The following is a 144,179-nucleotide window of genomic DNA, read 5'->3' as shown; positions in this document are numbered from 1 at the left end:
TGTTGCCTGTAATTGCTTATGCTTAACATTAATGCATAACAATTTAAGGATAATACCTTAAATATTTCTGTACCCAATATTCATAATCTCCAAGTCACATGGGATGAAAAGCTTTTCAACATATGCAGTGAAAACAAATAAAACCATGTGAGTACACACTCTCTGATATCTAATCTGCTACTGGAGTTATCTAAAAGTTGATTTCAGTGAATTTTCAAAAAAAATGAAATGATATCCCTTAACTCTTAGTCAATTATTTAAAAAACCTAATCCTTTTATATCAGCATAATAGTCAACAGAATATTCAAATACAAAAATAATAGATAGATGTTGATCTATCTGAACTCCCATCAAAAGAAATGAGAAAAGAATAATGATGATAATAATAACTGGCTATTATTATTGAACACAATAAATAATGACTATAATACTGTGGAACAGTAGAAAGAGCACTGAACTTAGAAGTAGGTTGAAATATTGGCTCACATGGGAAATTAAAATTCAACAGGATAGTCAAGTACATAATAAGAAAGGATAAAAGAACTGGGAAAGGAGGAGGGGGAAAATGAGGGTCAAGAGAAGAGGGATAAAATCTGAAGATAAACAGATAAGCCTACTCATTAAAAATTGGCTGGGGAGGAAAAACCAACATTATACCCTTTTACTTTCCCAATTCTACTATCCAAAGTCAGGTCAGAACAACTCACACAGCCACTTTTCTAAAGATAACCAGGCTTACTGAACAGATAGTTTTTAGAAGAAGAAATCAAAGCTATCCATAATCATATGTAAAAGTGCTCTGAATCACTATTGATTAGAGAAATGCAAATCTAAAAACTTCTGTGGTTATCATAATGACTAATAGGACAGAAAAAGAAAACAAATTTTGGAGAGGATGTAGAAAAATTGAGAAATTAATGCATTGTTAGTGGAGTTGTCAACTTATCCAACTATTTTTAGAATAGTTTGGAACAATGACCAAAGGGAAATGAGTCTATACTTGCCTGTTGACCCAGCAATACCACTGATAGATCTGTATCCCAAAGAGATTAGAGAAGAAGAAAAAAGCCCTATATGTCTTTTTGTTGCAGCAAAGAATTGGAAATTGAAGGGAAGCCCATTAATTAGGGAATGACTGAACAAGTTATGGTAAATGATGGAATACTACTGTGCTATAAGAAATAACATTTTTTTTCAAAAAAATGGGAAGATTTAAATGAAACAATGCAAAGTGAAATGAATAGAGCCAAGAGATCACTGTACATAGTAAAGCAATATTGTATCGTGCCAACTGTGAATGACTTGGCTATTGTAATACAATGATCCAAGATAGTTCCAAAGGGCGGATGATGAAAAATTCTGTCTAGCTCTAGAGAAAGAATTGATGGAGTCTGAATGCAGATGAGAGCATTTTTTTACTTTATTTTTCTGGGTTTTTCTTTGTCTTTCTTTTTTAGATCTGTGTTCTTTTTTGCAATATGGCTAATATGGAAATAGATTTTACATAACTGCACATACATAATCCATATCAAATTGCTTGCCTTTTCAAAGAAAGGGGGAGAGGAAGAGAGAGGGAGAAAGGGAACTTGAAATTCAAAAATTATTTTTAAAAAATATTAAAAATGGTTTTACATAAAATTGAGCAAAATAAATCAAAAACATTCTTTAAAAAGACACTTTTCAGGGGCGACTAGGTGGTGCAGTGGATAGAGCACTGGCCCTGGAGTCAGGAGTACCTGAGTTCAAATCTGGCCTCAGACACTTAATAATTACCTAGCCGTGTGGCCTTGGGCAAGCCACTTAACCCCATTGCCTTGAAAAATCTAAAAAACCCCACACTTTTCCTATCTTAAAAAATGAATAAAATATTTTAAGAAACTCTTTGATCTTGAGAAAGACATCTAACCTCTGACTTCAGTTTCCTAATATAGTCATAATACGTGCCCTACTCTGCTCTCTTCTACCTTACATTCATGTATGAAAATACTTTTAAACTATAAATGTATAAAGTTTTAATGAACCTTAAAATCATTCAAGCATTTCATTTCTATATGGAAAAGGTCAGAAAGGTGAAACAACTTAGCCAAAGTCTGAAGAATGGTGAAGAGTTAAGTTGAATTTGGTTCTAAATCCAACATTCTTCCCATGTACAGTGATACTCCTTAACAGGTTAAGAGATTGGGATAAAGAGTAGGTACAGAATGCCTGACAGATACCATTTAGAAATATGGCTACTGTGAAAATATCTAGTTTCAATCTGAAAAAGAAAGTAAACCCAGGTTTCACTTTAGTATCATATGGTTCTTTATATGTTCCTGTTAGTATATAAGCTACTCAAGGGCAGGGGCTGTGTCTTATATATCCTTGGAATCTCCCTCTGTACCTCATACTCTGCCCAGAGAAGGAATTTAATAAATACTTTGTTGAATAGAATTAAGCCATAGGTCAAGCCACACGTTTCACTCTCAAGAACCCCAAACCACAAGACAATTGGTCTCCGATATTAATGGCCAATTAGGACCCTCAAACAGTCAATCTGAAGCCTGAGCTCGCTGCCCTGTAATGACATAATGATGTCTTCAATGGCACAGTTTTAAAGGCCTTTCATTAATCAGATCCTTTTAACACTTAAATGAGACAGAGGGTAGATTAGTTAGAAACAGGTGTGTGTTTGAGAAAGCAGGACAAAAGAGGGCCAAGTATGACTGCCAGTCAGTTCAGTTCTTTGACAATGGAAGGAAAGAGAATCCAAGAACTGGATAAATGTAACTGCTTCTTTGGGCAGAAAAGGAGCCAGCATTCTGTGAAGACAGTTTTAAAGCATGTTTGGGGAAATGGCAGATAGAAAGTCTTCTGACTATTTAAAAATTAATTAGCCTGTTGCTACACACCTTCCCCAAGCCTCCCAATGGGAATGTTAATACAGACTTTGGACATTTCTTCAACTAAAAATTCTGAACTTGAGGATGGAAGTGGAGAAGAAGATGGGCATAAGAAAATTTAACCTTGGCAGTGACTTGAACAAATTCACTTTACAGAGGATACTCAGAGATGTTAAGGGATGTGGGTGAGGCCACAAAGGTTCATGAGTGAGAAATTGAACCTAGGTTTCTGAAACCTATTGAGTCACCTGGCTCTTCATTTTTTAGGTAAAAAAAACTGAGGGCCAGAGAAGTTAAGCATAACTGTAGTATGGAATTTATTCTTCTGGAACAAAATTAAAAACAAAAACAAAAATTAGAGATGTGGGTGGTGGAGGGAAGGTTAGGATTAGGGATGAAGAGGTAGGGACAATGCAATTGTTTAAAATATGTAAATTTTTAGGAAACGAAAACTTCAAATATTAGTCACTAATGCTGAGAGGGAGACCAGGAACAGTGTTTCAACTGAAAGAGGTGTAGGTAGTCTGATTCCTGAAGGATTTGATATGAAGGTGATTGGAAGTAGAGAGAAATAAACCCCTGGAAAAGGGACTCATGAGATTTCCTCCAAGGATGGGAGGGTAGAAGCAAATAGCCCTATGAGCCCCCCAAAGCCTGCAGAGAACAATGTAGTAAAGTACTGAAAGAAATCGTTGCCTTTGGCAAAGGTTTTAAATTAATTAATTAATCAAATTTATTATTAAAATTTAATTAAACCAACATTTATTTAGTGCCTACTGTTTGCCAAAAGCATGACACTATATGCTGGGGATTTAAAGGTGAAACTGAACCCACCCCCCATTCCCTGCCCCATCTGTGCCTCAGTCCCATTTTACAAGTGAAGAAATTGAAGCTGAGAGAGATTAAATGATTTGCTCAATGTCACTGCTGAATGGAAGGACTAGGATTTAAATCAATTCTTTGGACTCCAGATCCAATACTCTTTCCACTATCCTATACATCTATCATTGCTCTGGATGTCTTTGCAGAATATCCTACTCTTGAAATATTCTCCATGCCCTCATCTGCCTCTAATCCCTTGCACCCTTCAAGACTTAGATGAAATACTGCTTCTCATATGAGGCTTCTCTAGATCCCCTAGTTGAGGGGACTCTTCACCCATAGGACAAATTGTTTTGGGTTATTTTGTAATTAATTGTGTGAATGTTGCTTCTCAATTCTCCCTTCTAGAATGTAAATTCCTTGAAGGTAGGAATCATTTCACTGTTGTTTTGGTCTCTGCCATGACTGGTACATGCTGGTGCCTAATAAATCATGTTAACTCACAATTCACCAAAACCTTCATTTACCACATCATTCTATTAGCATAGGAATATCCAAATCCTATAGAGGGAGAAGGTGACAAACATTTATTAAATGCCTACCATGTGACAAGTGCTTTTAAAATATTATCTCATTTGATCCCCAAAATAACCCCAGGATGTAGGTGTTATTGTTTCTCTCATTCTACAGTTGAAGAAGTTGAGGCAAACAGAGGTTAAGTGACTGGCTAGGATCACACAGCTAGGAAAAAGTCTGAGGCTAGATTTGAACTAGTCTTCCTAACTTCAGGATCAGTGTTCTGTCTACTGCACCATCTAGCCACCAATATGTATATCAGAACATAAGTTCTGGAAAAGATATTTAAGGCGATTTATTCCAACATTTCATTTTAAAGATGAGAGAACAGAGTACCCGAGAGTTGAAGTGACTTTGAGCTTCATGAGGGCACACAATTAGGGTCATATTCAGAACTAGAATTTAAGTCTTCTATCAGCCAATAAATTAATTTCCCTTTGTGCTATTTTTTTGTTTTGTTTTGCAAGGCAATGGGGTTAAGTGGCTTGCCCAAGGTCTCACAACTATTATTGTCTGAGGCCATATTTGAACTCAGGCACTCCTGACTCCAGGGCCAGTGCTCTGTCTACTGTGCCACCTAGCCCCCCCTTCTACTTTTGATTAGTTTAGTTGCTTTCACATTAATACTTAAGCTTTCACTTAGAAAAAGCTGAATTTTCCTAGAAAAGTTATAAGATTTAATAAGCTAAGAATTAAGGAGTTCTAATTGGGTTTATAGCTTTTAATTGCAGAATGAGAGGAGAGAGAGAGAGAGAGAGAGAGAGAGAGAGAGAGAGAGAGAGAGAGAGAGAGAGAGAACAAGTTCTTTGCTCAAGCTATGTGTAGACTGGAACCTGTACTGCATTTATTATGAATAACCTCAGTATGCAGAGCTAAAAATAGTCTCCAAGGCATTGCGTCTATCTGACTGATATTAAAAATGACTGATTTAAAAGAAAGTGCTTCACCTCTCTTGCAAACCAAGAAGGTAGGTCTCCAGTATTCTCAGACTTAAATGCTGCCAGTATTTCATCTTTGGATAGTCATAAAGTTAAAGGTTAATAGGCTGTACAAATGACAGAGTTTAAAGGGGAAAAAGAAGGAGGGGGTGGATAGACCTTTAGCAGTTGAAGAAGATTTGAAACATACAGTTCACCTGCAAAGAAGAAGAATGGGGGTGAGGCAGTATTTTTTTAGTACATTCCCTCAGATTCTTGTTCATATATGATAATCACTATTTATATAGGTGTAGCCTCTTCCCTCTCTTGGAAATTTGTCTTGGCATGTCTAAGCCACTGGCATCTAGCTGCTGAGACTTAGGCACAGCAGATGCCAGGATACAAGGGTCAGGAAGGGGGAATGTAAAGATCAAGTCCATAAGGAAAAACATAAGGCTAAAGCCAAGTAAAATGCAGCATGTTAACAAATTGTAGGAAAAAATATTTGAGCATCCCATCTTAGGAGGGAACTGAAGGAGTTTTTTTATCCTAATGATTCTTCCATTTTCATCCTCTTTCCCATTTATGTAAGAATCATTAGACTAAGTCAACAGGTCACTAATAACAATCAAAATAATTGGAAATGGAATAGACATTGTAGGATGAATTACCTTTTGTGTCGGGAATGAATTGGTTGTCTGAAACAGTTATGAAAGATACTCTTAGAGGAGGAGCTCCCTTTATTCTGGACTATAAAAGAAAGTCTTCATCTTTGATTTGGCCTTTTTCTTCTTTTCTTTTTTCTTTTTCTTTCTTTGTTTCTTATTTTTTGCTTAAGAGTTTTGAGAGAACAACAGAGCTAGCAGTAGATCTTCATTCCAGGGAAAAGGGACATACTGGAAAGATGCTGCCTCTTGACTAACCCCAAGTTGATTTTCCTTCCAAAGAAATATACTTCTTTATTGTAGTTTATCTGGCATGAAAGGCAAAACTAACCAGAATGTTAAGGGACTGCCTCTTTAGAAACCTAAGTTTGTTCCTTTTCCAAAGGAGAATTCATCCAACAAGGGATCTTAATAGAAAAGAAACAAGAATTGTGTCAACTACTTATCCTTTTCTGAGTCCTTTATGAGTTTTGTGCATTTTCTGTAGGATGGTATATAAAAACCATCCTGTATTTTACCTTAAAGGCTTGTATGGTATCTTTTCCCCAGATCTGTAGAAACCAAGCTCTAGCTGCGTTATTTTCTTATATTTCCCAGAGGCAATTCTAGGTGCTGACAGAATGATTCAAAGAGATATGATTTGCAAGATACTCCTAAAATTAAAACCAGTCTTCTCAAGCCCTGCATGTGAAATGCACTAAAGCAAAGACACACTGATGGATGATTGGCAGTTTCCAGATTTTCAATTATCAATCTAACAAAATTGTCCTCTCCTTTGAAAAAAGGAAAATTCTGCCAAATATATGAATCTTTTTTTAATGTTTTTTTGGTAAGGCAATGGGGTTAAGTGGCTTGCCCAAGGCCACACAGCTAGGTAATTATTAGATGTCTGAGGTCAGATTTGAACTCGGGTTCTCCTGACTCCAGGGTTGGTGCCCTATCCACTGTGCCACCTAGCCACCCCCAAATATATGAATCTTGCATCTTTCACCAAGTTTATATCATATTCTGCTCCAGGGAAATCCATTATCCCATTAGAGCTATAGTCTGTGGAAGTACTAGAGTATTCTTACATCCATTCTGGATCTCAATTCAATAATCCCATAACCTTTAGATCAGGGAGTGAATTCACTTCAATTGAAGAAGGAACTTTGGTTTAGACCTTCTTCCACCAATCCATCATTCAGAGTTGCCCAACTACTCCTAGATTCCAAAAGTATAGGTCTGACTACTCCTCAGTTCAAGAAACTCTTTGTTGATCAATTATGTCCATCTTAGTAAAGATACCAGAATGGTTTGCCATTTCCTTCTCCAACTCATTTTACAAATGGGGAAACTGAGACAAACCGGGTTAAGTAATTTGCCCAGAGTCACATAGCTAGTAAGTGTCTGAAGCTGAACTTGAAACCCAGAGCTCTATCCACTGTTCCCTAGCTGTCCCATACTTCAGTTGCTCCCTATTATCTCTAGGAAAAGATACACCTTCTTCTCTTTAGCATTTAAAATTTTCATGGCTTTTCTCCCGATACTAGGAAAACCAATCCTTCCACCTCTTAGAATCTCTAGCTTCCTTCAAAGCTCAACTCAATTGCTATCTCTCATATAAGGCTTCCCCTGAGTTGCAAGGGTTTTCCCCATGACCACAAATTGCTTTATTGTGCTTTGGATAGATTTTTGCATTTATTTAGCAATGTACATATTGTCTATCTTCAGGAGTAAGGTCCTTGAAAGCAGATACCATTTCATTTTTGGTTTTGTAGACTCACAGTTGAATTAGTGATGTTTCTTGAATTAATGAATGATGTCTCTATGGGGAAGATATTCAAGAACACATCATTTTCCTGCATCTAAGCACTACTGTAACTGAAAACAAATTCCTTACTTTTGCCTCCCACTTCTGCTAATGATATCAATAATATGATAATGGAAAGCATATTTTTCAAGCTTAGCAATATTTTTTATTATTGTACAGTTTTTAGACAAAGGGAGAAAAACTGAGACATTTGCCAGGTTGTCTTATGATCATAAAATGATTAGGAAATATGCAATGGGGGGGCTTTCCCCCTCCCCCCGTTAAACCCTAAAATCAGTTATTCAATTGCATTGAAAGATTTTTTTACAAGCCAGTTTGTGAGTGAAGTTGCTACCTTTGATTAAATGTACTACATGCAAATCCAGGTGGATGCTGTTCGGCAAGAACACCAACTTCTTGACTGCTTTTATTCTCTGAACACTCTACAGCAGTGGCATGAACACTGCATTACAATTTTAGTGATGGTAAATTATTAAAAATCTAGCTAAACCTCTGGGGGCAGTAAGACTTTACATTCTCTGCTATTGTATTTCCCTCGGAATTGAATTCTCTATTCTTACCCTTAACTAATGCTCTGTGTGGAGGTGACCCTGAGTTCTCAAAGTTTAAGCCAGAAGAATGTAAATTCTAACAAGCCCTTCTAAGACCAGCTAACAAACTACATGTTTATTGTTTTGGGGGGAATGCTCACTGAAGTTTTTAAAAAAAAGACAACCCCAAAAGATAAGCTGTTCACTAGGAGATGTTTTTAACCCAGTAATTCATTAAATAGTCCCAGCATCATGGATCCAGAGGTTATTTAATCTAACTCTATCATTTTACAAATGGAAAATATGAGGATACAGAGAGATTACTAAACTTCAACCATCAAAAAGTTACTAGTTGGCAGTGCCAGAATCTGGATTCTGGTCCTTCAATTCCAGATGCATTGTACTTCCACTATAACACACACTATCTTTTCCTCACAGTTTGCAAACTGCATCAGTGGAGAGAATATTCACATTAATGAAATCACAGATCTCTTGAAATTCTTAAATGTCCTTGACCTCACTTTATTTGTTTAGTAATGCCCAACGCTCCACCCCTCTATGGACTTTACTGTTCATGAGATTTTTTTGGCAAAGATACTGAAGTGTCTTGCCATTTCATTTTTCAGTGGATTAAAGAAAGTGACTTGTCCAGGGCTGTATCACAAGTAAAGTATCTGACGTCAGAATTGAATTCGGGTCTTCCGGATTTCAAGTTCAGTGCTTTAATTCACTGACCCACCTAGTTGCTGCCTCCTTGGTCTTATATTTAAAATTATTCTCCTCTTTTCTTCAGCTCCTTTTTGATTTGAGCCTTTGGGTTTGGGACAGTAGTTATTATCTCTCAGTATTTTTTTTTGTTTGTAGTCAGTCTTCTTTTCTTTCCAAGATATGCCTGTGGTTAATCATTGTGTTCTAGAAAATCAAGCTGCTTAATTTGGAGGGAATTGGACACTAAGATCAGCTATCTTGAGGAAAAGTGTATTGCTATATTAATTCTGGATGACATTAAAGTCATCTTAATTTTCTGACAATCAAGTGCTGCCTCCCACTCTCCCCAGTAGCTGCCATTGTATCAAGAGGTCTAGAAGACGCCCTTTTCATATGATGTCTTCTTTCCTTCTAAAACTTGACTGGGAAGCAGCAGCATCTTCTCAACTACAGCTCAGTTATCCTTACAGAAGATTCCCCCGATCAATCTTGCCTCTGTTACCATGAATTTTAAATAATAACTGCTCTACTTTTTCTCTATTATTCCCTGTATGTTTCAGACTGCAGCTTTTACAAGATCATATTTCTTCACATTTTAATACAATTATTTTAAATGGACAAGATAATGTTGAGAATCTTATTTAAAATGTATGCAGGTATAAAATGAACAATAGTGTTTTTTATATTTAACACCAGATGGAGCAATAGAAAGGAAATTTAACAACAGAATTGGAGTGGAAGTGTCTTATGTGCTTATAATGGACTATAGTTTTAAGCACCTGGTTCCCTTTGAATAAATAATCACATCTAAAACAGATTGGCTGTTATTACTCTAAGTTTAGATTACTGAGATTTTGCAGAATCTAAAGTGCAAGGACTAAAGCCTATTGTACTAGGAGTGAAAAGAATCTAAATTTTAGCCTCCTTCTTTCATTAAATCACTTGTGACCCTGGATCATTCACTTAACCTCTCCGGACTTCTGTTTCTCTATATGTCAAATGAGTATATGGAATTAAGTGATCTCTAAGGCACTCATCAATTCTAATGTTTTACTAACATAACATTTTGTACATATTTTTAAAGTACATGTTTCATTTAGTAGAATGTGGACACTTCAAGAGCAGGAACTGCTGTATTTTTGCTTTTGTATTTTGTAAGCATCTAGCAAAGTTCTTGGAATATGATAGATATCCAAGAAATGATTATTGATTAATTTGATTACCTGTCTGAAAATTTCACCAAAAGGTTCCTGAATATTGAAATAGAGACTGAAAAATAAGGTGATTTAAAGCAAGTATTCTTAATGTCTTTGTTAAGAGATCTTGGGTCCCCTTTGGCAATATGGTTAAGCCTATGTATGCCTTCGTAGGATAATGTTTTGAATATAGTAGTTATAGTTCAGTTTTGCCCCCATTAAAGGTTTTATTGCCAAAGATATTAGATTGCCATTTGCTTCTTCATCTCAGTTTACAGATGAGAAACTGGGACAAATGAGTTAAGTGATCTGTTCAGGGTCACACAGCTAGATAGAAGGTCAGGAAAATGAGTCATCTCGATTGCAGCCCAACTAGGGTGCCATTTAGCTTCCCAAGAGATTTATTAAACATTTACTATGTACAAGATATTGTGCCAAGCACTGGAAATGCACATGTAAACAAACAAAAAACATAGCCGCTGCCCACAAGGAGCTTGAATTCTAAAGATGACAGACAACAACCTTTAAATGAGATCTGAAAAGCAGGGGAACAGGAGACCTTCTGGGTCCTCTACAGAATATCTTCTAGTTTAACAGTCTACAAAGACAAATTTCATTTTGACTCCAACTGTAAAGTAACCAGAAAGCAAGGCAGAGGTCTAAAATAAATTAACCTAATCCCAAAAGAAATCATATCATAGCTAAAGAAATTCTTGTGAGTCTTCCTATTACCTTTGTGTTTTATTTTCTTAACAATCTCTGTCTTTGGGGAAACTTTAAGACAGAATCAAATTTGCCCTTCGGTCAGTTCCCTGAAATACTTTTAAAGTTGAATGACCCAGTCAAACGATCTTTTGTAACTTGTCTGTAAGCCTATTGACATAGCCTATTGAAAAACTTAACTCATGCATTCTCTTTGCCTTCTGTTATGGGGACAAATTGAAAGGTCAAGTAGCAGTAAGACAGGGGAAATGATGTAGGTGGCTATTATTCAATAAAAAGGTGCAATTAGTTGCACTTTGCATTAATATTCATAAATAGAAACTATTGACAAGCATAGAACAAGAATATTTTTTAGTTTCCCTCTAAAAAGTCATCTACATTTAAAAAAATATTCCTGCCCAAGGGAGCAGAACAAATGTGAAAAGTATTCCACTCATGAGTGTTAACCAAACTGGTAAAGGTGACATGGAATTTTCTGATTTTTTTTAGGTTTTTGTAAGACAAATGGGGTTAAGTGGCTTTCCCAAGGCCACTCAGCTAGGTAATTATTAAGTGTCTGAGACCAGATTTGAACCCAGGTACTCCTGACTCCAGGGCTGGTGCTTTATCCACTGCACTACCTAGCTGCCCCTGATGGTTTTACCATATGGATGAGCAATTTCAATTCAATTCACTTTATTGAGTACCTACTATTCAATTCCATTCAATTCAAAGCTAGGTACTTATTAATTGTCTACAGTTAGACAAGTACAGTGTTAGGTATTTTACCAGTGTCTGTAATAATCCAAGAATATAAGTAAGCAAAAGTTATTTCTCCCTAGGACTGAGGAGCAGGGGATCAAATTAGGTAAGCATTAATCAAAAAAATACAGAACAGGTTCATATTATAGTATTGACCAGTTACCAAGATTCAAGGGACTGAGTAGGGTTTTAGTTTCCTAGAAGTTTTTATCAAAGAATAACTTTTTATCCCAGAAGCTAGAATCTTTAATTTATTAAACAGTAGACTACTACAGGTCTCTTACTGAAGTTTCTTTTGCATCAGGGATAGCATTTTTCAAGTTTCCTTTAGAATTGTCTTGCATCATTCTGTTGATCAGACTAACTTCATAGTTGATCATCATTACAATATTGGTACTATTATATCACCACCTTTTAAAAATTAGTGAAATAACTGTTTAAGTTTAGTTGCATACCCTATGCTAGAATTGTTGACACATGCCCATAGAAAATGTTTAATAAATCCCTAGGGAAGCTAAGTGGCACTGTGGTTAGTTAGGAATTTAAGGAAGAGTTAGGGAGTTGACCATTTGTCTTAAGCCTGATTCTTCAAAATCTTCTTATTCCTGCTATTTACAGTCTCCTAAACACCTGATATCGACATAGTACCATGGTTGTGAGTGGAATCCATCAAACCTCCTACTCAATTAGTCACCAGAGCTTTAATGAGGAAATTTTGCTCCTACGGCAAGTAATATAAATGAAACCCCAAGCCAGTAGCATAAAAGGCTCTTCATTAGGTAATTGTGGTGATGGCAGTAGTGATGGGATCCAGTTTAAGAGGCAGGGCTAGGAACAGATAACAGGGACCCTCATATTAGGCCACTGGTGGTATATGGGAGAAATAGAGTAGTGAAGGAACACTTTTCTAGATGAAACATCATGGTACAATTGAAAGTAAAGTGATAGGAATAAGAGGACCTGAGATTTTATTCTTCTATCTCTGTGAACTTTGTTCAAATCATTTAAACTCACTGGACTTCAGCTTTCTTATTTGTAAAAAGAAAAGATTACAAGGCCCATGCCAGTTCTATATATTTAATCCGATAAAGTACTTTCCCCATGTCAAGCCTATGCAATTATTACTCCTATTTTATAGAAGAAAAATTAAGTGATTTGCTCAAGGTTATAGTTATTAAGTATCTGAAAGCAAACCAGGTCTTCTGACCCTAGAGCCATTTCCTCTTTCTGCCACATCATATTACCTCCTACATACAATATTGTTATCTCTATAATATCTATATCTACACATGCAATATTAGTGGTTTAAAATTATTCTGATTAAATTACTATAGAATTATAATGATTTGGATTGTTTTTGTGAGGGAGAATCACGTATGTGATTTGATGAGTAGTTAGCTGCCTTTTATTGTCCTACTTGTCTATAAAATATCTAGTTTATATGCCAAGAAAAAAAAAATATATATATATATATATGAAACCAATGGCACAGTATTAGTTTTTCAGTAATGTGGATTAAGCCAGGAAATATATATATATATATATATATATATATATGTATATACACACACATATGTATGTATACATATGTGTCTATACATATGTATATAGGAATCCCATCTTGACAGTATTGATGGAATAATTAATGTTTATCAACAAGATTCTCCATAAGAAACGTGTGTCAACAATTCTAGTTTGGGGTATGAAACTAAACTCAATTGAAAAGAGTTATTTCACTAATTTTTAAAATGTGGTGATACAGTAGCAGCAATATTGTAATGATGATCAACTATGAAGTTAACTACTCTGATCAATACAAGGATCCACAATAATACTGAAGGGAACTTGATGAAAAATGCTATCCAAGGTGAAAAAGAAACAGCAATTAAAGCCTATAGTAAACCTACTATTTGATAAATTAAAGATTCTAGCTTCTGGGATAAAAACCTACTCTTTGATAAAAACTGCTGGGAAAATTGGATCATAATTTGGCAGAAACTAAGCATGGACCAACATCTCCCATCCCATACTAAGATAAGGTCCAAATGACTGCAGGACTTACACATAAAAGATAATATTATAAGCCAATTAGGAGAACAAGGAATAGTTTACAGAGATAGAGAACATTATAAAAAAACAAGCTGGACAATTTTGATTACATTAAATTAAAAAGGTTTTGCATAAAAAACCTCTGCAACTAAGATTAAAAGGAATGCAGTAAGTTGGAAAACAATTTTTACAACTAGTGTTCTGACAAAGGACTCATTTCTAAAATATATAGAGAACTGAGTCAAATTTATAAAAAAAAAATATCGTTCCCCAATTGATAAATGGTCATAGGAAATGGAAAGGCAGTTCTCCGATCAAAAAAATCAAAGATCTAAAGTCATATGAAAAACTGCTCTCAATAATTATTGATTAGAGGAATGCAAATTAAAACATCTCTGAGGTACCACCTCACATCTATCAGATTGACCAATATGACTAAAAAAGAAAATGATCAATGTTGGAGGGGATATAGGAAAACTAGGACACTAATGCATTTTTGATGGAGTTGTGAACTGATCCAACTTATCTGGAGAGCAATTTGGAATTATGCCCAAAGAACAATAAAAACATGCATACCCTCCCTTTCATCCAGTAATACCACTACTGGATCTGATCCTAAAGAGGTCATGCAAAAGGATAAAAATCCCAAATATACAAAAATATTCATACAAGCTCTTTTTGTAGTAGCAAAGAATTGAAAATTGAGGGGATGCCTAACAATGGGGAATGACTGAACAAATTGTTGTATTTTTATGTGATGGAGTACTACAGTTCTGTAAGAGAACATGAAGGACAAGATTTCAGAAAAACCTGGAAAGACTTGCATGAATTGAAACTGAGTGAAATGAGCAGAACCAGAAGAACATTATACACACTCACAACAACATGGGGTGATGATCAACTATGAAGGACTTATTCATTTCAACAGTACAATAATCACAAGATAATTTTTAAAGACTTATGGAAAATACCATCCATATACAGGGAAGGAACTGTAGAATTTAAATTTTTTTTGGTTTAATTCTTCTCTCACAACATGATCAAAATGGATCTATTGTTTCTCATGGTTATAAATGTAGAACCTATATCAAATTGCTTTCTGTCAGGGGTGGGGAAAGGAGGGAGGGAGAAAAATGTAAAACTCAAAATCTTCCCCCAAAAATGATGGTTAAAAACTACTGTGACATGTAATTGGAAAAACAAATAAAGAAATTTTTTTTGTTTTTATAGTTTTTTTTTCAAGGCAATGGGGTTAAGTGGCTTGCCCAAGGCCACACAACTAGGTAATTATTAAGTGTCTTCTGAGGCTGGATTTGAACTCAGGTACTCCTGACTCCAGGGCCCATGCTCTATCCACTGCACCACCTAGCTGCCCCGAGAAAATATTTTTTTAAAAAGAAAAGTGCTATCCACTTCAAAAGAAAAATAAGATGAGTTTTGAGTAAAGACTGAAACATGCTTTTTAAAAATTTTTCTTATTGGTTCTTGTTTTTATGTCTTTTTTAACCAAAATATATTTTGCATGACTTTCTATGTAAATTGATATTATATTGTTACTTTCTCAATGATTGGAAGAGGAAAGGAGGGGGAAATTGGGAACTCAAAATTTAAAAAAATAAATGTTAAATCTAAATAATCAAATCAATAAACAATCAGAAAAATAAATGTGATGATAGCTATAACTCTTTGTCTGAAGAACGATCAGTGGACAAAATCCATGATCTTTGACCATAGTTCTTCAATTGGTTGAAATAAAAAAAGATTCAAAGAATCATAAGAGACTAGAAGTGTAAAGAATCTATCATGGAGACCAACTTATCATTTCAGGTAAGGAAACTCCTTGCTCAAACCAGATCTCCTCCCCCCCCACTCTTCTCTTATCATCTCATCATACATTCACCAACCATATACTATTCAGTCAGCTCATGAACCTAGAAGCATACCTTAGGACCCCAGGTGGCTTGTTTTTTCCTTACCATTTTGATAGCTGAATCTCAAGCTAATTTATTTTTTCTGTAATTCTCTGAATTTTATTTTATGCATTTAAAAACTGCTTTTCCTTTCACTTCATTTTTCCTTTAATCTTTGCAGCCCTGTTCATTCATTGTTCACCTACTGAACAAGGTTCTTCTGATCTGCCAAAGGAGTCCATTACACACACACACACACACACACACACACACACACACACACACACACACAAGTTTAAGAATATCTGTCCAAGGAATCTTGAACTGTTGAAATTTGGGTTGTTGTGGCTATTCTTTTTTTCTTTCTCTTTTTAATTTTTTTAGGGTTTTTTTTTTGCAAGGCAAATGGTGTTAAGTGGCTTGCTCAAGGCCACACAGCTAGGTAATTATTAAGTGTCTGAGGTCAGATTTGAACTCAGGTACTCCTAACTCCAGGGCAGGTGCTCTATCCACTGTGCCACCTAGTTGCCCCTCTTTTTCTTTTTTAACAAATAAGGGAAAATTCAGTGCTGACATTGTTCACCTTTTAAAAGTGAATCAACTCAGCTTTGGAGCAGAACTGTCCTGACTGGTAACTGAAGAAGTGCTGGCTACCCCTAGACAACTTTAGATGATGCTTTATTTCCATCTAGCCCCAACACTTTATCATCTTCCCTGATGCCATGAGGATAAGTCCCCCTACCTTCCAATATACACCTTCCTCAGGGTTCAGATCTCTAAGAGATCTCTGGAAACATTCATAAAATCAATATCATCTTTTTTTCTGAGAGGTATTTAACATTGACTACACCCTCTTCCCACTCACTATTTATTTTTTGTTTGTTTGGTTTTTGCAAAGCAATGGGTTTAAGTGAGTTATCCAAGGTCACACAGCTAGCAAATTATTAAGTGTCTGAGGCCATATTTGAAATCAAGTCCACTTGACTCCAGGACCAGTAATCTGTCCACTGTATCACCGAACTGCCCCCCACACACTATTTCTATGATTCCCTACAAGGGATTCTTAACCTAAGGTCCATGAACTTATTTTTAAAAATATTTTAATAACAACATTTCAATATAATTGGTTTCTTTATAATCTATATGTTTTATTGTAAATATTTTAAAATATTTTTCTGATAAGTCCATAGGTTTCATGATACTTGTACAAGGATCCATGACACAAGAAAGCAAGAATTCTTGGATCTAGACCAAAACTCCTTTGCCTGACAACCAGCCCCTTTAAATGTTATCACCCCCATTAGGATGTAAACTTCTGGAGGGCTGAAACAATTTCACTTGTATATCTGAATCCAGAGTGCCTAGCACAGGCCTGGCAGAAAGTAAGTTCTTAATAAATGTTTTTTTCATTCAATCAGTCATTTTTTTTTTTTACTTTTCAAAAATGTTCACTATAAAACTCCACATAAAACTCTTAGGTGTTTAAATGAAGTTTGTCTAATTGGATTGAAGCAAAAAGATCTTTTTCTGCCTTTAAAATATGATATTTAATTTACTACAATTGTTCAGGAGCACATCTGTTGTTAGTCTTATAATACTATTGTAAGAGGTGTTCATTATTGGATAGTTTAAGAACTACAGTGTGACTGAACATGGTGTTGGTAGGATAGAGATGAGGAAAAAGAAGAAAAGAAAAAAGGGCATTAATAAAACTTTTTTTTAAAACCACACAGAAGAAAACAGAAGGCAATTCAAAAGAGGACACAACCAAGGAAGGAAGCTTTAATACTAACATTAAATTTAATATGTATTTTTAAATAAGTAAATTAAGCATAAAAGAATTTTTAGTTCTGTATATAATAATTTTCTTGTTCTTTGTATATTGAGGTGTCCATGTTTAAGTTTGCATAAAAAATATTTTTAAAAGGGAAATATATAGTACTGATTCAGAGTTGCAGTCCAAAAGTTCTGGTTAATGGTTGTATTTCAAGGCAAAAAAAAATTTCAGAAATTGCTTAAGAGAAACAGAAACTTTGAAATTTCAATTGTCCAGAAAGTTTAAACATTGAATGAAGCAAGGAATGAAATATACACAAAGGCACAAAACTAAACTAATTATACTTAAATGGAACCTTACCTAAGGCTAGTCTTGACTATAGGCTATACCCATAATGATAGGGCATTCAACAATTCACTTTAGGATACTCACAGCTCTAGACAGAAAAGTGTTTTCCATCATCCCAATCTTCCCACTCAAGTTTTGATGTGCCCCTAACTATTTCTGGGACCCCATTAGTATGAAGCTCCTATTTGTACCCAGGGTATCAATTTAATGAAACAATTGGTTTTTGATATATCAGCTTGATGTAGAACTGACCAAATTATCCAGATATTTGGAAGGTCACAGATCATCAATTTTCTAAGGGTTTTAGACATCTGGTCCAGCTTCTCCATTCGAAAGATGAAAAACTGAAACAGAAATGCTTTCCCCAGAGTCATATTGCAAATTGATGGAAGAGCCAGTACGCAGTTCTTCTCACTAACAGTTAGCAACAATCTCATCAGAACCCAGGAGTCAGTGGGGGTTCATTTATAGGAATCTGATGTTTATGGACTCAAGCACTCTTGGATCAGCTTCTGACTCAAGGGCAGACCCTACAATCCACCAAAGCAGCTTCTCCATTCCCACCTTTTCTAGACCTTTTGGCTTAGAAGGAGTCCTAGCCCACCAGAGGTTTCTATTTCAGGAAAGATAAAACCATCCCTTTCCATTGTGGCCTTTGAAACTCCTATTCTATTTTCAATAAACTTCTCTTCATTTTACACCTCTCCTCACAATCATTCCATTTTCATGCATTCACAGATCTGTTATACTATACAGATATACTTCCAGAAGATACTATATCTGTATTCAGCCTCAAGAACAGTAGTTTTTAATTTAGGAACTGTGTATACAGTTCCAATGGGGGAGTGGTGGGGTGGGGGAGTGTGAATTTGGGTGGGAAAAACATTAAATTTTTACTTTAATTATTGATTAGCAATAATATTCTGAAAAGCAATCCAGAGACATCATGAGACAGTCAAAGAAGTCCATAACATGAAAAAAAAATCATGACCTAGGGGAATAACAATAATAGTTCTTTTAATTTTATTTCATTTGATCTTCGCAACAACCCATAAGAGGAAGTTGCTATTATTCCCATTTTTTCATATAGTAATTCTCCTAAAACCCTTAACCCACTGAACCAGGAGGTAGGATAGTCACATTCCTTTGCTCCTTATTACCACTTCCAGACCTTCACTCTGAGGAAATTACTCAGTAACCTCTTCTCACCTTATCCATGTCCTAATGGAAGATATTCTTCCCAAATTATTTGCTAACTTTCTCAAGTAGTTCAGAATGAAACCCACAATCTTCCCCTCCACCCAAGTAAGTCAAGACTTCAATGTACATTTTCTTATCACTTCAAATATCCTGGTTTCCCAAGGGATCAATGTCCTCAACTCCCATGACCCAAACTTTCATTTTCCTTTTGTTACATCAGTTATAGTTATATCTTTGATCTCATCAACACTCACAGTGTCTCATGTCTGTGTTCCAGAGCTCTGAAATTATTCTATCTGATCATAACTTATCTTGCCATCTCTCTTTTTGCCTCATCCGCACTAAACCCATTCTCTATCTTCCTTAGGACTTCCAGTCATTCCAACTCTTCCTTATCTCTCAGATCATTATGTCTGTTATGGGTCCACTTTTCACACTTCCCAGTATTACTCGTAGAGTTAACAAATTACAAATACAGTATCTTTTTAAAGCTTCTTATTCTCAGCTTGTCCAAAACTACTTACAAATGGATGAATGAATGGAAAAGATTTATTAAGTACAGAATATGTACCAAGCACTGTGCTACCAGAAGACAGCTTTTGCTCCTCCCCCCAGTAGTTGCCATCATAATGGGGAGGCAAAATAATTGAGTGGTGACCAGAAAAATAGTTTTTTTCCCTCAAAGTTACAAGAATGGTAAATGCAGTAGTGGAGAAGATAGTTTTCACATACCTTTTAGAAACAATGATTTAGGGGGTGGCTAGGTGACACAGTGGATAGAGCACTGGCCTTGGAGTCAGGAGTACCTGAGTTCAAATCCAGCCTCAGACACTTAATAATTACCTAGCCATGTGGCCTTGGGCAAGTCACTTAACCCCATTGCCTTGCAAAAACTAAAAAAAAAACATTAAAAAAAGAAACAATGATTTGATTATGTTCTAAGAATGAGAGGTAGAAAATGGAGGAATTGTAATGGCAAGACCAATTAAACAGATTATGGCAAGATGGGATGGAAAGTATAGTTTGGGGCAGGACTAGCTACCATAGTTCAAATGAGCCATGTCAAATCTCAATACTCTGTTATTGTCACTATTTTCTTTCTCAGCTCCTACTTGGTGTTGCTGAAAAGCACGATTGTGAAGGAAGTCATACAGCCATGCTGACTAGATCTGCCTCAAATTAAAATTCTCTAAGTTCAATTCAACAAGTCTATGTTGGCTTAATAATAATGATAACCAACATTTATAAAGCACCTATTATGTAACAGGCACTGTGCTAGGTGTTATACAAATATTCTCTTATTTCATCATCATAATAACCCTAGGAAGTAGGTACTATTACTATTCCCATTGTGTAGAGGAAGGAACTGAACCAGAATTTAAGGGACTTACCAGGGTAAGAGTCTGCTGAATTTGAACTTAGATCCTCGCTCCATATATTGTGCCACCAATAATGTATATTTATCAATTTTCTAGGACATTCAAAAATGAAAGCAGCTCCTATCTTCAAAATCTTATATTCTACTTAGAGGGGGAAAGTGAATAGAAGGGACATGTAAAGAGGTAAATATATGTTAAACATATACAAAGTAATTTGGAGACAGGGATCTGTTACAGAGGGGAGAACGGCAGGACCCCTAGGGTATATCCTTTTTCTGATAAGGAGGTGACACTCAGGCTAAGTCTTAACTGAAACTAGGAATGATAAGAAGCCAGAGTGGGGAGAAGGGCATTCCAGTGATAGGGGCACAACCCAGACAAAAGCCTGAGTACATTAGGTAGAATGTCCTCCAAGAAAAAAAGCAAACCTTTCCTGTTCCCCCTTCATTGGAAGGATTCTCTGAGCTTATAGACAGTTGGAAAGATTATGAAAGAACAAAGGGTGTAATTGTTTGCTATTAAATGATATGAGTTAGTTGAAATTATCTTTTTTATTATTATGGTGAATGAGGATTTATCTGAAAGAAAGGAATGTTTTTATTTACTTGTTGATTCCTTTAAGAAAACGAGGGGGTAGGGGCATCTAGGTGGTTGCAGTGCATAGAGTACCAGCCCTGGAGTCAGGAGTACCTGAGTTCAAATCCAGCCTCAGACACTTAATAATTACCTAGCTGTGTGGCCTTGGGCAAGCCACTTAACCCCATTCCTTGAAAAAAAAAAGGAAAAAAGAAAAAGAAAACAAAAGAAAACAAGGGGGAGTCTTCAGTCAATCCCCACAGGAAAAGGGAGCAGTCCTTCACAAGCCTCTAAGGAAGTCAAAATATAGTATTATTTCCCTAAGGGACCCCAGGTAAGGGGAATCTTTAATCTGTAGGCCAGTAATAAAGTGATGGTACAGGGTGAGTTCCTGTGTCCATTCAGGACCCAGGACAAGTTGCATAAAAGAATCCTATGACTGAGTCTCAGCTGGCTTAATACAGTTGATCCAAGTCTTTGATGGGGACCAATAAGATATTACCATCTATCCTGTGGATCTGGTCATTATGTTTATTTTTTACATCAGGAGACCAACCTTTACCTGCTTGTAATATTAACCATATTGTATGAATTGTACATTTAAGATGTGAGGTTTTACATTTTATGATTTGCATAAAGATCTTCCTATGATGGCCTCTAAGGTCAGAGTTGTTTTAAATATTATCTCATTTGACCTTTACGACAACCCTGCAAGGAAGGTGCTATTATTATTCTCATTTTACAATATCCACTTGAAGATCTCCAGTGAAACAAAATACATAACTTTCAAAGCAGCCCTTTCCACCACTGGCCAATTCTGTTAAGAAATCTTTTTTTTTTCTTTATCAAGCCTAAATCTCCCCTCTCCACAATTTCCATCCATTACTCTTAATTCTACTTTCTGGGTTAAAGCTGAACAAGATTAACCCCTTATCCATATTAAAACACTTCAAATACTTGAATTAATTATCATGTTCCTCTAAGTCTTCTCCACTCTTCTGAAGCAAACAAGGATTAAATAACCTGCCCAGGGTTACACAAATAAAAATCTGAGGCTAAATTTGAACTGAAGTCATCCTGACTCCAGAATTGGTGCTCTATCCATTGTACAACTTAGCTGTCCCAATAATAAAGTCATTTTATTAATTTTATGTTTCTATATTTTATTTATATTCTAACCCCCAACCTGACTCACTAGACTTATCTAAGTTAGACCTGGCCCTGATCAACTGTCTAGGTAAGAAAGTGATGAGAGTCTAAACCAGGGTGATAGCCACAGAGAAGATGGAATTCAATGATGAATATGAGAGATGCTGTGGATAATGAAATCATAATATTTGGTGAGTGTTTGTATATCTTGGTTGAGAAATAGGAAGGATACAAGATAACACCTACTCTGCAAATCTGAGTGATTTGAAGAATACCCTCCACAAAAATAGTGAGATTCAGAAGAGAAATGGATTGGGGTTGAGAAAATAATGTAAGGAGATCTGTGATGCATGTTGCAATCCTATCTATGTCTACTAATCCTGGATGACTTTCTGTCCTACTCTGAAAAGAAACATTATTGGATGATCACTTGCCCCAGAGCACAGAGCCCATTCTCTGAGGATTGTGTACCACAATCATGAGGTGGGCTAAAGGACAAGATTAGATATATCATGATGAGAGAGTAGGAAATTTTCCTAGCAGCAACTGGACATTTGTTAACAATTAGTTTCCAGGTTGCAGCTGGGTTATAGCTACTCTGAGGAACTAAAGTCCACCATAGAAAGGCTAAAGATGAGAGACTGCACAATGCTAAGAGTGAGATAGAGTAAGGGTTGTTAGGATAATGGGAACCTGGGAAGTGTGACTGCATTGGAGCAAATCCTATACTTCCAGCCTAGTCTTTTTAAAAATGGAAGATTGGTTTCAGGTTTTTCTTGAAGATCTCCAGTGAAACAAACCTCACAATTTTCAAAGCAACCCTTTCCACTATGGGCTGATTCTATTAAGAAACGTATTTTGGTTGGTTTTAACATATGTCCAAACTCAACAAGACAGATCATATCAGGGATTTTTTGATCATATCATGCCAGAGTGCTCATGATAAGTAGAAGTTAATCCTAAAAATGAATTGTGGGTGGCTGAGGCATTTCATCAAATAAAAGCTCTAGGAAGGAACTCACCAATGGGAGGAGCTCAATAGGAGTAGAGAAATCTCTAGGGTGAAGAGGCACTGGGGCAGATGTCATACAAATCACAAATACTATCCATAGAATCCATATCATCAATAACTATTTACTCATATTTTTGTTTCATATCTTCATTAAAATCCTTATAAAAATGTTTATATCAGATATTCTAGGGACTCCTGGACTTTCCCAAAATACTTAAAGATCATAAACAAAACCTTCTGGACAGTAGTCTTCAATAATTTTTAAGGGTATAAAGGAGTTATGAAACCAAAGCAGCCCTTTCCACATCAAACCTAAATCTCCCTCTTTACAATTTACATCCATTGCTCTTAATTCTAACTTCTCAGTTAAAGCAGAACAATCCATATTAAAACTCTTCAAATAATTGAGTATAATTATCATGTTCCTCCTAATTAAGTTTTCTCTACTCTTCTGACATTCAATTTCAGGCTCAGCTCAGTTGTTACACATGATTATGATATGATAATTAAATAGTATGCCTTATTTTGAAATAATAGATTAGATAAAAGGATCTAGAAAACAATTGTATATCAAGTAGACATTCATATTAGTAAACTCATGAACCAAAAGTCCAACAAACATATATATGTGTGTGTGTGTGTGTGTGTGTGTGTGTGTATGTGTTCCCTTTTCCCTTCTAAATTACCTTTTCCTCACCTCCCTTTTCTTGTTTCTTTCAAAATCATAACATAACAAATCCACTAGACCATTTTACTCTGTCCATGACCCCTGAAGAGATTAGTTTTAAGAAACAACCATCATGTCACCTCCCCCCAAATTCCTTTGAATTGCTCATTTACGTTCATCCTTTTATATTTCTCTTGACTCCTCTTTATTGTAAAGTTTCTACTCTGCTCCAGTCTTTTCACTAGGAATGCTTAGAATTCCTCCATTTCATTAAGAAAGTCCATTTTCCTCTGTGAGATGATACTTAGTTTTGCTGGTAACTTATTCTTTGTAATAGACCTGAATCTTTTCCTTTTGGTATATCTTTTTCCATGCTCTTCACTCTTTTAGAGCAGTAGCTGCTAAATCTTATGTGATCCTGACTTCAGGTCCTTAGTACATGAATTCTTTCTTTCTGGCTGCTCAAAGTATTTTTCTTTGATCTAGAAAATATGGATGTTGTAATGTTGGGGGAGTTTTTATTTTCAGATTTTATTTTTTAAGTAGAGGTGGCTTCACTTTCCCTTCTTGTTATAATATGTCTGAACAGTTTTCTTTCATAGTTTCTTGAATTATAATTTGCAGGGGGGGGTTTTGGTCAAGGCTTTCACTAGACTGTCAAATGATTCTTAAATTATCTCTTTTTGATTTATTGTCCCAAGTCAGTTGTAATAGGTCATATTTTCTTCTACCTTTTTCAGCTTTATGACTTTATTTTAATATTTCTTGTCTTGTGGAATCATTAACTTCTGGAGCCTATTACTTGGATAACATTATTCTTCTGGTGCAAATTTTTAGTTTCCTTTCCAATTCCCTCTTCCACAGATCATTTTTTTCCAATTTTTTCCTCTAGTGTTCTCAGTTCACTTATAATATCATAGCAAATGGCTATTTTATTGCTTTAGAAATTCTAAGTGATCTTATGACCAAATTGCATTTTTCCTTAAAGTTTAGCTTGAAGGTATTGTGGAATTAATCTCCTAGATTTGTGTCATGGTATGACTGGAATAATAATAGCACTTTATCTTTTTTTTGTTTAATCATTTTTCATTGGATTGGGACTTTGTGTCAGGACCCTATTCTGCACACTCTTGACAGAACTGTCATGGCTGTGAATGGTACTGATCTCTCTTATCTATTGACCTGCTCCTAGGAGTTAAGCAGGGTCTAACTAACTCTTTTCCTTAGACAACACTGCAGCTCTTTTATGCACTTGGAAATCTGACCTCCTCTGGATAGAGCCACAGCACAAGCAGTGGGGTCCCTTCACTGAGAGCTGAGTCCAGGGATCTGAGTGCACTGAGGTTTTGTTTCCACCCTGTAGCTGAATCTGAAATTCCCCTTCTTGAAGTAGAGTTCTAAAGCTATCAAGTATGGACTGTCTGGCAGTTCAACATCCTAATGCCACTGTTCTACTCCTGTAGACTGGATCCCTGATGGTGATCTATTCCCATTCTGTAACTTCTTCCTTGTTCACTTGTTTGTGAGTTGAATTTGTGATCTCATTATGGAAAGAGTAGCCACTATGGTTTCTTCGATTTCTGATCACTATCTGATCTGCCGCTAAAGCAGATTTTGTTTGGATACCGTCTTAGAGGGAGTCAGACTGCACTACTTCCTTTTTCTTTACCATTTTTCTCTAGTTCTATCATGATATTCATGATAGTATTATAAGAATAGGCATCCCTATGGGAATTTAATGAGATCTGCTCAGTACTTCTTTAGCTATCCACAATGAGGAAACAAGGGATCTATTATTAAAGAAAGTACCACATCATCAGACTTTCAAAGACCTGGCCATAGGGACTATATGATGTGGTTTGGATTTGGGAAGGAAATTAGAGATAAGAAATTGGAAAGAGAAGCAAGTGAGGTTGGCATTCAGAGTGCCTGGAATGTTCTTAAGTTGCCATTTGATTGAGAAGCTGATCTGTAATCAGAGCAGAAAGGAAAAAGGGACAAATGCAGGGAGTGGCATCAAAATCCATTCCTGAACTGAAGTAAGGAGTCTCAAGGGAAACCTGATAACAATAAATAAAAGTCATCATTAGATTTCAGTCCATCTCAAGAGGTTATTAGATCTTCATATTGGCCCCTTAGAAGAGATCATGGGGAGAAAGAAAACTGACAGTTTCCCTGATTTTTATTATATTAAATTGGTGAAATTTAAATATTCTTGTTGACTTGAACTAATAAAATCAATTCAACTGAAATTGTTGCAAAGGGAAAGCAATAGTTTATTGATGAGAAAAAAGCTGTATCAAGTAGCTTTGATAAAGGTCTAATTTCTAACATATGTAAGGAATTAATACAAATATATAAGACCAAGAGTCAAGAATATTTGTGTTCAAATTTTAAGCACAAACAGTTCTCAGAGAAATTATAAACTATTATCAAATATGTACAGGTATATGAAAGAGCAACATGTATATGTAAATATAATTAATGCTCTGGATATAATTGCTCTGAATAACTTGCTTCTTGCTCTGAATAACTAATCAGTAAAGGGAATGAAAATCAAAACACCTTTAAGTTTTTACCTCACTCCTAGAAAACTGGCAAAAATAATAGTTAGGAAGAGTGAATATTGTAGGAGCTACATGAAGACTCATCCTAATATACTGATGGAAGATAGTCTAACCATTCTAGAAAAAAGTTTGAAATTATCTTTAATGTAAACTGAATTATCTATGCCCTTTGACCTAGACTTATCATTACCAAATATATACTTCCAAAGAAGTCAAAGATAGGATTTTTACTGAATCTTTAGTAACTTAAAACACCTTTGGGATATTATGTACACTAAAATATTCACAGCAGTATTTTTTGTAGGAACAGATGATTAGAAGCAAAGTAGATAACCACCTATTGAGGAATGGTTAAACAAATAATGATAAATGAATATAATGAAACATTACTGCATTGTAAGAATTAATAAACCTTCAGGATTCAAAAAAAGCATAAGAAAATAAAGTGAATGGATGCAAAGTAAAATAATTGAGACTGCAAAAACAATATACACAAAAATTACCAAAATGTATAGGAAAAGAACTAAAAGTTAAAGTTATAATAGCCAAGTTGGACTTTGAGGAAGAAACAGCACAATGTACCTTCATTCAGTGCAAAAGTCAGGGTCCCCAATGCAACACTGAATGTACTTTCAGGCTCAACTAATATTTTGCTTAGTTTTACTCTATTGCTTTTCCTTTCCTCTTTGTTATAAGGGATGTCTGAATAGGTACAACAATAGGGAGAATATATTTAGAAATGAAGGTGATAAAAGGCAACTGAGATCAACATTTTTTAAAAAAAAGAATAGCATCAGGAACACTAAATGTCAGTCAAAGCAAGAATTTGTTGTTTTGGGTTTTTACGTTGATGTTATGTTGGAAGTAAGAAGGAAATTCAAGACGCAATTGGGTGAATTGAAATAATAACAAAAGAGAAAAGAAATAACTTCCAACTTATTTTATTTTCATTACCAAGCAGAATGATCAATAAACTGGAAAACTGGAACAAAAGTGGTTAAGTAGACATTGCAATTACATACAAGGAGCAGCTGGGTAATATAGGGAAAAGAGCATTAGATTTAAGAGTCTAGAAAATCTCAGTTCAAATCCAGGTTCAGGCACTTCCTAGTTGTGTGACCCTAGACAAGTCACTTAACCTCCATTTGCCTTGGTTTCCTCATTTATAAAATGGAGATAATAAGAGTGCTTACATCAGGGTTGTTGTGAGGATTAAATGAAATAATAATTATAAAGTGCCTAATACAGTGCTTAGCACGTAAGTGTTATATGAATATAAGCTATAATTATTATCATTATTAACTCAAGAGAATATCTAATTGTTTTCAATGAATTCATGTCATTGGACAAATTACAATGCAGGATACTGAAATAACATAAAGATATGGCTGCTGAGACACTGTAAGTGATCTTTGAAAATTGTGGAAGAAAAAAATGCAGCGGGAATGGAGATGGGGAAAAATTGTCCCAAAGTTCAAAAATGAGATTTGGATGAATAATTCAAAGTATAGACATTTCAGGTCTATAGTCATATGTGATAGTCATAGCAATAATACTTTTTGCCCATCTATTGAGAAGTTGCTGAACAAATTATGATAAATTAATGTAATGGAATATTGTTGTGCAGCAAAAAATAATGAATAGAGAAATTCAGAGAAACAAGGACAGATTCATATGAACTGACACAAAGTGAAATAAGTAGAAACAGCAAACGATATACAATGACTACAATAATGTATGATAATGAAAAGAACACTAAAGTGAAGGCAAAAACACAAAGTGATGGTCCAAAAGTATGGATAATGAAACATTCTTTCTTCTCTGCAGAAAATCAGTGAACTGATAGGATGTACATACATTCACCCAATTGCTTCTTGAATTTCCTTCTTACTTCCAACATAACAACACTATATAGGCCCACATCCCCAGGCAGCTACAACACTCCCAGATGATCCAAAACAGATCAAAATATATTTAACAAAATAAATTAAAATGCATTAAAACATAAAATTACATTTTAAAACAAAATCAGTATATGACCCACAAGGATATTTATGTATGCCTTAGGAGTTCTTGGTTTCTATTTGAATTTGACACCATTGATAAAAGTTACTTTAGTTTAACTGAGGAAATATTCAGTTATTTCAGAAATGACCATGCAATAAAAACAAAAGACATTAATAAAACATTTTAAAATTGAAGAAACTTTTGATAATTTAGTCTGATTTGATTCCCTGACAAAAATCTAGATAATGTTGTAAGGACTTAGAAAAAGAAACAGTGATCACAAAGAGCAAGCATGTATTCATCAAGAACATGTCATGCCAGACTAAACTCATTTGTTTTTTGACTGAATTATTTAATTATTAGATTAGGGAAATTCCATAAATATAGTATACCTGGATTTCAAGTAGGAATTTTTGAAAGTCTCTCATGCTAGCCTTAGGATGAGGCTAGACCAGGTTGGAAGATAATACAGTCAGTGAACTCAGAACTTGTTGAATGACCATACTCAAAAAAGTTGTGATTAATAGATCAATGTCAACCTAGAAATAAATCCCGAACAGAGGAAGCCATCAATCTGTCCTTGGCCATGTCCTGTGCAATAGTTTATCAATGTCTTTTCTGAAGGTATATGTATAATGTTTATCACAAAGAAGCTGAGGAATAGCTACTATGTTTTATAACAACATTAAGAAGATCCATAAAGGTATTGCTCAGATAGAATGATGCAGGAAATCTAACAAATTTAATAAAGATTAATGTAAAGTTTCCTATTTGAGTATAAAAAAATAATTATACAAATATGGAACAGAAATAGTATGGTTCACATGAAAAAGGCTTGGGATTTTTAATATCCTGAAAACACAAGATAATATTGCTATATATACCATTATCGTAGTCTACATTCATTAATTGCCTCCAAAAGGGGAGGTGACAGTTCTCCTATGCTCTATTTTGGTTAGACCTCATCAAAAGGATTACACTTAGTTCAGAGTATCACATTTTAGAACAAACATTGACAAGCTGGAGTCCATACAGAGCCATCCAGAATAGGAAGGGAAATTGAAATTGTTACAGAAAGAATTGGGCATGTTTAGGATATAGAAGACCGAGTTTGGTGGGGACACTGTCTTTAAAGATCTGAAAGACATTTATATGGAAAGGGGTTAAACTTGTTTTTCTTGATCCCAGAGGGCAAAAATAGGTGCAATAAGATTGCAGAGATAAAGATTTCAGCTTGCTATAAGGAAAGATTTCCAAATGATTAGAGTTATCTAATGATAGAATGAGTTGCCTCAGGAAGTTGTGAGATCCCCAGCAATAGATATTTCCAAGCATTGGACATTGTTAAAGAATGTTCCTTTTCAGGTATGGGTTAGGCTGGATGATTTCTAAGGACCCTTGCAACTTTGATAATGGATTTTTATAAAAAAGGACTCTTATAAAATTATATAAATCTAAAAAATATAAATATAAATTTATAAATAAAGATACCATGAAGTTGGACCAACCATGTTTATCTGACATCATTTATTTATACCCTACTTCAATCATATAATCATATAATTATTGACATTTTAGTTTGACTTTTATTATTGTGATAGCCTTCTCATTGGTCTCCCTGCCTCAAGTCTCTCCCCACTAATTTTCCTAAGTATAGTCTGACCCTAACACCCTTTTTCCACATTCAATAAACTGTAGTGGGTCATTATTATCTCCAAGATCTAATGTAAAATTCTCAGGTTGGTATTTAAAGTTCTTTCCAGGTACTTCCTTTTAGCAATTCAGCTACACTGATCATCTTGCTAGCTATTTCTCACACACAGTCCCAAGTCTGTGACTTCGCTTTGGTTGTCCCCGATCCCCGACTTCCTCCAATACTCAATTCAAACCTCACCTACTTTAGGTCATTCCTGTCCTTTCCCTCCTCCCCAGGGCCTCCTCTCAAGAGACAATCTTTCATATGGATGTAATTTTTTGCATGTGAAATCATATTTTTTTCTTTGTATAACCAGTGATTAGCACAGTATTAGAAGGGGTACAAAGTATTTACCTATTAAATATTTATTTGCTGATTGTGATACTCAGAAGCTTTCAGCCTATAAGAATGGAAAGAAGTTTTTTTTTAGAAGAGGAAAAAACAATAGCTAATAATAATAGCTCACACTTATATTGAGTTTTTAATTTATAATGTCCTTTGATCCCCATAATCCTGTGATGTAAATTCTATTATTATCTTCATTTTACAGAAGTAGAAGCTGAGGTTCAGAGAACTCAAGTGATTTTCCCTGGGACACACAACTAGTATGTGTCAGAAATAGAATATGAACCAAGGTCATCCTCACTCAAGTCTAGTTTTTCTTCACTATACCATGATGCCTCTCATCTAATGGTTATCTGAAATCATTTCTCTGAAGACTAGGAATCAGGAGATACTGCCTAGGTAAGGAAATAATAATAATATGGTAACAGAGGGTATCCCATGATACTTCATCAAATTTGAAAGGCCATGGCAGAGGGGAAAGATATAAAAGTATAAAAGGGAAAATCTTCAGATGCAAAAATAAATACGCATTTTAGGTAGGATTTTGAGGCTTGAATACTTTGATTTCATATGGAGAGGCATTGAACTTGTCCCCAGGGCACAGGCCTCTGTCTCTAGCCATTCATCTGCATAAGAACCTAAAAAGAGTCTAGGAAGGTTAACTGATTGAATAGGGACTGATCACCATTAGTCAAGGTGAAGTATTTGCCTTAGAGAACTTGGCATTGAATCAAGAAGGATTTTTTTTAATAGAAAAGACCAGACCTCTCTCATTTCTTGCCTCGAGGAGACAAACTTCAAAGTATTCTGCTAATCCTACACTGAGGGTTGTGGCTTGAGCTGAATGAACACAATAGCACTCCAGCTGAAAATATCACTCTAACACTCCAGATAAAGAGAACACAGTACTGCCCTATAGCTGTCTACAAAAATATGAACCCAGGGAGTCCATCAGATGGACCCATTCAACAGAGGCTCCTTTCTCTGAGAGGAGCCAAGCAGCCATTTGAACTGCTTGGTGGGTCCCAGCTACCAAGTAACTTGCTAGGTTCACCCTAACAGCAGTTGGACCCATCTACCTTATCCTATAAGCATAAAATATCTTTTTAATCATTAATACCATTTCTTGCAGCAAACTAATTTTGAGAAAGGACATCAAGGCCCTGTTCTGGAATTTTGAATAGCCTAAGCCATGTCTGTTTCCACATTTGGGTCTCATAAAAGTTACATTTGCGTCCAATTTTTTGCCTTCATGAAATCTATGTATATTTATGGGATTTAATGAGGAAGGAAAGGACTTGAAAAAACTGTTTTTGCTATACCATTTGGGCAAATTTAAACTTTCATTTTTTTTAATTTAATTTTTTGTTGTTACATTCTAAGTTCTGAATTGTCTTTCTCCTTCCTTCCTCACTTTGAGCTAGAGAAGACCAGAATTTGAGGCAGAATTATAAATAAATATAAAAACTTGCTATGTGTATTTTTATTTATCAGTTATTTCTCTAAAGGTGGATAGAATTTTCTTTCATACATCCTTTATAGTTGATTTGGAATATTTTTTGTACTCAGAATAACTTGGTTGTTCATCTTTATTCTGCATAAAATATTGTTGTTACTGTATTCAACATTCTCTAGATTCTACTCATTTCAGTTTTCATTATTTAATATCTTTCCATTTTTTTCCTAAAATCAACTAACTCATCACTTCTTACTGCATAGTTGTTAGTATTCCATCACAATCATACCACAACTATTTTTAGCCATTCCCCAAACTGATGGGCATCCCCTCAATTTTTCATTCTTTGCCACCAAAAGAGAGTTGCTGTAAATATTTTAGAATATACAGATTCTTTTCCTTTTTCCCGATCACCTTGGGAGACAGACTAATAGTGATATTGCTGGGTCAAAGGATATATAATTCCAGGTTGATCTGCAACTGATTGATAAGTTCACAGTTTCATCAATGATGTTTTAATGTCCCAAGTTTTCCCCCATCCTCTTCAACATTTGTCATTTTCCTAGTCTATCATTTTAGACAATCTGATATGTATGAGGTGATCTCAAAATTATTTTAATTGGTATCTCTAATCAATATTGATTTAGAGAAATTTTTAATATGATTATATAAAGTTTTTATTTCTTCATTAAAAACTTCCTATTCATGTCCTTTGATCATTTATAAAATTAGGGAATGACTCATACTCTTATAAATCTGACAAAGAACTCTATATTTTTTTATTTATGAGACCTTTATCTGATAAACAGTCTATAAAACCATTTCCCTAATTTTCTGCTCTCCTAATCTTGGTTACATTAGTTTTATTTACACAAAATCTTTTTTAAGTTAATGTAATCAAAATGATCCATTTCACAATCTCTCACAATGCTCTCTATTTCTTTGTATGGTCAAAATCCTTCTAAATCTGAGGATAGGCAGTGATGTTCTAGTTTTCTTATGATACCTCCCTTTATATCTAAGTCATTAGGGTTTAACACACTGATCTATACCCAATTTCTGCCAGACTGCTTTCCAGTTTTCCCAATAGTTTGATGTTTTCTTATCCTAAAAGCTTAACTTTGTACATTTGTTAAGCACAAGATTACTGTCTCTGATCTACTCTTTTATTTCTTAGTCAGTACCATAAAGTTTAGATAATTATTGCCTTATAATTTAAGATCTCATAATGCTATCATCTTCCTTTATATTTTTCCCCTTAATTCATTTGATATTCTTGACCTTTGTGCTTCCAAATGAATTTCATTATTTTTTTCTATCTCCACAAAATAAATTTTTGGTAGTTAGAGTAACATTGAATAAGAAGATTAGGTAGAATTGTCATTTTTATTATACTGACTCTGCCTACCCATAAAGAATTAATATTTCTCCAATATTTAAAATTGACTTCATTTGTATGAAAATTGTTTTATAATTATTTGGGTTTGTCTTGGCAGGTAAACTCCCAGGTAATTTATTGGTCAACAGTTATTTTAAATGGGAAATCTCTAGTATTTTTTTACAGTTTTGATGGTTATATAAAAATGCTGATTATTTATGTGGGCTTATTTAATGAAAATTTAGCCTTTGGTAAAGAGTTTACCAAGTCTCACCATTTGGAGTTCTTGAGATAGTGTTAGGAAGATAACAATCCACAAGTTTGATCTGAGAAACCTGAATGTAGTAGTAACCACTCTCTGGGGACCTAATATGTCAATACCAGTGTAAGTCAGAATAGTGGACCCAGAGGGGACATTATACACAGAATATGAAGGTAGTCATATGAAAAAAAAATTTTAAATGATTAATAATTTGAAAAATGCAAATAAAAATAAATGTGATTCTATGATATACCCATTAGATTGGTGATGGTTGACCAAAAAAAGAAAGAAATGAAAATGACAAATGTTGAAGGGATATTGGGAAAACAGACACAATAAAAGGGAGCTAAGAAGTGGCACAAACATTCTGGAAATGTGTCCTTTCATCCAACCATGTCACAACTAGACCTAAGCCCCAAGGAGATCAAAGGAAGAGGAAAAGAATTCATATATGCAAAAATGTTTATAGCAGGATCTTTTAGATAGTAACAAGAACTGGATACTAAGGGGGCTATCCATCAATTAAAAAATAACTCAATAAATTAATGGTTTGTGGATGTAATGGAATACCACTGTTTTATAGAAAAGGATTAAAGGGATAGTTTCAGAGAAACTTCAGAAGACTTGTATGAACTGATACAGAAATAAGAAGAAACAAAAGAAATATTTATATAATAATAGCAATGTTGCAGGGACAAACAATTTAACTCTGATCAATGCAATGAATCCACCTCAAAATAGAGAGATGATAGATTCAGGGTGGCAGGATTTTTGGACATAACCAAAGCAAGAATTTTTTTTTTGCTCATCTATGCATTTTTGTTACAGGGATCTTGTTTCCTTCCTTTTTAGTGGAGGATGGAGCAAATGGAAAGGAGAGAAAATAGATTCTTTTTCGTTCATTTAATACATTTTAATTTTATTTTTAAAAAGAATATAAAGGAAAGAATATACTAAATAAAAAGTGAAAATTATTTACTATATAATCAGAGGCTGAGGATCTTGATAGTAATAAAAATAAAAACATATAATAAGTTCTTTGTCAGATTTATAAGAGTATGAGTCATTCCCTAATTTTATAAATAATATATAAAGGCCCTGCTGACTTCTTAGGTGGAAGAAATGATGCCATTTTTTCTTTCTGGTATAAAAAAGACATCAAAAACCAAGTGGGATGATCTAGTTGGTGAATTTCACAAGAATCTTACATGTCTGGGGACTTGAATTCCTTGCCTATTTTAATATTTCCTCCTTTTTTAAAGGAATGTATTTTATTAATTAAAGATTTAGTCTAAGGGAACAAAGGTAAATGAGGGGAAATGGTATCTGTGACTGAAGTATCATTTAATGAGATATTCAACTTCCCATCCCTGTTTCTGAGGAGTCATTTTCTGCAGAGACATGAGAAATAATAGGAGAAACTTTGTTCATTTTGGCAAATTGCTCCAAATTTCCCACAATCTCAGACTTCTTTTTCAAATGCTGCCCCAATCCCCTCTCTTTGGGTACACTTCAATACACTGGAACCTACTTAATAGGAAGTTGTTTGTTTGTATTACTCACCAAGGCCAGCCTTGTTTACAAGATAGAAAGGAAAAAGCAATCTTCAAAACTTAATCACAACCAAGACTTACTATATATACAATTTCTAGCAATATTCTTTTTATGCTATATACCCAATTATGCAGAAATAGGATGACCTTCACAAATTTAGAAAAACAAGAAAGGAGGTAAAAAGTATGCCATCTTTCATACTCAGTGTCAAGTTGGTCTCCTACATTCAGTTGAAAATTTTAAGTTCATTAATAGGTTGGTAGCCATAACAAGAAAATTTTATAATATACATTCATTAAATTCAGCAAATATTTATTAAATTATTCTGAAGTATAAGGCATAGAAATTGGGTATACAAAGATAAATATGTCCCTGACCTAAAGATGTTTATATTATGCTGAAAGATTACAACATGTACACAGACAAATACAAAAAGGTATTGAATAGTCAAAGCAAAGGAGAAAAACAAATCAAGTACTTTAAAATATTTGATAAAAGTAGAGAACTTTCAGCTGGGGACATCAGGGAATGTTTTATGGAGAAGGTAGTACCTGATTAGATCCTCAAAGGAAGATAAGGATTCTGAAATAGAGATCAAGTCCAAGAAAAGAAGATGCAAGTCAAATTCAAATCTTCAAAGGACCTTGAAGATCATTTAGTCCAACAGCAGCATTTTATAATAAAAGAAGTCATTACTCAAAGAAGGAAAATTGATTTGTCCAAGGTTAGTATCAGAGTCAAGGCTAGATCTCCCAGTCTAGAGATCTTCTATCCAAGCTGGTCCATCTTTCTAAATGTCTGCCTTGATGATTTAGGTCACATAAATTGCTATTGCTTCTTTACTCAGGAATGGAGGAGTTGCTAAGCTGAGGAATACTTATCCCCTTGCAATTTAAACACTTGTAGATGGACTGCACCTGTATTCACAGCTATACCTAGACTGTGCTTATATATAATCCCCTAACTACATAAATATTCTTATCTTATGGTAGTGTATGATTATGTTACTATATAGAAAATAGAAAATTGACCCAAAACACACAATATCACCTTATTATCTATACCCTTTCTGGGCTGCAGGTAAAGCTAATTAATGGAATGAAATGACATAAAGTTTTAAGTTATAAATGAAAACTACAAAATTTTTATGTCATATCCAGGCTTCGTTCTGAAAAATAATAAAAAAAAAACCTTATTAGTGTTTTAACAATCATCTATGAAAGTAGCATTGAGTGTTTGGCTTAATTCATATTTCAATTAATGGACCATAATAAATCATAAAATTTCTAAACCTTCCATTCTTTCAGAGAACTTCAGAAAGTGCAAAGCACCAAATTTTCTTTTCTTGCTTCCTATTCAGTGGTAAAATTTGGAATAGTTCATACCCTGATATGGGGGGAGGGGATCAATTGAATTAATCAATTAACTTACCCTACTTTTATCAAGTGAAATTATGAATTCACTCCACTTTCATCAGGTGAAAATATCTCTATTGCATCAATCTATCAAACGCATTAAACTAGGTACAAACAATCATCAAGTTGGGGAAAAGCAGGATATTTCAAGTCACTGGATAAAAGGAAATGATGCTACACAGGAAGTGAATTGGGATTGGTTGAGGATACTCAGTCAAGTCTTATGGGATTGGTATTTTTAACAAGCCATTTCAAAATTCAATATTCTATTGCCTGGTCAGCTTGGTAGTAAAAATGGCTCCAGTTAAGCCCCTGAGAGAGAATTGATTTGGGGAGAGGGAGAAAGAGGAGATCTTTAATCTTCTCTTTACCTACCCTGGACTAGAGATGGCCTTGAGAACTTTGAAGGGTCAGAGAATTTAGACTTCTCATCAAAGGATTACATAAGCTGAGTCCAGCTCCAACAATTAAAATGCTTGTCATATTGGACATGCCACTAAACTTCTTTGGATGTCATACTCTTCATATGTAAAATGAGGGACCTGAACCAGAAGCTGTATTAGATGCCTCCAAGAATTCTATGATTGTTGCTCTCAGCAACTGGGAAATAACTGATTCTCATTACATAATCAATTATTCTCTTGAACATGAGGACAGAAAATTGGACTTACTGATCTATTTACTTCAGTGCTTGCACACTTCAATGAATCCATGATTAATTTCCTCAGGGTGGACACTCCACTCTCCTCCTCCCCTTATACAGACCCCAATCCATCTGCACTTTCTCATTTCATTCATTTCTCTACTCATATTATTAAAACCTAGTTGAGGCCCTAATCACTTGTGTCCTAGACCATTCAAATACTTAGGTGTGGTGGTGACTAGAGGACTAGTGACTAGGTCATAAAGATCTGAGTCCAAATTCTTCCTCAGATTCTTTCTAGCTATATATTCCTTGGCAAGTCACATTATCTCTCTCAGCCTCAGTTTCCTCAAATGCAGAAGAGAATAATAATAGCATCTGCCTCACAGGATTGTTGTGTCAAATGAGTATGATAGATAGATGAATAAATAGGTAGATAGAGAGCTAGACAGAGAGAGTTAGATAGATATGCATAAAGATATACATATCCATAGAAACACTTAGAAACAGAAAGATAGATATACATATAGATACATATTTATAACACATCTATGTGTTTATGTTTACATTCACATGTGTATTTCACTTTGAAAAATAAACAGCACCTTATAAATATTAGTTCTTTGTAAGTTTAAACTGGCCTGCTTGAATCCAGTCTCTCCTCTCTTCTATTTATCCACCACACAACTGACAAATTGATATCTCTAAAGCATAAATGTGACCAATTCAGTCCCCTGCTTAAGATAGTTTAGTTGTTCTTTATTGCCCTTAGGATAAAAATTCAATTCTTCTGTTTGGTAACAAAAACTCTTCACTTTCTTGCTCCAGATTCTTTCAAGGCTGATCATACAAAACAGCTAACTTGCCATTCCCCATATATAACATTTTATTTTCTACCATACTCTTGCACAAGCTAAAGTTCACCCCTGGAATATTTTTCCTCTTTTTCTTGGAACCCCTAAATTTCTTGAAACTCCTTCCAGAGATCTTTCTTCTTTTCCCTAATTGTTAATGCCTCACCCCTAACCACTGTGTATTTGTTTGGTGTATATTAATTATATTATATCATATCATATCATATCATATTGTATCATATCATATTATATATATATATATATATATTTCTGAATATTTTGTATCCCTATGATGGAATGTAAGTTTGCTGAGGTCAGGAACTATCTCACTTTTCTATTTGTATGTCAATATTGAGACAGTGTTTGTCACAGAGTGGTCAATAAAAGCTTTTTGGTTATTTTGTATGGTACTCCACCACATCTTTCTAAAGATCTCTTATTGAGGACCCATTCCTGTGCTGTTCTGTTCTATTCTTCCCAGTTTTATTCTCCTTTGAGACATCTTTCATTGTGATTCTGAGGTTGTGGTATTACATAATTGAGAGATAGACACTAATGAAAAAAAATTGAATTGAATGTTACCAATTAAGTATTGCCAGTGAAATAAGCAGTAAAATTAACCTTGGATTAAGTTTATGGCCAATAAGAATTTGGTACAAGAGGCAGCTAGGTAGTGCAGGAGGACATGAGTTCAAATCCAACATCAGACACTTAATACTTATTTAACTGTGTGACCTTAGACAAGTCATTTAACCCAATTGCCTTACAAAAAAAATCCCCAAAAGAATCAGTTTTGCTTAATAATTTTAATTTATTATAAAAGAAATTTTTATTGTGGAGGGTATATTACTGGGAAGTAACTCTTTTGTAAAAACAAAAAAATTAATATTTTAAATACAGGGAAATTTTTGATACAAGAAAAAAGTCAAATATAGAGAAATAATCCCATAATAATCCCAAATAATTCGTATCTCGTACCCAATTCTTTGGTCACTTAAAATTTTAAAGATTTTTCAAAATCAAACCAATGCAGCTAAAATTAGAATAGAAAATTAATTGTGGAAAAAATTTATAGTAAGTTTCTCTGGAAAAGTCTCATTTCAAAGAAAAATAGGGAATTGTTTCAAATTTATAAGAATGGGAACCATTCCTCAGTTGATCAGTGGTTACAGTATTTGAAAAGTTTGCTTTCAAAGAAAAAATTCTGAGTTATCAGCAGTCATTTAAGTAAAACTTCAAATTATTATATTATTAAAGAAATACAAACTAAAGGCATTCTGCGGTTCTTTCTCACACCCACAATACTGGCAATGTTAAAAAAAGAAGAAGAAGAAGAAGAAGAAGAAGAAGAAGAAGAAGAAGAAGAAGAAGAAGAAGAAGAAGAAGAAGAAGAAGAAGAAGAAGAAGAAGAAGAAGAAGAAAGAAAAAGATATTGTATAGCCTGAAGACAGGTAAATTGGTCCTATCATTCTGGAAAGCAATTAGTAACTTTCCTGATCCCCCCCACCCTCACCCCAAAGTTCACTACACTATGTATAACCCTTAACCCAGCTACAACACAGCTGACCCTAAATCTTAAATTGACTAAAGAAAGAAGAAAGTGACCAATATGTGCAAACATTTAATAATAACTTCATTGTAGTACAAATAAGTAGAAAATAAGGGAATGCCTATCACATTATCACAAACAATAGTATATGAATGTAATAGAAATACTACTGAGTCAGAAGAACGTATGAAAGGCTTAAGTACTCTAAGCAATGACCAGTCAGGAGTCCAGAGAACTCGTCTATTGACTTATCTACTACCTACAAATATATCTAGCTCTCTCTATGTTTATTTTAGTAATGTATAAAAAACATTATTTGTACAAAATAAGAATAAATAAATAAAAATGTAAAAAAAATTCCTTTTACTTAACCCTGTCATTTCATTCATCTATCATCCTAGATTTTTTAATCCCTTTCATAGAAAAATCTACTTTAAAAGGGTCAATACTTGCTTACAAAGCTTTGTAAATTGTCCACTGACTCCAGTATTCATTTGAAATACTCTTTTGAAGATTTCCAGTGATTTCTTACCTTCTAAATCCAATAGTCTTTTCTCAGTACTCATTCTGCTTTACAGCCTTTAATATTGTTGACCACTCCCTCTTCCTGGGTATGCTCTCTAAGCTTGATTTCTAGAACACTGCTCTCTCTTGGTTCTCCTCCAAACCAATTCTCCTCAGTATTTTTTGCCAGCCTCTCATCCTTCTCCCTACCACTAAATGTGAGTATCCCTCAGAGGTAGATGAGCAAGCACTAGCCATTCAATTAGTGCTTACTATATTTCAGACAGACATTAAGCTAGGAGTGCAAATACAAGCAAAAACAAAGATGGTCCCTACCTTCAAGTAGTTTACATTGTGATAGAGACAACCAATAAAAGGGAACTGAACTGGAAATGAGAAGAAGGTACCTGGGTTGAAGGAAGTAGTATGGAAAGTCAGAAGCACAATCAGGAGGAAAATGAAGCATGAGTGGTCTGAATCTGTTCCCAAAATGGAAGTCTTTTTTTTTTAAGGTTTTTGAAAGTCAATGGGGATAAGTGGCTTGCCCAAAGCCACACAGCTAGGTAATTATTAACTGCCTGAGGTCGGATATGAACTCAGGAACTCCTGACTCCAAGGCGGGTGCTCTATCCACTGGGCCACCTAGCCACCCTGCCAAAATGGAAATCTTTAAAGAAATTCACTGGGCAGAGTACCAACCCTGAAGTCAGGAGGACTTGAGTTCAAAACCAGCCTCAGACACTTAATAATTCCCTAGCTGTATGACCTTGGGGAATTTAGTGAAACCCCATTGCCATAAATAAAAAAAAAATTTTTTTTAAAGAAACTCAGCAATGGGAGAAGAAGATAAGCATGGAGGAGGGATGTTTCAAGATGAGAAAAGTTTAGAGGTCTGCTATGGACACTCTTCTTTTTTTTCAACCTTTTCTCCTTTAGTGAAATTATCAAGTACTCTAGATTAAATTATCTCTATACAGATGCTTCTCAACATTAAATCCAGCCCTAAACTCCTTCCTGAAATGAGGTCCTGCATTACTAACTTGCCTGCTGGATACCTCCACTGTGAAACCTGTGAGTTTTTCAAAAGAGAACTCAGTATTTCCTCTAGGTGCCACTTCTATTCCAAATTTACTGATTTCTTCTGTGAGCACTAAAGTTCTTCCAGGTAAACAAGTTCACAATCTTGGAATCACCTTTAAATCATCTCCCTCCTTCATTCCTCACTGTTGCCAGATCTTCTAATTCATATCTCTATGGTATCTCTTGAATCCAACTCCTTCTCTCCACTCATGTAGTCCATACCCAAATTCACACCCTTATCACCTCCCATTTGGTCTCTATGCTTCCAGTTTCTCCCCCCTCACCCATCCACTTACCTCAGAAATATTAATATAATATCCATAAAATATATCATATCCCTCTTTTCTCAAAAACATCTTTGGTAGCTTCCTTGTATCTTTGAGTATTACTTATGAAATTGCCAACCCTGCATCTACAACCCTTTTCAGTCTGTCTCCTACTTCTATCTTCATTCTGATATATTATTTCTCTTCATACCCTCTCTGCTCTAAATTGATCTGCTATTCATTACCTATAGATATTACATCTCCTGCCTTCTTGCATCTGAACAAATGCCTCCCCCATATCTGAAATGTTCCCATCTCCTTACCTCTGGATATCTCTAGCTTTCTTCAAAATACAGCTCAGGGGCAACTTTCTACAAAGGTGTTTCTTCCCAGGTGAGTTTTCCCTCTTGAAATTACTTATAAGATTAGAATCACAAACTTTGACCACTTAGTCCAATCCATATATCAAAGAATACCCACTAAAAATTTCTCATGGGTCATCTAGACTCTACTGGAAAAATTCCAAGGAGGAGCAATTACCTATGATATCTCAAAGCCACAAATTTCACTTTTGGATGCTCTAATTGTTAAGATGTTTGTCTAAACATTGAGTCTAAATTTTCATACATGAATCTACCCAATACCCCTGCTTTGGCAATCTGAGGTCAAAGAGATCAAGTCTAATATTTGTTTCATAAGACAGTCCTTTGATTATTTCAATACAAATGTTGTATCCCCCTGAGTTGTCTGTACTATAAAAACACACAAAGTTCCTTCATTCAGTCCTCATACGGCATGAACTTATGATTCTTTGACATCCTGGTTGCTCTCTGTTAGATACTTTTCAGTTTGTTTCAATTATGGTATCCAAAACACATGAAATCTAATGAGTTCAGAGTACAATGAGACTACCATCCCTTTAATTCTGCAAGCTATGACTTTCTTAATGTCATCTGAAACCACCTTAGCTTTTTCGGCTGCCATATCAAAGTTCTTACTCAAACTGAGATTCCAATTCACTAAGACCCCCTAGATGTTTTTCAAAACAATTACTATTTTGATCTGTCTTCCTCAATTTGTACTTGTGAATTGATTCTTTGTACCAAAGCATAGGACTTTACATTTAAAATCAGCACAATGCTCCTGTCTGGAAAGATACTTTTGAGTCTTGACTGTCATTCAGTTTGTTAGCTATTCCTCCCCCAGTTTCATGTTACCTGCAAATTTGACCAACTTCCTATCTTTGCCTTTATCCAGGTCAATGATAAAATATTAAATAGCATGGGATACTGGGGGTATTTTACTGGACACCTCTTGTGAGAAGGACATGGAACCATTTACAACAACTCTTTGATTCCAGTCATTCTAGTCATCTGAATCAATCTAATTGTATTATCATCTTGTCAGTATCTAGTCTTCCTTTTTAACTTCTATATATGTTATATTTGCTTATCTGCTTAATCCTCTATAAAATATAAATTCCCTGAAGACAAGAGTTGTTTCTTTTATTTTCTTTTCTCTTTTATTTTGTCCATCTCCAGAGCTTATCCAGTATCTTACACAATTCTCAATAAATGTTTGTGGAATTGAATTGAATCAGAAACAAGACATTTTTTAATAATAAAACATTTCCATGGCCTAGCACAGTGTTTTGTACATAACAGCATTCAATAAATGTTTTTGAAATTGAATTGAATCAGAAATAGGACTTAGATTTACTAATAAAACATTTTGCAAGTGGGTCTTTAATTACCAAGAGGATTTCAGGAGTCTTTTTTTTCCTTTCAATCTTTTTATGTAAACATGATAGTGGGCAGAACCATGTTAGCATTCTCCTTTCCTTGCCCCACCAATTTTAACAACCTCCCCTCCTCCTCCTCTATCATTTTACACTAGCTACCTATCTGACTCCTTCAAGATTCTTGTATAAAATGCAAAAAAAAAGACAATTCTAAATTTTAGAGTCTTACTGTGTAAAATGACAATTGCAAAATGTTTAGGACAAAATATGAAAAAATAAATAACTAGTTTATCAAAAACTATCTGTGAGACTTTGAACAGGGTTTCTCTCTGGGGTCTATCTCCTCATCTGTAAAAGGAGACGGTTAGAATAGATAATTTTTCAGGCTCGTCCCAGCTTGAAGAATCCGTGATTCTATTATTTTTATCAACATAATACCAATGAAAAGACTCCTATCAAGAAAAACTAAATTCAGAAGTCTTTCAAACTGCATTTGCACCATCAAAGAAAAAATCCAAAGTAAAATTTAGTCGTTCCCTAGCTGGAGGTTACAAGGATCGAAGTATAACTCGGAGCCTCTAACTAAGACTTCTGCTTTAACAGGCGTATTATTCTGAGCATTCTTTGGGGGAAAGAATTGTCACCTAAAGTTCAAGGTATCCCACAGAGGGCGCTGTTTGCTTTGCTTTGAATGAAGAAGAAGCAATAGTGTGGGTGTCCAGTTAATTAGGGAATGGGGTGGGGATGAGGATTGGGATAGAGGGAGGGAAGGAAGCTGACGTAAAAGCATGCGCTATGGGTGGGGTGAGGTTCAAGGAGCTGGTGGAGAAGAATAAGTCAGGACTCTCTGGAGGAGGGGCAAAAGCTAGCCATCCTCCGCAATCCTTTCCAAGTTCAGGAATCCTGAAGCACCTGAGCATCAACTCTTGCTACATTCAGAGGCTACTTCGCCTGCTGGAGGTGACAGGTAGACTAGGAGAAATAGCATCGTCCGAGAGGAAAGAAAAGAAGACAGGAGTTTGAGTACCAAAAAGAAAAAAAAAGGAAATTTTCTCTGTCTCTGTATCTCTGTCCAGACCTCATCCTTCTCCCCTACCCCCATCAAGTGAATTTGAACACTCAAGATTCCACCTGGCAAGAATCCCCCCCCCCCCTTAGATCCCCAGGGGAATATAGTGTGCAAAAGTTTTATACGACAAAATCATTTGCTTTCCGGACCAAAAAAAGGGGGGGGGGATTTTCGTCGAATCCGATCTAAAAGGGATTTTCTATATAGGAAACAAGTTTGTACTATTGCTGAGCGAGACAGTCTTCCTACAACCCTCTTCTGAAAGACAATTTCTATTTTACATGAACAGATTTAGCTTAGATTGAGTATTTGCTCCAAGCCTATTCAGAGTCAGTTCACTCTTCTCACAGGGTCTTGCAGCTGTCGGAATCGCATCTGTATGTTATGCATATAGGTCAATGTGTAAAAGCTGCACTTTTCTCTTACTCCTCTCCTTACCCCCAAGCACATAACACCAGCCAACAGTAAACTGAGCTTTCCCAGGGCAAGAGATAGATACAGGTCGGCCTACTGGCTAGGGGGCTAGTTTTGAGGTCGGGAAAACAGCGCAGCATACATACAATGGATTTGGCTAATCTTTAAAATGAGGGCAACATGGTACTGTGGAAAAAGCATAAGATTTGGAGTCATAAGACTTGAGTTCAAATCCAGCTCTGTCTGTGTGACCTTGAGCAAATCTCTTCTTTGGGCCGCAGTTTCTTCATTCATCTGTAAAATAAGAGAGTTGTACTCCTAATTTTTCAGCTTTAGATCTAATCCATTGAGTTATTCTAAATAGTGGAAGGAAGTGAGGAATTCACACTCCCGAACTCTCCCTAGCAGTGAGGAATATTTTCTCCTGAAGTTCCAGAAGGGGTCTAAGTTTATCCATCCTAGGGAAGGGTTTTTGGACTTTCAGAATTAAGATAAACTGTCCTGGAGTCCTACTGTACCTCTTTCTTTAGTCCATTTAATCGTTTGACCAGCAAGATTTCCAGTACATTCGATGGGGGAATAGTTAACATTTGTCGAAGTTCAATCCACCTTAAGGGGGTGGAGCGTAAAAAGAGGAGAATAAAATCACCGAGAACACTAGGAGTCTTCCTTTGGGAAGGGATCTGGAAAGGGGAGGGCAGTGATCTTGTCTCTTCTTACCTCTTTTGCTTGGGCATTTTCATTTAAGAAGGAGCCGTCTTTTGATCCACGGTTACGTGTCCTATTACCCGCATCCAGTTGTCACACACTGAAAAATGTTTCTAAGGGAAAGAAAAGAGGCAGCGATTTTGGTTTAATTTAATGTTTAAATCAGGAGTTCTTAAAAACAAAAACCCTATCCCGCAAAGTTCTCGTGCAGAACAAATGGCTAATTTTTAAAAGTCCGTGGCGCCGGAGGAACTTTTCCTTTTTGGTAATCTGATCAATGTTAATTCCACCCCCCCCCCCCATGTTAGCCCCCTCTTAAATATCCTCTACCCGTTTTTGACGCGCTATGGACCACGTGATGCGTGGCTTCAATTTGTCTCTTCTGCCAAAATTGTTGAAAACCCGCTGCCGCTCAGACCTGCTGCAAGAAAATATTGCTGCACACTTGCGAAGTTCTTGTCCATTAGCTTCTTTTCTCCTATTTAACAATGAAAATGATAATCATCCCCAAATACAGAGCTTCAGGACTCGCTTTTTAGAAAGTTGTGTATTTCAGTGAATAGATTTGTTGCGTGACTTTCCCCCAAAGAAATTAAATAAAATTTAACTGTACTTAAAAAAAAAGAACTCAATATGCGCAGGCCTTCCGAGAAAAGGCTTAACATCTCTCTGTGGTCAATCTTTTACCGGCTCCGTACTCACGGTTACAGAGATAAACACAAGCGCTCATTGGGGGGCGGGGGGGAGTCGTACCTATAAGAATGCGCTGGAAAAGCTGTTAATGGAAAGGCCCCCGGATGATTTTGTAGAGCTAGGTAAATTAAGGAAGAGACTCGCAGATCCGCAGCAGGTGAAACCAAAGTGACTTCCCGGACTTGTGAGCGTCCGTAACCCAAACCACAGCCGGAGGCTGCCCCTGCACAACACCAAGTGCCTTTTCCCCCCACTCTGGATGACAAGACCATTTGGAAAATGGAAGCGAGTCATTATCTCTCCAAACCCCCCCCCCCCGCCCCGTTTTCTTCTCTTGGGAGCTTTCTGAAAAGTGGGTACTTCTTTCCATTCAAGAGGAAAGGGGGGAACCTAACCCGACTGCACAGGGGCAGGAAATGGGGGGGAGGTACGTCGAAGACACCGTGGAGTTGGGGGTAATGGCTAAGCAATCTTCTTCCTCCTCATATGGGGGGGGTTGGGGGGGGGAGATGAGCTAGGACCCGGGGACCGGGAGAGGGAGGATAACCCGGGTCTGACCCAGGCCTTTCCGCACCTCTTCTCCCTTCCCCTAAAGCAGACGGTATCGAGCTGTCCCGCCCCCCAGGAGCAGTAGGGGGGAAACTTCTTGGGGCAGAGGGGCAGCCGCTGCAGCCGGTGGGCGCTCACCCCGGACGCCACAGGCTCCGAGCGCTCCGTTTCTCGCTCTTGGAGTGGTGCTTTAGCGAGAGCCAATATCCTTTTGTGCTAATAGCCCTGTCCTCATTTGCTGCCTAATTGGACTATATAAAGCCAATAACAGGGGAGCTCTTATAGCCCGAAGCCAAAGCGCCAAAATCCAAGGCAAGGAGAGAGGGGGCGGCGGCAGGGGCTGCTGCGGGGCCAGGGTTTGGCTGCGCCTTCTCTTGCCTAATCCCATTTGCCATTGTACGTGCCCAATCGCCGTATACTCTCCGCATTTAACTTGGATGACATTTTGATTTCATCATTAGCATCCGGCGCCGGATTGACGCAGCCCCAAGCCGGGGACTGGTCCAGCCGCCTCCTCCCCGGGAGCAGCCGCCGCCGCCGAGCCTCCTCCTCGGCCCCTGGGTCCCGTCTGCTGTCCCGCGGCCAGGGCCGTCCCCCACCCCCTCCCGCCCGGCGTCCCTCCCCACCTTCCCTCGCTCTCCCGCTCCCCCATCCCTTCCTCCTCCCCCACACCCCATGCAAGCCCGCCCCAACAGCTCTCCAGCTGGGTGCCCACATCCCCACCCCGCCCTCCAGACGCTGGAATTGCGCCCGGGGCTGCTTCGACTTTGCGCCGCCTCCTAGCTGAGTTGTGTTTATGGTCTGAGTTGCCGCTCGACCGCCCGCCCGCCCGCCCGGTGTAGCGGGGCCCCGGAGGAACGGGAGGATGCCGGAGCCGGGACAAGAGCCCTCCGCCACCCCCAGCACCCAGCCTCCCCAACCTCCGCCGCCGCCTCCCCCGCCGCCGCCGCCTCCCCCGCCACCTCCACCGCCACCGCCCAAGGACTCCCCGTTCTCCATCAAGAACCTGCTCAACGGAGACCACCACCGGGCGCCCCCCAAGCAGCAGCAGCCCCCAAGGACGCTCTTCGCCCCGGCTTCGGCCGCCGCGGCCGCCGCGGCCGCGGCTGCGGCCAAAGGGGCCTTGGAAGGCGCCGCCGGCTTTGCGCTCTCGCAGGTGGGCGATTTGGCTTTCCCCCGCTTTGAGATCCCAGCGCAGAGGTTTGCGCTCCCCGCGCACTATCTGGAGCGGTCTCCAGCCTGGTGGTACCCCTACACCCTGACCCCCGCGGGGGGACATCTGCCCAGACCAGAAGGTACCTATGATGAGTTTCCTTGTTCCTTTTCCCAAACTCTCCACCTCCGCCTCTCTTCTCTTTACTCTTCCACGGTGTCTTTTCTCTTAACCCACTTTTGTCCCTACTTGTAACTTGGCCCATGCCGTGGCCCTCTCTTCCAGTGCCTTCGTGGCTCTGTTTCGGCATCCCGACTCCCCTCCTCCTCCCCTCCTCGCTCCCCTCTCTCTCGGTCCCAGCTCCCTCTCGCTCGGCTCCTATTGCTACATTTCTTGGTACCAATCCCACTTGGGGAGAAAAGAAATAAGAGTGAGCTCGCGGTCCGATAAAAAGTGGCCCTGGCAGGAGGGTAGGAGGAATGGGCCGTCTTAGGGAGTCGTGGGGGACTGGGGAGGAGGCGAAGCTGGGACTGCGAAGAGAAAGCGGCTTATTTACTAGTTCTGTCCCACAGATTCAGGGCAAGTCTTTCCCTTGGCCCCTAGCGGACACGGGAAAGGAAGGGAAGGAGAGAGCCTAAGGCGATGGCGGCTTTGTCACCATCCGCTTCCTCTCTTCTGGAGACTTCGAGAGGGCCCCGGGACGCCGAGAGCTAGCATCCTCCTCTTTCCTTGGGGAGGGGGAAAAAGAGGCTGGGCACCAGGGAAAGCAAGCCCGCCTTGAAGAAAGTCCTTGGCCCTGAAGCAGTGGTGGAGTGAGCTGAAGGGACACAGGGGGCAGCGGGGCCGGCGGCGGGTCCTGTGCGGCCTAACTAAAGGGGCGGTGTGTGTGTGTGTGTGTGTGTGTGTGTGTGTGTGTGTGTGTGTGTGTTTGTGGGTGCGTGTGTGTCCGTGTGTGCGCGGTTTGGGTGTCTTTTCTCTCCCCTCCAGCGGCCGAGAAGTCCCTCCTGCGAGACTCGTCCCCAGCTTCGGGCACAGACAGAGACTCCCCCGAGCCGCTGCTCAAGCCGGACCCGGACAAGGAGCTGGACTCCAAGAGCCCGGACGAGATCATCCTCGAGGAGAGCGACTCGGAGGAAGGCAAGAAGGAGGAGGCGCCGGCCGGAGCCGGCGCCGGGCCCGCGGGCCCGGGCGGCGAGGACTGGAAGAAGCGGGCCGACAGCCCGGAGAAAAAGCCCTGCCGGAAGAAGAAGACGCGCACGGTCTTCTCCCGGAGCCAGGTCTTCCAGCTGGAGTCCACCTTCGACATGAAGCGCTACCTGAGCAGCTCGGAGCGCGCGGGCCTGGCCGCCTCCCTGCACCTCACAGAGACCCAGGTGAAGATCTGGTTCCAGAACCGCCGGAACAAGTGGAAGCGGCAGCTGGCGGCCGAGCTGGAGGCCGCCAACTTGAGCCACGCGGCCGCGCAGCGCATCGTGCGGGTGCCCATCCTCTACCACGAGAACTCAGCTGCCGAGGGCTCCGGGGCGACCGGGGCCCCGGTGCCAGTCAGCCAGCCGCTCCTCACCTTCCCCCACCCGGTGTACTACTCTCACCCGGTCGTCACGTCGGTGCCGTTGCTGCGGCCGGTCTGAAGGTGGGGCAGGGGAGGGGGGGGCGCTGGGGACCCACCCTTCCCCCTCCCCCATCCCGGGACTGGACGCGCGTGTGAGTGGGCAGGGGTGTGTGCCGACTGGTAGGGAGTGGAAGTGGGACTGACCCTCCCGGCTCCCCAGCTCGGAGGGCTCAGGATCGGCTTCAAGAACCGGAGATCAAGGGTCGGTGTCCCCTTCCCCCTCCCTCCCCTCGCCCCCAAAAGGTAACATTTTTGTCCGTATCCTCAATGCATCTCCCGTGCGTTTCACCCTCACTAGATTGGAGGCTGTCTTGACTCTTGTCGGCTTTTCTTTTGGTTCTAAGAAAGGTAGAAAAGCAAATCCTGACTCAAAATTTCATATTCCATTTACAATTCCCTGCCCTAAATGGGCTGAACTCTAGCTTCTGATTTTATTTTTTAAATAAAAGAAATAACAAAGCAAGGGTTCAAGGGGGAGAGAGAGAGAGAGAGAGAAGAATCTCTCCAGCTCCCTCCTTTTTTTCGATCTTTATTTCCCCCCCAAATTCTGATGAAGAGAATTTGCATTGCACTGCTTTTAATTCTTGGCTTTTATTTCTTCCCCAACCATTTATTTTTCCTCCTCCTTTTAGTTATCCGTTCACCCTTTCCTTTCAGAAAAACCAGTGATAAGTTGTTTCTCTTCATCCCACCTCTCTAGCAATTTGCCTGTTGGGGAACTAGAAAATCCACTAATAAAGTGCAAAAGGAGAAATAAAAACCAAAAGGAAAGCCCCCAAACCGAAAATGAAAACAATTCCGTACTCTAACCTGGTTGAGTAGTATTATTTATTGGTAACCTATTGTTGAGGGAGTATCTCTCCTTTATAAATTATTCTTACTATTATTATTTTTACAACCTTCTTCTTCTTCTTTTGTAATTTAATTATTGTACTTTTGACCTGTGCAATATTGTACGAAATTTTCTGAGAGCACTGCGGCTTCCTCCAGGGAAGGAAAGGAACATTTTCATTGTAAAACTATGATCATTCGAGTAGCAAAATAAAGTAGTGGGGGGAAGAAGGGGAAGGAAGGAAGGAGGCTAGGGAAATTGAGCATTAGCTCTGCTCAAAGAGGCAGCTGGTTATTGGAGCGCTTTAAGTGAAGGACAATCAATTTAGGATAATTTTAACTTATTTGATAAATGTACAGTTTTCTTGTAAAATTTACCCTAAACCTCATATCCCTGAGGTTCTGCCATCCAATTCAACCTGTTTCCTTCTGTCTTCTAAACCTGTTGTCGGGCAATAGGTTTCCCCTCATCTCCTCCCCTTCTACCCCCGAGGATTTCCTTTTACATCTGTCCGGGTTCAGTCTCTTTTTAAGAAAAAAGGAAAAAAAAGTAAAATATTGTTACGCTGAATGTCGTTGTGAGATTGAAATAAAAAAAATAGAGCAAAGGCACTTATGTTCCAAGGCTGTGTAACTTTGGGGAATTATCTCCAACAGGTGTTTCTGAAACCCCTGCTTTCTGTCCTTTCTTTTCCAACCTTTCTATCCATTGTGAGAAGTGGCTGCACTATATCCATAATCCAGTCTCTAGGGCAGACAAGGGTGACTTTGTTCGGGGCAAGCAGGATTCCCCAGTAGTATCATATATGGATTGATCTTCTCAAGAGCTAAGTGGAACAAGGGGCATTAGGAAAGTTTCTTAATATGGTTTACAAAATTCCAGTAGACAAGAGAGCGGGTTGACTGGCCAGCCTGGATCCCTCGGAACTCTGCTCCAACTGCTCTTTGTCTTATGGATATGTGTGTGAAAGATAAGAGACCAGATAGTTCAGGGATAAGGTAGAACTCCCAGGAAAGCCTCTACAAGCGCCTTTTAAAAATCTATTTTGGATGTGTCCCCTCTGGGCCGTCCTTGGATAAAGAGAGAAGGAAGAAAGAGGAAGGCTCGCTTGCGGGTTCACTATCTGCTAGTCCCTTTGCCTCGTCCTTGGAAAAAAAAGAGGGAAGGAAGGAAGAGGAATGGTAACTTGGGGGTTAAACATCGCAAGAGGTAAAGCAAGGCAGGTGTAGAGACTTCAAATGTCGGAGAAGCTTAAAAACCATAAAAAGGAATAGAAAGATGACCAGCTAAACCCCGGACCTCAGTCGTCTTTCTCAGCCTCGGGATAACTTTGCTCCCCTCAGGCAGGGGTTGCAGAGCTGTAGAAGGACCTGGAAGTCTTGGTCTAAAAAATAAGGGGGGGGGGGGAGACAGCAACTTTGTTCTCTAGATTGACCGATTGGGCCTTAGTTGCAGTTTTCCCCAAGCCAGTTTTTCCGTCCAGCCCAGAGGGAAAGGGGAGGGGGAAACCCACAGGAATTCGGTGGCTTGATTTACCTTCGGAAGGGGGGGGCACAGACGCGGGCAGGCACGCAGGCGCACCCACAAACACATAATACACACACACACACACACACACACACACACACACACACAAACACACACACAGACACAATCAGGAATCAGTTCCAGTACTGCTGCCCAAGGTTTTTCATTTCCAATGATTCCACTTTAGAGGAACTTCCTCCGAACAGTACTTTTTTTCTCCTTTTAAACAAGATTCACTGTATTCCTTTTCCTTTCCGTTTTTCCTTTTTCTCTTTTTGGTTCCCTCCCTTAGACTGAAAAAGAGAAGTTCAATACTTGAGTCAGTGCTTGAAGCTCTGGGCTGGGGCAGAGCCCCAACCCAAGTATGCTCAGCGTCTCCCTCCCCTCATTTTTCCGGCTGGAAGCAGCTGGGACAGCATTCTGAGGCTTTGCTGCAAAAGAGCCGGGCTGGAACCTCGAGATTCCCGCCCTATCTTGCTTTGGAAACGTCCTGATCGCCTCTGCAAACGGTCCTGTAAAAGTCTGTGTTTGAGTCTCAAATAGGAAAGGAGGAAGCATTCTCCACAACCTGCGTTTGTGGCAAGATTATATAGACTGAGGACAAACTGGCCAATAGGTGGGAAATATTTGGAGCTGTTTTGTTGCCCAGAGTTTCATTTGGATGAACTGGATATAGAGAAAGTTCTAGGTACAGCATGGTTGAAGATCTTTCCTGGGATCTAATTTATTTGGAGAGAGAGAGAGAGAGAGAGAGAGAAACTTTTTAATCTTTTATTTCTTTCTTTGATATGCTCCAGGACCTAAGCTTAAAAGAATTTATTCTTTTCTGAGATGTTAAAGATTATTTTTGGTTGATGGGAAACAGCTCCCAAAGATCTTTGTGTAAATGGCAAAATTTTGAATTGGGATCCGAAGACAGATCTCCCTTTATTTCTCCTGTGGTTTAGAATAAAAAAAAACCCGAGATATTGTTGTAAATGAAAAACAAACAGAAAATCGGGGTCAAAATATGTTATCCTTTGTGTCACCTGCAAACAGAGTGATGCCTTTGACTGTTGGCAATACTAACTGTGAGAGGGGTCAATAACAGCTCATTAAAAATGATGTTGCAACAGCAAACATGTCCTTAGACTTTACAGCAAACGCGATGTTATCAAACACCAAGAAAATTCTTCTTTATTTGTGTTTAGATTCTAGAAAACGGTTCTTGACTGACCCAGTCTTTACAAAATCGAGAAATAACTAGTTCGTTACAAGCACAACTTGTCCTCTGCATAGCCTCCCTTGGGCTTTTATTTTTCTCCCTCAAGCCCATTCCCACCCTAGCATTTGGCTGAAAGAAAGTCCTTAGCACAGGTAGGTGTGGGTCCCATAAGCCTATGCTTCTGGTCCCCTTAAATCTGTCTGTCTATTACTAGCCTGCCTGCCGGCTTTAGGTCCAAATAAAGTAGAGGCCAGAGTGCTACCACTTGTTTTGGTGACGTTGATGAGAAACTGCTATTGCATGTCTTGCAACTTGCAACCCAGTGAGTTATCAAAACTAGACTTCATTGCAGTGTTGCAAGTGCATGGTACTCGTCAAGCCCAGATTAACTGGAAGATTCAATTACTGTCCCCAGGAGTTGCCCACACAAGGGTCCCTGGGACCCAACTCTCCGATCCACAATTCTGCAACAAACATCAGCATCCTGTTTGCCTTTTATAGACTTCTGTCTTCTACCTGGACTTGGTTGAGCCTGTGAGGATCCTAATGGGAGTAGACTGCTTTTCTGGAGCTAGGGAAACTACATTGGTTCTGAGTTTAGCAGCATGCTGGGAAGCTATAAAATGGGGGGGGGGGGATTGTGGAGTATGTAACTTTTCCTTAAATTCAGCTGCCATTCCATTAAATTCTCTGCCTTCTCAAGCGGATGCCTTAAAAGACAGCCCTCAGACCCAAGACCTAGATTCCAATTGCATTCATTCAGACCTTACTCTTTCAGAAAACCGATTCCCTGAACTTGGATTGAACACTCTGCTTTCTAAAAGCCTAAAATAAAAATAAAGACATTCAGGCCTCTTTTCCTAACTTCTCAATTCAATCTAAATGGCATTGGTTTCTAGGGTAAAGCCTTCAAGCAATACTACATCTTCTCTTTCCTGCTCTACCTTCCCCCACCAAACACACAATATTTGCAGAGGAGTCTCAGGGTGGTGAGTTTTACTTTTGCTATCCACCCCCTTGTTCCCTCCCCCCCCCCCAGTTAAGACAGGAACAATCAGTCCTTAGGCGGAAAGGAGAGGTGCCCTTTTTGCACCTTATCATGGGTCCTGATGCTGGAAACTGGGGGTAGAAAGAGGGATGGGGAAGACATGGAGGAGATTGAAAATGAATTTTTCAGACTTGGTTGGCATCTCAGTGCCTGCACGGTGAGGTAACTATTCCCGATTGGAGTGACAGGGTTTCTGCCACTCAGACACTAAGTTGATTCGTTCAGATCCTAAAACTGCTGGCTACTGACTAACCAGTTGTTTTTATCGAGGCCACTGTGGTTTCCAAATCTGTGCAATTGTTTGCACAGAAAGAGATACATCCTTTTCCCAGGCCCACTGTTTGGAGCTTGGCTGAACCGAACTGGCTGAGGTGTTTCTATTAGCAACACAGATGTATTTCTTTTATTTGGTAGTAAATAGAGGGGGCTTGTGTATAGCAAACATCAGCGAGAAAGATATAAACTCCCCCACCCCCACCCCCTCCTGCCACCAGGGTTTCATTAAGGAGCCTTGGACAGCCTCCTCCTGAGAGTTCAGTTGCGATTAAACTGCAGAGCCGACCTCCAGGCAGACCTCAGAGCACACCTATCTGTTTGGGTCCTCCAGACAACTTTAGGCTTTTATTGGAGAAATTGAGGTTGGTAATTCTTTTTTTTTTTCTTTCTTGTCTCTTTCATGCAATAAAGTGAACGGGAGTTTATAGGACCGAGGGGCCTGGCAAGTGCCCTTCTCGAGTTGAAATTGGGCAGTCACTGAAGATAGAAGTCGTAAACAGCTGGGGAACCGCTGGTAGAGCAGATGTGGGGATGCTGGGATGGAGTTGGGGAGGGGGAAGCACCTCCTGTTCAAGAGTGGCGGAGTGAGCTTTCCCATTGCTTAACTCAGCTTTAACTACAGAGAGAGAGGACTAGGTCTGCCAGCCTCCAAAGCAGCGACCGGTGTCTGTAATCATCGCTTTAGTCTATCGACTTCCTCTGCAGAGCAAACTGAATGAGAAGCCCATTAAGAGCATTAACAGATTGGTACAGCATTATGCTCCAGTTCATATTGATCGTCTAGCGTCTGTAAAATATTGTTTCAAATGAATCTATTGTTCCCGGGCTCTGTCGTCGGTGCTGATGACCTTGGTGTGTTCTCCAACAGTCCGACCAGCCCTTCCCGCCTCCCATCTGATTAACTACTTTGTATAATTTCTCGGAGGCTCAAGGAGCATGGGAGAAAGGAGAGAGACAGTTCGCTGACCAAGCGTCCCTACTTAGCTTCCTGGTCTCAGTTTACTTATCAGTAAAATTATCGTTCTGCACTACTTGTTCTCGAAGGTGTATTCCAGATTCGATATTCTAGGTGTCCAGGCTTCTCTCTCTCTTCCACCCAACCCACTAGAAAACCCCAGGGGTGGCCACAGAAGTACCCCAACTAGTACTCTGTGTAAATATACACATATCACACCATATTCTGATTTATTCTCTAGTTTTTACAGCCCAGGATAATTCCATATATAAGGCAGACGATTAGACAATCTGGACAATACAGACTTGCTTGATGCTCTGTCTCCCTCCAATACACTACCAAAGGCTATTGAGTGAGTTTTGGAAATCCGTAGAGTATTATTATTTCTCCCTGTCTCCTTCACATATAGAAACTCCTCCTTCCATGCTTCTTTCGCTGAAATCTCACACAGTATCACGAACCTCGTATAGATCTAACCTATGAATTTGGGGAGAGGAGACATGGAAAATCGTAACTGATAACCATTCGGGCTGATGAAGGAAATAGCGGTCTTGTTGGTTGGTGGGGTTAGCGGTTCTGTAGTCCTGTGCCCTTGGGCAGCTTCTCTGATGGTCACAAAGTGAGGGTTGGGAGAAAGGTCCCTTCAAGTCCGGGCTAACTTCCCTAGTTTGTCTCGGCATTCAGAGGCAATGGAAATGTGGATCTGCGGTCTCCCCTCCACTCCTTAAGGCCAATGCTGATGTGTCTGTGTGTGTGTGTGTGTGTGTGTGTGTGTGTGTGTGTGTGTATACGTGGGTTAGGTTATGCTTGGGTATATTAGGATATCCGTGCATGAGTGTGCAAGCTAAAAATGAAGAAATTGGAATTGAATAATTTTATTGTTTTACTTAGCCAGCTCAGCATGGGAGTAGAGAGGTCTGTCAGGAGGTTAGTCAGTCATTCAATGAGGGAAGAACCTGCAAGCTCTTCCCAGGAATAATCCAGAAAAGAAACACACAGGAAAAAAAAAAGATTGATCTGTCCAAATTCTGTACTAGAATCACTGGGAAGACTGGAGTTTGGGGGCTGATTTCTGATCCAGATAAGATGGGATTTGATGTGAAAAAAGGAGGGGGGGGATTTCTCCTCTCCCACAAACAAAAAGGGAGACAGAGAAGAGGAAAAACCCATTGTCTCATAGAGTCAGAAGAAAATCCTCTAAGAACCTATCCCAATTTTTTTTGTTTTCTTTCCAGTGCATCCTAAATCTAGTTAATCAAGAGAAAGGTACAGTTGACTGGGGTAGGGATTAAGAATAAGTGTTCTGATAATTCAGAGAAGACTCAGAACATTTTCAAGAATTTAGCCTAAACTTTTCATAGTTTCAGGTCCTTGTGGAGAGGAAAGGTACCAGGGAGACATTCGTCACAGGACTCAGAGGGATAGTTAGTTCTTCTGCCTTATTAAAGCCTGTCTAGTTGCTGGACCTGGGAACTGTGCTTCTCAGCTTCCCTTACCTCAGGTCCTTACTGCTGTCTCACCTACTGTTTTCTCTAGACAACTATTTTTATGACCATTTCACTCAATGTAAAATCTTTCCTTCTTTCTCTCCTCAACATCCTTCTCCATTTTGAGCTTCACTTCTTACTTTCCCCTTCCTCCTTTCTCATCTTCCTGATAACCTTTCCTTTCTCCTTCCTTTCTACCCTTCTTCCCTTCTTTCTTGTTTCTAAAATTTTTTCCTACACTGCTTTGTACTTTCTCCTCATTCTCTCTCAAACCTTTTCCTTTCTTCTTTCTTTAATCTACCTTGCCTCTTCTAATTTCCTTCTTCCCTTCCTTTCTTTTCATTTCCTTCCTTCCTTCCTTCCTTTCTTCTTTCTTTCTTTCTTTCTTTCTTTCTTTCTTTCTTTCTTTCTTTCTTTCTTTCCTTTTTCCTCTTCCCCTCTCCCTCCCTTCTTTCTTCCCTCTCTGACTTCATTGCTTTCTTATGTTGTACCCTCCTATACACAAATAACATATATAAATATATGTATTCATAGATACAATGACTTAATTTGTTGCAGTGTAGTCTTTGAGACTGTTTAATAATAATTTAAATAACGTAGTATTTGTCTGAGGTGAGCTATCCTTCAATATGGTCACATCTGCATTTTTAGAAAAATATCTACAATGAGGAGCAGCTTGGTGGTGTAGTGGATAGAGCACTAGCCCTGAAGTCAGGAGGACCTGAGTTCAAATCGGACCTCAGACACTTAATAATTACCTAGCTGTGTGACCTTGGGCAAGTCGTTTAACCCAGTTGCCTTGCAAAAAAAAAAATCTACTGTAAAGTTAAGCCCCAGGTTGTCTGATTTGGTGAAGAAAGAGTGCTTCAGTTATTGAAATTCAATGGGGTTGATGTACTCTAAGAAGGAAGATATTAAGAAAGGAGTTGAGAGGGGCGGCTAGGTGGCGCAGTGGATAAAGCACTGGCCCTGGAGTCAGGGGTACCTGGGTTCAAAGCCGGTCTCAGACACTTAATAATTACCTAGCTGTGTGGCCTTGGGCAAGCCACTTAACCCCATTGCCTAGCAAAAAACTAAAAAAACAAAACAAAACAAAAACAAAAGAAAGGAGTTGAGAGAGGAGAGGCAAGTAAGGAAAGAGGAATGTAAAAGACAATAAAAAAGATGAGAGAATACAAACCGAGTAAGAAGAAAAAAGACATGGAAGAAAGAGAAGGGAATAAAGGGAGAGCAGATAAGAGAAGATAAAAAAGGAAAAGAGAAGAGAAAAGAGATGAGAACAGGAAGAGAGGAAAGAGAGGGAAAGAAAGGGGGAGTGGGGAGGGGATGTAGAGCAGAAGAGGAGATAAGAACTGCTTATGGGTGAGAACTTAGGTGGAGTCTGACTGTGGGGGCCTTGAGCCTGAGCCCAGCCCGAATGAAGGACGATTTCCTAAATTGTATTTCAGTGCGGGGTCTTTCTGGGTTAATGAGCTGACATCATGATTAAAGCTGACCATTTGTAATGTGTCTCGACCCTGCCGCAGAGCCTTGAAAAGGTTAATGTGGTAAAACAGGACAGCACCTGCCCCTCACTGGCCAAAGTCTGGCCTGCACAGAACCCCAAACCCTCATCCCTTCCCCTCCCATTTCCCTTCCCCAACTCCTAATCAATTAGTCCATTAATGAGTCTATCAAGGAGTTAAGTAGTTAAAGATTATGCCTCTGGTCCAGGCAGCCATCGTCATTTCACTCTGGTAATTATATTATAAGTACTTTATTCAATATCCCAGGCATAACATGGTGGATGGAGTTAATGAAAATGTCATTTTAAAACGTCTTGACATTTGTCTGTATTGATTTGTATTTTCTCCCCACCCTTGATTTGATTTGGGGGAATAGGGAGAGTTGTTGGGGAAGTGGTGGAGGGGGAGAGAATCACATTTTTATATATTAAAAAAAAAAGACAGGCACTGGTTGGTTTCTAGTTGGTTGATCAGAGTCTTGCAAATCTCTCTTCTTGTTCATGCAAAGAATATGCATAGTGTTCTGATATCTTCTCTCACCATGACACTAAAAAAAGTAACTCCTCTCCATGGGGTTTAGTTTTCCTTCTGTAAAATGAGAGTGTTGAACTGAAAGAATGATTTCTATTCTAAGACCATGATCCCTTAGATTGAATTGGGCAGCTAGTTTTCCTGAGAATAGAAGGAGGGGACGGAAAGAAAGGTTACTGGAATACTAGTGTACACCCATAATTCTCTGGGAGAGATACAGATAGCTGCAGAATTTGTTCTCTGGCACCCCCACTTCTCTAGTTTCCAGAAAACTCTTACAAAATTGCAATGACCTATCAGACTTACTGATGGTGGCTGATGCAGATGTGACTTGAGAACTTAGGTCTTGTGTAAAGTGAATTCACTGTAGGATACAGTCTCCTTAGAGTGTCTTGACAAGCCCCCTCATTTTATAAAGGGGAAAACTGAGGCCAAGAGAGGGGAAGTCAGAGCCAGGACAAGTCCAATGTTCTTCATAGGAAAAATCTGAAGCTTATAACCCCTTGTGTTTATCTTGGTATGGAACTTTTGTTGTTACATATTCAATTTATATGCACTCATAGGATTTAAAGCTGGAGAAGACTTTCAAAGTCATCCAGTTTTCCAAGAAGGAAACTGAGGCCCCCGAATAGGAAACAAATTCAGAGATTCACAGGTAGTAAATACAGACACTGAGATAAGATGCAAAGTTTCTTTCTTCATATCCAATGCCATTCCTAATATAGAATACTAATCCTGTCAAGTACCAATGAGAGTGGAGTTTTCTGACATTAAATGTAGGAACAGTTTCTGAAGAATAATACCCTTCCCCACCCCAGGAAAAAAAAAGTTAATTTGAGCTTTTAGTCCACTGTGTTGTGCTTTAGGCAAACAGCTACCATATTTATTCTAACAAAATGATTTGCCCAAAGTGACTCAAGGGCAGAGCTGGAACTAGAGCACTCTTCTGATGTCCACTTTATTGTTCTCTCTGACTGTCTCTCAGTCTATCTGAATGTCTATCTATCTGTCTCTGTCCCCCACCCCTTAACCTGTCTGTTTATCTATGATTTTTTTCTCTTCCTATGAAGGACTTCTAGGCAATCTTACTCAACCTATATTTTCTTCTTTATGAACCTGCCAAGTTTTCTTTCTGTTTTTTTTGCTTGTTTTGTTTTTTAGGTTTTTGCAAGGCAAATGGGGTGAAGTGGCTTGCCCAAGGCCACACAGCTAGGTAATTATTAAGTGTCTGAGACCGGATTTGAACCTAGGTACTCCTGACTACAAGGCCAGTGCTTTATCCACTACGTCACCTAGCCACCCCCAAGTTTCCTTTCAAAAAAGTTGGGGAAGTTGACTTTTTTTTTTAAGAGGGCAAGAAAGTGACATTGTGGTTCTAGATTCACAAAGGCATTTACTAAATGTGCTTGGCATTTCAGTGATCATCATGGAAGGAAAAATCTGAGAAAGTTATGAGACATGATGATGATAATAGTGATGATGATGTTTATCTTTTATTCTTGAAGAAGACCATAACATCAGGAAGGTGATGCCATGGGAAGCACATGAATTGAATTTGAGAGAGGGGATGCTGTGTTAAGTCACCAGCCACAGTTTCTCCTCCAGAGTCATGTATGTCCAGTGGCCAGATGACTACAGATGGCCCTGGATGCCTGGAAATCTGAGCGAAGTGACTTGCCCAAGGTCACACAGCTAGATGATAATGGTAGAGTCTGACAGACCTAGATCTGAATCTAACTTGAGCCATTCCCTGTGTGAATTTGTTAGGGGGCTACAAAACATTCAATGAACAAACATGTATTAAGGACTTCCTTTGGGCTAGGCACAGTGTTAAACGCAGAAGGTACAAAGGAAGGTGAAAATAGTCCCTGGTTCCAAAGAGCTCACATTTTAGTGGATGTCAACAACTTACAAACAGTTTTATATATTACTATAAGATATTGGGGTGGTTTGTCATGTCCTCCCTTCTTCAGCTCATTTTACAGACAAGGAAATGGAGGCAGGCAGGGTTAAGTGACTTGCCCAGGGTCATACAGCTAGTAAGTATCTGAGATCAAATTTGAACTCAGGTCTTCCTAACTCTAGGGCAAGTGCTCGAGTCTCTGAGTCATCTAGTTGACTTTGCTATATACATACAAGATATTTATTATATACAATATATACACATACATATATACATATATATGAATATTAAATTGGAGGTAATCTCAGAAGGGCATTAGCATTCAAAGTGATGGGTGAAAACTTCTTTCAGAAGATAGGATTTAGTTGGAACAAGGAGGGAGATGAAGGAGAGAATTCCAGGCCAAGTAAACAAGAAGGGTCATTCTCTATGAATCACTTCCAACTCACCCCACATATCCAACTCATTGCTCAGTGTTCTCACTTCTACCCTCACAACATCTCTCTAATACATTTCTTCTCTCCACTTCCACAGCCACAACTTTGGTTCAGGCCTTCATTATTCCTTAGTTCACTATTTCAAGAATTTTTTTAATTGTCTCCCTTTCCTTACCGTCTCCTCATTTCAATCTAACTTCCATTCAGCTTCCAAGGTGATTTTTCTAACACATATGTCTGATTGTGTCACCACCCTCACTCAAATAGAAAAAACCTTCAATGGGCTGTAATGGCTCTTAATTATCCCCCGGAATAAAATACAATCTTCTTTGGCATTGCTTGGCATTTAGAACTCCTCCGTACCTGACTCCTTACTGTTGCCTTTCCAGTCTTCTTAGCTCTCCTCATTTTCATATACTTTACATTTTAGTAGCTAAATGGTGCAGTGGATAGAGTTCAAATCCAGACACTTGTCATTTGCTAGCTGTGTGACCTTGGGCATGTCACTAATAGCTGACTACCTAGCATTCAGGGCTATCTCCAGTTGTCATGATTCATATCTGATCACTGGACCCGGCTCTGGAAGAGAAAGTGAGGACAGTAACCTAGAACAATGCCCCCTCACTCAAATCCAATTCTTGTGCTTATCATGGCATTCATTACTTCATGATTGTCAAAGTCTTCTTTGAAAATGAAAGACAAAACATCATCACATTTTTTTTAGGTTTTTTCCAAGGCAAATGGCTTGCCCAAGGCCACACAGCTAGGTAATTATTAAATGTCTGAGACACAGGATTTGAACCCAGGTACCTGGACTCCAGGGCCGGTGCTTTATCTACTGTGCCACCTAGCCACCCCACATCATCACATTTTAACAACACTGGTCTATTGGGAATTTCTCAAACAATCCACTCTATCTTCTGGTTGCTTTACCCCTTAAACTCTTAGTTTCCCTGATCTGCTTCAGGGCTCAGCTCAAATCTTTTCTCTTCTGGCCTTTTCTAGTCTCCTCTCCCAAATCCTCAAAGCTATTTTCTCTCTTGATAACCTTACAGTGGTATGTATCTTTAATCTATTTAGTTGTTTACATGTAGTCTTTCTATTAGAATGTAATTAGAATGCTCTTTTTGAGGACAAAACCCTTTTATTTTTGCCTTTTGTTATATCTCTTTTATTCAATAGGGTACCTGGCATATAAGTAAGCACACACACAAAAATCCCTAAACTAACCCCCCCCCAAAAAAAATCCCCCAAAATGCTTGTTGACAACCTCCCTTGCCCTTTCTCCTCTTCCAAATGAAGGGTTGCATTCCATGATTACTAATGTCCTTTGAAACTCTAAATCTATTATACTGTGACCTGGGTTCAAGACCTGTCTCTGATACTCTAGGCAAGTTCCGTAACCTGATAGTATCTCAGGCAACTTTCTAAGACTGAAAATTGCATCTTAGATTTATTGATAGAGGGAGATTCCTCACCAGGAATTTACTATATAAATGAAATTACTGGAGCATGCTCCCCCTCCACCCCCCAATGGTCATAGTACATTCTCTATAGAACTTAACAGTTTTCAGGCTAAACTCTGTGAGACAAGTTGTAAAATATTGTTACTCTAGCTCAGTGTTTTGGGGATAGTGTTTTAGAAAAGTTAAAATACTATGTAAATGTGATGGTGCTTTTTAATTTATTGATGTTGAAACTGAGGCTCAGCTAGGTTATAGAACTTCCCTCTGTTGGTTCCCAGCTAACATGTCTCAAAGTTGCTATTTGTACTTAGGTCACAGTCAAAGACTTGCTCCAGAAGTAGACTCTAGTGACTCAGGATGAATGGCAGCATTTCCATCCACCCAGTATAACTCATGTATTACCTTTCAGACTCACTTCCCAGGACCCAAACAGCAAGTACCTTTTACCAGTTCTCCTTGAAGGTGGAACTGTCTCATCCAAAGTCACAATGAAGGATTGACATTTGGGAAGGAAAGATGGGAAAAGGATAACTCCAAGAAGGCTTAATGAAAAGAATTTTTAGATCTTTATCCCTTGGTTTCCTTTCCCTTGGTCCCCCCTCCCCCAATAGGCAAACATATGTGTCTATGTGGGCTGAATTGCTTTCAGAATATCCAGACTTGGCTCTGGGGAGAGGGACTAGCATGCAGAACAGTGAGTCCCTATTTCTGCCCCCCCCTCCTCTGGAGGATTATTTTCTTCTTTGCAGAGTCCTAGCCTCAACAATTCCCTTCTGCCTTCTTAGCCTCTCTGTAATCTGGGAGACTTTTTTGGTCAAGATAGACAGCCATATTTACCCAAAGCCTGGAAATTAACCATCAGGAGCAGGTAGAAAAATGCAAGCCAAAGTCAGAATTTTTAGTCAAACTTTTTTAGACCTCTCTTTCTCTCCCACTTTAAATAAGGAAAGAGAGGAGTTTGTTTGCTGACAGACCTTAAGGCTCCTGCACTCTGGTGGGTCTGAAAAGGGCATGTCATTGTGAAGGCTGGAGATACCATAGCTGGTTAATGAAATCTACGGTGTTTAATTAAGAGCTTGCAGAGCCTGGGGCCTCCTCTGGCAGAGGTGATGTCTTGGGTGGGTGAGTGGGGACATCCCAATCTATTCTAACCTAGACTAAGTAAAGGAGTAAACTCTGTTAATGGTTGATGCAAATAGAGAAAATTATTTTTAAACACTGAATCTTATATATAGCAGGTGCTTAATAAATTATTGATGAATAGAACTGAATTAATTTCCATTTTCTTTCTAGCTTAGTTTTACCCTAAAACCTCCTGTTTTCAAGTTGTAAAAAGTTAAGATAGATGGTGGGTTTAAAAAGTTATCCCCCCCCCTTTGGATTCATAAATGAATAGACCTAGAAAGAACCTTTATAATTATCTAGTTTAGGGTTTCAACTTGTTTTGTTCATAAATCTTTTTGGCAAGACTGTTGAAGTCTATGGACTCCGTTTTAGAATTATATATATATATATATATATATATAATAAAATAGGATTAAAAAGAAAACCAACTGTATTGAAATATAATTATCAAAATAGTAATAAAACAATCTCATGTAGCCTAAGAAACTCTTATCCAATTCAACACCTTCATTTTTTACACACTAGGAAACTGAAATCCAAAGAGATTCAGGGCTATGGCCAAGGTCATGCAACCAGTTAGTAACAGAAAGTGAATCAGTCAGATTTTCAAACTTCCTATCACATCATATCCCCTCTTTGTCATTAGAATTCGGAAATCGTGGGGATTTCTCGAGGAGGAACTGTTTAAGATTATGCCTACGATGTAGTGTGCTCACTCTGTGATCTACTCGCCAGTTTCCTCTCTTTCTTTTCCTGGGACCCTGAGTTCTGTAGTTTTGCCAATGCGACAGAGAAACACTACAGGAGCTTTAGAGTCCATTGACTATCTAGTCTGATCCAGGGTGGAAGGTGTGGCAGGGAAAAGGTGCAGGGACTCTGGCTGACTCAAGAAATCTGCGTATTTGATTAGAAACTAGAAAGTACTCTCCGAAAGGAAAGAAACCAAACCAAACCAAAACCAAAATCCAAAACCAAAACAAAGCCCAATCGAGTCCTAGAAGATTATGATGCAAATATTAGCTCACTCTCTCCTTTTGCCCTCCCAGCCCGAGTTCTTACTGTCGCCCCAGTTCAGAAATACCAACCCAAGCTGGCCTCCTGAGCAGCCAGCCCCCCCCCCCCCCCCCCCCCCCCCCCCCCCCCGCCAAGGCCGAAGATTCGAAAAAGCGGAATGAGGCGGCGCTCAGGACCAAGCAGAAGTCTTCGGCATCCTCTTGGTTCCTATTAGCAACGAGGTTTGGAAATTCAGCCTCTTCTGCCACTGGCTTTTCTGACTCCTGCTATTAGTTGCAAAGGTTCTCCCCACCCTTCTCTGCCCAGGTGCCCAGATCGGAAAGTTGGCAAGGAAATGATGTGGGGGTACAGAGGGGGTCTAGAATGTTTTGAAATTTTCCGGGACTTGCTTGCAGCACTGTGATTGGACACGATAGATGTAACCTTCATGCAAATGAAGCCGCGACGCCACCCAGTTGCCTGGAAATCAATAGAGACGGAGAGAAGGGGGCATTCGGACTGGGGCAAGCCCAGGGAAAACGTTCGCCAGCCCAGAAACGCAAACAACCACGTCTCCCCCTCCCTGTCCCCTTCCCCTTCACCCAGCCCACCCCAGCACAGAAAGAGACAGCGTTCACCGACTCCCCCGCCCCCACCCCTTCCCCTCTCCCCCTCCCTTCCCTCCCTCCCTTTCTCCCTCCTTCCCTCCAACACCTTCCACCTAGACGATCTCTAAAGGGACTTCTTGATTTCCTCCTATTTCTTATGAACCCAGGATGGGCAGCAAAGAAGACCCTGGCAAATGCTGTCCAGCCACCGCCCCCATCTCCAGCTTTACTATCCAGTCCATCCTGGGCAGCGGGCCCTCTGAGGAGCCCAGGGAGATCGGGGCCAAGGGTGCCGCGGGCTGGGCAAACCGAAAAAGGAGTCTGTCGGTGTCCTCGGAGGAAGAGGAGGCGGATGACGGCTGGAAACACTCTGGCTGTTACTGCCCGGACTCGCATGGCCCGAAGGAGTCGGGTCACAAGCATCATCAGCCCCTCACCCTAACTTGTCTCAGTAAGTAGCGCTCTGACACCCACTCTCTTCTACACTGGAGGAAAGGCAGCCGACTAGGAGAGCCAGGGAGGCACGATCTCGTTCTTTTCTCTAGGCTGGCCTGGGCCGTTCCCAGCCAGAGTTGAGGGCAGGGAATCGGTCTGGGCCGTCTTTGCCAGCTCTCCCCACCTGTCCTGGGCTCTCCGTTCCCACAAGCCGAGAGATGGCTAGAGAAAGAGACAAAAGTGAACCCGCTGCCAGGGAGGAAATCGGGCTGTTTCTGGGACCCTGCTTCGGAAGGGGGGGGCGAGGAGGGTAAGGAAGGTCAGAAGGGTAGGATTGATCGGAGTTAGGGGAATGTCTTCTAGAAACAGTTTTATTTCCTTTTTGGACAATGGATATTTTTTTTTCTGTGTTCTCCACAGTCACAAACAAAACCGGCTGAATTCTATATAGAAAAAGGAGTGTTGCTCCTCTTTCCCTGGCTCTTCGGAGTGATTAGCAATTTGAGGTGATTGACAGGGGTGCGTTTCAAAGACTGGTCTTTACAACCACTGCGTTTGCGTGTGCGTGTGTGTGTGTGTGTGTGTGTGCAACCGTTCATTTTTTAACCTGACTTCCGAATAACGTTCTCTGAAATGCTGATCTGGACAGAACCGCATTTCTTACCGAAGAAATAGTATTGTTGTTGTTATTATTATTATTAACATCGTTAATAATAAATTCCTTCAGCCGCCCATCTGCTTTGATTGTGAAGTACAGCTGCTAGGAATCTTTGTTTAACAAAGACCAGAACACACACACACACAGAGAAGAGGGAATGTCTCTGGGATCAAGGGGCTACTGAAAGCAATTTTGTTTTTTTCCTTTGAATTTGCTTGGGTGCCACATCAAAATGTTTCCTCACTAGATGCTTATTTCAAACAAACTAAGAAACTTCCCATGTTCAGGGCCGCGTGTTTTGGGTCCATGTGAGCGCTTAGAATAGGCGATGTGTTGAGATGCGAGAATCCCTGGGTAGTCTTTCCAACTCGTAGGCCCCTGCAATTCCCGGTGCTCCTTCAGGGTTTTTAGGGATTTATTGTTTTGAACTTCTTCACAATCGTCATTGTTCTTTTTGTATGAAAAAGGTAACTCAAAGGGCAGCGGAGGAGCCGGATCAGTGAATTCGGACCGGACGCCTTTCCTCTCCCCAGCCCAGCCAGACTTTAAGGAAGAGAAAGAGAAACACTTCCACCCCGGATCCCCATCGCCTGGAGCCGAGCGGCCGCGGGATTCTGGAGGAGATCGCCAGGCAGGATCCGCCAAGAAGAAGACCCGCACCGTCTTCTCCCGTAGTCAGGTGTACCAGCTCGAGTCTACCTTTGACATGAAGCGCTACCTGAGCAGCTCGGAGCGGGCTTGCCTAGCTTCCAGTCTACAACTCACCGAAACGCAGGTGAAGACTTGGTTCCAGAACCGGCGGAACAAATGGAAGAGGCAGCTCTCTGCAGAACTGGAGGCGGCCAATATGGCCCACGCCTCGGCCCAGACTCTGGTGGGGATGCCGCTGGTGTTCAGAGACAATTCCCTCTTGCGGGTTCCCGTGCCCCGATCGATAGCCTTCCCGGCCCCTTTGTACTATCCGGGGAGCAACCTGTCAGCTTTACCTCTCTATAATCTGTACAACAAGATTGACTACTGACCCAACCGAACCCCAGCGGACTTGGCCGCCCCCCCCCAGTAGATGTCAGAGCCTTTCTCCATCCCATTTCCTTCCTTTGCTGTTGAGACCGATCTCTGAAACCCACGCATTTCCCCATTTGTATAGGAATGAAGGCAATGAGCTTCTTCTCTAAATATTAAGAAATACACCATGTGTATTAAATAGTTCTTATTTATGGATTTCCTTTCTTATTTTCATTTGATGATCGTAGGGTATATTCAAAGGTGCTTCTTACGGCGAATCGCCTGCTTTCTACCCAACCTAATTTTCTTTTCAACATTGGGGTTTTCTTTGGGAGGGAAAGAAAGAAACTTCCCTAGTCTGAAGAAAAGAAACTTGTCCAGATCTGTTTCGGCAGATAAAAAATTGGAAGGGGAAAATTAGAGCTTTTATATAAATATATATCTATTCATATCTATAGTCTATATATAAACATGCATATAGATATATAGATATAGATAATGGTTCCAAGCAGGACACTTGTTGGCTTTTGCCTATTGTATATAGCCTTCCTAGTTCCTCTCATCCAGGAATGAGTAGGTACGAAAGGGGGGGTTTCAAATCTGTAAATATTTTTAAAAGAAAAAAAACAAGAAGGCGAAGACAAATAAAACATTTTAAACATCGTTTGCTAACTCTGACTGGTTTGATTCTAAACGTCATCTTCCTCTATGTTAGGAAACTGCTGCCTCCCATCCTAGGTCCCGCAACTCCTTCCCCAGTCCCTGGACTAAGAGTAGTCCATCTCCATCGGAAGAGAAGGCAAAGGTCTCCTGAGGAAAGAATCCTTCAGAGAGTTGGAAAGGGCATTTGGATTATAAACTGCTGCGGACCTGGATCAGAAAACGAACAAGTCTGTGTTGAAGGTGTTTGCGGGGGGGGGGGGGGGTTAGTTGGGGGTACAAAAACGTGGGGGGGAAATGGGGAAGAGAGTGAAAGAGTGAAGGTGTGTTAAGAGAAACAAAACCTATCATTTTGCAACCGAACCCACAAGAAGTCGAAAAAATGAAGGGAGATAGGGTTTTCTGGGTTGAACGAAGCTAGGTCTCGAGCCGTAGGGGGAGCCAGGATGCTGAGGATTGAAGGATTCGGTTACAGGACTTGTAACATCTTCTCTCTCTGGGACTTCCGAATGGTGGAAGCGCATTTAAATTAAAGAGAAAAAGACAGGGAGAGGGAGGGAGGGGGAGAGAGAGACAGAGACAGAGAGAGAGAGAGAGAGAGAGAGAGAGAGAGAGAGAGAGAGAGAGAGAGAGAGAAACAGAGAGAGAGAGACAGAGACAGAGACAGAGAGAGAGAGAGAAACTAATTGTTTCTAGCTGAGTTGCCAATTTCATTTCCAAAACTGGCTTTGTTTTTCTCTTATTTTTTAGTGATAAATTGAGAAGAAGCAGTTTCACTTAGTGTCGATTCACTCTCCTTTGCTGAGAAGCAGCTTGCTATGACTAAGTTTAACTTTGGCCTTCCCCCTTCCTTCTCTGTCTACTCCCCAGTTCCTCCCCAATTGCTTGGCTCTTCACACCACTAATCCCTTTCTTCACACATCTCACCTTGTTTATGTAGCATTTGAGGATGAGGAGGTGAGACCCCTAAACCCTAGACATCTGTCTTACTTCTCTAGAGGTGGAAAAAAGCTGTAGCAAATGCCTTATTGAGAGACTCAGAATCCAGAGGACTGAACTCGAGGGATGGACAAAGAAGGGAAGAGTTGACTTTTTTTTTAATAGTTTACATTGTGTGTAGTTAAATGGCAAGATGACATGCAAAACTCTCAGCAGCTTGGATTTAATAGAACTGTGACGTGGGAACTGCGGTCATGATGGATTTTAGTGCCAAAGCAGCAGTCTGGTCTCTCCTCCAGAGTAGGGGACACCTGCAGCCTATGCCTGGGTGGGGGGGGATCACTGAAACAAAAAGTAAATACTTGAGTGAATGTTATTCAAACCGCAGACTCACAAGGCATGTTTTATCACAGCCACCTGTTCCCTGCTTAGCACTGAAATCTCCAAAGGAAAAACAGAAGGAGGTGGGGTAGAGGGTGGGAAATTCTTGAAAATGAGCTCTAGGAAACAAGATGAATATTTATATTGATTTCTGGGCCTAGGTTTTAAGCAGTACTAGACTGGACCAAAGCGAAAATAGGCCAGTGTGATCTGTAGTGGATGAGAATCTGCTCTTTGCACAGAAAACACAAATGCCATTAATAGGCCTTTCCAGGTTGAAAGATCAAATCTATCTTCCTGATAAATTCATGACAACTTTAGGGAACAAAAAATACTAAACTATTTAATATTTTTAAAACTTTTAGTTTTCTCCTGTTCTTTTTTCTAAAACAAATTTAATACTTTCTATCTGACATACCTCCCCTAAAGTCATGGTTTATTTTCTTCTACCAAAATTTGCAAGATTGTAGACTATAGACTTAGAGCTAGAAAAGACCTCAACAGCTCATGTAGTATAGTAGACCAACTCCTTATTTTAAGTTAATTCGTGAAATGGATCAAAAGGGAGTTTTAAGTAAAGTGTGTTCAGAGATCCTAATTTGAGCTTTTGATAGGATAGTGGAGAAGATAAATAGGGTTCTTGCCCTACACGCAAATCTGTAGCTACATTGATTTTTTTTTCCCTTCCTAAACTCTATGAACTCAAAACAAATTAAGATTCAGGAAACTATGGACTTATGTTTTCCAATTAAATAAGCCGTTGATATATATATATATATATATATATATATATACATATATATATATATATATACACATATATATAATATGTAGCTAAACTCACTTTTCTTTACTCAAAAACTTTAAAAATAAACTTTTTGAATATTCCATTGTGTTACAAACAGATGAGTTTAAGTAAGCACTCAAATGGTGGCCAGTTACTATTTGATGATGTATATAATACAACCTCCTAATATTTTAGGGTTTTGAAATTATGGAGGAAACAAGACAAATATTTTCATCATTTTATCATTTTATATTATTTATATTATTATATTATATTATTCATATTATTCATATTATTTTTATTATTTTATATTATTCCCTGCCTCTCTTTCAGGAAATAGTTTCTTACTAGAGGAAAACTATAAGGATAGCTATACTAATAATTAACCAGGTCTTTGTAAATGTAAGGAACTCCTTAAAATTTCCTTCTACATTATATATTATTTAAACTTTGTATCTAACTATTAATAATGAAACAGGAAGCCCAAGGTGATACAACTGGGTGTCATGGTTGAGACAGTTCAGGGAACACCACTGTTAATATAACAAACTCAGATAGTTAAGCATTGTCAATTAGCCAAGCCTAGACTTTTTATTTATTTACTTAAGGTAATGGGGTTAAGTGTCTTGCCCAAGGTCACACAGCTAGACAATTATTAAGTGTATGAAGTCACATTTGAACTCAGGTCCTCCTGATTCCAGGGCCAGTGCTGAATCCACTGAGCCACCTAGCTGCCCCTAAGCCTAGATTTTTAATAAGTGGTTAGAAGTTTTTCTTCACAAATTTATTACTTTTCAGTACTGTATCTCCAGGCCATCTCTTCATCAAAATATAAAAAGTATCAAAATAATCACCATCCTTCTAATTTCAAGCTCTATTCTGAGTTTAAAGGATTTTTAGAGGATCAACATTTCTTAAAACTAAAGTAAAAAATAAGTTGAAACCTCATACTCAGAAATAACTGAATAATGCATATACAGTTTAATGAAATTATGTGGTTGTAACTGAAAAAAGTTCTTATAATGTCATTCATTCTCAGAATTGTAATTCAATGATAGAGATAAATAAAGAAAAGTGGGGAAAGGACAAAACATCAGGAAATAGAATTTATATAGCCAGAATCAGTGTGGAGAAAGAGGATTGGAATTTTTTTTATTTTGCAGTTACCCTCTAGCACACTTGGAGTAAAGAGAAGTAGAGAATCACTTTCTCTCTAGATATTGTTAATAATGATTATAATGATAATAGTATTAATAAGATAATGACAGTTGGCATTTATTGAACTTTGAATTTTAAAAAGCACTGTAATGCATTATCTCATTTTGATCCTCACAACAGTATTGTGAGATAGGCACTTCACTATAATGAATAGAAAGGTCTTTTAAAAAAAAATCTATTTATAGCATGAATAGAAAAAAAAAGTAAGAGTACCTAACACTGTGTGTGTGTTGAATGGAGAATAAACAATATTTCATTAAATACCCTTTTTCATTTTCACCTCAAACCTTCCTTCCTTCAATAGTTATTTTTGGGGGGCAAGTCTCTTAACTTCTCTGTACCTTAATTGAATTACTTTGAAAATAAATGGGTGGGACTAGATGATTTAAATTGCTCTTTCAGTTGTCAGTCCTACGATTTTCATACTATTTTTTAAATTTAAGAGTTAGTCAGTGGTCAGGGGCCAGAAGATCTGTGGTGAATTTTCTTTTACTAGTTCTGTGTCCCTAGAGGTCAATTCACTTAAAAAAAACCCTCAGTTTCCTCAATTGTAAAAGTAAAAGAATGAACTCTTAAAATGAATATGATTTGGTTTGATCTATGATTCTAAACAATGAAATGAATATGAACACCTCCTCAAATCCCTTCTTTCAAACAAAAAAACAGGGAAAGCAAAATTGAAATGAGGGGAATAAAAATATTTTTGTGTTTTTGGAGAGAAATTTGTTGTTGCCTTTGATCTTTCATTTTTTTTAAGAGTACTAATGACATCAGTGAGTGGTGTCTTGACTCTTAAGTGAATTAGATTTAAGGGAGGCTGAGTTGCACAAAGCTTACTCTCTCTCTTCCAGAGTCATTAAAGTCTAGTGGCTAAACAAAAGTTAGTTTGATTGGCCATGGCCTAGGATGTAGTGGATGACATTAGCACCTTTGATTTAGGACTATGCCCTAAACCCTTCACAATGCCTACTTCAGTTGCCTTCTTGACCATTGCAACAAATTGTTCTCATCCACTCATTCTTCTAGGGGAAGCCTTCACATGCTTGGGGTAGGCTACTGCTTAGCTCACTGATGGGTTTGATGACTATCAGTTAGCCCACCTGCTGAGACGGTTTACTGGGTAGTGGCTGCTGTGCACAGCCTCTTGGAGTCACCAGTGAGAGCTGGGTGAAGAAGGTAGACATCAAAGGTGGGTGAATATCCAAGCAAAGGGCTTGGCAAGTCATCACTCCAAAGATGCTAGTCCTCCTGGAGTACCTTATTTAGAGAAATCAAAAGAGATGTAGATTTATAGTCAGACAGAGGAAAGGCAGAAACATAGGAGAAAAGAGACGGGGGGCGGGGAGGAGATAGAGAGGAGAAAGAAGAGAAAATGGAGGGAGAAAGGGAGAGAAGACAAAAAAAGATAGAAGAGATCAAGATTGCTTAAGTCTGAATCTAGTACTATTTGTTTAAAACAAAATCCAGTGGGATCAAACTAGTTTAATTTATGTCCAATACAAGACCTCTGTGAGGTTATTTTTGGCAAGGCAGGGGGTTAAGTGACTTGCCCAGGGTCACATAGCTAATTATTAAATGTCTGAGAGTGGGTTTGAACTCAGGTCCTCCTGACTCCAGGGCCAGTATTCTATCCAGTAAGCCACCTAGCTGGCCCTGTGAGTTCAGTTTTAAAAGGAAATGGAGACTTCAGAAAAACATGCATAATGCAGACCAAAAAGAAGGTTGTTTCTTAAAATATCTAGGCAACTATAATTAATCATTTCTTTTCTCTTTACTCCCTCCCCCCTTCAAAAATAGGATTTATGAAACCAGCAGATTCAACAAGCAAACATTTATTTTACTTTATATACCAGGTAATGGGAAGACAGAAATAAAAATGAAACAGTTCTTGAATTCATGGAACTTACATCCTATTACTAAGATAATGGGTTCATGTGTAAATAAAGAACATATAACATCTTAGATAATTTTAAGGAAAAGTAGGTACCAAAAAGCAGGGAGATCAGGAAGAATTATGTAGAAGATGACATGGGTTGAGTTTTAAAGGAAATGGGAGATTCTAAAAGGAGGAGGGAGTGTTTTTTAGGTAAGAGAAACAGGGTAAAGAGAAGAAAATTGTAGAAGAGAAAGGTATAAGAGAAACAGTAAGGAGGGTAGTTGAGAAGAGGACTGATGTATAATTAAAGCATGAAAGATAGGTTGTGGATAGATTATAAAAGGCTTTTAAAATGTTAGACAGAGATGTAAACATTTGATCCTAAAAGCAGGAGGGAAAAAACTTGAATTTATTGAAGAGTGACATGATAAGGTGCCTAGTTTAGGATAATTGTTTTGGCAGCTGTGTCAAGGATAGATTGGAAATGGGAGTGATTTGGAGAAGAAAGGAAAAGCTGAAGGCTATTAACCATTGTTCAGGGAGAGATGATGAGTGAACAAAGGTGGTGATCTTGTGAGTAGAAAGGAGACAGATGTGAAAAATGTTTCAGAGGGAGGAATGACAAAATTTGGCAGCTGATTACATAATGTAGAGTGAGAGAGAATGGAGTTAAGGAGAATGAAGCTGGGCGAATGATAAGATGGTGGTGTACTTAAGAGATGGAGAACTTTGGAAGCCTGGTCATTGGTGGGATGGTGGTGTATTTAGAGATGGAGAACTTTTCAAGCTGGATCACTGGTGTGATGGTGGTGTACTTAAGAGATGGAGAACTTTGGAAGCCTGGTCATTGGTGGGATGGTGGTGTACTCAGAGGTGGAGAACTTTGGAAGCTGGATCACTGGTGGGATGGTGGTGTACTTAAGAGATGGAGAACTTTGGAAGCCTGGTCATTGGTGGGATGATGCTGTACTTAAGAGATGGAGAACTTTGGAAACCTGGTCATTGGTGGGATGGTGCTGTACTTAAGAGATGGAGAACTTTGGAAGCTGGATCACTGGTGGGATGGTGGTGTACTTAAGAGATGGAGAACTTTGGAAACTGGATCACTGGTGGGATGGTGGTGTACTTAAGAGATGGAGAACTTTGGAAGCCTGGTCATTGGTGGGATGGTGGTGTACTTAAGAGATGGAGAACTTTGGAAGCTGGATCACTGGTGGGATGGTGGTGTACTTAAGAGATGGAGAACTTTGGAAGCCTGGTCATTGGTGGGATGGTGGTGTACTTAAGAGATGGAGAACTTTGGAAGCTGGATCACTGGTGGGATGGTGGTGTACTTAAGAGATGGAGAACTTTGGGAGCCTGGTCATTGGTGAGATGGTGGTGTACTCAGAGATGGAGAACTTTGGAAGCTGGATCACTGGTGGGATGGTGCTGTACTTAAGAGATGGAGAACTTTGGAAGCTGGATCACTGGTGGGATGGTGGTGTACTTAAGAGATGGAGAACTTTGGGAGCCTGGTCATTGGTGGGATGGTGGCGTACTCAGAGATGGAGAACTTTGGAAGCTGGATCACTAGTGGGATGGTGGTGTACTTAAGAGATGGAGAACTTTGGAAGCTGGATCACTGGTGGGATGGTGGTGTACTTAAGAGATGGAGAACTTTGGGAGCCTGGTCATTGGTGAGATGGTGGTGTACTCAGAGATGGAGAACTTTGGAAGCTGGATCACTGGTGGGATGGTGCTGTACTTAAGAGATGGAGAACTTTGGAAGCTGGATCACTGGTGGGATGGTGGTGTACTTAAGAGATGGAGAACTTTGGGAGCCTGGTCATTGGTGGGATGGTGGCGTACTCAGAGATGGAGAACTTTGGAAGCTGGATCACTGGTGGGATGGTGGCGTACTTAAGAGATGGAGAACTTTGGGAGCCTGGTCATTGGTGGGATGGTGGTGTACTTAAGAGATGGAGAATTCTGGAAGAGGACATGTTTTGATGGGAAGGCTCCATGACTTATGTTTTTGACACATTTGAGATGTCTGTGGGACATCCATGTCCCATAAGCAGTTGAAGATGTGTGAAAGCTCAGAAGGCAACTTGGAGCAGGATATATAACCCAGGGAGAGATGATAATTGAAATTAATGGTGGCATCACCTAGAAGAAAGCCCCAGACGGAGCGTGGAGGGGCCGGGTTTTCTACCTACAGTTGAGGAGATAATGTGGCTGAAAAGCCAGCAAAGTAGGACAGGAACCAACAGAAGGGTCATGGAAGAGAGAATCGAGGAGAAACAAAAGAGTTTGAGGTTTGAGAAAATATTTGGTAATGAAGAGATAACCCGACAACTAACAAAAATGAAGTGTCGTTTTCAGGCTATTAACAGGCTGTTAATGGCTACAACGAAGTCTACCCTTTCTTATTTCACTCCTAGGACAAAAGATGTTGTCGCCATTACTCAAAAACTACATTTCCTAAAATGCAACACGCCACGAGCCGCGGCGCGAGCGCTAAGTGGCCACCACGGCCTGTTGTATGATGGGAATTGTAGTTTCGAGGACGTAAGTAGGCGGTGCTTGGGAGCCAGCGTCCTCAGCAGCTGTGAATGGTAAACCGCGTGACTCGAGGATATTGTGCTTCCTCCCGACCCGGAAGAGGATGGGGTTGATTGACGTCAACGAAACGGCTTCCCGGACCAATCGGCGACTCGGTCCTAGGCGTTGACATTTGAAACCGCCCAATCAGGCGCGCGCGCTGGGATTTGTTCCTTATAGAGAGCGGCGAGGAAGAAGGCGGCAAGGAGCAACGGACGGCGGCCTCGGAGCGGACTGCGAGGTAAGGCGAGGCGGCGGAGCGCCCGGGGCCTGCGGTTACTGGCATTTTTGGGGGGGAGATTCTCGGGTCCAGGCGTTGGGCGAGCCGTGCGGAGGGGAATCGCTCGGGTTCCCATCGTTTTCCCCACCTAGGAGCCGACCGGGAGACGGGCCGCGACGGGGGAGGGCTGGGATGAGGGAGCCCGGGGTGGATTCTGCGGGATGCGGCGAGCTGGGGGCGGGCCGAGGCGGTCCGGACGGCCCCTGGGGGTCGGGGTCCGGACGGCCCCTGGGGGTCGGGCTCCGGGCCTGCTTCGGGCCGGGGGTGTGGAGAGGGAGGGGGCCGGAGGCGCGCCTGGTCCAGCGTTGCGCAGGCGCAGTGGCCCGTCGGCTCCACCTCTTGACCCTCCAGCCTCTGATTCTGCAGATGACCGGGTCCAATGAGTTCAAGCTGAACCAGCCTCCCGAAGACGGCATCTCCTCGGTGAAGTTCAGCCCCAACACATCCCAGTTCCTGCTGGTCTCCTCCTGGGACACTTCGGTCCGCCTCTACGATGTCCCTGCCAACACCATGCGCCTCAAATACCAACACACTGGCGCTGTCCTGGACTGCGCCTTCTATGTAGGTCTCTCCGTGATCATACATTAGAGGACCCCCCCTTCTGACTCCCCATCTCAGTGAAGAGAAGTCAAATCTCCTTGACTTAATCTCGAAGATATCCTTGTAGAATTGGGGATGACAGCCCCTTCTTACGTTATTATTGTTTGAGTATCTTAATGCTATGGAACCTTAAAAATGACACGAAGGAGGCTATCCAAAACACCACAGGTTTGACTTTGTTTTTAAAAAAACGGCCACTTTTTTTTTTGGTATTAAAAATTCCTTTGGATATCTGGTGAAAACTGGATTCCTTAGAATAATCTTTTTTTTTTACCTCACAAAGTAAAATAGATAGGGCCCTATCAGGTACTTCAAATCAGTTTTCAAAATATTAATCAAAGAGTTCAGCAATCCCCGAATAAGAAAGCTTGGTTTAGTTTTTTAATACATAAAAGTAAAATCTGTAGGATTATAAATGAAATCAATTTTATCAAATCACAGCTAATAAAATATCTTTTCAAAAAAAGTTGAGAGCCCACAATAAAATCGGGAGTTAAAGTAAGGTTTTAGAAGTATTTATATATTTCCCCCCCATCAATTTATAAATACAGTAAACCACTTTGTTTTATAGATGACTATATGTCTTTTCTATCTGTTTGCTTTGTTACCTTCTATTTTTAAAAAAGTGGAAAAGTTTATCCTATTAAAATGGATGATACTCAAGTTTTATAGATCTTAAAACATGTTGGAGAGGTTATACAGATCCCAAAGCATATAGATCTTAACACGTATTAGAAATGTTATACATTCAAAACTTAAAAAAAACAAACTATTTTTCAGGATCCAACACATGCTTGGAGTGGGGGCTTGGATCACCAGTTAAAAATGCATGATTTGAATACTGATCAAGGTAAGATGGCAAAATTTTTCATTTTCAGATACTTGATTTTAGAAGTTTTAGGGTGTAAATGACTTAACGTATATATTTATAAAAAATAGAATAGCTGAAATTAAAGCTTTTAATTTAGTTTTAAAAAGTTTAAATTTTAAATTATTGACCATCTTTTGCTGTTTTTCCTTTAATAATAAAATTTGAGTGCCATCCTAAGTGTTAAATAACTGGCCAAGTATATCACTTTGACTCCATAAAAGATGGATCCAGATCATTTTTATTGCTTTTCACCCTATTTGGAATTTGAAAAACTTTTGCAATTTTAAGTTTATTTTCATTAATTCTGATTGAAAAAAAGGTTTTTGAAACTTATGAAATTGAGATGTCTGTTTCTTCTTCCTATTCCTTATACTTAAAACTTTTAGAAGCCTAATATGTTAAATGAATAATTCATTAAATTTTACTGTTGTGAATAACAAATAATCTTTTATTCTAGGAAGCTAGGTGGTGCTGTGGATAGAACTCTGGGCTTAGAGTCAGGATGACTTGAGTTCATATCCTACCTCAGATACCAGCTGTTTGATCCTGAGGAAGTCATGTAACTTCAGCCTCAGTTTTCTCATCTGTAAAATAAAGTAGTAGCTACCTTTCAGGGTTGTTTTGAAGATCAAATGAAATAATAAAGTGATGTATGAACCTCAAAATGATAATAGAAAACTTAATTTTTGATATATTTGTTCTCAATTTTTACATTGAATTATGGCAGAGCTTGACAAGCACTCCAAAGTTCTTTAACTTGATGCTTCTTTGAATGTTTTGGTTTCCTACAAATATATGTACATACACAGCTGCATACATACATACATTTGCATGTGTGTATATGCATATAATTAAATAGTAAGTTTTTTGGGTCCTTTAAAGAAGATTTTTAGGATTAGATAAAACGGAGCAGGGAATAGAGAGACACAGTATTTTGACAAAATATGAGTAAATACATTACTGTATGACTTCTATGCTTTCTATAAGTTTGTGCAATTTATTTATTTTTACTGAAGTGCCCTTCATATTTAACTATAGATTACATATATTTTAGTATATGGCCATATAGATTTGCTTAGACAAGTTGGTAGTCCCAAGATTTGAAAACAATTTACAAGATGCCTAAAGGTTTCAGGCTTTAGTACAGCAGTATTTTGTGGGGAGTAGATAAAATGATTTCAGTTCATTTAGGATTCATTTCATTAAGAATTAGAAAATTACTGGAACAGGTAGCAACTTTTCTTCCTTAAATTACTTTTGGTGTCTGACTTTCAAAGCTTGAGCTGTTTTGAAAACCAAATGAAATCATAGAATGCTTATTATTCAAGTCCCAAAACTTCAAAATTATTAACTACAAAAAATTTAGGTAGAAAACAAGTGGGTTGTTATTTTTTTTTTTTTTAAATACTCATCTGTATTTGAGACTTCCTTGTGAGGGCTCAGGGGACCAGATTATTTCCTCCAACAAATAATTGAGGACCAAGTATTTGGTTAGTATACCTGCTAAATGACTGAAAGATAGCCTGTCATAGCATTTATGGTCTTGTAGATATCCTCTACTGTCATATAGACTATCATACCATGGGATTATAGGGGAGAGGGAATTTTGGGCTGGTCTGGATTGTAGAGAAATTTACTATTTATTCAGACTTTTGTGAAATAGTTATTGGAACTGATTTATTAGGTTACTATAAAAGTAGCTCATTGTTCTTATGAGGAATTTGTTTAGTGGAAGCGATAAAACTAGATGTTTCTCCCCTCCCCCCTTGTTTTTTAAAGAAAATCTTGTTGGAACTCATGATGCACCTATTAGATGTGTTGAATATTGTCCAGAAGTCAATGTTATGGTTACTGGAAGTTGGGACCAAACAGTTAAATTGTGGGATCCTAGAACTCCTTGTAATGCAGGAACCTTTTCTCAGCCAGAAAAGGTAGGTATTTTTGATAGTAACATAAATTATGATACTTAACTATGTTAAATTGATTTGTTATATGTAGTTAAAATCCACTTTAAACATAATTTGAAAAATTAAGAGAACTTTTTATTTTTTGTCTTAGGTCTGTTCTTTTAAAAAACAAAACAAAACATGACTTAAACTTGATTCCCCTATGTTCTTCACATCATAGCCCAGGGCTGGGATGCAACATGCTGCCATTTGAGTAGAAGCCATTTAACAAAGACTGCCGATTGTCCTAAATTGGGTTCGACATGCCCAAAGCAGAAAATGAGACGAAACATCACTCATTTTTCTTTATGACCTGAGGTTTCATTTGAGTTGACTGTTAAAAGGGTAAAATGGGCTATCATTGCAATTTGTGATAAAGGTGTACTACTGTTCCTTGTTCTTTTTTTAAATATTAAAGGTGTACTTAGGACACTTAGGTATAAGGCTTCTTTAAAATCAGAACTTTTTTATGTTTTTAACCCCTTGATCAGGAAGTGCATGAAGCCCGATTTAAAGAGCATAATTGAGCATTCTCTTTTGCATCCCTGTTAGATTTTATCAGTTACAAGTTAATTTTGAAGACATTGTTTTTAGCAATATAAAGGTATTCTTGAATTGAATCTATTTCCCAAGTACAAATACTATTCAGACCATGTTAGCCATCATTATGTACTGTATTGCATCCAAAGAACCATTATTTTTACCACATTGCAGTCGAATCTACTTCTGGCAAGACCTTTGTTCAGAATGAAATAATTGCATTGTTTCTAGTTTTGATTTATAGTTGTATGTAGCATGTTAAGAGCTGTGATAAATTGCTGACAGAATATCATATAATGGACAGCCACACTGAATCAAGCTGCTTATTGGTTCAGCAAGGTTCATTATGTCACTTTTTTTTAATACTTTCTTTGATAAATGTATACACCTATTCAGTAGTATGACAGTGGTTTCACTTGATTTATGATCATTGGGGATAGGAAACATAGTTAGAAACGTATGTGTCACCTGTATAGTAAAGATTTAAGATAAGATTCCTGATATGACTGTACCATTATAAATTGAGCTTTGACAGGATTCTAGATTCATAAACTTTGATATTTCACAGAACTTAACTAGGTTTTCAGTTATATGTATAAGTTTTTTTTTAATGTTCTATTGATAATCTTCGTAAATTTCTCTTTGGAAATATAAAAACCTTTTAAATTTAAAAAAAAGTTTAATTTATTTAATTGCTTCAGCTATTTGGGACCAAGGTATAAATTTCAGATACCGTTTTAGAGGACTACTGAATTGTTGAGCGTAGCTTGATACATGTGACTGATTCATTGAGCTATTACCAAGCAGTTTTGAACATGGATGTTAGAAAAAAATAGTGATTTTGTTTGGTTCCTATTTGAAATTAAAATTACTGAAGATTCAAACAGTTGTCAATATTAAACCTGTATTGCCTTTGAAGTGAATTTTTCAAAAGTACTGCTGGGTTTCTAAAATTCTTTATTTCAAAAATAATTTATTTTTCCTGAATTGTTCTATTTGATGTTTGACTTTCAATTAATATTTTAAGATGTGCTGCATATTTGCTTTCAGGAAATACAGAAAGTCATCTAATTTAAGTGAGGCCAAGTTTTTAATAATTTGTGAAAGAAAATTTCAGATCCAAAGGAAAAAACTTTTAATTTCTTACAAAAAATTAAGCCCTCATAAGGTATTTCTGAGTCTGAATTAATGTTTTTATAAATCATCTTTGTTGGATTATTGTATAGTTTTCTGTAATTTTTATGAGTAGAATAACTTAGACATGAAGAAATTAAAAAAACAATGTTAGATGAATTAGTTTTAATTTTAAGTGTTTTAGTTTTATTAAATATTTGGCTGATGCATGTTATATATTCTTTATTAGATCATTACAAAGAAGATATGCCATTTTATGACAATTACTTGGCTTTGAGAAGCCAAAAGCTACTGTTGATACATGTTTCATAATTGAAATCACTTTGCTTCAATGCTTTCAATATTCAGGACCTGGTCAACTTATTTTTTTATTGCTTTGATTAAATATATTTTTAAAAATGTCATGTACAAAGTAACTGTTGTAGTAATTTTTTATATCCTTTAAAAGGTTTACACACTCTCTGTGTCTGGAGACAGATTAATTGTGGGGACAGCTGGTCGGAGAGTATTGGTATGGGACTTGAGGAATATGGGCTATGTGCAGCAGAGAAGAGAGTCTAGTCTGAAGTACCAGACTCGTTGCATACGAGCATTTCCAAACAAGCAGGTATTGCGCTTTTAAATGAATTTAAATATTGAAAATATATGAATTCTCTTCTAATGATTTTTTAAAACAATATTTTAAAGCAAATACATTACTGAAGACTTAAAATCAATTTTTGGAAACTTTGAGCTGCAACTCTGCTTTTATTTTATTAGAATTTATGAGTCAGAACTCAAGAGATTGAAAACTGGAATTTTAGTTTGTTGGGATTTTGCACTCTCATGTCATCTTAAACTGCTTTTGCACTAAAACTTAACTGAGTATTTTCCTGGGCAATTTTCAGAAGTTTTTGATAAAAAACAAATACAAACTTGGTAGATAAACAGAATAGACAAAAAACTCTCCTTCCCAACACCACTTTTCATATCATTGCTATAGTTACTGCTATATGGTACAGCCTTCTTCCATTATCATTTCTAAATAAAGCTTGGCTTATACAATTTATGAAGTCTGAGACTAAAGTCTTCACCTTTAAAGACTACATGTATTTATAAGTAAAACTACAGTTGTAAAGTTTTAAGAGGAATTAGTAATGTGATCACCTTTTATGCAATTAGATTGTTCTAAGAAAATTTTCCCAAGAGGAGCAAGTGTACACCATCCATCTTTGAATAAACTTTTTAACCAGTATTCTATGAGTGCTTCTTTGGAGATAAAATCTGGAGTTACCATTTTATTCCATACATTGACAGAATAGATTGAGTTCCTTCAAATAGCCTTCCTTTTTATCAAAAAAATGATCATTTTTTGTTTTTAAGGATTTTATTATGGAAGTTCATCTTCGGTATTAGAATTGAAAACAATAGAAACGCAGATTTGAGTAAATTTAATTTTTATGTTAAACTCACAAATATAACTTTTAGAAGTAGTTTTCAAAAGCTTTAAACAAAGAACTTGCATTTCATGCTAGATTTAGAATTTCTAATTGATTATATGCAAAGCTGCATCCCTGATTAGGGAAAACTCACTGGGAAAAGGGAAGCAACCAAGTGTTTATTAGTACCTACTATGTGTCATTAAGTAAGTGCCTACTTTGAGCCAAGTCTTAGAATTCTTTTTGGGGATATCTTATACATCCAAGTTATTTTTTTTGTTTGTACCTTAATTATGAAATCACTACTGAAGGAGAAGACTTCTGCTAATTGAGACTGGTAACATGTGCATGTGTTTTCCTCAGGAGAAAATTATCAAGCTTAAAAGAAACTTTCTTCATCAGATTTGAATCTTTTTGTGTAAATCTATATGACCTTTCCAAGTATTTATAAGTATTATTGAAGCACTTAGAATTTAAATTTGCCTGACAAATCAATACTTTGAGTGTATATTATGCGCAAGATGCTGATTATGATTCAAATATATACATATATATGTGTATGTGTATATATATATATATGTATATATATATATATGTATATGGAAAACCAATTTTGCTTTGAGCAGAAAGCATTGATATTTAATTTCAGGAATATATCCCCCTTTTGTTTGTGTTGGATTTAGAAAATAGTAAACTAACTAAATTTATACATTCTTTCTTTTTCTATTCTTATTGTCAGGGTTATGTGTTAAGCTCTATTGAAGGCCGAGTGGCAGTTGAATATTTGGACCCAAGTCCTGAGGTACAGAAGAAGAAATATGCATTCAAATGTCACAGACTAAAAGAAAATAATATCGAGCAGATTTATCCTGTCAATGCCATTTCCTTTCACAACATTCACAACACATTTGCTACAGGTAAATTTTTTATTAAAATGTAGTTTGTAATATTGCCATTTTCTTAAGAAATATTTGTAAAAGTGGAAACTTTTTTGTAGTTTTAGAACATTGAGTATTTAATATTGAAATTTCTTCTACTTGCATTTTATATTATGAAAAGTATTCTAAGATCAAAAATGTAATGACAAATATTTTCTTTGTTAATTAACTTTTTTCAATAAGCATATTAATCACAGGTAGCATTTCTGTAGTTGAATTTCAGGAATATTGAATTTATTTTGATCCTGCATAGGTGGATCTGATGGATTTGTTAATATTTGGGATCCATTCAACAAGAAACGATTGTGCCAATTCCATCGGTATCCTACTAGCATAGCATCACTTGCCTTCAGTAATGATGGGACCACACTTGCAATAGCATCATCATATATGTATGAAATGGATGACACTGAACATCCTGAAGATGGTATCTTCATTCGCCAAGTGACAGATGCAGAAACAAAACCCAAGTGAGTATGCTTCACCTGTATTTGAGCCTTTTCTTGCATTCATCCTAGAATTTATTAATTTTTCCAAATTCATGAATAGCATTGTTGATGCCTGATAGATAGTACAGCTGACTGTAGGGTTGGAGTTGATTTTATCTTGTTCTCCCAAGCTTTCAATATCCGTAGGTTGATAGACGTATGATGGATAAAATTGAGCCTAGTTGTTTTGTAGAGAAGAATGTCAAACTCTTATTCTTCTCAAAAAGGCACCATTCTTTGAATCTCTGGAGTTATTACTAGCTCATTGCTGCAAAATTAAGTTGAACTCAAGAATAATTTAGTTAAGCACGTTCTTATATTTAAGAGATTTAAGAATGTGAATTGTTAAATCTTTCCTCTAGAGATGATTTCCCTTTAATATTTACAGAAATTGGATGAATATAGGGCATACTGAAAATCAGAAAGATTATTTGCCCTTTCTCGGAATAGTTAATTTCCCTAGTTTTGAAAATCTGATAAACGGTGTCTTAGTCCTTTTGTGTTGATTTAAAGAAGCTGCATAAAATGTCAGTGGACAAAAGCTTTTTATTTGGAATATTTTGACTACGTTAAAAAAAAGAAACTTAAAACATGAGTATGAAGTAGTATTAAAGTTTAGATATGCAAAACATAGTTCAGTATGATGCATCTTTGTATTTCCCACTTCATCTAAATATGTGGGCCTGACTCATGCAGTAGGTGCTCCAGAGATAGTTGTTGATGTTAATTTTGCAGTTTGAGTTTGATTTCTAGTCATTTTTATTCATTTAAATTTCATTTTGTCAGCATTATCAATTAAAGTTTATATTGGCAAGTGGCAAAATAAGCACTGCTTTATTAGGCATACTTTAGAAGCTAATAGAATTTGAGACTTGCTTAGGTAAAAGCTGTCTTTTTGCTTTATAAAACCCTTTTCTGATTCTTTTTGTTGTGGCTGTCCATTCTGATTTCATAAAGTTATTTCCCTTTTTCAATTTCTAGGAAATCATGTATATGACAGAATTTGACTTTAAATGTCATGTTGCTGATGGCAAAACACTTTGCTGCCTCAATTAACAAAGAAGGGAATATCTCCTTAAAATCACAAGAATTTTAAATGTCAAAAAAAGATTTTTTGGTTTGCTATCTAAAGGTCATGAAACTATTTGCTGTAGTCAAGATATTTTGAAGAACAGACTTGGAGTGACTGTGCTTTTCATAATATTCCTGTTTGAAATTTGCAAACTATAAATTCTGAGTTTTGTGACACTGTTTGAACAAAATGTAAGCATATAGAAAATTTCCTCACATTTTTTACTGGACATTAAATAATAAAAAGAGAGCCTCCTGTTCTATTTGTTTTCCTTGCTACTTATAGTTGCTAATTCTGAAGCTGCTTCACTCTGCCTCATGAGGAGGTTAATCTACAATTAAACAATATTTCCTCTTGGCTCTCCATTATTTTCTGAAGCAGATGGTTCATCATTTCCTGGGCTTTTAAACAAAGCGAGGTTAAGGTTAGACTCTTGGGAATCAGCTAGTTTTCAATCTTATTAGGGTGCAGAAGGAAAACTAATAAGAACCTCATAACATCATTTTGTGACTGTAAACAATTATTTATTAGCAAACAATTGATCCCAGAAGGGCAAATTGTTTGAGTCAGTAATGAGCTGAGAAAAGACAGAGCATATCTGTGTATTTGGAAAATAATTGTAACGTAATTGCAGTACATTTAGACAGGCATCTATTTGGACCTGTTTCTATCTCTAAGTGAATTTTTGAAAACATTAATGAGTTTTGCATACTATTCTGACATTTATATGATTCTTATGCCCGTTTCAGTTGCCTAGCCTCTGGTGATTAAGAATTTTTTAAATTGTAGTGAGAATGAAATTCATTTCATTATAATTTTGTCCAAAAATAAGCACTAATTTTGACTGGTTTCTCCCTGCCTTCATCTAGTAGCATTTTCATTTATTAAGTTTAGAAGCCAGTTTTGCTTTATTCATTTTTTTTAATGTGGGCAAAACCAATATCTTTTTGAATAGTATTTAGTTTTAATAAACAATCTACTCTGCTCTTGATACATATTAATTTCAATGGAAAGTTAGTGAAAGCCTTCAAACCATCTATTGAAATGTATTTTCTTCATTGCAGGTCTACCTAATCTAATCATCTTGTGGAAGTGTGGCTTCTCTGTGGAAAGTTTTTGTGTACTTCCTACAAAAAAGATATTTGTCCTTAAGGGATAATTTATAGTAAATACGGATAACTTTTTGTCATTGATTTCATTTTTTTCCCCCTTGTCTTAAAAGAAACTGTATATGTACTATTTAGTGCTTTAGAAACAATTTTAGAATCAGAACTCTTGTGCTCTTGTATTGTAACCTAAAAAATTTCTATTTGGAAATTTTTATCCTCCCCCTTTCCATACCCCTCCCCCCAGCAGCTTGACTGTTTGTAACACAAACTGTGCCATCTATTTCCTATTTAATAAATCAGTTTCAGAAACTGTTTTAAAATGTTTGCATATTTTAAAATTCAAAATTTAGTGAAATCTGCATTATAAGAACACCATAAGGCAAAATTGCCCTTTTCAAGAGCATGCTTGGGGCTATATTTTACCCCCTTTAGAGCCACAATTCCATTTTAATTATGTTTGCTTCTCATATACTTTTGGGATTCAGTCCTGGAAAAAATAATCCTCTGAAGCTCTACTACCATTACTATCCATGTCTCTTGAAGTTCTATATCCTTGTTGTGTAGGTCAGGTTTTCATTCTGCTTTGTACACAACAGGGTTCTGCAGCCTAGCTGTTCAGCTTTTCAAACTGGGCTTAGAACTTGTGGAATCAGGGACCTTTTTGTTCAGTTTTTTAGTATCTCTAGTGTAAGACTCATGTAGTAACATAAATCCTTGCATTTGAAATGAACTACATTTGCCTAGAGAGATTATACCTAGCCATCAAATTTTAAAACCTGAGGGAGCAAGTATAACACATTGATGTGTCTAATTTTAATCCTTTGCTGTAATTTAAAATATTTTTGCAACCATCTGAGTAATAGATGTTTGCGATCTTAGAGCTGACTTTTTAAATCAATATTTTTTTGTGTCTACAACCATTTTGAATTTTCTTTTATTTTGTATGTTTTCTACAGTGAGCGCAATGTGTTATAGTGTAGATGCTCAATAAATATTGTTGAATTAAAGGTGCATGACTCTCCCTCTCCCAAGTCAATATAATATGATATATAGTTTGGACTAACAAATAATTTATTAACCAAGATGTTATCTCCTTCAGGAAAATTCTTTTGGAGAAGTTTATATAAGTAATTTGTTGTTTGATTGGCTTCCATTGTTATGGTTATCGTTTAGTTGGGAGAATTTTTTTTTTTTTTGAGTGTAAGTGATGTGAGTAGGAGTCTATTAGAGGTGACCATGGTAAATCTTTAAAATAAAGGGATAAAAGTGTTTAATTAGATAAATAAATTATGATATCCCTTTTCTTCATAAGATGCTGAATAATGCAGATAATTATAATTGAAGTGAACATTATATAGATTTGTGATCCTTAATATATTGATTTTTATACTTTGTGACATTTTTATTATAAGAACGCGTTGTAAACTACATTGTAGGAATGCTTTATGATTCCATGTAGCTATTTTGCTTTCCAAGGATTAAGATCTTGAATCTGCCACCTACTAACTTGGAATGTCATCTAATCTTTTTTTTATTGCTTTTCTTTTCTGAAAAAGGGAGCATTGGACTAAATGATATCTTAAGTTTTCATCTAACTTTGATTACCACGACTGTATGAATTCATTACACTTTAAACAGATTTCTTGAAGACATGAAGCCATTCTTTGCTCTTTCCCTGGTTCCAGTCAGTCATTAATTTAAGTCTTTTTAGTTCTACCTTAATTTACCCTATCCTTTCTTTATTCTGTTCCTAATAACCTTGTCAGAGGGTTTCTTACTTTATGCCTGAACTTTTTAAAACTATATATCTCCCAGTCCATTTCACATACTTCATCTGGAGGCTCGTATGGCCAAAGCAGCATCTTTTTGGAACTGATCAAAGGAATCTTTGAGCTAGAGGATTTGCCTCTGTTTCTAAACTACAATTTAAGTGCTTTGAGTGAACTTCCTGAACCATCCTGTTTGCTTGAGTTTAGAAATCTGTTGTAATTTCCTGTCCTCTTTATCTGCTACTGTCAACATATGTTGGTATTCAGTTCTAGTAACTATGCTTCTCTAGTATTACCCTTCCACCACATAAGTTTAGGATTGCTAGGTATCTAAAAGTGTCTTTATAAATATTACCTATATAGATTGGGTGGTATTTGGAACTTGCAATCTATTTTCTAGTTAGTTTTCCAGGTCTAACTTTTCCTTATAATTTGCTTTAGAGTCAGATGGCTATAATATATACTGATCTTTTCTCAAACCTTTCTGGCCTACTATGAGATTTATGGACTCTCTCATGTTGATGGATAGATATTTCTCATCTTAGTGCTCTGGATTGAATTTATTTGCTTATTCTAAAATCCTAGGCTCAATCCTGCATAATTTTGTTGTTCTACCCCTCATTCCTGCTTAATTACTGGTTTAAGTTTCTCTGTCTCCCCATACCACACTTAATGTTCCAATTGGAAGAGAAGGTAAAAAAGATGATAGTTATATGTTAATGTCAGCCTCCAAAATGCTGAAGATAATTGTTTTTCCTTAACATGATTAATCTTTATTATAATAGTTATTACTATTGTTGAACTTTATGACTTGCACTATACTTATTTTTGCTCAGCTGTTAAGCATACTCAAAATGAGCTCCCTCTTGCCCCTCCATATTAGGAGGTCCTAACCTTATGATAAATTCTTTTAATTCCCTCAGAGCTAGAAAATCTGTAAAAGAAGGGACAAGTTAAAACTGATGAAGTTCCATAATAGAATGGAATGTCACTGAGAGTAAGACATCATTAAGTGGGAAGCTGAGTAAACTGAGGAAGGGGACATTATAATGACATTTGATTTAGAGATCTACTTGTATATCCCCGCCCCACCTCTTAACCCCCCCCCCCCCCCCCGAATTTATTGAGTAAGGTCTCATGGTCTCATGGTATGTGCTCGCTCTGTGTGTGTGTGTGTGTGTGTGTATACATATACATATATATACACATTATACTCAGGCATACATTTATGGTTAACTGTAATCAATTTCATCTATCTTCCACAATTTTCAATATTAAATACTAATTTTTACATTTTCCTAAACCATGCCTTCATTCATGAATCTTTAAGTCTTTACTCAGATTCTTCTTCCTGCCTAGAATATCATTTCCTTTTATTTCTGTTTAACTCTACCCATTTTTCAATGTCTAATTTCACATGAGGAAGTAGATTGTAAGTTAGAACATCTGTGCTCCTTTTTGTTAGTAGTATATCCATAATAGACAGTTACATACCATATGAGAGTTCACAAGACACTTTATATAAGTCATCTCCTTTGGTATTCATAGCAACCTTGTGGAGATGGTCCTGCTGATATTCCTGCTTTACAGATGTGAACATTGAGAAGTTTGAATCCTAGCCTTCCACTTAATATCTTTGACACTCGGACAATTCACTTAGTCTCTTTGACTCACTACCACTAGAAATTGTAGGAAGCTGGATAGGATAGAGCAGTAAATGTGATAAATAGGGATTCTATGAGAAAATGCTAATATTTCTCTCCCTGAAATAGTAAATATGACTTAGACTTATTAAAAGCTCTTATGGGACAGTTTTTCATCATGAAAACTAAATCTTACCCCAGGAATATTCCATATGTCTAAATCTTCTAGACCAGTATTAATGGGTTTTCTCAGTAGATTTTAAGCCTAAAAATATGTGGCTAAATTTGTAAGGGAAATCTTATGCTTGTTTTTCTTAGCTCCATGACCTAGTACTCAGTAAAGATTAGGAAGCTGTGAAGGAAGTATAGTTCCTGTTTCTGCACTCTTAATTTCTTGCCCTCTTTGTAAGAATAACTTTTTTTTTTAAAGGGTGTCATTTTATGACTGTTCTTCCACCACCCATTTTGGTTCTTTGGATTTTCTTAAATTATGTTGTCCTTTCCCTGGTCTTATAAAATCACATTTATGGATAGTTAATGCTTAAATGTTAATAGTTTGTTTTCTTTGTTAAAGAGAACAGACTTTAGGAAAAGGAAACAAAGAATCATTTATTGGAAAAAAAGAAAAGAGAAAGAATCATCAAAACTTTAGAGGTAGTATTGATTAAATGAGTTACTACCATCATCTTCATGTAAAACTATCCCATCATTAAAAAGAAAAGGACAAAATTTGGGTGAAGATTGATGTTACCTTCTGATAAACTATACCTATTCTTCAAACCCTCTTTAAAGCTTAATTTTTTTGAAGTTTCATATTTAGTAAACATTCACACAAAGTAAACATTGAGATACACATTATTTCCAGAACATTATAAACCTCAAGTTATTCAAAAAGACATCAGTTTTAACAAAATGGTGTTTTACGTGCTTCCATATCTACATCTCATATTTTTCTGGTAAGCATTTTTTTTGCTGCTGTTCTTAATTCTTATATACTCTTAGCCTGTGTGTGTATTAACTCTTTTGTATTCATATAATAGCTCTTTCTATTCTACAAATATTTGTATTTTTCATGTTCATTATTTTACTATAAAATTATTGGATGTAAGGATTTGTAGGTTTTTGCTATTGTAAGTAACTAAAGATATTTTCTGCTTGTCTTTAAAGATAACATTTGCATTCTATAAGAAAAGAATAAAAAGGCCTTGTTTCCAGTTCTCAAATGAAATAGCTATATGAAAAAAAATATGTTATATCTAAAATAAAGTAGTATCTTGCTTCATCATCCTTCGCTCCCATGACTTTCCCACCTAGTCTTTGGGTAGCTCAACTCAATTTGGAAAGTACTGATTTAAGTTGTTAGGACTAGTTTATTGCACTTTTAAAAATGACATCATACAACATTGCTTTGATTGGTGCCAGTGCCAAGATAAATGACAGCTGCAGAGCTTAGTGGCCACAAGATATCAATTTGCCCATTATGTACAAAGGCCTCTTTTCATTGATCAGTGGCATGTTTTAACAGTGCTTTCATTTTAGAAAGATACCCACAGAACTTGTCCTAGGGTTGTGGCAAAGCATCTGCTTCTTTGGAAAGTATTTTGTATACTCTTGGAGAAAGTTCTTGAGGTAGCAACTAGATCTTCTATTATGATTTATACATGCTCTATTAGTTTGTTCATTTAAATATAACTCATGCTTTGACAATTAAAACTTGGTGCTAAACGTTTTAGTATACAAGGATTTGTTTTACTACAAACCAAATACAGCATTTTTATCACATGACTTTTAAATGACCTGGATGAAATAATAATAGAAAAGGAAAATTACACTTTGGAAAGGAACCTGTCTCATTTTTTTCCCCACCCCTGACCTCAGGTACACTAAGCACTAGGGTGATTCAGTAGTTTGGGTAGGAGAGTTTATTTCCTTAGATTTTATTTCATTATGTTATTTTATTTCAATAATTTTTTTTTTTTACTTCTGAGCATCCTTGGCTATGCAAATTCATAACTTTGTGCAATTTACACAAGTTGGAGAAGCTGTATGAATTATACTTAGTGCTCTGAAAAACACCTAAGTTTGCTTTTTCAATGTAACAAAGTACCTTTCATCTGCTTTATAGGACTTTGTTATAGCCTATTGCAGTAATATAAAACCTATGTACCTAGACTCCTGACCTTGTTATAACATCACTTTATAATTCTCGAAATAACTTGGCCCTGGAAGATTTTCTTACTACCAGCTATTGTTCTTAAGGAGCTCAAGGGATGATTTGTTTTTATTGTTTCATCACCCCCTATATCGATATTCTTTTTTAAGTTTTGGATAATCCATTCATTATTTCACATTGTAACATGGTATCCAAGATTAGCATTCTTTATGTAAGGAAAATCCCTTGTACAGACTTGTGAGGGTAGCACTTTGTAAACTTTATTTATAAGACTTCTTCCACAAGGCCCTTTTTTTTTTCTGTCCACCCAATATGCTAATGTCTGTAGACATTTTATGGGGCCATTTCCTTCATTTTAAACTGTGTAACTGGCCTCCCCTCTTCCAGATGTGTATCTAGATTGTTTTGCAAACCCACAGGCACCATATATGTGAATGACTGATGTCAAGAGTCAGTATTGTACAAGGGAAAACACTGGATTTGTAATCAAAGGATCCAGGCTCTAATATTGTTTCTGTTCCCGTGTGATGTGGGGCAAAGAATTTAACCTCCCTGGCTCTCCCTTTCTCTATCTGTAAAATATTGGATTAGGTGATTTTAAAATCTCCAAATCCTAAGAAACATGTATGTTAGAGGTATAAAAATGGTTTTTTAAGTGGGAACATATTTCATCTAGTTCCACTGGTTGAATTTTGGTTGGTTATGATTTTTCATCCCTGCAAGTAATCAACAATGTGTCCGCATGGAGATTTGAGTTGACACCTGGTCCATGTCCAGTGTGTTGCTAGGTATTTTTTTTTATTGAATGTAAACCAACTTTTTTTGTTTGCCAGTAGGACTCAAAGATACCGTACGTTTTATTGTCATTTTGATACATGGTTATCTATTCTTACTGTTTGATCTGTAAGTGGCATGTGTGAATTTATTGAATTCTAAACTAAATCTGCTTGGTTAATTTTGTAATATTGTTTATAAGCCTTAATACATTTAACAAAATTATTAAGTCCTGACTGAGTGAAGCACTGTGCTAGAGCTGAGAATACAGACAAAACCAAAATTGTTCTTACCTTTAAAGATATTTTTATTATTCTGGGTCTCCAACAAAGATTCAGATAAATACACTGTAATTGCTAAAGGGAGGGGACATTAAGAAAGAGGGGGAGAGCTTCATGCAAGTGGTGTTTGAACTGGGCCTGTAAAACAAACTTTCAATGATTCAGTTGAAGGCATGAGTTTAGTTCAGTACCTTCTCTTTTCAAGAGATTGCCTCTGACAAACAAGAATACGGTGAGCTAATTTGGTAGGAATAAAAATAGTAGGCAATAAGAGGAAATGTTTAGTCAAATTGTGACCAACTTGATACACTAGAGGATTTTGTATTTTGTCTTAAGAGGCAAGAGGCTACACAAGATTTTTGATTAAAGTAGTGGATTGATAGAGAACATCTTTATCTTAGGTAATTTTCTACCTTAATAGAACAGAGTTTAACTATTGAGAGAATCAAGGAAAAGAGACCATTACAATTGAGAACTGATGAGGGCCTGGTTAGTGCTGGGTATGTGAAAAGAAATGTAATATCAATAAGCCATGGTGATTTAATGAATAATGAGTGTGAGGAAATGGAAAACATTAAAGATGACTTAATTTTTTTTCAAACTGGATGATTGATTGGCTCTTAACAGAAGGTGAGAAGTTTGGGGGAAGAGATGAGTTTAAAAGGGAATATGAGTTTCCATGTTGAATTTAAAATGTCATTAGAATATCTCAGAGATATCTTGGTGGCAGTGTATGGAACTAGTATTCATGAAAAATGGAGACTTTTGCATATTGCCCTAGGGCTTAGAACAGAACCTTGGAGGATACTATATTTATGGGGGTGAGAAATAGGTAATTCAGCAGAGAACATTGAACAAGGTAGAACAAAGGGAACAAAGTCACACTAGCAAAGACCAGAGAGAGGATCTGAATAAAAGTGTCAAAAGGTACAGAGATGTCTTAGAAAAAAGCTTGAGGAAAGGTTATTGGACTTAGTAATACATTTTGGTAAATCTTGGAGCAACTAGTTTCAGTATAGTTGTGCAGTTAGAAGCTGGATTACAAAGTTTTGAATAGGTAATAAATGAAGGTTGTGAGTTTAAGGTGATTTCCAAGGATTTTAGCAGGTGATGAGGAAAGCTTCATTAGAGATTGAGAGGGATATAAAGGTGAAAAGATTGTTTAAAGATAAATAAGACACATTTTAGGCAGTAGGGAAGGAGCTGTCTTTTTTGGAATGGTAGAGAAGGGGATTGGATCAGGGTAAATGTAAATGGATTGGCATTGATAAGAATAACTACCTCAAATTAGAGCAAAGAAAGGAGAGGATGACTATTGCAGTTTTGCCATGAGGCATAGAAGATAAGAGGATTAATGATCTCACTTTTTTTAGGACAGTAACAATTGAGGTCCTCTGATCATATTGCTAAGTAGCACAGGGGATTGGATGAGAACATTTATATGAATCATTGACGAGTAAATGGAAAAATTAAAAAATGCTTTGTGCAAGAGCGTACTATGCAATAGTGAAAGTACAACTGAAATTATTTGTAGTGGACCTATTCAACGTGGTTGTGAGACTTTCTCTGGGTTTTCAAGTACTTGAGAATGAGAGCATAAGGAGCAAAGATGGTGATTACTTAGGGATAAAGATATAGGAAAGTATGAAAGGCAATGTGAGGGATTCAGACATGGAGAAGAGTATATTCAAGTTGATCAACTAGGGTCAAGATTATGGAGAGAGAAATAGAATAGATCAGAGATGAACCAGGGCATTAGTGATGATTAGGTTAAAGAAAGCCATGGCTAAATTGGTCAGTGATTAGAAGAGGGTGAGGGTCATTAAGGGTATAAGACCTTGATATGACTTATAAACATTGACTGAAAGAACTGATATTCATTCTCTAGAAGAGAAAACTTAGGGGGTCAAGATCTGTCCTTTGGAGGAAGGATTAGATTGTTCCTGCTTAGTCTGAGAGAACAGCATTATAAGCGGTTGTTGGAGATTGTAGAGGCAGATTTCAACTTTTTGTAATGAATAACTTTCTTATGATAAGATTGAGTTACTTGAGTCTTACAAGAAGAACTCGATGGTGATGTTACAGATGTTCTTAACCTTTTTTGTGAAATGAACCCCTTTGGTACTATCTGCTAAAGCCTTTGGATCCCTTCTCACAAAAATGTTTTTAAATGCATATAATTCATAGGATTATAATAGAAACAAATTATATTGAAATACAGTGATCAAAATATTTTTTCAAATAATCTAGTTCACAGATTTTGGGAGTTAAGAATACCAGTAATGGAAAGACTCTTGTAAGAGTAGATCATAGACTTCTAAGATATCTTCCCACTTTGAAATTGCTGTGATTAACTTTAGGAGTGAAACAAAAAACGAAGGAAGAATGCAAAATTATGATTCAGTGTAATTTTTTTCTTCATTAAAATATTTCTGATGTATTTTTAATATCAATCTCTTCCCCAACCATCGTCATCTTTTTCAGTCCTCTCTTAGGGAAAAAAAAATGCAAAACTAGCAAACACAGCAACTTGTATAACTATATGAAACATTTCACTGTCTTCCAAGAGGAAGACCTTGTTTCCAAAGTAGTTTTCCAAAACCAAGATTAATATTGCATTTTATCTGATTTCTTATGTCTTTTAATGTTGTATTAATTTATATTATAGTCATTATATATATATATATATATATATATATATATATATATATGTGCATTTTCCTGATTGTGCTTTTTTTTTTTTAAGGTTTTTTGCAAGGCAATAGGGTTAAGTGGCTTGCCCAAGGCCACACGGCTAGGTAATTATTAAGTGTCTGAGACCAGATTTGAACCCAGATACTCTTGACTCCAGGGCTTTATCCACTGCGCCACCTAGCTAGCTGCCCCTGATTCTGCTTTCTTTGCTCAGAATTTTCTGAATTTTTTCCCCCTTATTTAGTTTCTTATGCTATTTGCATTGATTTTTTTCTCTAGTTTTTGTAAAAAATTGATTTAAATGAGCTTTTTTTTTAGAAAAAATTTATTTATTTTGAATTTTAGAATTTTTCCCCTAATCTTGCTTCCTCCCCCCCCCCCCCCCACTGCCCCAAGAAGGCAGTCTGTTAGTCTTTACATTGATTCCATGGTATACACTGATCTTAAGGAAGAAAGATAAAGTATAAGAGATAGCAAAAATAACATAACATAATGGTTTTTTTTTTTAAATTAAAGGTAAAAAGTCTTTGGTCTTTGTTCAAACTCCACAATTCTTTCTCTGGATACAGATGGTATTCTCCATCACAGAAACCCCTAAATTGTGCCTGATAGTTGTGCTGATGGAATGAGCAACTCCATTAAGGTTGTTCATCACCCCCATGTTGCTGTTAGAGTATATAGTGTTTTTCTGGTTCTGCTCATCTCACTCAGCATCAGTTCATGCACATTCTTCCAGGCTTCCCTGAATTCCCATCCCTTCTAGTTTCTAATAGAACAATAGTGTTCTGTCACATACATACATACATATATCACAGTTTGTTAAGCCATTCCCCAGTTGAAGGACATTCACTTAATTTCCAATTCTTTGACACCACAAACAGGGTTTCTATGAATATTTTGTACAAGTGATGTTTTTACTCTTTTTCATGATCTCTTCAGAGTATAGACCCAGTAGTGGTATTGCTGGATCAAAGGGTATGCATATTTTTGTTGCCCTTTGGATTCCAAATTGCTCTCCAGTAGGGTGGATGAGTTCACAGCTCCACCAACAATGTATTAGTGTCCCAGATTTCCCGCATCCCTTCCAACATTGGTCATTGTCCTTTCTAGTGATATTGGCCAGTCTGAGAGGTGTAAGGTGGTAACCTCAGAATGCTTTAATTTGCATTTCTCTAATAAGTAATGATTTAGAGCAATTTTTCATATTACTATGGATTGCTTTGATCTCCTTATCTATAAATTATCTTTGTATATCCTTTGACCATTTGTTAATTGGGGAATGGCTTGTTTTTTTGAAAATTTGACTTTTCTGTATGTTTTAGAAACTAGTCCTTTGTCAGAAACACTAGTTGTAAAAATTGTTCTCCAATTTACTACATTTCTTTTGATCTTGGTTTTGTCTGTGCAAAAGCTTTTTAATATAATGTAATCAAAATTGTCTAGTTTGTTTTTAATGATGTTCTCCATCTCTTCCTTGGTTTTAAACTGCTTCCCTTTCCATAGATCTGACAGGTGTAAACTATTCCTTGATCTTCTAGGTTTGCTTATAGTATTGTTTTTTTATGTCTAAATCCTGTATCCATTTTGCTCTTATCTTGGTATAGGGTGTGAGGTGTTAGTCTAATCTAAGTTTCTGCCATACTAATTTCCAATTTTCCCAACAGTTTTTATCCCAATAGCTGGAGTCTGGGTTTATCAAACAGCAGATTACTATAATCATTTCTTGCTAGTGCACCTAGTCTATTCCACTGATCCACCACTATTTCTTAGCCAATACCAGATAGTTTTGATGGCTGATGCTTTATAATATAATTTTAGATCTGGTAGGGCTAAGCCACCTTCTTTTGCACTTTCTTTCATTAAATCCCTGGAAATGTTTGACTTATTTCTCCATATGAATTTACTTACAATTTTTTCTAACTCATTAAAGTAATTTTTTTGGAATTTTGATTGGTAGGGCACTAAGCAAGTAGTTTAATTTTTGTAGTATTACTATTTTTATTATATTAGCTCTACCTATCCATGAGCAGTTGATATTTACCCAGTTATTTAAATCTGATTTAATTTGTATGAGAAGTGTTTTGTAATTGTTTTCAAAAAGTTTCTGAGTTGGTTACTGTTTTTTAAAATGGTTTTATATCTGGAATTTTTTTAAACTTTTAAATATTATTCCTTTGGGGATTTTTGATTTTTTTCCCCTTCAAATGAATATTGATTTTGTCTAGTTCTATATATATAGTAAATTCAAAGTAATTTTGTATAGCACTAAATCTGTCGATTAATTTAGGTAATAATTTTTGATACAATAGCCATTGCTATTAACATATTCCATTTATTTGTCATCCTTTCATAGTTTTATAGTTCTGTTTGTTTTAAGGGCATAGATAGACTCACTCTTAGATATTTTTGCATTTTATTATTACTTTGAATGAAATTTTCTTTTTTTTTTTGGCTTTGTTAGCAATACTCAAATGCCAATGATTTTTTTTTTGTGGGGAAAAAATTTATTCCACTAGATTAAAACTATTAAGGAGGACTTGACTTTTAATAACACTTCTAATATTTATTAGTTGATTGACCATGGACATGTTACTTAATCTTTCAGTGCTTCATTTTATTCATCTATAAAATGAGGAAAATAATGTTTGTAGTCATCTCACAGGGTTGTTTTGAGGTGCAAATGATATATAGATGTTCTTTTATATACATATATTTAGCTAGATATACACACACACACACTCACACACACACATATATATATATATATATATATAAATTAAGACTTTAAGGAACTATGTAAATATTAGTTATTGTTTCAATTTTTGGTTGATTTTAAAATAATTGAACACAGATACTTTTCTTTCCTTTTTGGTTCTGTATGTTGAACAATGTATATTTCTAGCAGCATATATCAAATGATTCTGTGTTGGACATTCTCACTTTGTCTTTAATCTTATTGGGAAAATGTTCTATGCTATCTTACAAAATGGTATTCTTTAGTTCAGATAGAAAACTTTTGATCCTATTAGAGAAAAAAAATTATTTTATTAATTATTCTTGGTTCATCACCTTTTTTGTAACAAATTATGATTTTATTATTTTTGCTATTAATCTGAGTTAGTCTTTCATCTGTTGACATATCCTTCCATTCTTTGTTTGAATCCAAGCTAGTCACACTAAAATATAAAAACTTTATTGCTGTAGTCTCCTTGCTTATATTTTATTTGATATTTTTTCACTGCTTCATTTCTCCTGAATTAGGAGAATTTTAGTAATATGCTTTGTTTTTGCAGCTTGTGTAACTTAGGGGCTATATGATACTAAATACCAATTATTTCTCTAAATATTTGTTAGAATTTATAAGTTTAATAGACCAGGACCTATTTTTTGGTTCACCTCATTTTTTTCCTGATATTTAGATTTTTCAGTTTCATTAATTTGGAGTGTGTGTGTATGTATATGTGTGTGTGTTGGTAAATATTTATACATTTTATGTGTTTCTAATTTTTTTAGTGTGTAATTCAGTAAAAGTTTCTGATGATTTTTTAGAATTTTTTTCTCCATTTGTTGAGAATTCTTTATCATTTTAATAGTTTGGTAAATTTGTTTTTTTTCCCCCCTTGGGAATGGGTGGAAATACCACATTTCTAATAGTTTATATGTTTTAGTAATAAAAATTGCCATTGGTTTCATTTATCAGCTTTTAACATTTTTGTTTTTGATCCTCTTTCTTACCTTTTTTCTCTCTTTTTATTTTTTCCACCCTAATTTTTAGGGTTTCTTCTTTGCTCATTCGAAGTCATCATTTTCTGCTTTTTTTCCTAGATGTATTCTTAATTTTTTTAGGTTAATTTTTTAATGTAAGTATTCAGACTTTTTTTTTTACCCCATAAATCTACTGTTTGCTGCATCCCCAAAATTTTGGTGTTTTTTTTTTATTGTCCTGCTTTTTAAAAAATATTTCTGTAATTTATTCTTTTATCTAGTCATTCTTTAAGCTTATTTAGTTTCCTTTTTGCATCATAATTCTTTGATTAATTACAATTTTAATTTCATTATGTTGAAAGTATATTAATATTTTCATCTTTATGCACTTTATATGTGATCAATTTTATAAAGATACTATATGATGTTATATTTGTGCTTGACATTACTAATTAGGACTTTCCAAAGATCTGTATAATTTTTCTAATCTGTACAGATTTTTTTTTATCATTCTGTTAAAAAAAATTTTAAATTTTTTTCTTTTTTTAGGTTTTTGCAAGGCAAATGGGGTTAAGTGGCTTGCCCAAGGCCACACAGCTAGGTAATTATTTAAGGTCTGAGGCCAGATTTGAACTCAGGTACTCCTGACTCCAGAGCTGGTGCTCTGTCCACTGTGCCACCTAGCTGCCCCTAACTTTTTTAAAATCAGAAAGAAGTATATTGAAATTTTCAAGTATTAAGAGTATATCATCTACAATTCAGTTTTTCTTTGAAAAACTAATGATGCAAGTGTCTGTAATTTTGTTGGCTACATACCTTTAAGCTAGCTGCATCCATGTTTATTATTCTCTTGTCTAGGTCTAAGATCATAATCATTTCTGTTTCATTGGATTCAACTGAGGTATAACAAATCCTATTTCAACCACTTATTTTAACTTTAAATTAATCGTTGTGCTTTAATTTTGTTTTTTTAAATACATTAAACTATTGGAGTTTTTTCCCCTATTTTGCCACTCTCAGTCTTATGAGCATGTTATCCCATTCACATTTATAGTGGTTATGAGCATTTGTTTTTCATGTCATAAAAAAATATGCTAAAATATTTTTCCTATCCTTCCACTTGTGCCCCCTTTTCTTCTATGCCAGTTCATTTCCATCACAGTGATGAATATTTTTGGCGAGTAATCATCTCTCTGTTTTATGCCTCATTTTGACTTTTTTATTATTAGAGGGCTTATTTCTTGTGTTAAATCTTCCTAGGAATAGTGAATGATTTTGATATATGGATGGGAGATACCTTATAAGAGAGCCTGTAAAGTAGCTTTTATTCTAGGTTTTTATTTATAGTTTTCTGCAGTTTTTGTATTCTTTCTGAAAAAGAAATAGACGCAGTCAGTCTTATAATTTCTACTTCTGTTTAATTGTGCATGATAATGGTGTCATCCGTTATTGAATGTTAATAGTGAAAGTCTACATGTTGACTTACTAATATCCTCATCAACGATGATTTCTTAAAAAAGATTTTGTGTAGGAGAAAATGTTAGCATATAGTTTGGTTGTTAGTTATGTTTTCTTTGTAACCCTTTTTTCATTTATGCATCAGTCCTTTAATATCCTCACAATTGTTGGTTCCAGCATGGAGCTTCTTTTTATGCATTTGGTACAGTCCTGCTGTTTTTCCTGTTTTTGATCTCTTTAGTTCCATTTCTACTAGAACTAGTATTAGGGCCCAACTGTGGTGAATTCACTGTCATTGTGCCTGGACTTTTATCTATAGCAGTGGCCTGTGTATTCCATTGAATTGCACTTTGCCTTCTGTTTCCAATACTTGTCATTTTTTTTTGTAATTTAAAAAAAATTATATTCAAGGTTATTTGTTTCATCTTTTGGAGTCTTGGGGGCCTGGTTATTCTTGACCTGTATCTATTCTAAGTATAGTTTTCTAGGTCAGTTGTTTTTCATAATAGATAGCTCATTTATTTTTGTATAATTTATTTTTTTAGTTTTTGGATTCCATTCCCCTCTTCCTTTTTTTTGTTTGGTCCTCTAGGGTACCTACTGCTTTATCAAATTTTTCCGAATTCTTTTCTATCATGTTTCCTTCTCATAATTTTCATTAATAACTTGAACTTTACCTCTTCTCTCTCTCTCTCCCCTCTCCCCCTTTTTTTGTTCTCTTATTAGAACTGACAGTTACTCAAAGTTTTTTCCTTTCTTTTTTCTAATTGTAATTATTCTGGAATCATCCTCTTCTGGACTTTATAAACCCTATAGTATTTGTTCATTGTATTAGGGGTGGTACAGTATGTATAGAGTCCTGGGCCTGGAGAAAGAAAGATCTGAGTACAGTTCCCCTCTCAAAAACTAGCTGTGTAATCCTTGATTTGGCAAGTCACTGGACTTTTATTTGCTTCAGTTTCCTAATCTGTAAAATGAGGGTAATAATAGTACCTATTTCCCAGGGTGGTTGTGAGAATCAAATGGAAATATTTGTAAAGTGCTTTACACTCCTTAAAAACCCTACATAAATGCGAGTTGTTGTTATTGCCTGTTAATACCTTTCTCCTGCCTTTTTTCCCTTGTGGAGTCTTAACTCCTCAATTTCTTCCTGTTGAGGGGTAGAGTCTGGTTGATTTAATGCTGAGGGGAGGCTCTTAAGTTCCGATACATTTTGGAGTGGCCTTTGGTGGAAATTTACCTCAACCAACTGTCTGTTTCTGTAGCTGTGCTATCTTCAGTATTTGGATTGGGGTTCAAAATAAGATGAAGCCTAGAGTACAGGATTGTGTAAGAAATTGGGATATGCAAAAAAATTCCTGAGTAGATAAAAGAGCACCTTTAGTCCAGGATAGTAATCCCTTTCTGCTTCTCTTATAATGGTGGCAGAATGGTGAAAAGGGGTGTCAGGGAATCATGGTTTTTAGAACTTTTCTGATCTTACAAGCAAAATAAAAAATAAAATCCTTTTAAACTTTTCAAGTGACCAGTGAATTTTCTTCCTGCTGAGTCATATGATTTTGGCTATCTCCTTATAAATGAAACCAGAAGACAAAACAGAAGTTACAGCTAAATGAAATGATGGATCACAGCTTCTTTTTGAAGAGGCAAATAAAGAGTATGACAGATTTGAACAGATGACTGAGTTTGTCCAAAAGTGACAGGAACATTTCTTATCTTGGTTGAAATACACATGCTAAAACACCTCCATGAAGATCACTGTCTTATTCATCAGAATGAGTAACATGAAGAATAAACATTTAATGAAGAACAATATAAAACTTTTCAAATTAATTCAACTTATGATTTAGTACTCAGTGCATTCAGTGATAAGGTAGATTAGGGGCAAATAGTGAAAAAGTCTCGTGTCATTGTTTTAGAGGAGATTTAGGCGGTGCATGACATAAACATCAAATCATAAAAAATGAAATAGATTATATTTAAATAGACAAATTACACATTTGGAAGTCATTTATTACTCATTTGGATAAATTAGTGGTTTTTCAAACTTTTTGACTTCAGTACCCCTTTATACTCTTAAAAATCATTTTGAACTAGAGCTTTTATTTATGTGATGATTTGGATCAATATTTACTATATTAGGAATTAAAATGTCTTAGCATTATTATGAAATTATTTGTTGACTGAATGGACTTGCTGAGGGGATCTTGGGGACTCAAACCACACATTGCAAATCTGTGGTCTATATAACCAAACTTGTTAATTAGAACAAAGATAAGAAAGCAATGACAAAATGAGAAGGGGGAGGGAGGGATGGTACACAATTAAGATGATACTATCTTAACCCATTAAAATATGTAACTTGTTTTTAGCACTTTTTAAAAAAATGGAAAATGGATAAAAGGATAGATATTGGTATAGACTGTCAGCATGTTCTAAGGCAATTCAACACATGTAAATAAAATGCCACAATGAAAAAAACACTTGAGCATGTGGTCATGCTGAGTGATATGGCAGTCAAGGGCAGCAACCTATTTGTAACATCTAATGGAGGAGAATTGTTGAAGGTTATGAGCAGTACTACTACACAAAAGTGAGGAATAGTGGAAGGAAATTGAGATTACAGAAAGGTTGAAAGACCTATTTAGATTAGTTTTCCCAAGAATTTTAATGATGTTAATCTGAAGGAGGATAAATTATTGAAAAATGGGAAGGTCTGTTAAGATTTCTCTAGCAAATTGTTTTCTTTAAAAATGATGATTGAACTATCCTTTGTTAACTGAAAAAGATCCAAAGATACAAGATTCATCTAAGATTCAGTACGATTTAGTTGAATAGAATTCAGCTAAAATTAAAAAAATAACAGGATATAAAATCTACAAAAACAAGCAGCCTTCTTATATATTAGCAATGAAACCCAGGAAGAAAAGATAGAAGAAATTCCATTCAGAATAACAAAATGTCATTATCTGAGAGCCTACACTCAGTTAATACTCAAATTGTTTGAATAAAAATGTAAAATGCTTTACAAAAATGAAGAGAAATAATGGAGTCATGTAATTTGTCACGGTTGTGTTGTGTTAATATAATAAAATTAGCAAATTTTATAGTACTGGACAAAATTTCTCAAAGGAAATAATGAGCAGAGTGGAAAATCTTAAGAGCCAAAGGAGTTTAGGAATTCCAGATCTCAAGCTGTACAATAAAGTGGTAGTCATCAAAACTCTGGTACTGATTTTAAAAAAAACATTTTTTAGGACAGGTTAGATAAAACTCAGATGCAATTAAATAAATGTAGTATTCTGTGAAGACAATAAGGACATCAACTGCAGAAATTAGGTTTTGAACAATATATAATACTGTATACCTGTACGTTTCAAATAATTTGAATATGAAAGATATAAATTAGGTTTTGAACAATATATAATACTGTATACCTGTACATTTCAAATAATTTGAATATGAAAGATCATATAAATTTGAGGCAGGGGAACCAGTTACTAGGCTATTGCCCTGGGAGGTGAGCAAGTTCTGAAAGTAAGATAGTTGATATGAGGCTTCAAAGAAGCTATTGGATGTAAAGGACTAGGTAAGGGAGAGAAATGTAAAATGAGCAAAATTTGAAATAAGGGAGTGTAAGTAGGCAAAGATTTCAGAAGAATGATGATGTCCTTTGTAGAAATAGGGAAATTTGAAAGCAGATGAGTTTTGTTTTCAACACAATGAGGTTGAGATGCATCTAGGACATCCATTTTGAAATATCCAATAGACAATTGGCATTGTGGGACAACTAGAGTAGAGAGAGTGAAACTGGCTATGTAAATCTGTCATCTGAATAGAGATGATGATTGGAATATGGTAAATGGAATAGAATCTGATGAAGTTATGAAGAGGTCCACAGAGAGAATCAAAGCCATGATTAAAAAAAAAATCAGGTCTATGAAATGTATGTCTATTGTTGAATGGACAACTAGTAGATCTGTTTCCATTAGTGCATATGACTTAGCCTAACACTTCTGAGGGACTGTGAACTAGGGCTAAAGGAGAATGAAAAGGAAGAGAGTACAAACTTAGGACATTGCTATAAGAATTGTACTATGCATTTTTAATGTTTCAATAGGCACATTGATGATTTAACAAAGAAACTGAATATCTCACAAACTTAAATTCTAGTATAAAGTTGAAAGGATTCTTGTTTGGACACCTTGGACTAGACAGCCTTTGAGATCACTTCTAAATGTTGGGACTCTGAATCTGAAAACTTTTAAATTGACAAGGAATTGACCATCTTAACATGACTGCCCATTTCAGTTTGTATCAGCTAAAATTGTGAAGCTCTTTTTTTAAAATAAAGAGATCTGCCAACCTAAAATTGCGTACACTGGTCCTATTCCTGCCCTCTAATGCCAAGTGAAATAAATCTCATTGGTAATCATTTGTGCCCAGGCACATCATCAGATGTAGGTAGTTGAGAAATCTTTGGAGCATCTTTGTTGGATCTCACCTATATGCCTGAAGAAGAAAACCTCTTAATTGTTAATATTTTCAATTGAAATTGGTTAACTACTTTTTAAGGGATATTGTAGAGGTAATTCAGGCTTGAGGGAATGTATTAGATGACTTTTCAGATTCCTTCATTTTCTATTGTAATTTCATTGTTTTTATCTTCTGCTAATTTCAGAATAAAAAAATTCCTAGAAGAGAAAATGCTTAGAGCTTGCTTGGCTATCAATGTTACCTTAAGTACAATCTCCAAAACTTCTTTTACTTTTTTAATCAGGACTAGTTCTTTTATCAGCACATTGAGTAACCTTTTACTGCGATCACAGAACTATTCTGATAAAGGTGAAGTGTGGAATATGTTCCTTTAAATATTATTTTGGAATAACATTTTTATGTTTTTGGTTAGTTTATGTTCACTTCTAAGATTTTTTTACTATTTAAGACATTTAACAGCTTTACATTTTGATGTTTTTGAGGAAAATTGGTTGAATAGAAAGCTGTTTTAGTTGAAACCAGAAAGTAGCCATGTTAGTATCTGAAACTAGAATATTTTCAAGTAGAATATAGACCTTGCTTTTATGAGAAGATTAATCTTTCTTTTACTAGCTCTCTAGAAATATAGATAAAGGCAAGAGGATTAGAAACTGAAGAAATCATATGAAGCAGGCCTCCTGACCTATAGGAGGACCAAGTGAACAAAGGCTATATACTACTTCTCATCAGGAATTGAGATCTAAAAAGGCTTCTTAAGTCATTGCCTTTTACTGAATGTTGAGGCCCTTACAGAAAACATGGAGTCATTGCTGCCTTTCTAATAGAATCATCCATCATTGTTGACTGCTTGTAGGAAAAAAAAAATCACAAGTTGTCCCTTATAAGAGGCTCATAACACTATGGTATTAGAAGCCAAGTGGCATCTGTGCCCTGAATGTAACAATAGTATGCCATTAGAGTGGACCTTTTCTCTTGGTCACTGCTTACTGATAATCATGCAGTCTTTATAATACTAGAACATAGCTTTTTCTTTTATCAATTTCCAAACAATATGGGGTATCCCCATTTTCCTTCTTTTCAGTTAAAATTCAGCTGTGAACGCATATTGAAAGTTTTGCTCTTTAATGATCTATTTTTAAATGTATACTGCTGTTCTATTGTGTTATTTGGCATAAAACAGTCTAGTTGTAACCCTGCAGCAATTATAACCAGTCTGTTGCATGTGGACAGAGACCAGCTCTGGTTCTGATGCAGTTTGAGTGTACTGTGAAGTAATTGGGCTTTTTGAGTACATGATAAAATAACGCACTTTACTGTCAGTACATTAAAAAATTAAAATCTGCTCATTTTCGAGTGACTCAGTCAGCCAATTGCTTAGGAAATTGCTCTTAGTCCTGGTATTATCACATACTTCTGCCCACAATTTGGCTTGAACTGAATATGCCCCTGGGATTTTAGAGGACTGTGTACATTCAGAATAAGTGTTTTTGTTTTTATTTTGGTTACACTGGACAATTAAATACATACATATTAATAAGATGATTATAGTTGGCTAGTGTAATAGGTTTTCTAGGTCTTTGACAAATTTTGAAGAAAGAAAAAATAATATTGGAGCAATATGATCTTATCCCTACAGTAAAAAATCAAATCCAAATTGGAACATGACTCAGCTCAGAAAACTTAGGTTTAGTATTTGGTTTTTATTAACTAGTGTAGCTTTAAGCAGATCATGTGATATTTCTGGACCATAGTTTATTTCTCACACCAGAAATATTAATGTTGGTTTAATGCTCTTTTTACTTGTGAAAATCTGAGACTATATATATTCTTAGTTAATACTTCAGAAGTATAATTTGCTTTATTTCGTGTTTTTTTAAAAATCATAGCCTAAAAAATGTCAGTTTGCTTCCCATGCTTCCATTTAATAGCTTCTTGTATACTTACAGTGCTTTTACCACAAGGGCCTAGTATATATTGATGAATTAATATGAATGAATTATTATTTTCAAGTTGCTGATGAGATTATATGGCTTGAATGTTTCAATTTGAATGTATGTTACATAGTCCAAACTATAACCTACTTTAAGGTTTACTTCCAGGAGAGGGCTATAAATTAATTAAAAGATTGTGGGTACAATAGACCTCTATTATCATTATCTTTTTTTACTTGGTTTATTTTTGGGGAAAGAAAGGGGAATTGGGACTAATTATGAGACCTTTAGGACAGTTAACCCCTTAGCTTTAGTTTCCTTAACTATAAAACAAAGGAGTTGAGTTAAATGATCTCCAAGGTCTCTTAGCCCTAAAATTATACAGTTCTCTCTGAAGTATTGCATATAACTGTGGACAGCATGACTTCTTTGACTCTCAATAAATTTGGGTTATTTATAATGTCATTTTATTGTGGCACTGTCTAAGTAATTGTTTTCTTTTTCAGTCTTTGAATAAATTGGGTGCTGCTGGGCTGTGGAAATATGAAAGGTTCAGATTATTTTCTCTTAACTCTTTAAAGGTTTTTAACTTAAAATGTTATGTGATTTTTTTTTAAACCCAGAAGCTATATTTTCCAGAATCTATTTTTTTCAACTATAAAAGAGGTAGCAGCAATGGTTCTGTTATTGGTTGAAGACTAGAGAATAGAATCATTATTATTCCATCTTTTCATAAACTATATTGCAGATGCCACATGATATAGTGGAAAGAACAATTGGAGGGAATCAGAAGAGCTAGGTTTTGATTTTGTTGGAGTGGTATAATGGAAAGATTTGAATTTTAAGTTATAGGACCTGGGCTTAATTTTGACACTTTTGCTAAATTCTGAATCTGTGAGCCATTTACTTAATCTCTTAGCCTAAACTATAAATTGAGGGGCTAGCTTTGTTGATTTTAATTAGGTTGTGAGCTCCTTGAGGACAAGGATCTGCCTAGAGCATGTAGTAAATGCTTAAGAAATATTTATTGACTTAAAGGTACTTTCCTCTAAATCCTATAAATTAATCATCTCAGTTGACTTGTAGGGATTAGTAGGCACTAAGTAACCATGTGACTTTAGATAAGTCACTTAACCTCTGAGTTTCTTCACTTGTAAATTTGCATATAGTGCTTGTACTATGCTATCTCACAGGGTTGTGTAAATTGTTAAAGGGTATATAAATGTGAATAATTATTGCTTACTTTGCAGGATAGGAGTGGGAGTTTGTTAATCTATCAATTGTTAATTTATTGGGCACTAATTATGTGTCTATCTCTGTTTGGGGTTGTGTTGCTAAAGAGGAAGATAACCAGTGAAATCTCTCCTTTGTTATAGCAAAAGGTTACTGACTTTGATTTATGTTTTTAAAATTAATAAAATTATTTTTCTTCCTTTTTCTCCTTTAAATTTGCTTTGAAAGTAATTTTTTTTTCTTTAGGATTCAACAAAGCATTCCTTTTGGGCCAATTCAGCTTAATGGTATTGCTTTTTTTTCTCTTTTCTTTCTGAAAGACAACTGAGTTACAATATTGCTTTGGAGATCAGGTTTGAAGCCTTTAGTATACCCTTTGAACACATTTAAATCATTCCCCTAATCACATTATCTGTGGTTTGAATTATTTAACATCTTCTTGAGATTACATTTTTTATTCCTAATTATATGACCAAGATATATACCATGAAATATTTATCATGTAATTATGATTAAAATGTACGATTTTTCCAAAGATGTGAATAATAACTTTAAGCATCTTATACTTAATTAAGGGGAGGTAGAGAACTAGAAGTAAATGTGAAGGGCTATCTTTTTCTTTTTAAAAAAAATCTTTAACTTGATTTATAGAATTCAATACTGCAAAAAACAAACAAATTACCCATATTCTTAAATATTCCTTCATGACTTGCTTTTTAACAAAATTGACCAAGAAAACATGAGTAACTATTGACCTATAAGCCTACTTTTCTATCTATACAAAATCTTTGTTTTTGTGGTGGGGAGCTATCTTTCTCTAAAGAGGATTTCATTCTTTAAAAGGTTTATTTCTTTAAAGTTGATTTTTAAAAAAGCAAATTTTTAAGAACAAGCAAGGAATACACAGTTCTCTTCAGTTCAGTTTCCTGCAGTATTCAGCCTCTTGGCTATATGTGTGTTTAAATCTTTGTTGAGATTATAATGCTGGTTAGAAAGAGACTGACTCATCTGATCTATCTTAGTAGGTTACCAGTAGTGGAAATGAATTTTTGCTGATTGACCTGGTTGTTCATATTTGTTAAACCAAGACTCTGAGGGCAAGAATTATTTTATTCCTGAGCCTAACATAATGTCTAGTATATAGTAACTACTAAATAATGCTTTTTGATTAATTAATTAGATTGATTAATTATGACCTCTAGTTGTAGAACATAGTGAAGTTGCCTGGATCAAGTCTTTGACTTTATTTAGTGCCTGAGGTTGGAATAGTATCAAAACTGGAAATAAATGAACCTTTAATTGGGGTTTGGAAACTTTTTTTGATCCTGATAGAGAGGTTTGTCATGGTATTTATTTTCATAAGATTCAGCTTGTGACTTGCATAGTTTTTCTGGTATAGCTTAATTTCTTTGGGATTTTTCTCTTTATATAAATTTAATTTAATTCCAAGTCCAGAGTTCTTTCCATTACATCATGCTACCTGTCATCACCTCTCAAATACTTGCTATTTATTATCTGATAGAATTGATGACTTTATATTAGAAAGTACAAACAAAATACAGATGTAACAGGTTATGTATTCTTTAGTTACTTTTGAGTTTTCAAGATCTGATTCTGATCAATCAATACTAATCATCTGGGAGATGTGAGATAAAGTGCAACCCTGACATAGGAATAACATTTTTTGAATGCTACGTTGTACTTTAGGATCTCATTCAATACTTTTTAGATATTAGGCATTTCCAGTCCGTTTTTAACTTAAGAGGTATCGTGAACATACCACTTCATAGACTATGAAAACTGAACTTGAAAGATTTTTAGAGAGAGTGTGATACAGTGGTTGGTCCTATTTTACTCATACAGCTATTTAGTGGTGGAACCAAAACTTTATCGTAAGGCTCTTCTCTGTATTCTTGGCTTTAATCAGGAGTTTGTAGGTGCCAAATTTGTTCATTCCCTGGGTCTTTTTTCTTCCCAAAGCCAGCTAGTCACATTACCAGAGGCCAGGCTCTTGGATAGAGTATTCAAGAACTCAGACTACTGTTATATCCTCTTCCCAAAATCAGAGCATTCCATAATAGTGTGTAAATTGATCCAAAGAACATAATTTTAACTTTTAATATTTTAGTGAAAACATTTTTTTTTAAAAATGAGAATTCTAGAAAAATTACTGAAAACTCATGACTCTAAGGGCATTAGAAATATATCTTGATGTAACAGATGTCATACATTAATTGAATTTATGCTTTTCCTCTTATTTTTGAATAGCAAGCCACATGTACAAAACCTCCATTTGTCTGGATTCTTTTTGCAATATTTGATCTCAGAAATTGCCAGAAGAATTTTAAAATTCTTCTTCCTCCTTATTAATGTGAAAGACTGATTTTTTTTAATTTCTTAATTATAAATTTGAGGATTAAACCACATGATAATGTCTCTGAAACAAAAGAAATGGAAACTGATGTTTGTGAATAATAATAATATGATTGTGGTATAGGACTTTAAGGTTTGCAAATGCTTTACAAATATCTCATTTGATCCTCACAATAACCCTGGGAGGTGGGTGCTATTATTATCCCCATTTTACAGATGAAGTAACTGAAGCAGACAGAGGTTAAGTGACTTGCTCCAGGTTGTATTACTAGGAAATATTCTAGAGGAATTTGAATTTGGGTCTTCCTAGATCTAGTCCTAGGACTCTATGCCCCTTTGGACTTTGGACACAGTACTCTCAGGGGTTTCCAGCGTTAATGATAGCCTTTTCTCTGGTGCTGGTTTCCTTTAAAGACATTTAATTATTTGGGAGAGAATATCTTTATAATTAGAATTTATGGTCAGTTGGGTGGCAAAGTGGATAGAGTGCTAGACTTGAAGCCAGGAAGACTTCCTGGTATCAAGTCTTACTAGTTAATGTGTGACCCTGGACAAGTCATTTATCGTTCTGTTTGCCTCAGTTCCTCTTCTGTAGAATGAGCTGGCCAATCACTCTAGTGGACACAACCAAAACAACTCAACCACAAATTAGAATTTGAGTTATTTTGTATTTACTCAGATGTACTCAGTCTGATGTTGAAGCACCCAAAATGTGTCTTTCAGAAGAGCAGAGAGGAAAAGGAAGATGGCCCTTTTCTTCTTTTCTAATTTTCCAGTTGCAAATCAGTCGTAGAGCTTCGTGGTGAGACTGGATGAGCAAAGCTCGGCAGTTACACACCCCAAAGGAAGCTTTGTCCTTCCATTTTCTCCAATGTGACTCCAGGGGTGGCTAGGTGGCGCAGTGGATAGAGCACCGGCCCTGGAGTCAGGAGTACCTGAGTTCATATCCGGCCTCTGACACTTCATAATTACCCTAAATCTAATGTGACTCCAAACAGAGCAGGGGGTATTTTTTTCTTTGTTTTTGTTTTGTTTTTTAGTTTTTGCAAGGCAAATGGGGTTAAGTGGCTTGCACAAGGCCACACAGCTAGGTAATTATGAAGTGTCTGAGGCTGGATTTGAACTCAGGTACTCCTGACTCCAGGTGCACTATCCACTGTGCCACCTAGCCACCCCAGGGGGCATTTTTTTCAATTCCATATTCCTGTCCTATTTGGAGGATCTTCTTTGGCGGACTTTGGTGGGTCTGATCTGTGACCTGCAGACTGTAAAATCCATTCTAGTCAGGGAAAACATTTATTAAGTGCCTTTTCTGTCTTGGGCATTGTGTTAAGTACTTACAGTTGATAAAAAAAAAAGCAAACAGTGACTACTCTCAAGGAGCTTACAATCAAATGGGGAGATAACATCATAAAAGGAGTTAACACATGACTCAGGATAGTCTTGTTCAATAAAAATGAAATCAGGAAGGGAAGTAGATGCTGAGCAGAATGGTCATCTGTAAAGGAAGACATTGGGAGGAGCTTGGGATTCTCTGCTCCTGTCTTCTAATCAGAGGGGAGAAGATACTAAAGGAGTGCTGTCAGTCAAGGCTTGAGGTAGCATCATGGTGAAGACATCAGAAATGATGTACTTCATCTGGCCTGGGGCATCTTGTTCAGTGAAGTTGAAACCAGGCAGGGCAGTAGATCATAACAGATCAAATACTGGATAATATTTTATGGTAAATGACACAGAAAGCACATTCTTCCCAATCTTTCTCTAAGAGTGTGTTTGTTAAAACTCCAGTACTTTAAGGAGCTCTGATTTCATTAGTATGGGTATTTCCTCTGTCAATGCAGATTGTAACTCCTCTTTGCCTTATAGAGTCTTTTTAAATATAGATTTTTATTGATAACTTTTTCTAACTCATGGATTTTTGAATTATTCCTTATCATCCCTTCCAGGGATTATCCTGTATAACAAAGATTTTTTTATTATTATTATTGTTTTTTTTAGCGAGGGAGACAAATTAAACAAAACTGATCAATATGTTAAAAAAAAATGTTATGTTCCACATCTGAGGAACTCATCTTTCCCTCTTCATTACCCCTTCCCCCAAAGAACTAGAGGAATTGGGGGAAGGTATGTAGATACAAAAATAAAATTATATGATAATGAGCATTTTGAAATTTAGATGAGCATTTTGAAATTTAGCTGGATTCATAATTTTGGAATATAGTCTGTCATTTGTCCTATTGTTGTTGATAAGTCAGTCATGTCCAACTCTTCATGACTCCATTTGGGATTTTCTTGGCAAAGATACTGGAATGGTTCATCGTGTCCTTCTCTGGCTCATTTTACAGATAAGGAAATTGAGGCATCAGCATTAAGAGATTTACACAGAGTCATACAGCTAGTAAATGTCTGAGGCTGGATTTTGAACTGGGCAAGATGAATCTTCCTGAATTCAGGCCACTTGGCCACCTCCCTTGTTTGTACTTGTTCTATAAGTAAAGCCTTTTGAGATTGGTAGGTGTTATCAGGATCAAAGTGTGTGGAATAGAATCATGGAAACCTAAACCAGTGCCCAGTTTTCATCATGTAGATTTTCCTGGTTATCATGGAATTCTGCAGGACATGAAACTGATGCTTGGACAGTAATACCAAGAAAGTCATTATTCTTCAGGTTATACTAGTTAGTTAACTAGGAAACTTAAGGATACTACATGTGTTAACTCAGCTAACTGAGAATAGGAAGTAGTAGATCATATTGGGGTGTGACTCAGGGCAAGTCTTTTAACCTCTTAATGTCTAGGTTCTCATTATAATAATAGCTAAAAATTTATGTGTTTGTAAAATGCTTAATAAATATCTCATTTATCCTTAAAACCACCTGAAAGATGGCTGTTATTCTTAGTCCCATTTTACAGATGAAGCTACTGAAGTAGACAGAAATTGCTGGGATCATATGGCTAGTCAACTTTGAGGGAGTATATTTGAGCTGAGTTTTTCCTGAAGTCAGATTTAGAGATGCTACTTGAATAGCATTTTGTACATTTCTTACTATTTATCTATGTTATATCCATTCACTACATTATAAGGTCCACAAGGGCAGATTTCTAATCTTAGTCATATTTTTATCTTTATACTCTTTGTATTTCCTAGACATTTAATAAGTGACTGTTGAATTGAACTAGATTGAATTAAATGAGTAGTTTTCAACCTGGATTACTGGAACCTTATAACTTGGATTCTTCTCCCTCATAATTTTCCTTTGTTTATGGCTTACACATTTTGAAATAAAGACTTATAAACCATTAAGTTTACTGTGCCAAGCACTAGAATTGCATTTCTGGGAGTTGGCAAGAGAGGGATATAAGAAATGGGCCCTGGCAAGGTAAGACAGAAACTTAGATTGGTGAGTGAGGGACTAGGTAACCTAATGAGTTATAGCTTAAATCTCTTTATTTAGGAACTTTTAAATGCCTAAGCTGCATTTGTCTGTTGTCAGTCCTCATCATATTTCAAGTCTTTCATTGCTTTTAGTCTATTCTTTTTCATCTTAACCCTATAAATAACTCAATGTTTTTCTTCCTTTGTCATAGGGAGACTGGGTCTCAGAAAGGTTTGGAGTGATTTGCCCAAGGCCCCAGAAGGAAGAAAAGAAGTCACATATGGTCACAAGGATAGTAGCTCAGGCCTGGTTTCGTGTTCCTTACCTTCGAGTTTACCTAATTTGAAACTTTTTAACAATATATGTCTGTTATGAACACTACATATAGTAATATAAAAACTGATATTTAGCATTTGGTTTATTGGCTATTTCTTGACTTCATTCACTTATGTTACATTCAGAATAATATTTGCATCTTCATGACAGGAGTACAAAAGAAGAAGAATTAGTAATAGAACAATTTGTATATATGGTGCTTTATGGTGTATAAAGCACTTTTTATCAGAAGTAGGTAGTAAGTAGTACAAGAATTATCTTCATTTTATAGACTTAAAGAATTGGAAAGGACCTTAGAGAGGTCATTTAGTCCAACCTTTTATTTTACAAATAGGGAAGAGGAAACCCAGATGGATGAAAGGATTTGACAAAATCACCAGAGCTGGGATTCAGGTTCCACTTTTCTTGCAACCTTGTATTATAAATGCTTTCAGATCAGGATAATGAAGTTTGCAGAGATTAAACACTTTTGCCCATGATCACAGGGTTGACTACTGAGTACTGGAATCAGCCTTCAGACCTATCTTCTTTCTGTGCCAGTCCTACGATCTCTGTCACACACATACTCATTTTTGACCAGAGCTGTATTGTATACAGGCTGAACATCTTGGTATTTTTTGTTTTTGAGAACTATAGAATAATTTTAAAATTACAACCCTTTTCCCTTTACCTTTTTAAAAATTTCTTTTCAAGGCCAAACTAGTCTACAAAATAGTGGAAACAAATACACAAATGCCAAAGTAAAAAGAAAATAGCACTAGCCATTGACTTCCTTTGCTTTGAGGAAAACCACCTATATAATGAGCAGTCTTGGAGAAGGACTTTTAGACTTTCTGAAGTCTTGTTCTATAGGAATGAAATTAGACTTTTTCTTCCTAATGCTGGTTTCACTCATAATAAAGCCTTTCTAGATAAGTATCATGGTTAGCTCTGTTTCTCAATATAGTCAAAGAAAGCCCATTTCTTGTCCCCTTCTCATAATTCATTCTACATTTTTTCTTGTACAATTTTGAGAAACAGAGAAAGTTATTAGAATTATGACAACCCTTTTTGAAGAAAGATTTTTTCCAAAAAACAATAATACAATTTGCCAAATATTAAAACTAAAAGTGTGGGGGGGAAGACTAGAAAACACTTACATTATTCCAATAAAGGCCAATCTGCAGGTATGCTATAATTTTGTTTTTGAGTGAATACTGGAAGCAGCACCCTGAGTCTCAGAATCTTTCATGCGTTATCCGTCCTTTATCACATCTTAAGGGAGTACAATTAAAAAGGGGGTAATTCTTTTTTCAAATCAGTTTCTATTATTATGTGAGATTATGAGTCATTCTAAATCTTGGTATCCAGGAGAGACGCCCTGGCTCTGCATCTCCTTTCAACAGTTGTTTGTGGCAGTTTCAGCCTCTTTCTGCTTCTGAAGCTCTTTATTTTTAAAGCAAGGCAGACGAGGCCTAAAATTATTCCATTAAAGAGGGGCAATTTTTGTAATGGGACTTAGAGTGCTCTGCAGAAGTGCAGGCAAGTTTCTTCAATATCCTGAGCATTATTCACTCATTTAGTTAAATGATGTTTCTAATTCCCTGGTAATTACATGTAATGAGGCACTTTTTCTCTTCTTGATGAGACTTTAGCTTAATATGAGATGGCATATTTTTTTCTTCCTTTTTTTTCATAGGGATAATTACCCCTTCCTAGGAAAAGCAGGGTTTGTTGTGCAGAATATAGCAAATTATTTTATTTCCTGCCATCTTGACTGCCAGTAAATTATAAAATTAAGTTTCAGTGGAACATTAGCACCATTTTGGGAAAGGCTTGAGACTTTTTTTTTAATTCATGTACTGCTGTCCTCTGGGATCATAGGGGCCATTATTCATAGAATAGATGTTTTTCTGCCAATTCCAAGTATTCAGATGTATTAAGGCTGCAACATAGATTTAATTTTCTGGATGGTATCCAGTATAGAATGTTCTTGTAATCTTCTTTGTGCTCAGGTAATTATCATTATAAAGTTAAGAAATACGTTCCCTCTTTCTACTACCCTCCCCACAACACCCTCCCTTCTTCCATTTATATGTCAAATTACTTTGTGTGTGTGTGTGTGTGTGTGTGTGTGTGTGTGTGTGTGTGTATTGCACTTCATTTACATGCAAAGCAACTATATTCAAATCACATATAGGTTGTAACACTGACTCTTAATAGGTACAAAGTTCAAAGTTAATATAGACCCTACGTAACTCTACCTGTTGTAAAAAAATGGAAAGAAAAATATAGGAATGACAGCATTAGTTAAGTGCAGTGTCATATTGAATTTTTAATTTCCTGGGATCAATTTTTGTTAGAAAATTTAAAGGGTTTTTTTGAGGGGAAGAGTTGACTTTTTGTTTTATAAAAACAATATTTCAATAATTAAAAACAAGTTAAAGGATCATCATTCTTTACTGTCTATCAAGGGATGCATCTGAAGATTTTCTTTAGTGTACTACCTGCTTATCTGCTATTTCAGTCTTATAAATTTTTACCAATAACATTTCACACAATTTTTGAAAAATTAATGTTCTTATTCTCCAGGGATAGTGCAAGTTGTTGAAGAAATAAAGTTGCTGTGTTAAGACTGGTTGATACACTGGACTTAGAGTCAGAAGACTTCTATTTAAAACTCTGGCATTTATGTGCCATGTGAATTTGGGCAAAGTACTCAAAGGCAACAACTGTATATAATTTTTCTATTTTTCCTAGTGTTTAACAAAATACCTTCATATAGTTGACATGCAATAAATGTTTGTTGAATGAATAAATGAATCTTATGAACTGAGACAACTTATAGATGATCATTCTGTATCAAAGTAATAATAACTTTCCGTTTGTATATTGCTGAACATTTGGGAAATGCTTTCAAATGATTTGTATCATGTGATTCTCAAATCTTGTTATGTGTCAGCAAACTCAAGTAACAGTCGTGAGGTTCTAAGATGAATGTGAGACTAAAGTAATCATTCCATTCTCCCAATGATGTGACTTATTTTTGGACTATAATATGCACAACAGCTAAATCATAGACCCATATAAATAATCCAGAGAACAAATGCACTCTGAAGGAATTGGAGGGAATCTTCAGGGTTATTTCTTGATTCTCTCATCCCTACCCCTCTGCCCTGTTGCTCCATTCCAGGCATTCTTCAATCTTGAGTCTCTTTTAAAAATATTTGGGAAACTATTTCATTATAGCTGATTCGTTTTTTAATTTCATATAGTTTTAAAATTTTTAATGCATTTTAAGACATTCTGAGAAGGGGGATAAGTTTCATCACACTGTCAAAGGGGCCCACAAAAAAAGTTATCCCCTGCTTTATATTGATAACCCAGTTATATAATTTTAATGTAGAGGATGTGGATAGCCAGAAAGAATAACTGACTTTTCCCTCCCCTTTATTTCACCAATCTTAAGAAGTTTTTTTCTTTGCTATTAAGAATTATCAAAAAAAAATTTCAATGTACAAAGAATATAGAAGTATTTTATATGAAACCATTTGTTTTTAGTGCATTTTAAATTTAATTAGGGTAGTGACATTACCCTATTTGTGTTCCTTTGGAAACTTTTTCTTTTCTGTATACTTAAAAAATATTTGATTCACCCCCTTTATTTCCCCCCTTTCTTATTTTTATCAATAATCTTCTAAACTTGTACTTTTTCCACCTTGAAACAAATTAGTAGAGGTTAAGTCTAAAATTTACAGGATGCCCCAAAAGTCTTAGTGTGGTAGACTTTAGGACACCCTGAATTATTTGTTAGTGGCAGTACTGTTTACCCAGTTTACCTTTGTGCATTTTTTTTTAAAATTAGATACTGTCTTTTGATTCATGAGAAGTGGCTCATTTCTTTCCAGCATAAATAGAAAGGAAGACCCTCCAAGTGCCCCCAGATTTTTATAGTAACAAAAAAATTGGAAATAAAGAAAATTATTGTTTAGATAATGACTAAACAAATTGTGCCCCATTAGTTCAAACCTTTACAGACTTAAAAATTATTTAGGATTGAAAGAACACAAGATCTGATAGGAGCAGTCTGCCCTAATTAATGCAGCTGTTAAGATAGCAGATTTTTGAGGTAATTTGAGATACTGAAGAAAGGTAGGCCCCTATTAGCTTGGTTATTAATAGGTTTTATTTGGGTAAATTGAGGAAGTTTACTCACAAGTGATCTGTTATTCTGGGTGGCAGTAAGACAAAAATGATAAATCCTCACAGGAACTGTAGGTCAGATCAGGTATTCTACAGATACTGAACAAAAAGCATAGTGCCAGGAATGGCCCAGAGTCATATGCAAACTTTCTAATTAAGTAGTTGGAGCTTCTTTTGCTGTTTGTTTACATTTACGCAACATAATTTATGTTCTCTGTGGAGTCATAGATCATGTTTCCAGGCTATAGGTCTCAACCATATTTACTACTCTTTATGACCTGCTCATATGGTCTTTTTGATAGTATCTTCTGCAAGGTTCCCCGCGTAATACATAAGTGGTCTTGCTATCATGAATGGGAGACACAATTCATAACAGCAGTATACAAGGATAAAGTAGGGAAACCAAATGACCATATAAGAGAATTACAATTGTTTCAATTCTTTCCTCTTCCACCCCTATGGAGATGAAGGAAGAATCAATGGCATTTGGTGATTAGTGTGAGAACTGGATTTCTGGACTTAATTTATTATAATCTGAACTAAATTGAGCAGCAAAGAGACATCATGTGGATAATTTTATATATCGGTGGTATACAGAATAAAGTTAATTATAAAATGGAATCAGAATCCTGTGATTTTTTTCAGTTTCTCCCTTTTGTCCATGGGAAATCTGCCACTGGTCAACGAAGAACAAGAAGATTGATTAATCACAGTATAAACCATAGTAAGAATATCTAAAGCCTTGGGCAAACCAAGATAATTGAGAAAACTCAGTATATAGATACAGTGGAACAAAAAAGACAAAGCACAATAATGACTATTAAAATTGATATCAAGTCTTCTTACATTTTAGTAGCCTACTTAACTCTTGATGTCCAATTAATCAATACATTTCATCTTGCATTTCAGTTGTCCCATGTAGTTTTCTGGTCTCTGGAAACATCTGTTCTTAGACATTCTGGGATATCTCTTTTTTTAGTAAAATTGCTTCTCTGGTTCCAGATTATTTATGAAAACTCCTTAGATGTTCTTGCTAAAATCACAAAACACATTTCAATGCAATTTAGTACAGCCTCTCAAATTTTTACCTCTCCAATAACTGGTTCTTGTAACTCTCAGACTTTATGGTTCTGATCTTATTAAGGGTAGAGTTACAACAAGGACATTATATTAGGAACCCAAGAATAATTTACATTTAACATTTTCTGATCTTGTTGCTTTCGCAAAATTTTTCCATTCAAATTCCATTTAGGAGGATGTCTTAGATGCTACTAAACATCTAATCCTATATACAAAAACAAGTAACATTACTCTTTTTAGATAGGGATTTTTTTGCCTCTAGGTTCAAAGTTTTCACATATGAATTTACTTAAAAGAGATTAACTACTCCATTTGTAACATGATCTGGAATGGAATGTGTAGTTAATTCCCAATTGTCTGCAGGAAACTATATCAAATGGGTTATAGTAAAATGTTCAATTCACCATATTCAAATGGAATAGCTACTATACAAACATTGACTATTACTCTAAGGTGACTGCAATGAAATTCTATTCCTTAAAATGAGGTTTTTTACTTTAACCTCATAAATGAATAGATTTACATCTTTGTTTCACAAACCTTTTTTAAAACTTTGCCAAGATTCTTCAGATACTTAAATCTTAAGTATATGACTGTAACTGCTAGCAGGCAAATGACAAGTGCTAATTAATTATTTGAAATATGGAATGATTTCACATTTAGACTGAAAACATTTAGCTCTTACATAATTGCATTGTGCTTGTATCTTTTACTGCTCACTTGCCCTGATTCTCTAAATTTGCTATAAAAGCAAATGTATATCAGGATAAAGCCTTCCTCTTTATCTCTGATTTCAAGAAGAGTCACAGTTGACATTCAATTGTGCAGTAGCAATTCCACCTAATAGCCAGACTCAGGATTAACAGGTGGAAACTATCGTTCAGAGGGAAGTGACAATGTGGAACCTGAGTCAAAAGGATCTACCTTTGACTATGGCAAGTTCATCCTCAATCTTTTTTTTCCAGATGTAGGCTGCTACCTAGTTTAGGATCTCATTCCCTCTGAGTAGCTTATGGCATTTCTCATGAATGGAAAATTACTGACTTAATGATCCTTCAGACAACTATATTTGAATTAAAAACTCAAAACAAAATCAGATCACAGTCACAATCCCAAGCAAATATCACTAATCACAGTTTAGGGCTGGATATACTTATTTTCACTGTCATGGTGTCGCAATAAGCCAGGACCGGGAACCTCTGGCCTGAAGAAGGCCTGCAAAATCATTTGGTCTGGTGTTGCCAAGGCAACCACAGGGGAGACTCAAGATTCAAGAAATCTAGGAACTTTTTAGGATCAGGATTTTTAATTGATAATTTTTTTGAATATATTTTTTTTTAATTTGTTTTCCAATTACATACAAAGATAGTTTTCAACATTTATCCTTTTGCAAGCTTCGGAGTTCCACATTTTTATACCATCCTCCCGTCCTTCACTATGGCAGCAAATTATTTGATATAGGTTGTGTATAATTGTTTTTAACATTTCCATATTAGTCACATTTTAAAGAATAAGAATTAAGAAAAAAAAGGTTTTAAAAAAGTGAACATGATACATTTTGCTCTGTATTCTGCATGCATAATCTCTTTTCTGGATATGGATGGCATTTTCCTAAACAGCTCTCTCTCGGCATTGTTCTTAATTGCTGAACTGCTGAGAGAGGTGGCTTCCATTGTTGATCATGTCACAATGTTGCTGTTAATGTGTAAATGTTTTCCTGGTTCTGCTCAATACAAATCTTTACAGGCTTTTCTGAAGTCAGGCCATTCATGAAAGGGTTAATAACATAGCAATTTCTAATTGCCAGGTATAATTTATTTTACCCCCAAACTGCATTAGTGCTGCCCCTGAATTTATCCATAATCAGTGAGATTACCCTCTAACTGTACCAAATTTGACATACTTGGAGTGGGTCAGAATTATAGTTTCTGAGAGACACAAGTATGAACCCCCCCCCCCAAAAAGACACATACCAATAGCTATTGAGACAGTGGCCCCCCCAATTAAAAGTTACTTCTTGCTTGCCTTATTCCCAAATCCTTCATTCACACTATCAATTCCTTTAATTTTATATATTTCATTCTCCACCCATTCTTGTTTGCTTACACTCTCCATACATTTATGATATATATATATATATATATACATATCCATGTCCTCCAGGACATATACATAGCCTTCCAGTAGACATTGATTAAAGCCCTTTTAAACTCTACATGTATTGTTTCATATTAAGATCTGACCTTCCTCTCATCATATCTCAAATAATCTTTACTGAGTTTTTCCTCTTCTGTCTTTCCTCTGATAAAACAATCAGAAATGGAAGAGAAGCAAAGAGTTGGGAGAGACTGAGACACAATGGGAAAGGGAGGGAGAGAAACTCTCCTTAGTCTTTATCCTATGATACAGAGGCCAATTGCCATTTCAAGGTGCTCTCAACAGTGCTGAACGTTCTCATGTTGACCTATGCTATAAATTTTCCAGTAAGCAACACAGCCTGTCAAGATACAAGCCAATGTGCATTTTCTGGACATTCCTGCACTTTGGCAGCTCAAACCACCCTTCCCAATTCCAGTTGCATTTGGGTGGCCAACATACTTCCCTCAAGGATGAGGATGGCCAGGAAGCCTCTCTCCTCAAGCCCATTTCTTCATTGTCCTGCTGCTAACTATGCCAAATATATACAAGATCTGTTCAAAATCAGTCTGTTCTAGGGGGTGGCTAGGTGGTGTAGTGGATAAAGCACTGGCCCTGGAGTCAGGAGTACCTGGGTTCAAATCCGGTCTCAGACACTTAATAATTACCTAGCTGTGTGGCCTTGGGCAAACCACTTAACCCCGTTTGCCTTGCAAAAACCTTAAAAAAAAAGACTTCAAAATTATCTGCTCTAGTTTTGCCAATTATAGGATGACAAGACCCTCTAAAACTACTGAGGTACTGAAGAAAGTATGCCAACTTGCTTATTAATAGGTTTTATAAGGTTAATTAGGTTTATTGGAAGTTTACTCAACAGTCATTTTTTGGTGACAATAGGATAAAATGGTGGATCCCCCACACCAATCTTGGATGAGGCCGGGTAGACAGATACAGAACAAAGAAGGCATAATGCCAAGGTCATGTGTAAGTTCTCCCATTGGATAGTTGGAGCTTCTTTTGCTGTTTGTGTGTAGATTAGACTTCTGTCCTTGTAATCAAAGAAGACCATGACATCAATTGAATGGCAACATGACAAGCCCATTGTTTATTAACGTGAGGGGAATGTTATACAAAGTCACCCTTTTCACTACCTCTTCCTGAACCCATTAAACTAATGGTCTGTTAGTATAGGAAACAGGACTTCTGGAGTAGGTCTGGATACAATGAGAGACCTTGGCCTTTTAGATGTAGCTCCTTCCTATGTAATGAAGACACCAGGTACAGCATCAGTATGGTATTTTTATGGCAATAAACTTATGGCAGTACAGTAGTGTTAAATCTTTCTCTCAATGGTCTAATCATCAGTATGATAATATTTGGTGATGAGGTTTCAACATTAGTGTAAAGCTAATTGATGGTCTTTGCTACTCAGCTCTGCAACCACATTTATCCATAGGTCACATTCCCCAGACTTTGGTTCCTATCATACAAGGACCCTCCAAATAACTTTATGTAGGCTATATCTATTGTTTATAATGCTAGAGGTTAAATGTCTCAATATTATTTTTGAAAATAGTTTTAATCTCACAGATCTGCTGAATGAATCTCAAGAACTACTAGGGTTGGGGCGGCTAGGTGGCGCAGTGGATAGGGCACCGGCCTTTGAGTCAGGAGTACCTGGGTTCAAATCCAGCCTCAGACACTTTAATAATTACCTAACCGTGTAGCCTTGGGCAAGCCACTTAACCCCACTGCCTTGAAAAATCTAAAAAAAAAAAAAAACCCAACTCCTTTTTAGGGCCTTTAGGTGGCGTAGTGGATAAAGCAACGGCCCTGGAGTCAGGAGTACCTGGGTTCAAATCCGGTCTCAGATACTTAATAATTACCTAGCTGTGTGGCCTTGGGCAAGCCACTTAACCCCATTTGCCTTGCAAAAAAAAAAAGAACTACTAGGGTTCTCTTAACCATATATTGAAAACCATTTTGCTAGATGAGTGTATTGGAATATTACTATACTATAACCAACAATACATACATACATACATCATATGCATGTATATATCTACATACATATATATGTGTACATATATATATGTATTTGAAGAGTGCAGAGAAGGGAAGACCTAGATGAACTAATTTTATGAATTAAGCAGAATCAGAAAAACTGCTCATAATAACTGTAATAAAACTGTAAAAAAAACTGGAATTATAAAAAGTTCTAAGAACTGAAGTAATTGGAAGCAATTTTCAAAGTTCGTTCCTTTGTCATATCACCAGTCCTATTATAATAACCAAACTTAGTCTCAAGGAAGAGAGGAGAAAATGTGATTACCTACCTGCCCTCTCTGTAGAGAAAGGCAATGGTGGTCATGCATGCAATTGCATAGTGAATTTTTTTCTTCCTTTATTGTCATACTAAAGTATGACTTTTGGGGAGGGGGAGATATGTATTTGTAGATGATTGTAATGTAAAAACAAAATAGAAATAAAACTAAAGTTTTCTTTTAATTTTCAAGTTAGGAAAGAGGAAAGCATTTTTTAATTTGGTTGCATTGGGTGGAGGATATAGGATGAAAATGCAATTTTACATAGATGGAAAAACCAATATGCAGATTTGAATAGTGTATGGTTATGAGTATAAATCAAGAAGGAGAGTTTCTTTGACTTGAATCTGTGGATTATGGAGAATCATTTCACCTTAGTGCCCTACACAACTGAGAGTGAACAGAAAACACCCATCACAAACATGTGTAGTCAAACACAACAAATTCTCATTTGGCAATATTGAAAAAATTACGTTTCAATGTGTATTCACTTCTATGTCAGAAGGTATTATGTTTCATCATGAGTCCTCTGTAATTTCTGTTGGTTATCATTATGTTGATCAGAGTTCTTAAGTTTTTAGCTTTACAATATTGTTATTGCAAATATTGTTGTCCTGCTTGCTTCACTCTGCACCATGTCATACAAATCTTCACAGATTTCTCTGAAACCATCTCTATTTCTTAATTCTTTTTGTAAAACTAAAGGTTGGCACTGTTTCAGATAAACCTAAAAAGAATTGTTAGGCAATTCATCATGTATCCAGAAGACAAAAAATAATTACTGCTCAATAATGAGTCTTAAAACATGTAATTTGGCCTGCACTAAAAGTTCTTTTATTTTTAAGAAACTTCTTGTATAATCTAATATTAGAATGTTTATTCACAGTACTATTTTTCTTATTTACAAAGAAGAATGAATCAAATTGTTTTACTGTTTGTTTTCTCACATTGTCTCTATTTGAAATATAAGGATTGTTTTGGCCTTTGATCCTCCACAGTGGTCCACACCATTCAACTGACATTTCTATTCCCATTCTCTCATTCTCTCTTATTCCGTTCTCTTTCTCTTTTATGATAGTGATTAGTGCCCCTGTCATATCCTCTGAAAAGTTAGAATTTCTTTGAGGGTAGAAACTATATTTAATTCATCATCTTATCTCTCCTAGGGATTAATCATGCTTTACCTCAGTATGAGGTACTTCACTGGTATAAGTAACCGAATCATACTTTTCATTTCTTGAGTTTTTGCCTTATCTAAACATAAAATCTCCAAGAATGATCTTTTCAGTGTTCTGGAGTGTTCAGTGTTCTTTTGATATTTCATGGATACTAGCACTTAAGGTGTTTGGCTATTATCCCTAGGTCTTGCTATCTAATTAGCCTACCTTATATTTCAGTTACTTTCTTGATATCTTTCACTGTCATTGGTATGGCTTGTCATTGATCATATCTAAAGCTGACTTATACCCACCATGGCTTCATGACTTTTTTTTTTTTAGGTTTTTGCAAGGCAAATGGGGTTAAGTGGCTTGCCCAAGGCCACATATCTAGGTAATTATTAAGTGTCTGAGACTGGATTTGAACCCAGGTACTCCTGACTCCAGGGCTGGTGCTTTATCCACTGTGCCACCTAGCTGCTCCATGCTTCATGACTTTTTGATACAAAGTGGGTATTCTATAAATATTTGTTAAAAATTTACATGGATAGCCAAATGAAGCATTTGCATTGAGAGGGCCTTTCCTCTTAACCACCCCCACCCAGAAGGTACCTATTGTTAAATTTTTTTTTTATTAAATCTTGAAGAGAGTACTTTATGAGTTTATTTTTCAAGAGTTATCTTCAAATATTAATATAGGTTTCTATGAAAAAAAGCAACAAGCCTTCTTGTAAAGTGGTTTGTTACTGATTTTTCCATTAGCTATCTAACCAATCAATGAAAATAAATAGCTAGTTGCAATATAAAATATATGCTTTTTAACTAATGATAACTATAGTAAATGACAGTTAAATTGCATATATTGTTCCATATTTAACAATGTTTATATTTAAACTAATCTTTATAGATATGATTTTCTTCTTTTCTGCAACTGGCATACTTGATTACATTCTTACAAAAACTCTGCTAAGTGGCTGACCATTTAGTAGACATTTATTTGACAATTTATTTGAAAATCCACTGGATAGAAGATTGTAATCTAACTTGTATTGAGGTAGTAGCTGTGTGATTAGGGGGCAAGGTCAAATGTAAGAGATGTGGATGAAGAAAGACTTTAGATTTAACCATTGTAGTTATATATACTGTGTTAAGGGTAAGGCTAATGTTGAAGACTTAGGATAGGGGTGGGGAACCCTTTTTCTCCCAAGGCCATTTGTATATTTATAACATTTGTCTTCTATATTTGGTCAAACATTTAATGAATTCACCCCTAAAAACCTCCTTAGATTTATTGAATTTTGATTTCCACCTGAGGATGCCATATCCTTTATACAATCCATGAGCCCGACATTCCCCGGCCCTGACCTAGGAGAATGGAAGGCTGGATGGTACTCTCAGCAGAAAGAGGGAAATTTGGCTTCTTGAAAAACCAAAGAGTTTGAGTTTGAGAGGTGTATGGGATACACAGTTTATGTGGGAACACAGGAGAGAGAGAGGTGAACTGGATATAAAGCTTTTTACATAGAAATAAATCCATAGGAGTCAATCAGGTCACCAAGTGAGATTAGTATAGATAGAGAAGGAAAGATTTAGGGGGCATGATATGGATGATTGACTAGTAAAGGAGATTAAGAAGAAACAGTTGAGACTGGCAGAAAGAAAATCAGGAGAGCAGTGATATAGTAGTAACACAGCAGACAATATCTTCTTGGAGATTGTGAATAAACCATGACCAATACTGCAGGGGTCAAAAAAGGATAAGGACTGAGAAAAGACCATCCAGTTTAGATTACTGGTAACTTTAGAGAGATCAGTTTCAGCAGAGTGATGAAGTTTGAATCTGGTTTTCAGAGAGTTGAATGAGAAGAAGAGAAAGTAGAATGAAAGTGTAGGAGTCTGAGGAGAGAAGTGAAAGTTTGGAATAGCCTTTGTGGGAAATGAGAGAAATCCATTAAGGAAGAGAAACCAATTTCCTTGTTCCAGTGAGATTCCAGTTTTGTTTAGATGACAGATGTGTGATGGATTTAGAGCTTAGTTGAGACTTTTGCTCTATTCAGCATTATGTGAGCAGAAGCAAAGATAGTAGGAGTAATCCAGGATTTAGGGTTTCTCAAAGTATGTACAGTGATACCATACCTAGTCAGGGGATTTGAGAGTGGGGCACTGGAGTCGCAACAGTCAACTATGGGGTCAGGTATGGGAAGGGGGAAAAGAAAGTCAGCAGGAACTGAGAAAATACGAAAGGTTGGAGGGATTGGAGATCAGGATAGAGATGAAGGCTAAGTTTTGGAGGCATAAGAACAGGATAGGGGAATGATGGGAGGTCATGATCAGTTAAAGGAATTTAAGAGTTTTGATCAAGGAAGTAGACCTTTTGTGGGTGATCATGAGATTAATTGGATACTCATTCCTGTGTATAACTGAGGTGGAATGGAAAACCAGGTGATCAGATTCAGGAAAATAGAGGAACTGGGACATTAGGTTATTTGTTTGAGAAAACATCTGCAAATATGTTGAAACTTTAGTACAAGAATCTAAGAACTCAGGGTCATGGCCTGAGAAATATCAATACTTCTGAGGAGGACCTCGTTAAGCTATTAGAATACTACAGTTATATTTGTGGTCATTCCAAAGAAATTAGCCAAACAGGTCATACAAGAAAAGAAATGAAGACTTTTCATTGGATGGGTAGCTCATTGCTAGTTCATCAGTATCTTTGACAGGCACTGATATTTCACATTGAGCTACACCCAAATTGATTAGTAAGAAGAATAAAAGGATGGTTTGCAATTGTGCTATATTTTCAGTGGTCCCTAGTTTTACCTTGAAAGAAAAATCCAATTGTTCTTGTTTTCAGCAATAAACCTCTTTTCCTTTTAAATTATTCACTGAGTTTTTCCCCATCCCTCTAATTTCTCAAAGATTCTTTGCTAACCCCAATAAAACCTTTGTAACAGATAAGAACAGTTGAGCAAAATGGATCAGCATATTTGTCATGTCTAGAAATATATATATGCCTCTTTCTAAGACCCTTCTTAGAGTTTTGTGAGGATCAAATGAGATATTTGTAAAGTGTTCATCACATAATCGGTGCTATGTAAATGTTATCTATTATTATTATCATTATTATTTTTATCTTGCCAAGAACAGTAATAATCTTTTGATGATGCTATACACCAGTGTAGATAATGGAATACTTCAATCGCTAAAGAATCAAAATTGTGGATAATACATCCGTGTTCAAATATTTGGTGGTCATAAGTACACTGTCTATTGCCAACAATGACTCTCACACAATAAACCAGGTAAAGAAATATAAAATTCATTGGAAAAAGGAATATGTTCATCTTGTAGCCAGAGAATTGGATAATACATTGATGGCCTAAAATCTGTATGAGTAACTGAAATATTAACACGCCTATAGAAGAGTTCCTCATGGCATCATACCTCTTGAAGTGTATATGTAATTTATTTTACAGATTTATTGAAAAAAGTAGTAAGACATTTATTTGTTTTTTCATTTGTTTATTTATTGACGAGTCAGATGGGTTAAGTGATTTACTCAGGGTTACACAGCTAGTGTCAAGTGTCTGAGGCTGGATTCAAACTCAGATGCTCCTGTCTCCAGGGTTAGTGCTCTATCTACGGTACCACTTAGCTGTCCTAGGGTAGTTCTATAAATATGAGGTATACTATTGAGATAGGAATGAATCAATTTAATGGATGAAAAAGAATATAATAAATACTTAGTATATGTCCTAAATGGTGTTAAATGAATGGCATGCAAATATAAGCATGACTGTCCTTGCCCACAAGGAGATTATATTTTTTTATTTTATTTTTTCCAATTACATGTAAAGATAGTTTTCAGCATTCATTTTTTATAACCTTTTAAGTTCCACATTTTTCTGTCTTCCTCTCTCCCTTCCTCCCCTTCCCCTTAACAGCAAGTAACCTAATATAGTTTATACATGTACAATCACATTAAACATATTTCCTTATTAGTCATGTTGTGAAAGAAGAATCAGAACAAAAGGGAAAAACATAAGAAAGAAAAAACAACACAAATTTTAAAAAGTGAAAAGAGTAAGCTTCAGTCTTCATTCAGACTCCCAAGTTTTCCTCTGGATGTAGATGCCTTTTTCCATCACAAGTCTTTTAGAATTATCTTTTATCATTGAATTTCTGAGAGGAGGCAAGTCTTTCATAATTGATCATTCACACAATGTTGCTGTTAATGGGTACAATGTTCTTCCAGTTCTGCTCACTTCACAAGGTGATTGAATTCTTATGGGAGAAGAGAGCATATGACTCTAAGAAGAGTTTGAAAATTCCTGGAAAGTGGTGTAAAGTTCTAATTCTAGGCAAAATAAAGCAAAAATAAAACAGAGCCCAGAATCCCAGGTACAGATTTTGGTGGGAAGAGCATGAAGAGGATGGCCAGAGTGCAGACAGCTTGGTTTGGAAATGGTTAGAAGGTGAAATGAAGAAATTGTTTAGTCTTCTTCAAGCCTAGAAGGAGTATGAACTTGGAATCAGAAGACCTGGGTTCAAGTCTTATTTATGCCACATTGGCTCATAGGAATTAGAAAAAATTTCAGAGCTTACCTATTCTAGTCCTTTCATTTTCAGCTGAGAAGTTGAAGGCCAGAGAGGCCTACTTACTCATACTGGTAGTCAATGTGGAAAGTTTGGATCAGTCAGTTTCTGGTTCTGTTGCTTAGAAGCATATAACCTTAGGCCTATCTCTTAATCTTTCCAAGTCTCAGTTCTCTGTTCTGAAAAGTGGGGATAGTAATACTTGAATGATATACCTTATGGGAATGATGTGGAGAGGAATGAACTTTGCAATTTTAAGCTTAAACTTTAAAGCCCATACAAATGTCAGATATCATCTGTTATGTATAACTAAAGTCTTTTGAGATTCATTCTGTCATACTATGGCAGAATGTCTACAGCCTTTCTGCAGAGATCTCTTTAGTGAAGAGTTATGAAACAGTTTTTGGGGACATAGTATTCACTGACCCTGAATCTTTATTATGGCTCCTCCACTCAATTGGAACCCTGATTAGCAGATGGCATCAGCAGAAGGGACACTTTGATGCCTCAGGTGTAGAGGCCTTCTGACTGTTCTTTTGAAATCTTTTGCTTTATCTGAATTTAACAAAAGCCAAGTAAAATGGCACATATGTACTAGAAAAAATTTTTTAAAAGTTATACATGGACCCGAAAATCTGTTACATCCTTCTTGATTTTCTTTTAAAATATATAATAAATTTAGCATGTAACTTTCAAGGCTATTCTGCTTATCTGATTCTGGCTTTCTATTGTTCTTTTTTTTTTAGATTTTTCAAGGCAATGGGGTTAAGTGGCTTGCCCAAGACCACATGGCTAGGTAATTATTAAGTATCCAAGGCCAGGTTTGAACTCAGGTACTCCTGACTCCAAGGCCAGTGCTCTATCCACTGTGCCAGCTAGCTGCCCCCTTCTATTGTTTTTTGAAAAATCTTTTGTACTTTGAAAGATCTTTCTACCTTTTTTCCTTTCTGTTACTGTTCAGTAGTTTTCAGTTGTGTCTGACTTTTTGTCTTCAATGGGGTTTTCTTAGCAAAGAAGCTTGCCAAAGTTGTTCGTCATCTTCTTTAGTGCATTTTACAAATGAGAAAACTGAAGCAAACAGGGTAAAGTAACTTGCCCAGGGTTACCCAGCTAAGAAGTGTCTGAGGATGGTCACCCAGTTAAGATAAATCTTCCTGACTTAAGACCCAATGCTCTATCTTCTATGTCATCTCTCTTAAAAAGCCCCATGAAGATGGTCGTAGTAACTCTGTCTCTTTGGATGCTCAAGGAAACATCAAAAGAAAAAAAATATGAGGAAGAATAAAATAATTGAAAAACATATACTTCAATCTGCAGAGTCCATCAGTTCTTTTTCTTGATATGGAATCTTTTGTACTTACCTTGGATCATTGTGTTGCTAAGAAGAGCCCTGTCATTCATAGTTGATCATCACACAATGTTGCTGATTTGTGTACATTGTTTAGCTGTTTTTTCTCATTTCAATTTGCATTAATTCATTTCATTTCTGAAATCTGGCTGTTCATTTCTTATTGCACAATAATTTTCATTACTTTCATATATTACTGCTTGTTCATCCATTTCCAATTAATGAGCATTTCTTCAGTTTCTGATATTTATCCATCACAAAAAGAGCAGCTATAAATAGTTTTATGCATGTAATTCTTTTCCTTCTTTTATGATCTCTTTTGGAAACAAACCTAGTATTGGATCACAGAGTATGCACAGAGGTCATCGTTGCCCTTTGGTCATAGTTTCACATTGCTCTCCAGAATGATGATCAGCTAACACCTCTACCAACAGTACATTAATGTCCCAATTTTCTCACTTTCTCTCCAACATTTATCATATCAACCAATTTGATAGGGGTGAAGTGGTATCTCAGAACTATTTAATTTGCATTTCTCTAATCCAAAGGTGATTTAGAATATTTCTTTTTATGTCTATAGATAGCCTTGATTTTTTTTATCTGAAAACTGCCTGTTCATATCCTTTGACCATTGATCAATTGGGAAATGGATTGTATTCTTATAAATTTGACTCAGTTCTCTATATATATTTGAGAAGTGAGACCTTTATCAGAGAAACTTGCTGTAAAGATTGTTTCCCACCTTTTTGCTTTCCTTCTAAGCCTGATTGCATTTGCTTCTCATATTCTTTCCATAATCAATGATTCCCTTCCCAAATCTGCTTCTCTGAAGTCCATTTTTTGGCAGCAGTGAGATGATAAAACTATTTGTGGTTATAGTAATATTAATAACTAACATTTGTATAACGCCTATTTATATATCAGACACGTGCTGCTCCTGGATAGGGCAGGACTTTAATTCAAATCTGGCCTCAGACACTTGACACTTACGAGCTGTGTGACCTCAGGTAAGTCACTTAATTCTGATTGCCTAGCATCCATGACCTTCTTGATCCATATCTTGCCCCTGGACCCAGATGACTCCATAGGAGAAAGTGAGGTTGTGATAGCAGTACTCTCTCACTCAAATCCAATCCATATGCTTGTCCTGGTATCACCTCCCTGATGTCATGGTCTTCTTTGAAAATGAAGAACAAACAATGACAAACAGACTCATTTGAGCCTAAGGTCTTCATTTTCTTATTCAAGACTTTCCAGATCTCTTTTCGGCAGTGTCATTTGTGCTCATGTGAATCACCAATAGATAATAATTACCTGGCCTGAGAAGTATTAGGAAGCTCTCCAATACATCTGGGCTTTCTAATTTCCCCACTCTCCCCTCCTCTTAAGACAGTAAACATCTTAAGATGAAAGTTTTCTCAGTATTCCCTCATTGGTTACAGATTAATCTTTCTCTGTTGACTAAATGATAGCAAATCCAAAAATCAGAACAAAGAACTACTATTGGCGGTAATTAGCTTTAGTCAGATTCTATAAAAGATGGCAAGACCTAATTTGGAGTAATGACCTGCCTCTTCTCTAACTTCTGGACGGATCTTCATATTCCCCCATTAAGGGTAGTGTATTCATTCCTTCAATTGATTGGTGGAAGTTATAGTGTTGAATATCAAGGGGAGAGACCTTGACATTTTCTTTTTAGAATAAGAGTAAACACACAGATTAGAGTACTCATTTCTGAGGGTTATAAATAACTTTTTGCATTTTCATTGACACCTAAACACATGGTGATATATCTTGTAAAATAATTAGTTATTTGATTACCTTTGTTTTAGCCTGAAGTAGAAGACAATTGACAAATATAAATACCTCTGAGACTGATGTGCTGCAGTAAACTAACTTTATTTATTATAAAAATGGAATTTTATTAATATGAATTGACAATAATTAATTTGCTAATGTTGATATTGCTGATAATTACATGTAATTCATGAAATATTTATGCCAGAACACTGTGGAAATGAGGTAAGTTTCTCTTGTTAGTAATTCTCTGAACATCTCATTAAAGACTTTTTAACTTGGTATATCCTTAGTGTAGTGATTTTTGAAACCAATATAAACCTACTGCTAAGTTCAAATAAAATTAAATCTAATATATGGATTTTTTAAAGAATGAAAGTATGGGTTGTTTCCTCTTCATAATTTAGTTTATCCTTCTTGTTCATAGTAAAAGATTGTAATTAGAGATAAGCAAAACTGAATCTAGCTAATGTGATCAGTGAGATATAGTATCTTTCAATATTGAGACTTTTGGACACAACTTGGTTAAATTTTATTTTTATTTTGTTGGCTTTTCTTTATGCTCTCTCTCTCTCTCTCTCTCTCTCTCTCTCCTTTCTCTCAATTGCTGATTAGCAACTACAGATCTAGGCAGGAAAAAAGACTGTGTTATATGTGTTATATGTTATATATCTATGTCTCGAGATTATGGGGATAATGTAGAGATTTTTAACTCCTTCCATAATTCCATAACACCTCAGATCTTTTGCCTGGACTATTTTTATGTAGAGAAATAAGTGAATGAGAAAACCTGATTAATTAAAATGATGTTTTTAAGTACCTACCATATACATCACACTATTCTAATGACTAGAGCAAATACATACATACATACATACATTTATATATATATATATATATATATATTTGATTTTTTGATTTTATCTGTTAGGAAGACAAAAAGAAATAATTATAACATGTATTGTAGATTATAGTAAATGAATGAGTGCTACTTCAAAGGTGAGAGAGATTACTTTCATTCAGGATAGTAAGAAAAATTCTTTTCAATAAAGAGTGACTTTTTCAGTAAAGATCTCCAGTGTTTCCTTGTAGTTTGTGGGAGAGTGGGAGAGTGCACATATGGATCACTATAAGTTGTTGTCCAACAAGTCTAATCCAGTCCATCAAACTCTTCTTAAGCAAGGCCCTACTGGTTGTACTGAAAGAAAACTCAATTCATTCCTTGCCCTCAAGGCTCATGTGTCCTCCTAGGACTTTTTTTTTTCATTTGAAGATTTTATTTATTTTGAGTTTTACAATTTTTCCCCTAATCTTATTCCCGCCCCCCCTCCACCAGAAGGCAATTTGCCAGTCTTTACATTGTTTCCATGGTAAACATTGATCCAAATTGAATGTGATTAGAGAGAAATCATATCCTTAAGGAAGAAACATAAAGTATAAGAGATATCAAGATCAGACAATAAGATATCAGTTTTTCCCCCTAAATTAAAGTTAATAGTCCTTGGTCTTTGTTCAAACTCCACAGTTCTTTCTCTGGATATAGATGGTATTCTCCATTACAGACAGCTCCAAATTGTCCCTGATTGTCACACTGATGGAATGAGTGATTCCATCAAAGTTTATCATTGCCCCCATGCTGCTGTTAGGGTGTACAGTATTTTTCTGGTTCTGCTCATCTCACTTAGCATCAGTTCATGAAAATCCCTCCAGGCTTCCCTGAATTCCCATCCCTCCTGGTTTCTAATAGAACAATAGTGTTCCATGACATTCATATACCACAGTTTGTTAAGCCATTCCCCAATCGAAGGACATTTACTTGATTTCCAATTCTTTGCCACCACAAACAAGGCTGCTATGAATATTTTTGTACAAATGATGTTTTTGTCCTTTTTCATCATCTTTTTCATGGTATAGACCCAGTAGTGGTATTGCTGGATCAAAGGGTATGCTCATTTTTGTTGCCTTTTGGGTGTAGTTCCAAATTACTCTCCAGAAAGGTTGGATGAGTTCACAGCTCCACCAACAACGTAAAACAGATTTCCCACAACCCTTCCAACAATGATCATTGTCCTTTCTGGTCATATTGGCCAGTCTGAGAGGTGTGAGGTGGTACCTCAGAGATGCCTTAATTTGCATTTCTCTAATAATTAATGATTTAGAGCAATTTTTCATATGGCTATGGATTGCTTTGATCTCCTCATCTATAAGTTGCCTTTGCTTATCCTTTGACCATTTGTCAATTGGGGAATGGCTATTTTTTTAAAAAAATTTGACTTAGGTCTCTGTATATTTTAGAAATGAATCCTTTGTCAGAAACATTAGTTGTAAATATTGTTTCCAAGTTTACTACATTTCTTTTGATCTTGGTTACAGTGGTTTTGTCTGTGCAAAAGCTTTTTAATTTAATGTAATCAAAATCATCTAGTTTGTTTTTAGTGATGTTCTCCATCTCTTCCTTAGCCATAAACTGCTTCCCTTTCCATAGATCTGACAGGAAAACTAGTCCTTGATCTTCTAGTTCGCTTATAGTATTGTTTTTTATGTCTAAATCTTGTATCCATTTGGATCTTATCTTGGTATAGGGTGTGAGGTGTTGGTCTAATCTAAGTTTCTTCCATACTGACTTCCAATTTTCTCAACAGTTTTTATCGAAAAGAGAGAGGTTTTATACCAATAGCTGGATTCTTTGGGTTTATCAAACAGCAGATTACTATAATCATTTTCTGCTGTTGCACCTAGTCTATTCCACTGATCCACCACTCTTATTTTTTAGCCAATACCAGACAGTTTTGGTGACTGATGCTTTATAATACAATTTTAGATCAGGTAGCACTAAGCCACCTTCTTTTGTACTTTTTTCATTAAATCCCTGGAAATTCTTGACTTTTTATTTTTCCATATGAATTTACTTACAACTTTTTCTAACTTGTTAAAGTAGTTTTTTGGAATTTTGATTGGTAGAGCACCAAACAGGTAGTTTAGTTTTGGTAAAACTGTCATTTTTATTATATTAGCTCTACCTATCCTTGAACAGTTGATGTTTGCCCAGTTATTTAAATCTGATTTAATTTGAGAAGTGTTTTGTAATTGTTTTCAAAAAGTTTCTGAGTCTGCCTTGGCAAATAGACTCCCAGGTATTTTATATTGTCTGAGGTTACTTTGAATGGGATTTCTCTTTCTAGCTCTTTCTGCTGTATCTTGCTATATATATATATATATATATATATGTGAAAGCTGAGGATTTATGAGGGTTTATTTTATATCCTGCAACTTTGCTAAAATTGCTAATTATTTCCAGTCGGTTTTTGGATGATTTCTTGGGATTCTCTAGATATACCATCATGTCATCAGCAAAGAGTGAGAGTGTTGTCTCTTCCTTTCCAATTCTAATTCCTTCAATTTCTTTTTCTTCTCTAATTGCTGAAGCTAGCATTTCTAATATGTTATTAAATAGTAGTGGTGATAGTGGGCATCCTTGTTTCACCCCAATCTTGTTGGAAATGCCTCTAGCTTCTCCCCATTGAATATAATGCTTGTTGATGGTTTTAGATAGATACTGCTTATTATTATAAGGAACAGTCCATTTATTTCCTACACTCTCTAGTGTTTGTAGTAGGAATGGGTGCTGTATTTTGTCAAAAGCTTTTTCAGTATCAATATAATCATATAATTTCTGATAGGTTTGTTGTTGATATAATTAATTATACTAACAGTTTTCCTAATATTGAACCGACCCCGCATTCCTGGAATGAATCCTACTAGGACTTTTAAGTGCAGATATAGCAATGATATCTTGCTCAAGGACCAGCCTAGTCAAGACAAGAGAGGTTCACAATCAGAAAGTGGGCTACCAGGTGATGAATTTGGGTTTTTTAAAAATATTTTTGGCTGCTAGTAATTGATAAAGACCCTTTTCTGAGGTGCTATAAATGTTTGTGATTTGCATCAGTGGACATAGACTTATACTAGTGAAATTGTGATCTTTAAGCGTTTAAGTTCTATATACCTGGTCTCAATCTAGCCTCAAACTACTATTTGCTAAACCTTCTTCTCTAACCAGGAAGTGGCATTACCCATACAATTGCCATATGAAGTTCCAAGTTTCCTTTTTTGTTTTTTAAGAAAAAAGAGATTAAAAATCTTATCTACCAAGTAAGAAAAGTAAAAAATTAAAGCTGTACAGTAACATTAATCGAACTCTAAAAAAATGGTGTGTTCTTGTGTGCCATTAATATGTATTATGTTTATATGTGTGCTTTGGTATGCTGTGTACTTTAAGAAAATAATTTGGATTTATATAGTGATTGTAGTAAAAGACTCAGATATCTTCACAGTGTATTGATCTATCTCTTCAATACAAATGCTCATATGTGATTCTATATGATTACACCCCTAATCTTGTGGTGAAGATGAACAGTTATCTCTTTGGCCTGAGACTATTTTATTCTGAACCATATTTCATCCATTCAGCAAACATTAAGCATTTGCAATGTGCAAAGTACTATGCTAGGTTCTATGGAAACTAAAAGAAAAATGAAATAATCCCTGTTCAGAAATCTCAATAATGCCATTGTAGGAGGGAGAGAGAAGTAGTAAGTGGGAAGTGAGGGTAGAGGTGGGTCAGGAATGACTTTCTGTAGGAGATGGCATCTAAGCTTAGCCCTGAGTGAAATGAGAGATTTTCAGCAGTAGACACGAGGAAGGCTGATTTCAGACTAGGAAGTCAGAAATGGCATGTTAAATTCAGGAAACATCTATTATATGTAAAAGGGATTATTATAAAATGCCCAGAAAATAAGTGGAGGTCAGGTTGGGTAGGACTTTTCATGTTATGTTAAGAAATTTATATTTTAACTAGGGAGCCACTGACATTTTTTTGAGCAGGATAGTAACATGGGCAAATGTGTTTCAGCAATAGTAGTTTGTGTGGAAGATGGATTGGAGAGGAGGGATTGGAAGCAGGGGGATCAATTAGCCTGAATGAGCCTGAAGCAGGGTGGTGCTGGATGAATACAGAGAATACAGAGAAATACAGAGAAAAATTCAAGAGATTCTATAGAAATAGAATTGACATCTGATTGAAATATTAAGAGTGGGGAATTAAGGAGACTGTGAACCATGCTGGTTGGTGGGGAAGATGCTGGTGCTCTTAACAGAAAGGGAAGTTGGGTAGAAGAGTGACTGTGGGGCCTGCGCAAGACGTAGTATCTATCTTAGGTATGTTGAGGATGAGATGCCAATAAGACATCTAGAAGACATCTAACAAGCAACTGGCAGTGTGAGATTGGAATTCAGAAGAAAGTCTAAAGCTGGATTTGTAGATTTATGGATTATCTACAGAGAGGGCAGAGTGAAAAGGAAGTCCTAAATGTAAATTACTTGAAAGTCATTTTCCCCTTTCCCCTTTAACCTTTCCCCTACCATTAATACACAAGGAATCTTGCTGCAGTCAGGCTTTCATTTAAAGCAGCAAAAAATAGTTAAGGAAAGAGAGATTCTATATTTAGGAAATTCTTGAATATAACTTTGCCACTGCTTGAGGTATCATTCCAGCAGATTTCTATTCTTTGGAAAATAAAAATGACAGGGTCAATGATAATGGAGATTTCCATGGATAGTCTAAGATCTGTATCCATATGTTTAATTAATCTGTATTATTATCTTTCCCTCTTCTCTCAGTTTTTGATAAAATAACTTGGTGAAGAAGGGGTAAATTATGCAAATAAATGTAATTTTTTGTTAAATGAGCTACAAACACTAAAATACTTTCTGTTCTCACTTTCTTAATTTTGAGTGAACTGTGAGTGTGTGTGTGTGTGTGTGTGTGTGTGTGTCCCATTGAATAGAGTGCCCCCAAAAGAAGATATTATAGATCCATTAAAGTATTGTGTATTTGTATGTTTATAACACTATATTCTGATCAGGTAGCTCCAAGTAATAAACATTGTCTTCACAGACAAGAGACTTAAGGGTTCATAAATATGGGAAAGGTATGGGTGTGATCAAAATATTTACCAAGGAGCTATTATTTTAAATTCTGTAATAACACTCTAAATGTTTATAGCCACTTGTATGTTACATGTGACAGAGTGTCATTTTAAATTGCTTCTCACAAATTTATTTATGTAGTCCTGAGGACTGAGGGAAATCTTTATAGTGGCTTAGCTATAGGTGTGACAGGGAAATTCATAGCTCAAATGAGTATATATTCTAAGAAGTATCAGAGAAGGATAGCATTGGACAAGGCCAGGAAAATGATTCTTTACATTAAGCTGAAACAGTAAAAATGTGGCAGGTGTTTTCCTTTGGTTAAAACATACCTGACACAGTGAGAGAACTGTGAACATGAGATTCTAACCATTCTCATCCTTTTGATGTTCTTCCTCATTTTCTCCTTCCACCCTTGGACCATGAATAGTTGTTTTCTCTTTGGAGATATTTTGTCTTATTTGGAGCATCATTCACATATCTCTCAATTCTGGTTTCAGACATATTAGGGTTTCAGTGTGACATATTTTATACTTTGTAATTTCTCTCAATTCCCTATAAACTTGAATTGATTTCTTTTATTTTTATGTAATCTACATTTCCCAATGTATTCTTCCCTCCTCCCCCTCCCACAGAGCCATTCTCTAGATTAAAAAAAGAAGAAAGTCAAAATTAACTAACATATCAAAAAGCTAATATTTTTATGTAGTATTTTATACAGCTCTACAAAGAAGTCAGGATAGGTGTAGAATCTCTATTCAAAGGTTATGAATGGTTTACTCACTCCAGAATGGTTGGATGAATTCATAATTTTATCAGCAAGTCATTACTGTTGTAGTGAGATGAACTCATGTTCTGTTGTACATTTTTCTTATTATTAGTGATTTGGAGCAGTCTTCTGTAAGGTTAATAATTTGTAATTATCCTATTAATATCCTTTGGTTACTTATCTATTGAAAAATGATTTTATATAAATGACTATATATTCTTAGTTTTCTTTGTATCTTGGGTGTCAGACTTTTTTATCAGAGATATCTGTTACAAAGAATTTTTTCCCTTGACTTTTAAATTCTGGTCAATAAACTCTGATGCACATCTTCAGGACCCAAGGTATGAACACGACTCAGGCAAAAGAGAATTAGAGAGTAAAACATTTAAGCAGTTCTAAAATTAAAAGTAAGATAACAGGGAAAGACATTCCTGAGTTGTACCATCTCCTCCTTTTTCCTTCCCCAGGCACTGTTAGAAACATATGCCTATAAGACTCATGTTCCAGTTTGGGAAGAGTTTTAACATTTGATGCAGTCAGTTGTGCTGTTCCTTATGAAAATTGCTATTGTCTGGTACCTTTATTGCTGAGGCTTGTTCCTTTGTTCTCAGCAACTAATCTCAGCAAGTAGCTACTTGAGATCCTTCCTATGCCTTAAACACCTCAGGTCTTTCCTTTGGGTCTTGGTCAAGATTGTACTTCTTTTCTATTTTTTGTTTTCTCTGGCTTCCACTGTATTTAAGGGTTTTTTTTGTGAGCATCAAGAAATCTATGGCATTGCCAGATTTGTTTTGGTAGCAGATGATGCCATCTCTCTTTACATGATATTAAATGTTTGGGATCTGGGCCACCCCAAAACACTTTTAAAAAATACCTTTCCAGAAATATCACACCAATCAGAATTCACTCTTTGGCAACATCATACCTTGAGAATTGATATCCTTTCATTTCTAAACAGGCCCAGTACCCATTGCAATTCTTCTTCAACTTCCTCTTCTACCTGTACTGGAGTTGTGAAGGGATTATATCTCTCTAATAGATTGTTAACTCTTTGAGAGTGTGATGAGTCATTAATTTGTATACCTCTTTGTTCCTCTCCTTTATCTACTCCTTTGCTCATCCCTGTTCTTTTCACATAGTAGGTTCTTAACATAGAATGGAATAGTTGGTCAGTGTGATAAAGAATAGGATGAAATCAGTGACTAAAGATGGAATGCTTTTTATAATAAGACCAAAAGTAAAGAAGCTGCTATTAACACTTTAGCATGAAGGTAAAATTTTATGGCAAAGTGGAAAAAGAAAATGCTGAATTTTAGAACCACTACCCCAAAATGATATCTTTAGTGAATAAAAAAAGCATTACAATTGACAAGTCTAAATTAACCTAAAAGCTCTCAACAGGGGAATCATCTAGATAAAAGGCAAGCTGTCTTATATTTAGAACATGGGTCTCCAAACTTGTCTTAGGGTTGAAAAAAATGCTCCAGGTCCTTTAATAGAGCCAAATTTGACCCAATAGCTCCCAAGTACACTCTGGCTTCAAGAATCCCCTGGAGGTAAGTGCAGGGGGGAAGGGCCAATTTTTTAATTTGCAGAAAATTGCTGCTTCCCCAACTGTGAATGGCTGAAAGGCAGGCCAAGAGCTAACAGAGTCTCAGGGACAGGGAGGCATTCCTAGTCAAGGACAACTGTATATCATTGATTAACTTAGCAGTTTTACCAGTGGGATCTGGACTTGAAACAGCGACAGAAGAGAAGCAGGCTATTAGATCAGAACCCTGAGACCCAGTCAGCCCTAAAGAGGTAATCAGTGAATCATGATGCAGGATATGACCCAAGTTCAAAACCCATTCTCCTACTTACTAAATATGTGACTGTGATTAAGTCACCTTACCCCCCCCACTAAGTCTTCATTTTCTCATATGTAAAATAAGAGAATTAGAGTCCTAATCCAACTCCAAATCTATGAGGATGCTATGATAAAAGACATAAAGTTGATAGGAACCAAAATAACCAATAGTTTTTTTGCTGAACACCTAATATTCATTCATTCCCTTATTAAAAATATTTATAAAACGCTAATCATTAAACACATAACTAACATTTGTGTATCGGTTTAAAATTTATAAAGGATTTTCCTTACAGCAACCATGTTGGGAGAGATTACACAAGCATTATTATTTCTACTTTATAGTTAAGAAAACTGAGGCTTGTAGAGATTAAATGTCTTGCCTAGTCATTCAACTATTTAAGTGTACAAGCTGAAGTATGAAACCAGTTTTCTGACTAAATGTTTCTACTATGCAGTACCCTACCTTGCTTCTTATGTGTAAGGACCCAGTTTGGGGAGTTATGGAAGTTACAAAGGAAAATACAGACCTTGCTTTCTTTTACGTAACTTCCAGCTGAGTAAGGAAAACAAAACATATACACAGATACAGAGTAGTATACATTGAATACTGAGAGGTTCATACAAAATACTATCGAAGTCCAGAGGAAAGAGATCATTTTTTTTGGCTGGGATAATCATGGAAGAAAATGGAAATGGAATCATTTGAACTGGGCCCAGATCTGTGGATGAAAGGGAATGACATAACTAAAAGTTTGTTTTAAAAAAAGAAGATTCAGCAAAACAGTCCAATTTGATCGAAAAGTAAATTACAAAAAAAAGGTAGAGATTATAATAGCTAAAACTAAAAAATATGTTAGTTAGGATCAAATTGTGGAGGATTTATAATGTTTGACTAAGAAATATTGATTGTATTCTAAACAATAGAAGCTTTATGTTTTTGATTTTTTTGGAGGGGGTAGAGGAGTGACATAATAGAGTCATGCATTAAAACTATTTTTTCTGGCAAAAGTATGAATGAATTGGAGTTGGGAGAGACTGGAAACAATGAGTTCAGTTAGGAGACAACTGTAATCCAGTCAAGAGCCAAAGCCCAGTTACAGTAGCAATGGAAAGTAGGGGGAAGTTATGTAAGCCACTATAAAGGAAGATTCACAAAACTTGCTGACCAATTGGAGTTAAGGAATGAAAAAATTAAAAAATAATAATTCAAATTTTCAGCCTGATGGATTGGGAAGAAGGTGGTACCATTAACTGAGCTTTAGCAACATAGCTACTATAACACAGATAACAGATTGCATTTAAAAAGAGATTTCTTAATGAAAAGAGAATTCAGAAAGTCACATAGTGGCACCAAATAAATCTTTTCTTTTGTCAAGGTATAACATGCTTTCATGAGGTTATGTGGTTGGGGACTTGCAGGATGGGAGTATTGGTGAGGGAGAGGGGGATGTCTGCTATAAAGCATAAAATTTTAAAGTTGGAAGGGACCTCAGAGGCTGACTAATTCAACCAGTACCTAAGAGTTTCTTCTACAATATACTTTTTTTTGACTTTAGAGTTTTACAATTTTTCCTCCATTTTTCTTCACTCCCCCAACCTCCACAGATGGGATTCTGTTAGTCTTTACATTGTTTCCATAGTATACATTGATCTCAGTTGAATGTGATGAGAGAGAAATCATATCCTCAAGGAAGAAAAATAAAGTATGAGATGGTAAAATTACATAATAAGATAATGTTTTTTTTCCTAATTTGAAGGTAATAGTCTTTGTTCAAAGTTCACACTTCTTTCTCTGGATACAGATGGTATTCTCCATTGCAGATAGCCAAAAATTGTCCCTGGTTGTTGCACTGATGGGATGAACAAGTCCATCAAGGTTGACCATCACCCCTATGTTGCTGTTAGGGTATACAATGTTTTTCTGGTTCTGCTCATATTCTATAATATACCTGACAAATCATCTAGTCTTTACTTGGAGACTTCCAGTGAGAGAGAATTTTCTATTCCCTGAAGATGCTCATTCCTGTGCTGCATAACTCCAGGCTTAAATCTGTCTTTCTACAACTTCTATAGTTTGTTTCTGGGTCCAAGAATGAGTTTAATGCCTTTTCCATGAGTCAGTTTCTTATAAACATGGAAACGATCATATTGTCACTGTCTTATTTAGTCTAAATATCAACTTAACCCTCATACCCTTTATCATCCTTGTAGCCTTCTCTGTATAAAATTCTCTAGCTTATCAGTGTCCTTCTTAAAATATGCTTAGGAAATGAGAACAAGATCATGGAACAGTACAGGGCAGAATATCACTTCTATAGTCCTGGGAATGCCCTTTTCTTGACTATGATTGACTCATTGGGCTTGAAGTTTATAAACAGTATTAAGACTCAGCCCAAGTGCCATCTCCCTCCTAAGAAAAGACCTTTTCTGATTTTCCTAATAGTTAGTGTCTCTAGATCCTTATGTTACTTTTTATTTACTTTGCACATATTTTGCATTTAGTTAGGCATGTATGTTATATTCCTCTTGGAAAATGTAAATGCTTTTAAGGTAATAACTGTTTAATTTTTATCTTTGTATCTTCTGTGCCTAGAATAGCATATGACAACTGAAGGAATTTTTAAAAAGTCTTGTTGAATTATTTTTTCCCTCAAAGTTTTGCCTGACTCCCCTAGCTTATACTTGAGAAGCTTATTTTTTATTTTTTTTAT

General features: G+C 36.5%; 3 protein-coding genes across 6 annotated transcripts; all 3 read left to right on the top strand.

Moving 5' to 3' along the window:
* The first annotated feature begins 47,255 nt into the window (after window positions 1-47,255).
* On the top strand, window positions 47,256-49,174 carry HMX3 (H6 family homeobox 3). The gene is made up of 2 exons (XM_074231885.1): window positions 47,256-47,685; window positions 48,531-49,174. The coding sequence occupies exons 1-2, from the start codon at window positions 47,256-47,258 to the stop codon at window positions 49,172-49,174; spliced, it is 1,074 nt and encodes a 357-aa protein (XP_074087986.1).
* Window positions 49,175-54,322: 5,148 nt separating this feature from the next.
* On the top strand, window positions 54,323-67,707 carry HMX2 (H6 family homeobox 2). The gene is made up of 3 exons (XM_074231886.1): window positions 54,323-54,404; window positions 65,220-65,503; window positions 66,613-67,707. Exons 2-3 carry the CDS (start codon window positions 65,221-65,223, stop codon window positions 67,164-67,166), a joined length of 837 nt encoding a protein of 278 aa, XP_074087987.1. The 5' UTR covers window positions 54,323-54,404; window position 65,220; the 3' UTR covers window positions 67,167-67,707.
* An 8,018-nt stretch (window positions 67,708-75,725) lies between these two features.
* On the top strand, window positions 75,726-114,309 carry BUB3 (BUB3 mitotic checkpoint protein). 4 transcript variants are annotated; one of them, XM_074233426.1, is made up of 8 exons: window positions 75,726-75,838; window positions 76,244-76,438; window positions 77,258-77,327; window positions 79,128-79,279; window positions 81,417-81,575; window positions 83,126-83,303; window positions 83,578-83,794; window positions 85,949-95,315. In XM_074233426.1, exons 2-8 carry the CDS (start codon window positions 76,244-76,246, stop codon window positions 85,956-85,958), a joined length of 981 nt encoding a protein of 326 aa, XP_074089527.1. In that variant the 5' UTR covers window positions 75,726-75,838; the 3' UTR covers window positions 85,959-95,315. The 4 variants fall into 4 exon arrangements, with proteins under 4 accessions (XP_074089527.1, XP_074089525.1, XP_074089528.1 ...); XM_074233424.1 differs by lacking the exon at window positions 85,949-95,315 and adding an exon at window positions 84,794-85,930; XM_074233423.1 differs by lacking the exon at window positions 85,949-95,315 and adding an exon at window positions 114,112-114,309 and having other exon boundaries at window positions 75,727-75,838.
* The last annotated feature ends 29,870 nt before the right edge of the window (window positions 114,310-144,179 follow it).

Source organism: Macrotis lagotis, chromosome 4 (assembly GCF_037893015.1).
Source record: "Macrotis lagotis isolate mMagLag1 chromosome 4, bilby.v1.9.chrom.fasta, whole genome shotgun sequence".
Taxonomy (NCBI): Eukaryota; Metazoa; Chordata; class Mammalia; order Peramelemorphia; family Peramelidae; genus Macrotis; species Macrotis lagotis.
The sequence above is the reverse complement of the archived record's forward strand: the minus strand, read 5'-3'. Positions and strand labels throughout refer to the sequence as shown.

What these genes read in the sequence shown, in the direction of transcription:
- HMX3 (XM_074231885.1), top strand. Translation starts at nt 47,256, where the DNA reads ATGCCGGAGCCGGGACAAGAGCCCTCCGCCACCCCCAGCACCCAGCCT. An exon ending in ACATCTGCCCAGACCAGAAG is followed by an intron (nt 47,686 to 48,530) that starts GTACCTATGATG and finishes TCTCCCCTCCAG; the next exon opens with CGGCCGAGAAGTCCCTCCTG.
- HMX2 (XM_074231886.1), top strand. Translation starts at nt 65,221, where the DNA reads ATGGGCAGCAAAGAAGACCCTGGCAAATGCTGTCCAGCCACCGCCCCC. An exon ending in CCTCACCCTAACTTGTCTCA is followed by an intron (nt 65,504 to 66,612) that starts GTAAGTAGCGCT and finishes TGTATGAAAAAG; the next exon opens with GTAACTCAAAGGGCAGCGGA.
- BUB3 (XM_074233423.1), top strand. Translation starts at nt 76,244, where the DNA reads ATGACCGGGTCCAATGAGTTCAAGCTGAACCAGCCTCCCGAAGACGGC. An exon ending in TGATTTGAATACTGATCAAG is followed by an intron (nt 77,328 to 79,127) that starts GTAAGATGGCAA and finishes TGTTTTTTAAAG; the next exon opens with AAAATCTTGTTGGAACTCAT. An exon ending in GATGCAGAAACAAAACCCAA is followed by an intron (nt 83,795 to 114,111) that starts GTGAGTATGCTT and finishes CCTTTGTCATAG; the next exon opens with GGAGACTGGGTCTCAGAAAG.